Consider the following 144,179-nt stretch of genomic DNA (forward strand, 5'->3'; position numbering starts at 1 on the left):
CTAATTTACGTGCGGATGGCGCTCTATCGTTCGATTTTCACGGTAGGGCCCCAGCTGTGCGAGTACGTCCGTAAAAATGCCTAGTTGTGCCATTATTACGTGCAGAGTAAGAAGCCAGACGTCAACTCGGTCTAAAGGAGGAATAAGTTTTCACCGGGAAGTAATTTTTTACAGTTATTAAAGCAGTTCTATGAATATTGCTTTAAGCGCACTGCGCAAAGAGCCTAATGGCTCGGTTACACGTACCGAGTAGAGTGGCAAGACAGTAAAACGAAGTATGAAATTGTTACTCGGCCGAGTAAAAATTCCATACTTCGTTTTACTGTCTCGCCACTCTACTCGGTACGTGCGATCCTGGCAAAAGACTGAATAGTCTGACCATGCCAGGAGGTGCATCAGATATGTACCTACATATAACCACTACATAAAAATCTAAAATTGAATTTCTATGGCATTAGATTCGTGTCATCGAAGTACGACTGTTTTCAGTTCATTTTTAGGGTTCCGTACCTCAAAAGGAAAAAACGGAACCCTTATAGGATCACTCGTGCGTCTGTCTGTCTGTCTGTCTGTCCGTCTATCACAGCCGATTTTCTCCGGAACTACTGGACCAATCAAGTTGAAATTTGGTACACATATGTAAGTTTGTGACCCAAATACGGACATGTAACGTAAACAAATGAATTTTAAACATGGGGGCCACTTTTGGGGGGTAAATGAAAAAAAATAATTTTTCAAACTATATCATGTTACATATCAAATGAAAGAGCTTATTGTAAGGATCGTAATTTTTTGCCTATTTTCTTGAATAACTGCTAAACTATATATCCTAAAATTATAATCATTTTTTTTTGAGATTCTTACAATGAGCTCTTTCATTTGATATGTAACACGATATAGTTTGAAAAACTTTATTTTTTAATTTTCTCATTTACTTACTTCCCAAAAATGGCCTCCATATTTAAAATTCATTTATTTACGTTACACATCCATCTTTGGGTCACAAACTTACATATGTGCCAAATTTCAACATAATTGGTCCAGTAGTTTCGGAGAAAATAGGCTGTGACAGACGGACAGCCAGACGCACGAGTGATCCTATAAGGGTTCCGTTTTTTTCCTTTTGAGGTACGGAACCCTAAAAATGTTTTTTTATAACTAACGTACACAGGATCTTGGCATAGCTTATTTGCTCGCGATAAAATTAAACCATGCCAAGAACCCGTGTACGTTAGTTATAATGTGTAATAACTTATTACACATTATAAGTAATAACCACGATAGTTTAAGGAAGAATATACATTTGTTTTATTTCTTATTTTGATTTTTCTGTAAAATTATATTATAGTATGCCAAAGCGACTCCATTCGTTCATTATTTTAGTTTGACGTAAATACAATGGTGACGTTACGTTTAGTGCCATCGCATTAAAAGTTTTAACAGTGTTGGTACTTATGTTTGCAAATTTGACACTTAATGCTTACGGCAGTAAGTTCTTTTCCGTACGAAATATTTATCTTGTCTCAAAATTTACGTAGGCGATTTTATCATCAATGCAAATGGTGCGAAATGTCATTCGTCCACATTTGTTGACGTTTTTGTTCTGTTTTGTGTGTCTATTTCTTTTATATTATTAAGTCAGTGACAATATTCCTATTTTACTTCATAGACCCCCCTCCAGTGCAAAACATGTTCTTCCTTTTTTTAGGCCTCATTACGAGCGCTTTTACAACGCGCGTTAAGAAAGCGTTTGAATGACACAAATGGATACATATGTATTTATTGATTTTATTCACATTTCACAAGATGGCGGTGGCACTTTTTATCAAGCGTCGTTGGATTTTCGACTTTAAGCGCTGGTCGTTAAATCGAAATTAGCGTGCGGACGGATTCAAGCGCTTTATTAACGAGCGTTTAAACAGCGCGCGTGCGAATGAGGCCTTACTAAGAGGACACGGAAATAAATATACCATTATACTATTATACCCTTCTATGCCCCTCTTAGCAGAAAGCGTCCTACAAAAAGGTAGCTGTAATATAATAAGCCGAATGTTTTCAGATCACTGAAGAGGAAAGTTGCTCACAATCGGCCATTGCAGCTGAAAATGGTATAACTGATGTACGTGCCGGAAAAAGAAAGAGGGACCGATGTGATAGCGATAGTGATGATTCCTACACCATTGTAATTAAGGTAACTTACTAGTCTTACTACTTATGAAAAATTTGTATAGCTCTAATAGTATATTTTTTAATAATAGTTAGCAAGATATTCCAAACACGGTGATGTAGGTGTGTGGTGGTGTGTAGATGTCCATATAATAACACAGATATATGGTGTATTGTGTATTCCTATTTATAGTGTATACCAAGATCGCGGGCCAGTACGCCCGTCTGTAAGCACAAATACAATTCAATATTTTTAGGTTGAAGACAACACACTCAACGAAGACAATCCAGACGATCCTATTGTATTCAACGCCCAGGATACAATTGAAACGCGAAAATTAAAATCAGCTTTAGAGAGAGCTAATGAAACCATTAGAAGGAAAACACGTGAAGTGAAGCGGCTACAAGCAAGGAATAGAAGGTTAAACAAAAAAGTAACAAAAATGACAGATATTATAAAATCTTTACGAATGAAAAATGCGGACGCGCACATTGAAAACGTAAATTTAGAAAGTCCGAAGACTCCGAATAGTGACGACTCTATGATCTCTAATCCGGAAAATGCTGATATTGGATCCTAATAACCAATTTTGACACTTGCAAATGGGCTTACCCTTATGGGTCCTCTTCACGTTGGGCCAACGCCAACGCCAACGAGGGACGCAGCCATGCGGTAGAATGAGATAGCAATATCACTTGCTCCCTCTAACGCATAAATGCGTCCCTCGTTGGCGTTGGCGTTGGCCCAACGTGAAGAGGAGCCTTTAGGCCAAGCGGGCACTACGATTTTTTGTCGTGCGATAATTTTGTCGCAGAAATGCAACGTATGTGTTTATATGTCGGTGCGCGCACATGCGACAAAAAATATGTATTACTTACAGCGCGATTCTAAAATCGTGTCGCAAAAATTTTAATCGCAGTGCGGGCTTGGCCTTAAACATTTTGATTTTGACGCCACGTCACCGAAGTGTCAAAACTGAAATTGAACTTTATACATATGCGCGTAGGTCTATGTTGATCTGTGGTCTGTGACAGATTTATCCGTTTTTTCGTTGGATCTGCTGCGGTTCGGATATATCTGTTGTTTGCGTCGAATATTTTAAATAATTTGGGCTCATAATTTCTAGAACAAAGTTGCTGTATAAAGCAGTTTAATACTTCAGAAGATGTCACAAGACCGTACATTTATCCATAATTATTTGACTTACTTATCAATTTAATTCGCGATTTTTACGTTAAAATAAAACTATCATCATTGTCATTTGTATTTTATTAACCAAACCAAAAAAATAATAAAAACAACATTACTCAAAGTCCCGGACGTCAGTTTTGAGGACATCGTCCAAATATCGCACGAGCAGGAGCATGGGGTTATTAGGGCTTACGCCCTCGAAGGTGCAGGAGTCGGTGGTTTCCAGCTCTGAGGGCCAGAGGGTCTGGAGGCCCCGAGGGATGGTGCTGCGTTTAGCTTTTCGCCACTAAAATGGAACATTAAAAGAGCATTCTATAGGAAAAGTATTAGGGTGGCAGAGGGACATTTTTAACCCTTCGAGTGGCATTGTCCTCCTCGAGGTCTCTACGGTAAGTGGCGGTGGCCGCGAGACGGACAGACATAACAAGCCGGTTAAGTGGCGCAGCCATTTTGGAAAAATATACGTCAAGTGGCGGGGCCTCAACGGGTGATCATCGCGAATTTGGCGCGTGTTAGAAATATGAACGTTTCCCAAAAAAATCTATGAATGATATATACAAACTATATATAACTGAATTCAGCATAAAATGGGTTATTTGATTGTATACCAATGAATTCTATTCTATTTATGTGAATTATGCTAGACTTGTTCTAATCTCATATTATCATTTTTTTTCTACTTTCATGTAAAAATACGTATAGTTACGAAATAAAACAATTGATTGTAGAAAAAGCAGTCTTTATGACAAAACAATATATTTAACACGATTGACACAGTTTATTTCACTTTTTATCAGTGCGTATTCCGTTTGAATCATTGAATGTTCGCGGCTCGACGACGGTCGGCGCGTAAGGCCCCATTCGCACGACAGCTTAAAAAGCGTTGCGTTAAAACCCGACGTTGGCGCTTTTTTACCGTTTCCAATATTTGTGTTCATATGAACGCTTAAAAATCACTTGTGAGTCGTACTGCCACGTACGCATCTCAGCAAAGCCATACTTTATTTGCTATTACGACGTATTATTTGAATATAGCTTGAATATTTCAGGAATTTGTAAGCATAAGTTGACATTTTTAAGGTGAAACTAATAATAATCTTGACGATTAACACCAAAAATTGACACTTGACAGCCAACTGACAGCAGCGCCGGCGCTTTTTCAACGCTTGTGAGAACAGATACACGGATTTCCGTATGGTCTATTCAATTTGACGCCAACGCTCAACGCCGAAAATCGAACAGTGCTCGATAAAAAAGCGCCGCGCTTAAAAACCGCCTTCGTGTGAATACATACATGGTTATCCATTTGTGTCATTCAAACGCTTTTTTAACGCGCGTTGAAAAAGCTGCCGTGCGAACGGGGCCTAATGGGCGAGGTGGGGCAGGAACATCACGTCATTTCTAACAAACTTTGTTTTACGCGGGAATTCGACCGTTAGGGACAAAGAATTATATGACAAAGAACAACTGTCAATCTTCGAAAGTGTGACCAAAAATGAAATGCAAGTGTGTGCGTAATTTGTCTATGTGAGATCAAAAATAGTGATGTCATGTTACAACGTATTAATAATCTGTCGATGTTTGATTGCTTTATCGACTACTTTTTCAAATGTGTTATTTTAAACGTTAAAATTCTACGACATTATGACGTATAAATAACACTTGCACTGCGTTTGCCATCAAAATCGTTGCAGACTTATCTTAATGTAACTCTTACTGTGTTGGAAAGTGAAGTTTAAGTTTACCGCTATACATGAACAGCTTCAAAAAGGTATAACAATCGTTATTATTTGAAGTCGGTTATAAAAGCTAATATCTTAATGATGTCTTGTGAAGAAATAATTACATAGCTATTAATATACCGACAAGTTATCGATACTGTCATGTGAACATTTTGTCAAGCCCTAGCGTAAAGTAACAGATTATGTTTTTACACAAAATATTTTAAATTATAGACTAATATGATAAAATATTAGCACACAAAGGAAGAAAAACTTATAATGAACTGTATAAACCGGCTTCTTACACTTTTTACGCTGTTAATTTGACAAAATATCGTTATGAAAATTTCGCTCGGAATATCATAAATCCTCTGAAATGAGTATTTGCTTGGACTATTTGGCCCTGTGACACTGCAATCCGGCACACTACAAGACACCATCTTCACTGAATTACTTTATTTAATACTTTTCGTCCTAATCCGTGTATATTTTTCAATTTGAAAATTACCGTGATAAGCTCTTGGCCGTCCGTGGCCGTCGTCAAACTCAAAAGTGGTTACGTTTTCTCTTTGGTAATCTGACTCTTTCGCACTCATGGGATGTTCATATACGTGATGGCTTCCCTTTCGCACACTTCAGCTGTCTGTCAAGCGCAAGCGAATCCTAGGTCTATGGTTAGGGAATACCATCCTTGTTTATTGACGAATGCATCTTGCAAGAGTGAGCAAGCAAGGCATAGTTTTAACGGTTTTATTTTAGGCGCGAAATGCAGCGTCGCACAGAGGCCGCGAGACGGTCTCTGCCAATTACGGGCTTGTTATGACCGAACCTTCTCGCGGCCTCTGCCACGCCGAGGCATATTTAAAAAAATGGCCGCGCCATTTGTCCTACCGTTCAACCGGAGGTTCTGCCACCCGAAGGGTTATTTAAAGTTCTGCCCCCAACCCAACTGACCCTACAAGCACTGAGCATGAGAGTGAGAACAAGTGGGGTGTTACAATAGAGATCAAACTCTAGATGTCTACGATACACACCTCTCGTCTCCTCGGTTGTCGGTGTTTCCTGTTTTGCTCCATTGTGTGTACTGAGTATTTCCTGTAGTGTTGCCAGGAACTACTCGAATGTTCCGCATGGTGGTCATCTTCGAAGCGCCTCGTGACTTTTTTGTGCGAACTTGAATTTATCTGCAAAAAAAAAATTGTTTCGGTTTCAAAATTATGTATGTTGAGCCAACCTGGATGAAAGAAGGCATTCTACGTCTAAAGCCCCCTCCAGATTATGTGCGTGAATCGCGGCGCGACGTCGCGAAGCGAACATATCACGAAGTTGACGTATGACTCCACACTCGCGCACTTTACGCCAAGCGCGCACCACGATTTTAGTTTTTGCGACACGATTTTAGAATCGCGCTGTAATATATCGCAGAAAATTCACTGCGCGCACTGCGATGAAAAAGTCGACGATTTGTTCATTCTCAACATGGATTTCGTACCAGTCGTTTGTCATGAAACGTTGTCTTTAATATGCGATCGCTGTATGACTTTGAGTATTTATACCACAAAGGTGATCTTCTATTTCCATAATTAAATGGTCAACATCTAGCGTCTTCAGCAGCAGGTTCCGACATGTTGACGCTTGGAGAGCAAAATGCCGACTGAGGTCCGGGTGCGATTTTATTATCGCAGTGCGCGCGGGGCCATACAACTCCGTATGCTGCAATTCACTTTGCGACAATCGCGTCGCGAGCAGTCGCGGAAAAATGTGACAAATCACAATTTTAAAATCGCTGCGATTTTTTTGTCGCATATGCGCGCACTGCCATATAAACTCATACGTTACATTTCTGCGACTAAATTATCGCGCGACAAAAAGTCGTGGTGCGCGCTTAGCCTTACGGCGATTTCGCAGTTTGGTTTGCAGCAAGATGGCGGAAAAGCATCAGCTGATCGAGTTAAACTGTTAGTTATCTATGGCATCATACGTGATTTAGCTGTTTTGTCATTTTGTTTTCTTGTGAAACCGTAAAATATAGCTGCTTAATATAATATACTCATAATATAATTAATATTTATCTTGCCACAGAAGAGCCAAAATAGTGTGTAATGTGGAGTCTTGCAAGTACGCGCTTCGCATCTCCTTTGACGCGGGCCGAAATACCGACAAAAAATGGAGAACAAGGCGCGAATGCGTGAACAATCTGCGAAATCGACGCCACACTCGCGTTCGCGGCTTCGCCCGCGATTCACGCGCATAGTCTGGAGGGGGCTTAATGCATAAATGAGTCGCATACTGCTGTAGTTTCTCGGATCTTCAGATGAATTCTGACTACTTATTCATTGTGCTATAACTATGCTTTATGTACACCCAGCCACAAAATTGTATGACCACTTTATGAATGAATTCATTATTAATTAACGTCCATGCAATTTTGCTGCTCGCTATACTGTACGTACAGTATGTTCCCTAGCATATTATCCACTTTGACATACGTCCACGTGCGCTGTGCCCGCACACGTCACGCAGGCGGTGTGCCGTCTCTTAAAAGGATCTGTATATTACAACGCGCACGCCGCACGTCCATCTACGCACACGGATCCGGATCTGTGCACAAGCCTTGGAGCGCTTACTGTAATCTGGTAATGGCGAAAGAATAGCGCAATAAATGTAAAGTAACTGGGTACCTTATATTTAGACGATTTTCGTAGTTTTTTCAACCCATGAGATTTCTTTTTTTTAAGTTTTTTCCTGCAGATATTGGAATTATCTTCAGAATCACTAGCATATTTCACGGGTGAGACGTAATACTGCAAAATATCACCTAAAATTAAATTTCCAATATTTGAGTTTCTGAATTAGATCATAAAAAAATTACAGGCAAGAAAAAACAAATAAAATCGGATTCACATTTAAGTCTAATTATGTATTGGTCCACTCAAACAATCACTATATATAACATACGACCTAACACGTACACTGTCCGTCCGTACCCCGTATGGCGTATATGAGTCACGGCAAGCTTCTATTACAAAGCCGTATGGTTAACAATTCAGATTGGGGCAGTGAACGTGTGAAACGTGGACTCGAACCTGATTTCAAGTACGAAATTCGTTGACATGAGCCTATGTTTCAACCCTCCCCAATCCATCTTATCGATATCGATAAGAAACGCAAGCGTGTAGCATACTACCACTACACTATATAAGTCTGTTATGTTGGTACTATTTTGTGTCTGTATGTTGGTACTGTCTTTGACAGTTCTTTGTCGTACATGTTGGTAATGATTTGTGTAACAGACTGACAAAAACTGATTCCAGTCGCTAGTACGGGAGTCCCGTCTCTTAAAGCGTAGTGATTATATTATCTTTGAGTTATTTTGATAAGGTAAGTAGGTATACCCTAAAGATATAACGTTCTAGTAATAAATCTAGAAACTGTACTGACCTATTAAAGTACAACATGGTTATAGTAAATCCGCAGCGGCATAAACGACCCACAGAAACGTCCCGCACACTGAAAACAGACAACAAGTAATCCTGGGCACAATACGGGCTACCGGCAACCGATAAGGGCGTCCGCTAGATGGCGCGGTTGCATGGACCAACGCCCCCATTCGCACGAGAGCTTTTTCAACGCGCGTTGTAAAAGCGCTTGAATCTGTCCGCACTCTAAATTCGATTTAACCACCAAGGCATAAAGTCGAAAATCCAACAACGCTTGATAAAATGCGCCACCGCTGTCGTGTGAATAAATACACAATGTATCCATTTGTGTCATTCAAACGCTTTTTTAACGCGCGTTGTAAAAGCGCCCGTGGGTATGGGGGCTTAGGCCCCGTTCGCACGGCAGCTTTTTCAACGCGCGTTAAAAAAGCGTTTGAATGACACAAATGGATAACCATGTATGTATTCACACGAAGGCGGTTTTTAAGCGCGGCGCTTTTTTATCGAGCACTGTTCGATTTTCGGCGTTGAGCGTTGGCGTCAAATTGAATAGACCATACGGAAATCCGTGTATCTGTTCTCACAAGCGTTGAAAAAGCGCCGGCGCTGCTGTCAGTTGGCTGTCAAGTGTCAATTTTTGGTGTTAATCGTCAAGATTATTATTAGTTTCACCTTAAAAATGTCAACTTATGCTTACAAATTCCTGAAATATTCAAGCTATATTCAAATAATACGTCGTAATAGCAAATAAAGTATGGCTTTGCTGAGATGCGTACGTGGCAGTACGACTCACAAGTGATTTTTAAGCGTTCATATGAACACAAATATTGGAAACGGTAAAAAAGCGCCAACGTCGGGTTTTAACGCAACGCTTTTTAAGCTGTCGTGCGAATGGGGCCTTACTGGCGGCAGTGGGGAGACACTCCTCGTTTCGGGCAAATTCGGCTCAGCATTGCTCCGAGCAATTATGGGTTATTCCCACTAGTTACCACCAAGTAATTAATTACCAGTGGTAACAGCTGACTATTTTATTATTCTCATCTGTTCCCAATGGTTCTCAACACTCAATATTATCTAGTAGGTAGGTATTTGGTATTAAATACTAACAAAATGTTGATGGTAAATACTGTGAATTGATGGTACGCAATTAACAAATAACTGCGACAAAAAAATAACAGTACGTACTCCAAAAAGCATCCAATATAGGCCACAACTTAAGAGCCAACAGGAGTGGTCATTCCTCCATACAAACGTAGTCCTCGTTTTCCTCCGTGGTTTTTGAAGCTAGAGCAATGATTTTTTCAACACAGATTAATATTGTCAATATCTGTGTCGGACCGTTTTGCTTTTTTTGATATTTTTGTTTTTTAAGGCGCTAGAGCCCTTCAAAAACGGCCAAAATGGCCTAATAGACTATGCCGCAATGAGAGGCGTGGTATTCAAAACTGATATCAATTAGCCAAAAAAGCAAAACGGTCCGACACAGATAATTTCATAATCATTTAGATTTCCAAATTTGGTTACGATTGGTTAAGTTTTGGGGGAGGAAAAAGAGGACTACGAAACCTCGATTTTTGTCATTTTTACGCAGGATTTTTCGCCTCAGCTGCAGTTGTCCCTATCGCACTAATTTTAGGGGCGGAGTCAAGTTTCTAAATACGTACACAGCCAGAAAAGTGATGGGCAATAGTCGACATTTAATGTCGATAATCTAGTGATGTAAGAAGTTATCGATAAACCGTCTTGTGTGAAAATATCTAGATCCTAAGATACAAGGGGTTTTGGGTTGAGAGTAGGGAACACATTTTTGTAGTTATGATATACAATCTATTATGAACTTTTTGATTCTAATATTTCAAATTAGAAATCAAAATCAAAAATATTTTATTGCATGGTTAAAATGGTTTAACAAAATTTTTAGGCACCTACAGGCACGCTTCGTAATTGTCGAGCAATTTAGGGTCCTAGCTGAATTGGTTGTTCCATACTTACTCGTGCTCTATGGAATGTCCAATTTAGTTAGAACCCTAAATGGCTCAACAATCACGGAGCGTGACAGTACAAATGATTCATGTTCTGTATATCCTGCCCTACAATGGCGTTAATATTTGGTTGTCATGTCTATACTTCGTTTTTAAGCATTATTGAAAAAAAAAATAGTAAATACTAATATTAACCACTAAGTACATAACTATTACAAAAAAAGCTAAATAATTATACGATTGCATGCTTAAAAAAGACACGTCACCTTCACTCTAATGCTAAACAAACGAAGAATAAGAACTAACAGCGATAAGACCGCCTGTTGCTACCTTTATCTACATTGTAAATCGGTTTTAGGGTTCCGTACCCAAAGGGTAAAACACGGGACCCTATTACTAAGATTCCGCTGTCCGTCCGTCCGTCTGTCACCAGGCTGTATCTCACGAACCGTGATAGCTAGACAGTTGAAATTTTCACAGATGATTTATTTCTGTTGCCGCTATAACAACAAATACTAAAAACAGGATAAAATAAAAATTTTAGTGGGGCCTCCCATACAACAAACGTGATTTTTGACCGAAGTTAAGCAACGTCGGGCGGGGTCAGTACTTGGATGGGTGACCGTTTTTATAAATAATGGTACGGAACCCTTCGTGTGCGAGTCCGACTTGCACTTCGCCGGTTTTTTTTAAATTTGTTTTTATGTTTGTGGTGTAATAAAGAATATTTTAGAGTCAGACCAAGAAAAGTCTACAGCAATTTTGATAGCACACGCAGTGCAAGTGTTATTTATATGTCATAATTTCATAGAAGCGACGTTTGAAATAATACTTGCACTGCGTGTTCTATCAAAATCGCTATAGATTTTTCTTGGCCTAACTCTACTTTAAATTACAAAGTAAGGCCTAAATTATAAAATAAGGCCCATCAATGTTTTTTTTTGTGTTTATTAAACTTGACTTTGACTTTGTCTATAGTATTAGCGGACATGGCCTCAAAATTTAAACCCGCTTAAGAATCGGGCCTTATTTCGTGCATTATATACAATACTACCCATTTTTGTGTAGTCATTATTTATACTATAGAAGCATTGTTTGAGTAGCCAATTATTTAAACAGTATTTTTTTAAAGGGCAACGGTGGCAATATTTTAAGGTCTGGATAATAAGATACAGATCTTAATAAGGATATCAATGTAAGTGAATGTTACCATGACTACCAAACAAACAAATGTGATAGAATTTGCCAGCTGGCATTGTAACATTCAGACAGTTACCTATGTACCTAATCTGAAATATGAATAAATTAGTAATATTTTAAACAGGAAAGTAAACCGAATTTTGGCCTTTTGCTGGACACAATCACAATAGTAATTTGTTTTACAAGAGGGCAAAGTTTATCGCCACCGGTTGATGCATTTGCAGCACCAATGGTAGAAAATGCAAGCTCATCATCAACTGCATAATCGACGTTTGATATGACTATTGAATCCGAGCTTTTTGATCATGAATCATGATAAAACAAAATTTTAGAAGGTCGCAGAATAGTGGATTTAAAATATTTATTTTCTGTGATCTCAAATATCAGGCACGATCATACAAATTGTACATTTGCTGATCTTGCCTTTGTCATTGAAAGACGTAAGGGTTTACACAGAGAATATATATTTAAGTGTAATATGTGCAAAAAAAAGGAAACGATACTCTCTGAAGACCCAAAAAGAAAATGTTAGTAAATACTGCTCCTCCCCATGGTTACTTGGTTCCTTATTCAACCTACCTGAAATTAAACGAGTAGGTTAGTAAATTATATCATTTTACATTATAAAGTTAAATGTTTAGGTATCTCAATCACTTACTCACTGGTGGACATGGACGCAAAATTTTTGCCCATCTACTTATACTATCTTATAAAAAATGAAATTTTGAAAGTTAGCACGCTTAAAGTTCGTTTTTAGGGTTCCGTACCTCAAAAGGAAAAAACGGAACCCTTATAGGATCACCCGTGCGTCTGTCTGTCTGTCCGTCTGTCACAGCCTATTTTCTCGGAAACTACTGGACCAATTAAGTTGAAATTTGGTACACATATGTAAATTAGTGACCTAAAGATGGAAATGTTTTTTTTATAATTTTAAAATACATAGTTTCGAAGTTATTTAAGAAAACAGCCAAAAAATGACCATTCACCCCCTTTTATCTCCGAAACTACTGGGTCTAAAATATTGAAAAATACACAAAATAGTTCTTTACCTATAGATGACAGGAAAACCTATTAGAAATGTGCAGTCAAGCGCGAGTCGGACTTATGTACGGAACCCTAGTTTTTGCATTAAGGTAACAGATTTTGACATGTCTTATTAAAAATTACCATTGAAAAATAAGTCATAGCAAATATGTTAGAATTATAAATCATATTAATCATATTAATGAGCAAGAGCACCCTAAACCGGCGAGCGTGTATGAGGAATGTTATGAATGTGAAGGAAGCGAAAGTGGTATGTCAGGATCGTAGCAAGTGGAAATCCGTGGTCTCTGCCTACCCCTCCGGGAAATAGGCGTGATTGTATGTATGTATGTATGTATGTATGTATTAATCATATACTTTTTTATATTCTTTTGCTTTCATAAGTAATATAAACTAATTTTTGAAAGCGTTTTTCAATAATTATTAATAAAAAGACACGTCATGATTGTTTACCTTCTTTCTAATGCTAAAAAATAACGAACTATAATAACCGGGCCTTATTTGGTACAGAACCTTGATTTGATAGGTACATCGGATATTCTGGGCCCCTGAGTTTGTTACGTAAAGGACAAAATTGTGACATGTGGTTAGAGCTGATACTGTTAAACTAGTGGTTCTGTGCGCTAAGTATAAAAAATAAGCTTCAGCGAACTCATTAAGCCTAGAAAAAACCCTACACCCTACTGCCACTTAAGTCAGTCTTGAGTCTTTGAATCATTTTCCGTAGTAGTACTAGTACTAGCTCGGATTCAATAGTCATATCAAACGTCGATTATGCAGTTGATGATGAGCTTGCATTTTCTACCATTGGTGCTGCAAATGCATCAACCGGTGGCGATAAACTTTGCCCTCTTGTAAAACAAATTACTATTGTGATTGTGTCCAGCAAAAGGCCAAAATTCGGTTTACTTTCCTGTTTAAAATATTACTAATTTATTCATATTTCAGATTAGGTACATAGGTAACTGTCTGAATGTTACAATGCCAGCTGGCAAATTCTATCACATTTGTTTGTTTGGTAGTCATGGTAACATTCACTTACATTGATATCCTTATTAGGATCTGTATCTTATTATCCAGACCTTAAAATATTGCCACCGTTGCCCTTTAAAAAAATACTGTTTAAATAATTGGCTACTCAATCAATGCTTCTATAGTATAAATAATGACTACACAAAAATGGGTAGTATTGTATATAATGCACGAAATAAGGCCCGATTCTTAAGCGGGTTTAAATTTTGAGGCCATGTCCGCTAATACTATAGACAAAATATCAAGTTTAATAAACACAAAAAAAAAAACATTGATGGGCCTTATTTTATAATTTAGGCCTTACTTTGTAATTTAAAGTAGAGTTAGGCCAAGAAAAATCTATAGCGATTTTGATAGAACACGCAGTGCAAGTATTATTTCAAACGTCGCTTCTATGAAATTATGACATATAAATAACACTTGCACTGCGTGTGCTATCAAAATTGCTGTAGACTTTTCTTGGTCTGACTCTAAAATATTCTTTATTACACCACAAACATAGAAAAAACCCTACACCCTACTGCCACTTAAGTCAGTCTTGAGTCTTTGAATCAATTTCCGTAGTAGTACTAGTACTACTAAGGTACTAGGAGGTAATAAGGCCTATAGTAGGTATAATAAGGCCTACCTGAAAAATAATGTTCTTACAACAGTGTAACCGTGTTAGTTATTTGAGTAATATATATGTAAAGTGATACAATTAAAAGCTAACAGCAAACCAGTACATAAATTATATCTTATGTACTTCTTATGAATTACACTCTTATAAAGGTTTCGGCTAATTACGCTTAATTACTTGAATAAAGGTAGATGAATTGCGTGCGGTCCAATAGGTAACCACAACTCACGGAGTCCAAAACAATAAGCTGATCAGCAAAGTCAAGTAAACAAAGCCAAGTCACAGTAGTAGAAAGATTATCGAGTTCCGTAAACGTAAGCCGGGTCAAAAAATTCAATCGCAACACAGTAAGTAATAAGTGAACGCCTCGTGGCAGTAACGCACGAAAAATAACATTGCAAATTGTCGGCAATGAGGCGCGCGCGGGTGCAAGCGTACGCATCTGTGTGCGTGCATTACACACACAAATACAGTCTCTCACGCCCCGTCAGAGCGACGGGTATATTCAGCTTGAAATCTCAAAATTGACTTTTAGCTCAGCTCCCGTTTCGTCTTAATGCCAAGTACGAGTAGGTAGATTGTCTGGCATTATGAGCGAAAGCTACGAACGCCCACTAGGCAGGTTTCTGGCACTCCTTGCTAGCTGTACACACTCGTCGAGACTCCGAAACAGGCCAAGAACGAGAGACACTGCTCCCTTCTCGTCTCGCTCTTTCTCATCTCTTCTCGCCCTTCTCCGATTGGATCGGAGCGGTGCCGAGACGTTTTCGACGGTGAGAGGTTTTCGACGAGCGTGTACAGCCTGCATCGAAATTACATCCGAAAAATTAGTGCGTAAAGGAAGAGACTGGGTATATAAAGAAGACTTACACATGCGGTTGACGCCGCGGCGCAGCGCATCGCACGCCAGGACGGCGGTGAGCAACTGGGAGCTGTAGTCGTAGTAGCAGTTTCCTGAAACCACTCTCCCTATACTAAAACGTACCATCACCAGAGGTCGGACAGGGCGAGCTATTTACATGACATGTCTTACGTCATATAAGGCAAATAGCTAACCCTTTCGAAGCTCTGACCATCACGCTACGCGATTGTTGAGGGCGAGATGAGAGGAAACATGCAAGAATCAACCAATGGCATTGATTGTAAATATGTTAATCCAGCAGAGTTGAGAAAACAACCAATACTATTGATTCTCGCGCGAGTCCTTTCATCTCCGCCTCAATGGAAAACAGCCTTAGTACATAAGTGTAACTGTGCGGGATTAGATCACCGGGATCACCGGATCACGGGATTAGATAGAACAAATATGCGATGTAGTACCTAAGTAACTTCAAAAGGATTATCCAGTCGGTAAACTGTCAGAAATTTTAAGATCGTACCATGATTAAGTTGTATAATATGGTACGCGAACGCAACCAGGCGGCTCCACATATAAAACAATTGATTGTCATTAACGTCCTTCCGAAGAACGTTTCGCCAACCCAGAGAGTCTACGCTCGTCTCCGAGTTGTGGTCTCTGTCAGTCATCTGGGCGTATCTCTCGAGGCCTGCCATGTTTTCATTAACGGTCTGTAGATTCAGTTTTATTTTGTCAGCGATAGTTTGTTTTGTGGACCTGTCAAGGATAACTCTAGTTAGGAAAGGCGTTCCAAAATTAAAGCGCTTAAATTGTACAGTTATTGCTCCTTTAGTCATGCACGCATGAATTAGGTACGCAGAAAGAGAAAGAGATAAGCTTGTGTTCTTAACAAAAATTGCGAAAAATAACCAACAAAACGGATTCGTTGGTAATGAGATATATGAAGGTATTTTTGTGCTCATTATGTACCTAAATATGAATTAACCTATCTATAGTAATATAAATATAAGTAATATCAATTGGATTGGAACCTGTCCGTAGCGTCCTTATCAACCACGCTAGAAACACTATCCGCGCAGCTGGTATCCTCTTGGAAATCTTCTAGATTCTTATCCTCCATGAAAGTATTATCGGTGCCATGATGGCTGCCCACGCTGTTGTTGCCGCCTTCAAAGTCGTGGAGATCAGAGAAGCCCTCGTAGAAGTCGTCGTTGGTGGTGCTGAGGCAGGTGGCTTGGCTGATGCAGTCTTGCTGCGGGTCGCTGAGATGCATGCTGACCTGGAGTAAATCTTATACTTTGAAACGAGCAATTCTTGTTTATTCATTTGTACATGTGTATATTTATATTTATTTTGGGGGATCTCGGAAACGGCTCTAACGATTTCGATGAAATAAGCTATATGGGGGTTTACGGGGGCCATAAATCGATCTAGCTAGGTCTCATCTCTGGGAAAACGCGCATTTTTGAGTTTTTATATGTTTTCCGAGCAAAGCTCGGTCTCCCAGATATTGAAGATTGTGTAAAATACAAAAAATCTAAACTGAAAGGTGTTTTTCCAGTTTGACCAAAGGGGACGGAACTGGTGACATATGTAGAGTTGAAGTCTGTTTAACACAGCCACTCCTGTATGGGCCTTCAAACCTTCAGTCAGGCTTTAAATTCTGCGGTATATAGGTACACGCGATGGTCAAGCAAATCTTGTCAGTAGAAAAAGGCGCGAAATTCAAATTTTCTATGAGACGATATCCCTTCGCGCCTACATTTTTCAAATTTGCCGCCTTTTTCTACTGACAAGATCTGCTTGACCATCTAATACGCCTTGGTCACGCATTTAATTCGCTCGATGAAAATATGAAAAAAAAATGAGAAGAATGAGGTTACCAGGTCACGGTGACTGAGTCGAACGAGTCACACCGTGAGCTGTTGGTGCTGATGCCGAACCTGCACTGAGCTGTTATTGTAGCTCTGCACGGAAATCCTAGGTACCTGTGCCTATATTGCTTGTAGTCCAGAAGAATGTGTTTTGTTGTCTCCTCTATTTTCATGCACGTTAACCAGTACAGATCTTCTATACATATAATAAAGCTGAAGAGGGTCGAAAGTCTGTACATGGAAGATATTTGAAAAAAAGTTGGCTGGGGATACTTAGAATTGATAACAGAACACATTCCAACAGTTTTTAGAATTTTTGTCTGTTTGTCTGTTTATCTGTTTATCTGTTTGTCTGTTTATTTGAACGCGCATCACGTGAAAACGGCTGAACGGATTTTGATGAAAACTTTACTAATCTGTCGAAAAAATCCCCGGCCAGGTTATATATATAGGCTATAAAAATTCAACCCCTAAAAGGGGGGGTAGCCACAACACTCGATTGACTTAAGTCTGCCCCTGAATCGTATGGCGCTACTTAGGAAGGAGGGGCAAACTTTTTTCAAATATGTGCTAACACTATAGAGTACCCTGGTAAACTAACAGATGGCGCTGAATTTAATACGATGTGACATAAATAAGCCACCGAGGAAGGATTTTGCCAAATTAACTCTAAGTTTAGAATACCCCTCTTCTAAAATTTCAATCAATCGTACGGATATCAACAAATTTAATTGAATAATTGTGTTGATTTAATAATACAATAAAATTAAACGACAGTAAATTAATTGTCCCTCATTGCACAGTGCCATCTTTTGGGGAGCTGAGTAAACATTAAGTAACCAAGAAAAATAACATACATACATTGACATAGTTACGTAGTGGTAAAATAAACACACATATCAACACGCGTTTAATTGCATAAAATTATTTAAAATTATTTATTTTCTCTGTCATGAATTATACCTAATCGTAATTATATCGCATCCATATCAAATCCATATTCATACGTATCGCCTCCTTAAGCACTTAATAATGGCCACGAAGGTGGGTACTTTGAAAAAAAAACATTGACCTCTGTTATTTGCAGTGCCGGATTAACCCTTTTAAGCAAAATAAGCACTTGCTTAGGGCACCATGTCTAGGGGGTACCAAAAATTATCGAAAAATTGTCGCGCTCGCTTCGCTCGCGTTTTCAATAACTTTCTAAGATATGATAAAGGTGACATTCGGGTGGCGATTGCTGCAGCATTAGGTACTCTGTTGCAACGTTACTGCTGCGGCACTGTCAATTTTTGTGATAAAATGATGTGACTGATTTCCGTACTAAAAGTAAAAATGTACAACTATCTATCAAATTGCGTTTTTTTATATCGAAAAATTTTCGCGCTCGCTTCGCTCGCGTTTTCAATAACTTTCTAGCATATGATAAAGGTGACATTCAATTTTCGTGATATAATGATGTGACTGATTTCCATACTAAAAGTAAAAATGTACAACTGTCTATCAAATTGCGTTTTTTTATATCGAAAAATTTTCGCGCTCGCTTCCCTCGCGTTTTCAATAACTTTCTAACATATGATAAAGGTGACATTCAATTTTCGTGATATAATGATGTGACTGATTTCCATACTAAAAGTAAAAATGTACAACTGTCTATCGAATTGCGTTTTTTTATATCGAATAACTTTCTAAGTTATGATAAAGGTGACATTCGGGTGGGGACTGCAGCAGCATTACTCTGTTGCAACGTTACTGCTGCACTGTCAATTTTCGTGATAAAATGATGTGACTGATTTCCATACTAAAAGTAAAAATGTACAACTGTCTATCAAATTGCGTTTTTATATCGAAAAATTTTCGCGCTCGCTTCGCTCGCGTTTTCAATTACATTCTAAGATGTTTATGATAAAGGTGACATTCGAGTGGCGACTGCAGCAGCAGTCGCCACTCGAATGTTAGGTATTATGTTGCAACGTTACTGCTGCGGCACTGTCAATTTTCGTGATAAAATTATGTGACTGATTTTCATTCTCAGCTGAAATGCAGCAATGAAAGTCACTCAATTTACCAAAAAAATTCAATGTAATCTTGATGACCCTAGGGAGAGGGGCCACTATGGTCTAGAAATACTTAGGGCATCAAAATATCTTAATCCGGCACTGGTTGTTTGCGGAGTCAAACGATTTGGGACTCGCAGTTTTAAAGGCATTTACCATGCCTTCCCGAAAAAAATCGAATCATTCGCGAAAGTTTCGCAACACATTGAGGTTACAAGGGGCACGTGGTCTTCCTCAGGAGTCTGAAGAAGACCACGGTAAGTGGCGCTCTAGCCAGGCAGGCCGCTTCGCTTTCGCTCGCGCGCGTATACTTTACTGTATCGTCCGATATACACCTACTACTCTGTCGTTTAAATCCTTAGATAATATAACCAACGGAGACGCCATGTCTATAATTTTCGGTACAAAATAGTCTGGCGTTTTTTGCGGGGGAGGGGCACATCAAATGTGTACCTACGTAACGTAAACATAGCCATGTCAGATAAACGTCGGTTGACCATTGGCCGCCTATTTTCGACAGAGGGGAACGCCTGTTAATGACCACTCCGTTTGGTTATATTCTCTAAGTTTAAATCACGTGTATAAAATTTGAATAAGGGCGAATAAAACAATTGATTTTGGAGTGTAGTTTTATTTAGTGGTACCTAATTGTAAAATATTTTATCTGGATTTCAGTCCTCTAGCATATCCATCTGTCAACTTTACTTCAAGTTCCGCCTCCAGGGGAGAGGAAGAGAAATTAGGATTAGAAATTAGCCGCTTATTGACACAGACCGAATTACACGCGGGCGGAGCCGCGGGCACAGCTAGTACCTGATAAAAAGGACTACGCCGAGAGCGCCGCTCCGTGAGCTCCTGATGCAGCAGCTGTTCTTGGACCCAGCGGTTCCGCAGCTTCTGTGCCGCGTCTAGCTGATGCTGTGTCAGCGTTCTGTACTGCTCGTAGAGGTACCATGAGCGCATACGGTCGGTCTTCTTGCCATGGGCATGCACCTGTAGATCTACCACAAGCATGAATCTAGTACATATATAACTGGATCTGGCATGAAAGGTGGAGGAAAGTGACCTAACAGGATAGTCTTATGTATCTTTCAGTAGGAGTAGCAGTGAAAGAGCTATTATTGTTTGTCCTTGTCACAGTCTCACATTTTATTTGTTCCCCGCTGTAAATTTAGTATGGATTATGGTGGGCAACAAATAAATTCGACCAATCATGTCGCATTGCGTATGTTTTGTCCCTCATGGAGGCACGCGTATACCACTTCTATAGGTACCTTTTATGGCCACAAGACATTTGAGTAGGTATCAGCTTAGGAGCCTATAGGAGGTGGCAGTCGTCAGGAGGGGCCTCACAGCGGTTGCCATACGACAGGATTTCCAATGACGTTTCGTCAGGATTTTTAGGATGATGTTCAGACTTTTGTCTGGATATAGCTTAAATATCATTGTTTTAAGCTAGAATTATTTGAAGTAAGTGTTAAGTACATAGTTTGATAAAACTTACCTAATGAATCTAGAAAGTCCATCAAATACCGTTGATGTTAACACTTAAAGTAAGTAAGTATGCTTTGTTTTATCTAAATATCTAACATTGTTAAAAGAAATATTATTACGTTAAAAAATAAAAAATATCTACAATTTACAATACAATGTGCTTTACATTTCTTCTGACACTTATTACTCTAATAAAAGGCACACGTCAAACGATCGGTAAGGACTTCGGCAGATATTGAGTTAAAACCTTATTATAAACAATAGAAAAATTAACTTGGCACTGGCAGTAAGAATGCTTCCTTTCCATATTATACGACGCACACGATCAAAAAGTAGTATTATATAATAATTATATAGTACCGTAAAATGGGGTCAGTAGGGATTGCGAGGAGAGTCGGGTATGAATGGGGAGAGAAGATTTGACAGGGGGGGTGAGATGGTTTTTAAAGGCTAAAATGAGCGTATCCTATATTATCAATGCGAAAGTAGAACTAATTCTCTCTGTCTGTCTATTACCTCTTCACGCTTAAACCGCTGAACCGGTTTAGATGAGATTTGGTATAAGGATATCGTTTTTATTTAAAATCCTCGATTGAGATCGCTCTATAACGAGAACCTTTATCAAGAGCTCATTGGCTAATCGACACAGACGTAGCTTAGGATAATACATATAGTATAAGTACTTACCTACATCAGCCCTTATAGAGAAAGAAATATACTTAATTAAAAATAATACAATATACTTAGAAATAATTGTAATATATTAAATTAAGGGATTCACCAAATATTTATACATTGAGGGGCAGATACTATTTTTCTTTCACTAAACAATACAATTTTCTCACTAAAACATACGATGGTAAAACAGTACAAATTTATAGCAACTGTAGTTAAACTGGACCGCAGCCCGGGCCGCCGCAGCCCCCGTAGTAGTTGACCACTCCGCAGCACCCGCCGTACAGGCCGCTCCGGCCGCAGGGCACGAAGCGCGGCCCGATGTAGGCGCTACAGCATCCGCAACAAGGCCCGCAACACATACTATTAGAGATAAGTATTAGATATTTTGTAAAAACTGGAATTGCAGATAGTTTTTTTAAGTTTTTTTTAGGTACTAATTTAAATAGCATGTACGCGCATGTACTATGGAAAGCCGAAAAGTCAGTCATATGTCATAGACGTTGAATAACATTTTTATTCTTTCATGTGAAGAAAAAATATAAAGGACATGCAAAGAGTATTTTACAGTAGGTACATACGGTCCTATTTTCCGGCACTAGTGCGTAAAATAGCACTTTTCGTGCGATGTCAAAAGTTTAAAGGGCCATATGTACTTTAATACGTTGTACGATACACGTGCGAATATCGTAATAACTATTATAAAGCGCGAAAAAGGTGATTGATGACGACCTAATGACAACGATTGAAGTTCGTTTGAAGTACCTAAGTACGAATCTTTTTTTTTTGCCACCTTTTTTTAAGATTTATAATATTGTCAGTAGAAAAAGGAGAGAAATTCAAATTGTATATGGGACGATCTCTTTGCGCCTACATTTTTTAAATTTGTCGCTTTCTTATGGAAATGGCTTGACAGACTATAATTGAGGTTTCTTTTATTTTTTGCCATTTTTATATATTGTGACCTTTTTTACCACTTTTGTTTTTTGCAATTTGAATTTCGCGCCTCTTCCTACTGACAAACTTGTTTGACTGGGCTCCCCGCTCCACACTCGCGCACGAGTGTGGAGGGGGCTTTAATATATTAATCATCATTATACTTTTTTGGGGCTACCGTGTAAAAAAGAAAAAAACAAGCACCGGCAGTGAAAAAGCCAACTACAGGAAACAAAACCATATTCTCTCTCCTAATGATAATAATAACTACAATTAGATATGAAAACAAATAATTGCAATATGATTAGGTACAATATTTACAAAGTATAGTTAGCATTAGCAGACAAGGTTGATTGGACATTCAAAGCATAACAAAAAAAAATACAAGTCGTTATATCTTATGGGCTGGCACAACACCAAATAATATAAACAAGTTATGACCTAATCTGAAAAACTACAGATATTTTAGCTTCTGAACGGAAGCCATGATTGATTGAAATTCGCGCCTTTATCTGCTGACAAAGCTGGGTTGCCAGAATGTACAAAAAGGATTTGCTCAACTTTTTTATTTATGCATGGGTTATTAGTAGAAGAAAATGGCGCCGCCGGCCGGCTTGCGGCTATAGCCGGGATTGGTCTGCGACGAGTGCACGCCGGAGTTCATGAGCTTCACGCTGAATGGCGAGCGCCGCTCGGTCAGCCCGCCGCGGTATAGCGGGTGATCCTGTAATAACATATAAACATTAGAATTATAGAATCGTTTATCGCTGGTCTTGGTGCTTTTTAGCAATAAGACCGCCGGTTTACCTCTTATTGAGTTGTTGTAATCACTGTATTATTGTTTTCTGTATTGAGGTGTGCAATAGAGTATTTGTGATCTAATTGAGAATATCTGGGAGACCGAGCTTTGCTCGGAAAACATATAAAAACTCAAAAATGCACGTTTTTCCAGAGATAAGACCTAGCTAGATCGATTTATCGCCCCCGAAAACCCCCATATAGTAAATTTCATCGAAATCGTTAGAGCCGTTTCCGAGATCCCAGAATTATATATACATATAAATAAATGAATAAACAAGAATTGCTCGTTTAAAGGTATTAGATTAGCCCTTCGGGTGGCAGCACCTCCGGTTGAACGATAGGAGAAATGGCGCGGCCATTTTTTTAAATATGCCTCTGCGTGGCAGAGGCTGCGAGAAGGTTCGGTCATAACAAGCCCGTAATTGGCAGAGACCGTCTCGCGGCATCTGTGCGACGCTGCATTTCGCGCCTAAAATAAAACCGTTAAAACTATGCCTTGCTTGCTCACTCTTGCAAGATGCATTCGTCAATAAACAAGGATGGTATTCACTAACGGTCGAATTCCCGCGTAAAACAAAGTTTGTTAGAAATGACGTGATGTTCCTGCCCCACCTCGCCCATTACGCGCCGACCGTCGTCGAGCCGCGAACATTCAAACGGAATACGCACTGATAAAAAGTGAAATAAACTGTGTGAATCGTGTTAAATGTATTGTATTGTCATAAAGATTGCTTTTTCTACAATCAATTGTTTTATTTCGTAATTATACGTATTTTTACATGAAAGTAGAAAAAAATTGGTAATATGAGATTAGAACAAGTCTAGCATAATTCACATAAATAGAATAGAATTCATTGGTACACAATCAAATAACCCATTTTATGCTGAATTCAGTGATATATAGTTTATATATATCATTCATACATTTTTTTTGGGAAACGGTCATATTTCTAACACGCGTCAAATTCGCGATGATCACCCGTTGAGGCCCCGCCACTTGATGTATATTTTTCCAAAATGGCTGCGCCACTCAACCGGCTTGTTATGTCTGTCCGTCTCGCGGCCACCGCCACTTACCGTAGAGACCTCGAGGAGGACAATGCCACTCGAAGGGTTAGTTGCGAAGCAGATCAGAGGCTCCTAAGAGCCGTGGCAAAAAGCCGGGACATCGCGAGGAGGATGATAATGAGAACCTTTTAGTAAAGAAGAGCTCTTAGATTGAAAAGTACAGCCCGCTCTTAGACAGGTTTGGTTTATATGGATAAGGTGATTTAAAACTTACTAAAACAACAGGAGTGTGATAATCGCACGTGTTCCTCAGCCTGCGCCAGGTGTCGCAGCCGATGGTCTCCGGCTGGAGGTATAGGTCCTCCTTGTCTGCGAACCGTTCCGTCGTGTGGTTGTATGTGGCCGCTAGCACTATGTCCAGACTGTCGTCTGGAATGCTGCGAAAAGACAGAGTATCAAATTAATCGTGCTAACAGACGGGCGTACCAGATCACCACTTGGTCTGCTCAGCTTAAATCTGTTTCTCACTTTCACTCATAACTGCGTCCTGAACCAATCCTGAACCTTCGGTTTCATAGGCAGGGTCAGTAGTACAAGGCCAGCCCGCCCAGACCGGTCGTCAACTTATATTACTTAATACATATTATTGAATAAAACTTACTGGAACGGGTGGAAGTAGCTCATTCTTCTTACACTAGCGAGTGTGTGATGAGAGAACAACCGATATCCAGTCGAACCTTGGTGCTTTTCTTTTGTAGCAAGGATTATTTCTTTGGTTAGTACGCCCTCCTTCCTCAGATCAGGGAGGAGCTTTTTATTTCTCACTTGCTTAACTTCACCACCTTCGTCTTTAGCAGTCATGGTGATTCACTGTTATAATTTAACGAAATTAAATAAAATTACCCCAATTTGAAACTCATTACCGAAATAATAACATTTAATGCTGTTGCATAGCAACGGATGGCTGTACCCAAACAACCTACAAAGTGAAAACCAAGGAGATGCATTCGCTGTATTCTATACCCGGGATTAGTGATGTGCCGTTCCCGGGAAAATTCCCTTGGTGGGAAATTTCCCGGAAACGTTCCCGGGAAATTTCCCATATGAAGGGAAAGTAGAGGAATTTTGAAATAACGCATAGATATACTATTTTATTATCAGAAATTCAGTCAACACTTAGCATCTTAAACTTTTTTTTAAATATTATAAACTGTATCTCATCCGCCTACGGAAATTCCCTATACTCCCGGGAAATTTCCCATTCTTCCCGGGAAATTTCCCACTCTTCCTGGGAAATTTCCCATAGTTGCTGGGAATGATTTCTAGGCCAAAATATATTTTTTTTACAATAATATGCCATTATTCAACAAAATCGATACAAATCATCACAGTTTAATCAGGGTCAAAATAAGTTAGGTATTAATAAGAATAGTGGAGTTCCGTAAGCTTTTTACCAAGAAATTCTTCTACATACGAGTGTCAAGGACGGGTTCTTGTGAATGTTTTTGCATTACATTATCAAAATATGTAATAAAAAAAATCTGTAACCATTTATTTTTTTGGAGAAAAAAAAATTTTTTTATAAGTATCTATTTGTATGGAGAAAATGTCGAAATGATCTGACTTCGCATTCAGGTACATCGGGGGCTTAAAGTGATGCCATATATTTTTTTGAAACATCCAAAGTGTCGAATGTTGTAAGCAAATCCACATTCCAAGTTTTTTTGGGAAGCCACTTTGCATTTTACGGTTTTTGGCTACTTTATTTTACTAAACGCAGTTACTTGTCGTTATAGCTAGCTTTAATTAAAATTGTAATACACTTAATCTGTTTCAATATTCCCCTGTTTGGGGAATTTTCCCGGGAACACCGGGAAATTTCCCAGGAATTTCCCATATGGGAATATTCCTTGTTCCCGGGAAATTCCCACGGCACATCACTACCCGGGATGCTTGGAAATACTTTTAATATACGAATAATATAATATAATGTCGTAGTATATTGTATGGAGACGGCCGCTATATGACGGCACCGCTATCCTAGGATTCCTAGGAAACCAGCGCATACGGTCACTACCAGTCACTACCCATTGCTAAAGTGGTAACACCATGTTTGTGATGAGTGATCACTTCCGTTTCCCACTTAAGCTCAGTGTTGCAGCTTGCTTATAAAGATAATTTAAATAGAAGGTTTTTTTAGCCACCTGTTAACGTGAAACAAATTAGTTAAAAAAGCACTATGTCGTTTATCGTAATAAACATACAAACTTAAATTACTTTACTTATATTTCGAAATTGTACTACTGCATTACAATGCTTTTAAATTTCATTTACTTTAATTCATTTCTTAAAAATGGGATTTTTTAAGACAGTACATGGCAACTCGGCGACCACCGCATCAAATCAAATGCGCACCGCACCGCACCGACGCCATTTTTCTTTCAATGGAGTCATAAGTTGCGTGTTCTCAGGACGCCATTTTATTAAAATAATAGTTTCAATTATCTGCAGTGAAAACTATTTTATTTTATATTAGTGAACGTTAAGTAAGTTCAAAATGAGTTACGGAAGACCTCCGCCGCGTATTGACGGCATGGTGTCGTTGAAAGTGGACAATCTCACATATCGTACTACGCCTGAAGATTTACGCCGCGTTTTCGAAAGGTGTGGGGAAGTAGGCGACATTTATATTCCCCGTGATCGTTACACAAGGGAAAGCAGAGGATTCGCTTTTGTCAGGTATTATTTTGTCGTTATTACTAATGATTTTTGCCGGCATAAAATGGCCACGCTTGGGTTAACCTTGCTTTGGTTGTTTGTTGTAGGTTTTACGATCGACGCGATGCGGAGGAAGCGCTGGACTCGCTCGACGGGCGTATGCTGGACGGAAGGGAGCTTCGAGTGCAGATGGCTCGCTACGGAAGGCCTTCGTCGCCCTACAGAAGCCGGTACGACCGCAGACGCAGGTACGGTGTTGTAGCCTACCGTGTTCTGTCAAATTTATTTTATGACCATGACTAAGATTTTTTTTAATTATATAGCAATTGATAGGATTGGCTACAAATCCTTCATATTTTCTTGTATACTCTTTTGAAGAGGTAAATTAATTTATTAACAGTCTACCACCGTCTAGTCTTCAAATCCGTGTGTCAAATGGGGCACAAGATAAAAGAACCATTATTAACATTATAATCACCATATAATCAACAAGTAATGATATTTTACAGATAAACAAACTCATTAATTCTTATTGCTTTGTAGATGATAATGTTTTTAAATAAATATGTTTGTCTGTATTATTTAGGACATCACTCACCTGAAGCTCGGCACAGGATTGAATTAATGTGACAAAGCAATCTTCACATTAGATGGGGATCTGCACGCCGCTCCGGTGTGCGAGCGGGCGACATAACTACATTCACAGCGCTGTCACTCACCAGAGTAGTGTGTGTATCCACATCAGTGTGAGGACTGCATAAACTGCAACTGACCAATATATATTTCCAGCGGATCCCGCTCCGGGTCTCGCTCGCGCCGCCGCTCCCGGTCTCGCTCGCGCTCGCGCAAGCGCTCGTACTCTCGCAGCCGCTCGCGCTCGCGCAGCCGCAGCCGCTCGGACTCCAAGAGCTCGCGCGGCCGCTCCCGCAGCCGCTCGCATTCCAGGTCCCGCTCCAGGCATTGAAGTGCTGAGTAAGTTTTTCAACTATTTATTCAAATCCAATGTTTTTTGGCAAAGGTACAAAAATAATTTAGAAATTCTGATCATTGAATCTGTTTCTTATATATTTTATATAATTATTCACTTCTATAAAATACTGTTGCATATTGCAGTCAAGTTAAATACCCCAAAACTTTCAATTGCTTACATTGGCAGCTTCCAGTTCTTCTAAAAGACAAGGATCTTTCTATATTGACTAAACATGCTTTTTTGTTCCAGGTTGAGAGTACCGGTTTAGAGCTGAAGCTGTGCCAGCTATCTCGTGCACTCTTCGGCCAAGGTACTAGCTCTCACTTACTCTAGCCCCACAGACCTAACTATGTCCGACATAGTGGCAAATTTTAACGTAACAAATTACCTTTTAAGTTCTTAACTTAGATTAACAACAACTCTTAATGATTTTGTCTTCTTTTTTTTATTATTTGCATTATCAGACTGTTATGTAGCAAGTTGATAACTTATCAGATACCAAATTTTCCCGAATGATTTTTAATTTGTGTAATTAGGCTCAAGTTTTGTTCTAATTATTTTACTACATTTAAATAAGGCTCCTAGACACAAATACTTGTGTATTGTGTTGTGTGATTCTCAAAAAATCTATTTAAGGAGAATATAATTGTGTATTTAGAAATGTATAAAATAATAATTCATCAGTTTGTGTAATTAATTAATCACCAATTAGGTGTGACCATAAAGGTCCTTAGATATATTTCAGGTTAGAATCATTACCCAGGAGATCATGTACTACCCGTGGGCATTATGGGCTAAATTGGGACTTTTTGGGACACCCTCATGATGTGTGGTAACAGAAATTAACAACCAAATGCCTTTCAGTTCACTTTTCTTTTTGTATAATTTCGAAATTATTAATTCCGCTAAGGTACTATGCCCTTGAAATGAACAAATTAGTCAAAAACTTACAAGAAGTTCACATACTTACCTACGCTTTCGTAATTTGATAAATCACAATCAAAATACAAATTGGACCATTTTCAGTCAATAATTTGTAATTGCATTTTAAGCAGTAGCACCCATGGCTAACTGACATCCAAAAATAAGTAACTTTTTTGCTGGAAATGACCCACATAAAATCTATTATGATAGCAATATGCTTTGAAAGTGTAATTAATTGTATGAACAAGGACATGTTATTTTAGCTTGAAATTTTAATTGTAATGTACCATCGTGCACACTGTTAGCTGGCAATTCGTAAACCTTACTGTCAAAACAAAGGTCCACGGATGGTCAATTGAACAGTGTTTGTGTAGTACAATATTAACGTATGTATGTGTGTGCTCAGGGCGCGGAGCGCGGGTGTGGAGGGTGCGGGGAGGCGGGGCGAGGGGGGTTGCGGAGCCGACAACTGCTGTTTTGCTGTTGTTGCTGTTCATAAAGTTATGAGTAAAATTTTTATATTATTGACCAACCAGACTTGTCTCACGTAGGTACTTATATGACCCATACGTTTAACAGTATTTTTTAAACAGCATTTATTCCTAATAAATTAAAAAATTTACTTTTTTGAAGTTAGAAACTAGTAATGACAGATGCTGTGCTGGTGATCGCGGACTAACGTTTGCATTTGTTTGGCAGGCCGCGAGCAGGTGCCGCTGGCCTGCTGTGGCGGTTTCCCGCTGATTGCTGTGTTTGCAGACTTTCCAGATGCGTCTAGGTTTCATGTACAGGACTACGCCCCCCGCCGATGCGAGTTAGCTTAGTACACCCATATATTTTCTTTCGAGATTTTATTTAGAGTAGGTTGAAGATTTTTGAAGTTGCAAGAGAGAAGACATCGAGAGGACACCTGGGACTTGGATTCTGTATGTAGGTTAAAATGTCGTAAATAAAATAGAGTTAACACGAGTGATTTTGTTTTATTTGTAAACACTACAGATACAAAGATCCTCCATCATTTTCGTATCGATGGTATTGTAACATGTGGGTGGGTTGAATCAACTTTTGCCATGGTTACATTACACGTTTGGGGCTGTCTATAAATTACGTCATCGATTTTTGACCCCTCTTCCCTAAAATCATCCAAAAATCATGGTTCGAATGACCCCGTTTCCTCCTACTTCATGCTACCATCATCCTATGTCCAGACACCCCCCCCCCCCCCCTTCCTAAGTCACTAAAATTGGATTTTTTTTAAATTAACGTAAGGCCAAATTGGGCCATCTGCCAAGCATGTTAGTAGGTAACTAAACATGTTACAACAGTAGTACTATTGTGCCCTAGGCGCTATTCATAAATTGGGGGGGGTCTGGACATCGGATGATGGTAGCATGACGTAGGAGGAAACGGGGTCACTCGAAGCATGATTTTAGGGGGGGGGGGTCATAAATCGATGACGTAATTTATGGGCAGCCCCCTGGCTGACGGCCTGACGGGACAGAATAACAAGAAATAATTAATCCAACCATGTCAGGCGTGGCTCACTCCGCGATTTCGTCGCTTTGCTACAGGTAGCTAAAAGTACATCCGTTCCACACCAATTTTGATGGCTAGCCATAAGCCGCGTGTGGCGCTGTCGCCACCTAGCGGCCATATCTGTCCTGATCGTAACAGACGCGTTTTGTTAGAGAGTGAGTCTTCAGTACTATTATTTATTCTGTGACCATGTACAGCCGGCAGGGCTAGAATTGATAACAAAAGTTTAGCTTCTGCAGCTAAATGCTCCAAAAAGGGGTCGGCAAACTTGAGAGCAACCGCAGTCGAAGTTATCAAGAAATAAAAGTCCAATATTCACAACATTTTGGTCTGTTATTGTTTGTTTGTGTATCCTGAAGAGCCCGAATTTGCCGATCCCTGTTTTTCGTCAGTAGCGACACTTGTGACATCTGGTGTCAAGTAGGTGTACTGATAGTTCCACTACTTGACGTTAGATGTCGACTACGAAATAACTCTCGTTTTGGAAGTAAAACTGATGTATGGAGTTACCACTCTTTCTTTACTTATATTACCTGCCTGCCTGTAGCAAGTGAAGGCGCGAGATATACTGCTCTACAAACAATAAACATGCAAGATGGTAAGCGGTATCGTAGCCCATAGCAAAAAGCCCATAGTAACATGGCATTTACAATTCGCGCCAATAAAAAGGGGGCTCCTGTGCTGCCGCCTACAGTTCTTGCACGCTCCCTTACTTTCCATTGGAACTCGGTTCGTTCGGTTGGCAAATCAGTTAAATATGAAAAATTAATTAAAAATATCCATGACAATATTTTTGTAGGTAACCCTATTGATATACAGTGTGGAAAGATAAGTCGGGCCCTGGAGGGAAACTAATTTAAATCCTTAAGCTGGCTCATTTTACTTAAAGGAGACATTCCTTTATTTTTAAAAAGAGATAAAACTGCATTTAAAGATTTTTAAAAATTCGCTTGTCTGGACCGGGAATCGAACCGAGTAAAACTTCAAAAATATAAACACTCGCTATTTTTTTCTACTAGTCGATACAGATAATGTTAATGATAACATTTCTCCAAGAAACATTAGGTCTTACCTTACACTCGTCTGTCGTACAAAATATCCATAAAATCGAATATTTAGTACTTAGGGATCATCCATTAATTACGTCACACGAATTTCTAGGTTTTTTTACCCCTCCCCCCCTCCTTGTCACACTTGGTCACATTTTGCAAACCCCTCCCCCCCTGGTGTAACGTCACATTTTAGGCAATTTTATTTTCAACGAAATCGACAATATTAAGTCGGCATTATTTTTTTAATAAAAAAATATTTTTGATATATAAATATTAGTAATTTTATAACACAACGAAAGTTACATCCAAAATCTCATTATTTAACTGTACAGCGAATAAAAAAATATAAATTAAATTTTCGGTTACTGATGAAGTTAAAGTGACATCACAATGTTTGTGACTCCCCCCTCCCCCATGTCACATTTTCTTGACCCCCTCCCTCCCCCTAAACGTGTGACGTAATTAATGGATCACCCCTTCACCCGAATATTTTTAGACAAGCGAAATTGAAGAAAAAAGAAAAATCTTCGAATGCAGTTTTGTTTCTTTTTAAAAATAAAGGAATGTCTCCTTTAAGTAAAATGAGCCAGCTTAAGGATTTAAGGTAGTTTCCCTCCAGGGCCCGACTTATCTTTCCACACTGTATACCCACGGATAAATTGAGAGGAACGCAAAAAAAAGGTTTAACTACTGGATTACAGCACCTAAAGTAACTTCTAAATTAGTTTACCTTTTATTTTGTGTTCCTCTAAATTTGTTCATGAGTGTATGTTCAGAAATATATGTATTTAATTTAATAAAATATAAGTTTCATCATGTAGGCAGATCAGTGCAGGTCAACCTTACTTGGGATCATAAATGGTGTTGGATTGGAGGCCCATGCCTCCATATATGCCCATGCCACTGAATAAATAATAGTACTACCGTACAGAAAGGAAACTTCCTACAAAACCGAAGTTTGACAGCGGTTCAGGGTCGAATCATGCTGTCCCTTTGGGGTCATCATTAATTACGTCACACGAATTTCTAGGTTTTTTGACCCCTCCCCCCCCCCTTGTCACATTTGGTCACATTTGGCAAACCCCTCCCCCCTAGTGTGACGTCACATTTTTTCTACGAAATCGCCAAATCGAATTAAGTAAGTACCTAAGTATTATTAATATTTTATCAAAATATTTTTGACGATATAAATATTAGTAATTTTATAACCCAAAACTGCTTAGGAAAGAAAATTAAAAGAATAAAAACGATTATCGTTTTAAAAACTTGTTATTTAAATGTACAGCGAATAAAATAATTTAAAAAAAAATTTCGGTTACTGATGAAGTTAAAGTGACGTCACAAAGTTTGTGTCTCCCCCCTCCCCCATGTCACAATATGTCACATTTTCTTGACCCCCTCCCTCCCCCTAAACGTGTGACGTAATTAATGGATGACCCCTTTCTAATATATGGCACTATCCCTTTCGGCTATTTAGGGTTGTCAAAATTCAAGCCATTATCTTATCTGTGGTCGTGCACGCAAAGGGACGTCAAGTTGTGTCAACCCTAATAATTGCGCGGAGCAATGCTGAGCCGAGCGTAGCAGAGTTTGGCCGAAGTCAGGAGTTTCGCACCCCTGCACATGCATAGTATAAGGTAGAGAAAGTAAAACTACAAACTGAAAAATAAAATGATTCATTGTTTTATAATTAACAACATACTATGACTTAATATTAAAATTTACAACTAACACACCATTCTTGGCACTCCCTACTTTGAACCATCTCCCTGACTTGTGTTCTTGACCAATGGCTGCATACAACTGAGTCCCGTCACTAGTAAAATGCATGGAATTCACAAAACCATTGATTTCTATACTAAACATAGGTGATACTTTTCTATATGCATCACTGACTTTCCATAACCTAATAAAGTTATCATAGGAACCCGATGCAAACACATCGGAGTTTAACAATGTAGCTAAACTTGTTATCCATCTAGGTACATTATTTTCAGAGCCATGGGCCTCTGTAACGGTGCACAGTGGTTTCTTTTTCAACACACTCCAAACACACAAGGAGCCATTGTCACTTCCTGATACAAAATGCTCCTCATCTAAAAGTTTTACTTCATCCAAGCTACCTACTGGTCCATTGAATATTAACTGTGATTCTTCTACTATCTTCCATATCCGAACTGAAGCGTCTCTACCACCAGCCGATATTGCTCTTTCTCTGGTCAATGCATCAATAGATGTAATTGAAGACTGGTGACCAAATAATGATTCAACATAAGCCATTTCATCTAAAGACCAAATTTTTATAGACCGGTCTTTGCTTGCTGTATACAATTCATGAGTATTTTTCCTAAACACAAGTCCAGTCACTTTGTCTTTATGGCCTCTGAAGGTATGAACGTGTTTCAATGTAATGGGGTCCCATATTTGCACATCTTTAGATTCATCTGAGGATGCAAGGTATTTCGTGTCTGAGGATAGGACTACTGCTGATACACATCCATTCATATACTTGGAATGTGTTTTGAAGGTCAGGCTGCCGAGTTTCCGCTTCTCCTTGATCCCCCACTTGACTATAGTGCCGCACTTGCTGCCTGTGAATGCGAATTGACCGTCACTGCTCACGCACACACAAGTCAAAGGTAGCTTGTGTTCTCGGGCACGAATCAATCTAATATCACTCTCAGCAGGAGCCACGTAATTGTCCGCTACTTCCACGCGTAGTTTACCCTTCTGTTCTAAGTAGTCCCTTTGCAAACGCTTCCCGATCGCGTCGTCGTCCACCTCCTTTAGCTCTGCACGCTTCGCTTCTTCTTTCTCTATTTCTTGTAGATACTTCTTCGCGAGCCGCAGTTTCTTCTGCTCCGCTGTTTCATGGTCACTTTCGGATTCCTCAGCGTCGGAAAACTTCTTAAAATCTACATCACTGCCTGAGGAATCGTGGCCGTTTTCGAGGTTAGAAACATCTTGTCTCTTCGGTTTAATTTTCTTGATTTTCTCGCCCTTTCTTTTGTGGACTTGCCTTGATTTTCCTTTTAAGAAGAATGATGAAGACATTTCTCTAAATTTGCTTCCTCCAATCCTATATTTTTATTAAGAAATCGCAAAATTAATTCCGATAACCACACGTGTAGGCGACTTTCGTTGACGTTAATGACGTTTGTCACATTTGAGTTTGACAACTGCAACTGACAACCGTGACAACCACTGAAATACTGTCAAAATAGGTCTGTTCGAGGAATAGTATAAGACGTGCTAAATTAATACTTTTATTTATTTAATTAGGAACTGATTTCGATTAATATGAAAAGGAAGTTTATTAAACAACAAGCGATCCTACCCGGCTTCGTACGGGTTAACAAATTATACACCTAAACCTTCCTCAAGAATCACTCTATTGATAGGTGAAAACTGCATGTAAATCCGTTTAGTAGTTTTTGAGTTTATCGCGAACATATAGTTCGTTTTTTTTAGCATTAGAAAGAACTTGAAAGATGGTAAGCGATCTTGAAGTCTTTTAATTGAAAATCGCTTTTTAAAAATCAATAACTATTACTTATGAAAGCAGAAGAATATAAATGATCGCATTAGATTCATAATTGTTACATATTTGCCGTAACTTATTTTTAAAATGTGTTTTTCAATTAAAAGACACATCAAGATTGTTTACCTTATTTCTAATGCTAAAAAAAACGAACTATAGGTACATACAGAGATACAGCCATATGCGGCGGGGGACTTTGTTTTATAAGGTGTAGTGATATACAGAGCAACCAGTTCATGATACTGGTCACTACAGCTATACCCATGCTACACCTCATTACAATGGACCATGAGTAAACTTAATCCTGTAGGTTGTTGTACAACAACCACCATTAGCATGGTTCCTAGCAGTATCAGGCGTGGCTCACTCCGCGATTTCGTCACTTTGCTACAGGTTGCTAAAAGTACATCCGTTCTACACCAATTTTGGTGGCTAGCCATAAGCCGCGCGTGGCGCTGTCGCCACCTAGCGGGCATATCTGTCCTGATCAAACATCGGATTCTAGGGGGCAAATTGTATGACGGAGGATAGGGATCCCGTCATACAACTTGCCCCCTAGAATCCGATGTTTGGTCCTGATCGTAACAGACGCGTTTTGTTAGAGAGTGAGTCTTCTGTACCTAGTACTATTACTTATTCACATTACACATTATGACAATATATGTATACGAATGGGGTACTGGTTTGTACATTACAATAATAACAGGAAAAGAGAAATTCAATTCAATGTATACATTCTGCTCTTATTCTATCAATACATTTCTATTTTTCAAATTCTCACATCAATCTTCAGGTCATTTAAATAATCCTCTCCTTGTTACATATGTATAGCTTCAATTACATCAAACCAGTCTTTACAAGAGTTATTCTATTCCAGTCCTTATCCAACAATAGTGTTTGCTCCTCTTAACTGCAGGTAGCCAGCGGTTATGTCCATGGGTAAACTCCTCACCGTTGCAAATTCCTCCGCATTGCTGTAGTACAGTTTGGAATGGCGGTCCATGTAGGGAGCGGGGAGGCCTGAGATGTCCGAGTACTTCTTAGTTGGCTTGAATGTTGGTGGAGCATTTATTGAATAATCTGTAAATATAACAACATGGTCCATAAAACACAAGAGCGTGATTAATTTTTTTTCTTAATGGCTGGCGAGCTAGAAATGTCTATACTAGAGATGCAACGGATAGTTGTTTGGCCGGATACCGGATACCGGATATCCGGCCTGCCTATCGGCCGAATATCCGGTATCCGGCCGCCGAATATTCGGCCGGCGGAATTATACCTACATTTCAGTATTTCAGTATGTCTACCATCAGTTTTGACATTGACATATACGCTCATTTAATTTATTTTTAATTTTAATTTGACCTGTTTCCTAGTGAACATTCGCGCGTGCAAGTGAGTGGAATGTTTAAATTGTTTTATATTAATAAACGAGTACGATTATGAATTTATGACCGTGACTGTTTCTTAAATCCAATTTTGTTAACTCCGAAATCAAGAAATGTTACTATCCGGTATCCGGCCGGATAGTATGTCACTAACCGGTATCCGGCCGAATATTAAAATAATGGCCGGATAGGCCGGATACCGGATAGTTACCGGATATCCGGTGCATCTCTAGTCTATACTGCACTTATTTAAAATAGAAAACACTTACAAAGCACAATATCGTTTGGCCATGGTAATGCTCGTTCTGCAGTAAGAATTTGTTTCAAAGATCTCCACATGCGCTTTTTGCAGCCACTCTTGACTAAGAATTTGTTTTCTGTTTTAAAGCTGTACACTTTATCTGCATTAGTAGTCATGATTTAAACACAATATTGTTAATTTAAACTTATATTTTCAATTTATTTCGTTGAATTCTCGATCACTTCAAGGGTTTGTTATGACAGATAAAATAATACCAGCTCCAAGTTTTAAAAAACGCTTATCCAATGCGCGTCTCAACAATTGTAAAAACCAGAAACATACTTTTGCGACTATATTTAACAATTTTCGACATTTATTAGTGCATGAAATAGTAATTTGAGACTTAAATCACCAATAAAATTTACGGTATTTTATGTGGTAATGCTACACAAAAAATGCCTTTTATACAATATTTACCAAATTTGGATAATTTTGAGTGTACATGGCAACTCTAGAGACTACCGGAAGTGATAACTTTCATAAAATACTTTTAGCTAAGGAAATAACAAACATATATACGAGCATTTTTTAACGAAGCTCAAATGGCTTGGCACGTGTTTGACAGTAACGTCAAAAAAGTTAGGTTAGGAAGTCCTTTAAACATTTGTATATAGTGAAATGTGTTGATTCTACGCACTAAAATGGATATTGTTAATGAAATTTTAGAGAAAGAACAGAAAAAAGCGGAGAAATATAAGTCTATCACTGTAGAAAAGCACTTAGATGTAGAATTTGACATCGGAACTCTTCTTGCATTTGACTCAAATGACTTGGACACAAAAAAATTAAAGTAAGTGGACGATAGTCACTATTTTAATTTGATTACCTTATCACCACTATTAGAGATAAGTTTTTGGTTAGTTAATTCAATATAACGTTTAAGCTACAGTAAATGTTAATTTAATCAATTAAATTTCCTTACAGTGCAAACAAAAGCAGAGATGAATACTTACAATCTTTATCCCGCGACAACACACAACTGTTACTCAACAAGATCTGGGAGCTGCCCACCGAGAGGGTGGAAGAGGCTATAGTGGTGAAGCTGCCAGAGCCCACCACAATACTACCAAGAGCCAAGCCGGTGCCCAAGCCCAGACCGCTGACCAAATGGCAGGAGTTTGCCAAAGCCAAGGGTATTACTAAGAAGAAGAAGGATAAACTTGAATGGGATGAACAATTGCAGAAATGGGTGCCACTTTATGGGTAAGTTTTACACAATTTTTTTATTGTGTACTTACACTTTTTTTTATACTTATAAACTGATCAGCCATTAGCCCTAGTCACACCTGATGGAAAGTGAAGACAGGGCCTAAGATGCTCACCAGTTCAGCAATAGCCTATTCACTCTTGCTTTAAAGAGACCAAGGTCATATTGATCAGGGAATACAGATGGCTCGCGCATTTCATTCAAGTATCATAATAAAAAAAATGTTTCTTTCTTTGAAACGTTTTTTAACAGACTACTTTTTGCCCACTTTAAACACTTCCGAAAACAAAAAGACAATTTCTAATAATAATTATTGCATGAATGTAAAATGCAGTTAGTATTTTTAGAAAAAAATCTTAAGCACTTGTGTGAATGCTCCTTTAGATCATTTTTAATTTTCTTTTTTTCCCACATTCCAGATTCAAAAAGGCAGCTGCAGAGAAAGAGAAGAACTGGTTAATAGAGGTCCCACAAAACTTGAACCCCATGACAGACATGTACGAGAAAAAGGCTGAGGCCAAGTCCGAGAAAGTGGCCAAGAATGAGTTGCAGAGGCTCAAGAATATTGCAAGAGCCAAGAAAGTCAAGATTCCTAGAGTGGGACTACCTGTCACGTCTGATAAAGCTTCTGCAAATCAGGTACTGGTTTTTAGTAGACTTAAGTTTAAAAGAGATTTCTCAGGAAAGCATCTCATGCCTTTAACACTTTCGGTGCCGGGCGCCACATTTCCATTACAAAATGAACAACCATACGTGTTCTTGGGAGTGAATGTGTTAACTTTCACCATTAGATAAGATATAATGTTACGCCTTTTCATACAAAACAGGTGAATAATCAGATACACCTGAGTTATTTTTAGGGGTAAGACTGAGACACCTGTTTCATATAAAATGTTCACTGATACTTTTATATTATTTCCCTTATAGTTTCACCAAGACCATCTGTCCTTATTTTCTGGATGAGTTAATACTAGAGTCTGTGTGGAAAGAGAAGGGTCATGAAATGTATGGGACCCAATACATAACATGACTCTTCTCTTTCCGAACAGACTCTAGAATATAAATATTCATTATGACATCGTCTGGGATGTTATTGAATAGTTTTTTTTTATTTTATCATAAAAATACTATTCCAGTTAGCAACCGCAGCAACAGTCGCCCGAGCATCCACAGCCTCCCTCGGCAAGTTCCAAGACCGCCTGCCCAAGGAAAAGGACGCCCGAGGCAAAGGCGTCCACGAACTTATACCCGGGAAGGACAGAAAGAGAAAGCTGCCTGTACCCACAGCGCAGGTTGAGAAGGAGAATAACCTTAATCTGCTGGACAGCATATTGAACAAGCGGCCGAAAATTGACATGGATAAAGCTGTGGCTAAGCATATAGCTAATGAGCAAGTGCAGTAAGTTGAAATTTTTTTTTTTGGTTTTGTGAGAAAGACTGGCATATACAATTTATTGCTGGCATATAAAGTTTATCTCCGCTAAAGACCTGTACGGATATGATGGTCGTTCTTGTCTACGTGACAGCGTGATAAAACGGTGTCCGTCACATTCTATCCTATGGTGTTAAAAAGTGACAGTTATTTTATCACGTGGATAAAGCCATCCATAATTTGCCGGCTGTAAGTGAAGTATGTGTACAAAGTCAAGAGTTATAAAGCAACGAAAGAGCTTGTAGACGGTCTTACTCACATTGATCTTAAAGCTGCTAGATTGAATTAAATTTGCACTGCAAATAGAGGAAAGTTTCCAAAAAGTTTCTGGGAAATTTCGCAGAAATAAAGGAAATATTCATTTTGGAGATTGAAAATCAATCTATAGTATTAAATCCAATATTATTTTTTGAGGATCGCGTCATTTCACGTACTAAATTGTTTTTGATTTGAAAGCCTGAACGAAGAATAGAGAAAATTATTTCAACTTCGCAATCTAAGTTTTCATAATTTTATTTTCTCTATTACCAGGAGATCAGAAGAAAAGAAGAGCAGTAAGCCGAAGGGGAAGCCCTGCAAGGGCAAGACGGGCAACCCCAGCAAGTTCACCGCCAAGAAGCCGAAGGCGGGCGCCGGCCAGCGCAACCCCGGCAAGAAGGCCGGCGGCCGGAAGAGGAGGTAGTGGGCACATGGAATGTTCGCATTAAGTATGTTTATTCATTAAAGTATTTAAGAGTTAGCAAAATGTTTTATTGTTGAAATATTTAACCCTTTATACCTTGTATTTTAAGACTTGTACAGTCACCTGCAATAATATGTTACTCTTCGAAGGCCGCAAAAATATGTGACACGCTCTTATGGCTCTACAAATAAGATCGTGTCAGATATTTTTGCGGCCTTCGTTGTGTAACATATTATTGGAGGTGACTGTACAAGGATCTATTTGCAGAAAAAAATCGGGTTATGCCCACTAGTTACCACCAAGTTGTTACCAATGGAAACAACTGAGATTTTTTTTCTAACCTTTTACCACTGAAAACAACTGAGGAAAAATCCCACTACAACTGGAAATTATTTTTCTCAGTAGTTAAAACTAAAATATGTAATAAGGTACACACAATATTTTGGTGGTAACAACTAAGAATAAAAATTCCCACTAGTTACCATCAACTCACTTTGGTGATTAATTGTGTCTGTTGTTACCACTGGTGGTAACCATTGGGAATAATCCGAAAATCCTCTTAGATAAACCGCGTTTAGGCGCGAACTTTCACTACACTGTTCCCAGTGGTTAATAGGTGAGAATTTATCACGTTACCTGTGTTGTACGTTAGTGGTAACATCTGGGAACAACCCACTTTTAACCAGGGCTCGGAGCCGGTATTTTTAAAAAACCCCGAAATAGCCCAATATTTTGAATTATTTTATGCTCTTTACGTAGGACTGAATTAAGTATTTATTAACGAGTTTGTATTTATTAGATTGTCCCATTAAAAGTGAGATAATAAACCAAACAACGAAATAATACCTGTATTTTTGTATGGAGCAAATACCGGTTTCCGACTCATGCTTTTAACAGCCAATCATTCACCAAGTATTACCTCAGTGAGGTAAATAAAAAGTCTCGTTTATGTTAAATATTTATTCCTTCAACAAGGGACGTTCTAAATACAAGTTCACCATTATACAGACACTGACTGCCACTACCACCAAGAGGAACAGGGGCTTTACACACACTAAGGGCCACTTGCACCATTCCACTAACCCGGGGTTAACCGGTTAAACCTGGAGTTACCATGGTGACCAGTACAATTTGACATTGGGTTAACGGTTTCACCGGTTAACCCCGGGTACTAGTGGGCAGGTGCAAGTGGGCCTAAGCTGACTAAATTCGAGAAGGGGAAACCCAGCTCCACTGGCAAAATCTAGAACTAGAACTTTTTTTAAGGTTCAGTTCAGAATTTCGATAAGCTTATATTTCCATGTTCCATGTTGCCAATAACATTATTTAATTTTCAAATTGATCTCGGTCTCCCCTATTTCTTATTGTCAAAGTTTAATATTTTACAAACCTATAGAAATTCAATTCCAGTCTTTGGGTGCATAGTGTAAATACCAAGAAAATGTACGACTACTATCACTATTATCATCAGATATTGGCTATGTGCATGACTTTGGCGCCGAAGTTTAATGCTTCATCGTGTTTAAATGTTGGTAAAGTATATTAGTATACTAAAAACACTAATATTAAAGAGTGTCTTTTACTTTACGCAATGGAGGGTAACTTTGACCCACATCAAAACCTCATGTAAAAGGGTCTAATAAAAAATAAAACGTCAAAGGTTAGCTTTTGGTTTTAACCAACCTCATGTCATATTTCCATAATTATAGTGCAATAATATAACCTGGACCGAGTAAATCTCAATGGCCAAAGTTACCCTCCAGGGCTAAAGTAACCCGACTTTACGGTAATTGAGTAGTGCTACAATAACCGTCAGTGTGGTAAAGCCCAAGCCTAGACATAAGGAGAAGGTGTAATACTGTATATCGAGCGTAACACTACACAAGCCCTAGAGCTATGGAAGCGACTAACGTTATACAACCACGTTATTGCTACTTTAACGTTAACGATGCCTGTTCAGATATAACTTTATTTTGATTATTACCTACATATACCTACAGGATGGCAGGAAGGAATGTTCAAGATTTTTTTTACATTATGGCTACTTATGTATAAATATGTATTGTAAATTAAATGTTAACAACGTTTAAGAGAAAATAAATATGGAAATTTCTGAAAATTTTGACAATTTTTCATTGTTTTTGCATGTTTGTAAAATTTTTGCAATGTATCTGACAAGATACACTTTACATTGGAATAATTTATACAGGTACTTTATTTATGATTTATATTTATGTATATGTTTTTTTATTCATTATCTGAAACAGGCATCGTTAAACAAACTAGGTACTCTTAAACATTAATATTGCTAATTGCACTAGAGCTATTTCTAATAGTTATATTTTATATTAGTATACAATTTGTCACAAAATAGATTTCTGGTACAATATTTTGATTACATAATAGGATTTTATATTATTAAGTGCCACTGGAGTATTGGAATCGGATAGAATTATTTGATAGCCTCAGTTAAAATCTCGAGCGTTTAACAATGTTATAACCGTCTGTTTGCCGTTCAATCCTATTTATTATACATAATAAACTTAATGCGTTTGCAAGAGTTGCAAGCAACAAACAGATCACATTTTATAACTTTAGTTAATAAAAAAACAGTTTATTTAAACTTTATTTTTAAAGTTAAATTGACAACCATTAAATAGGTACTTATAGATAAAATAAAACGTAGGTATTTTAATTTTAGATAATGGCACAAAAACATTGTTGTGTGGCTATGCAGACTTTGGTATATTCAGTTTAGATAGCAATACCGTACTTTACTTAGAGTTTGCACGACGGATCCGAAATGTATGGGAAGATCCGCGGATCCGGATCCAGATCCGGATAATTTCATACATTTCGGATCCGGATTGCAAACCCTACTTATACTATCAAACCATCCATTCAACTAAACCAGTTAGCAACCATAAATTTTGTTAGTTAAAATATTAAAAATATTGAGATTACACATTACACATCGAGTTATAGTATAATATAGGTATAGAAATATTACTTGCTATTTATTTGTTACATAATATTCGGTTAAATAAAACAAAACATGGACAGATTCCTTCCCACAAACTCCGTAACATTTTTATTTTCTATCTATCGCAAATTCGACTTACATTCCTTACTTTCTTGGGTTACCTACTCAAAAATATTGGTATCGTTTTATCATGATATATCTTTTATTTTCATGTTTAGTATCTAAATTAATAGGTCACTATACCTATCCAAATCTTATTAATGTCCAATACTAGTAAAAATATGAAATAAATAAAGACTGAGTCTTGTATCTTTTTTTTAATACGTCGACAGGGAATTCTAGTTACTTACTACTGGGAATTGTTTTTCTCAGTTGTTCCCAATGATAACAGGTGAGAAAAAACCTAGCTGTTACCAGCAACGACTTGTTAGTAAAATCTGGGAATAATTCCAAATTTTCACTATTTTAGACAATGGTACGAGTTCGTAGGTAACCCACAGCCTTCATCATTGTGATTTGTTAACGGCTATCTAGAACCCTGTATATAACAATGAGGTCACATGATTATACAATTAAATATGTATAAGTATAAGAATCATCAGAAATGAGTTTACCGGAACAACCATATAAATACACAACCGCTACAATACGAATGTCAGAGACCATACATGAAGACTGGCAATTACCATACAAAATGGTTATTAGATAGATGGCGACTTTAGCGAAGTCTTTCATATATTTTATAACGCAACGTTTTTAAGAATTGAAATTCTTCATTATTTGCTCTTCTCTGCGAATATACCATTAAATATGAATAAAAAATAACTTAAGTACTTACAGTCTTAAGTCTATGCCTTACTATTCGAAGGAAAGGAGATCAAAGAAGGAATATAAAATGTTCTCACTAGTAAATGCAATAACAACATTATACCTAAGATTTTGATGAAATAGTAATCAACCCTGGTTTGGTCCTTCTAAGGAGAGGGATCAATTTAAAATATAACACGTTGAACCGTTATCTAGAAATGTAGCGCAATTCTTCATAAATTTCCACATGACATTTCTAAGAAAACCATAAAAAAGGTTTTTTTTTTATTTTTAAAATCACTGAATATAGTCAATTCTAATATATTATCGACCTAACTGTCTAAATAAGTAGACTGCATTATTCCCGATTATTCCCATCTGTTACCACTTGTAACAACTGAGAAAAAAACCGTCGTTACCACTCCTTATGTGCCCGGCGACCATGTCCATGTATTAGGAGCTTTTTAGTAATTTTAGTGATATTCATTAAAATAGTCAAACATTTAAATAATAAACTGAAATAAATGTCATATACTAAGAAAAAGTGACCAAGGCCTCCAGTGCCCCAGGCTGGAATCGAACCAGCGTCCTCTGCTATCGCGGCAGGTGCCTGAACCACTCGGCCACCGGGCCACAGCGACATTAGTCAAATTTTCCAAGTATATGCACTTCCTACTGAAGGCTTGTGGCGCCCCCTGGCCATCTCTAAGGTAGAACAGTATGGTTCGAACCTTCTATCTGGATCATTCTCATGATGATACCGAGCTAGCGAGAGAGATGGCGCTGCCAATCAATACTATGAAGTATTTGAACAAATTAAATTATTTTTCAGAAAATATTTTAATTTGTTTTTATCAAGTAGAAACACTACTATATAAATTATAAACTGAAATAAATGTCATATACTAAGAAAAAGTGACCAAGGCCTCCAGTGCCCCAGGCTGGAATCGAACCAGCGTCCTCTGCTATCGCGGCAGGTGCCTGAACCACTCGGCCACCGGGCCACAGCGACATTAGTCAAATTTTCCAAGTATATGCACTTCCTACTGAAGGCTTGTGGCGCCCCCTGGCCATCTCTAAGGTAGAACAGTATGGTTCGAACCTTCTATCTGGATCATTCTCATGATGATACCGAGCTAGCGAGAGAGATGGCGCTGCCAATCAATACTATGAAGTATTTGCTGGTTCGATTCCAGCCTGGGGCACTGGAGGCCTTGGTCACTTTTTCTTAGTATATGACATTTATTTCAGTTTATAATTTATATAGTAGTGTTTCTACTTGATAAAAACAAATTAAAATATTTTCTGAAAAATAATTTAATTTGTTCAAATACTTCATAGTATTGATTGGCAGCGCCATCTCTCTCGCTAGCTCGGTATCATCATGAGAATGATCCAGATAGAAGGTTCGAACCATACTGTTCTACCTTAGAGATGGCCAGGGGGCGCCACAAGCCTTCAGTAGGAAGTGCATATACTTGGAAAATTTGACTAATGTCGCTGTGGCCCGGTGGCCGAGTGGTTCAGGCACCTGCCGCGATAGCAGAGGACGCTGGTTCGATTCCAGCCTGGGGCACTGGAGGCCTTGGTCACTTTTTCTTAGTATATGACATTTATTTCAGTTTATAATTTATATAGTAGTGTTTCTACTTGATAAAAACAAATTAAAATATTTTCTGAAAAATAATTTAATTTGTTCAAATACTTCATAGTATTGATTGGCAGCGCCATCTCTCTCGCTAGCTCGGTATCATCATGAGAATGATCCAGATAGAAGGTTCGAACCATACTGTTCTACCTTAGAGATGGCCAGGGGGCGCCACAAGCCTTCAGTAGGAAGTGCATATACTTGGAAAATTTGACTAATGTCGCTGTGGCCCGGTGGCCGAGTGGTTCAGGCACCTGCCGCGATAGCAGAGGACGCTGGTTCGATTCCAGCCTGGGGCACTGGAGGCCTTGGTCACTTTTTCTTAGTATATGACATTTATTTCAGTTTATAATTTATATAGTAGTGTTTCTACTTGATAAAAACAAATTAAAATATTTTCTGAAAAATAATTTAATTTGTTCAAATACTTCATAGCATTTAAATAATGTTGGTGGTAATACTGGGAATATTTTGTCTGTTGTTCACACTTGTAATACGTGATTTTTACCCAGTTGTTACATCTGGTAGTTTAATACTTAGTGGTCAATCGGGAAACATAGCAGTAGAATCTAATTTAATTTAACGGTTCTAGATCAATTAACAATTAATATAAATATAATTAATAATATAAAATTACTACACAGGGCCAACTACTTTAAAAAATCCATTTAAATTCGTCTCGATAACATTTAGATACAATTATACAACGCTAGACAATTTCTATTAAGACCATTAAAGCAACCTTTGGCTACAGACGCGGTCAAACCGCTATAAAACCTTAAATAAATTGCGATCCTATCACAGGTTAGCATGAGTTCATGAATATAGCAAAAATAGGTATGTATTCTTGATATTTAACTTCATTTAAAATATCTCTGTTATACTTATATGGAAACAGATTAACAGATATAATAACAACTGCCAAATATATTATTTTATATATGTACATGATTAAGAAATGAAATCTGAGCGTTTTCGAAGCTGACCTATTTGTCTCCTCAGTGAGACCATTATGTGCGGGTCTTAAAAAACACTCATTCATAATATGTGTCGCACATAAGTTGTGGAAGTTATAAAGTGAGCCCTTAAGGGGTTGAATGAAAAGCCAACAGCTTTATTTTTGGATCCCCAAATGTTTAACTTATAAGTAAAGAAGTCTACTGTAAATTAAAATTAAAATTTTACCTAAGGTAAAGCTATGCCTTTTCTACCCCTAGAGCAGAGAAACTGAAGTGCCACATGTCACGTCTACACTGATCCAACTGAAAAATGATAGTTTCTCGTTCAAACCACAATGAATGAGAGCAATGAAAATAGGTCACCCAGTACTTACGGAAATATCCCCAAATTGACACGTCTTCAATACGCTTTGCAAGTGGAATTTTAGACGTATCATCACTGTTTCATCCAAGACTAAGGCTGGTTTTAGTGTCACGCGGACCGTCCGTGCGGATCGCTCCGCACCGCCAAATTGTATGAGAAAGCTGTCCGCGCGGACCCGTCAGCTTTACTCTATAACCTATTATATAAAAATGTCCTATTATATATTATATAACGCTCCCTGAACTTAATACATATTGCGGAGCGATCTGCATGGACGGTCCGCGTGACACTAAAACCAGCCTAAATGTGAACTATATTTTATTTGCACTCAGTAGTAGACCAGTGTAAACGTGACCATACTACCATTTACTTGTTTTCAATGCTATGCGCACTGCACTTTTTGCAAAGAGTATACACCCCAGATTCGGCATCATGCTTACCTTTATAGTGGCACACGATATGCACCAACTTCAGATTGTCCCGAGTGAAAATCTGCAAATAGTACCTGTCCGCTTCCACTGTTCCATCGCTGCTATGTTCACATAGAAGACAAGTGACATGCCCGGAGTATACCGCTTCTATAGCTTTAATGATTTGGGGTATTATGGAGCGGGAGAGCTCAATTTTGTGGTCTAGGTTCCATGTTTGAAATATTATGCGTTCTTCTCGGCTTCTGTAAGGGTTAATCAGATGGTCATCCGTGTAAGCGCATGATGTGTTGTTGTAAAGGCCTCCACATTGGAATAGACCTCGTTCGTTGCAGAGGCGGTTTTTCTCTGCTTTTCTGTTGAAGTAGTCCTCGTTATATTTATTGGTTTCGAGTAGTTTTCGTAGGTCTATGAGGAACTGATCGATTAGTTTCTTGCCGCGGCTGTTTTTGGAATGAGTGTAGAGGTCAGAGGCCTGGAGGGCCGACTTGGTTTTGTAGAAATAGCCCCGCATGCGATCTTTGACGCGTTTGCACATTGACTGCTCTTTTGTCTTTTCTGAAGGCTCCAGACCTGTAATAGTAAACGTAGTTTAAGTGCTGTAATTTACGAGTTATGGCATTTAGGCCCTTACACACCGCGATTTTCCAACGCGCTTTTCGTTCGTGGGGTTACTTTAACCCAACCGAGGGTAACTTTGACCCAGGCCACTTTCCAGAAAGACTTTCTGGTTCCAGACAGTTAAATCAAGATTTCTTATCTAAGTAGTCAACTAAAAAGTCAGTAGGCTTGCAATATGATTCTATTCTGAGGAACATGTTTAGTAGAGATGGGCCGAATATGGACTTTGCCGAATACGAATATACGGTTGGGCTGGAACTGTCTAAAACGCTGAAGGCAAGTTCATTTCAGGTCCGCGGTCTGTACTCATAACGTGTTTTTGACCCTTCTCCTCCCGACTGACCGGGAATGTTTATGAAAAGAAACGGAAACGTCTCACACCTGATCGCGAAGTGCATCCGCGGTAACTAGCGGACGACCTTAAAAAAAATTGTTTATTCGGTAAATATTCGGCAGTTCGAACCGAACTATTCGGCTGAATACGAACATTGAAAAATATGCCGAATACCAAATGATTACCGAATATTCGGCCCATCTCTAATGTTTAGTAAGTCTGCTAACACCGAACTATTCGGCCGAATACGAACATTGAAAAATATGCTGAATACCGAATAATTACCGAATATTCGGCCCATCTCTAATGTTTAGTAAGTCTGCTAACCTTCGAACCACTTGGGATCCTGCGCGCGCTCGCTCAGCATGGTGCGCGCATCATCAGCAGCTGCAATGTATTTCTGGAACACCTTGAACTTCTCCTTGATGTTGGTGGTGAGGAACTCCTTAGCGGCCAGTCCTGTGTCGATGTACTCCTTCTTGGACGAGCGGATTAGGCTGTAGTAGTGGTCAAAGTCTGGAAATAAAATGTATTACAAATAAACAAATATTATAGGACATGCTTACACATATTGACCACCGGTCTGGCCTGGTGGGTAGTGACCCTGCCTGCGAAGCCGATGGTCCTGGGTTTGAATCCTGGTAAGGGCATTAATTTTGTGTGATGAACACAAATATTTGTTCCTGAGTCATGGGTGTTTTCTATGTACTATATGAGTATGTAATTATCTATATAAGTATGTATATCATCGCCTAGCACCCATAGTACAAGCTTTGCTTAGTTTGGGGCTAGGTTGATGTCCCCCTAATATTTATAATTAATTTATAATTGACTAAGCCCCACAGTAAGCTCAAGAAGGCTTGTTGTTGTAGAGAGAAGAGGGACGACCTATCTGGAGGGCGACGTGGGCATAGAAAACACACAGTAGACTTTCCTTCAATATATTTGAGACGTATTTATACCAGATCAACATCTATACTAGGTAGCTGCCTCTGATCGAATGACCAATGCGTACCGCGTTCTATTTGACAGCGGGCTGATATTCCAAATTTAAATATCATAACTAACCAGTCACAGATTAAAAAGGCTGTAAAGGTTGCACACCTTTACAGTACTCAGCAAACAATATATTATTATAATATATAAATACTTAAATGCGTATAAACACTCAAGAGTCAGCAATAAATATCTGTGCTCATCACACAAATAAATGACCTAACCGGGATTGGAACCCAGGACCTTCGCCTATATAATCTATCTATATAACATACCAGTTACCATTTGTTCCTTGTCCTTCAACAATATGAAGAGCGTCTGCGGAGGCAGCGTGTCCAGGTAATCGTCATCCGCGACCTGCGTCCCGTCCTCAGCCACGTAAAGCGCCGCGCACCTGGCATTGAACTACAAACACAAAATATAGGTCAATGCTAACCGATATCGGCCAAGGCCACGCTTTTCAAGGATAAATAATGCAACTATGAATGAAACCACTACTTTAAACGATTAAAAAACATCTAGATATTAATTAAGTGAATATATAAACATGGAATAGCACTTACACCGAGCTTTTTGCATGATTTCTCAATTAATTCCTGCAGGTTTTCGGCGGCGACGCCGATTCGCTTCTGCCTTTTCACATCGGCCACTTTATATCCCTTTTTCATGGTTTTTTTACGGCGATTTTTAGCACAAATAAATTAATATATGGAAACTAAATCAGACAAAGAAAATTATATATTATCCTGAATGACCGCCCGCGCTATTCGCGATATAATTTACGCGACAAAGTACAGTACTTCCGGATTGTTTGACGCATGTCAGATAAAGGTTGTAAATGACACTTCATAGATTGTTACCATATGAAAAAAACATATTCAAAGATCATTCGAGGCACTGATAAAAATGCCGTTAACTTAATCAATTTATTAAATGAAAATAGTCTTTAATTCTTGCGACATAGAGATTAATTTCGTAATTTTGAAACGAGCACTGACAGATCACTGATGACAGCCGTTAGTCGGATTGATTTTTGATGTGCCGCTGCCGGTGTAACTGTTATTTACATTTTTGTGCAACTTTTTTCAGGATTTTAGGTTGCTTTTAGGCATATTGGTTAGGTTAAGAATTGAATTTGTCTTATCTCAATGTGCAGTTAATGAGTAGGTATTATCAAAATATAAGACTTGTCTTATGAGTTCGACCTAGTAGCTTACTTGATAACCCTTTTCCCGATAGTCTTAGTTTAGGTCTCCTATAGTGAACGCTTGTGTGCTTACTTGTTATCTACGTTCCTTACTGAGTAAAGGCGGCCATGAAAAGAGGAGCTTTGATTGTTATTGAAGGACTTGATCGGACGGGGAAATCTACGCAATGCAAAGCACTAGGTTGGTATTCAAAGTTTTCTATTGAAAAATATTATATTGATACTTATTTTTAAAATTACATGTGGTGTTGTTTATTGACTTCAGAATAGTAATTTTCTAAATATGTTTATTTTGAACAGTGGAAGGCCTGCTGCAGAAACAGATAAAAGCAGAGTACACCAATTTTCCAGCAAGACAAACAGAGATCGGGAAAGTTATCAATAACTATCTTATGTCCAAGGTAAGCCTCTGTATCATCATATTATGTGTATAATATGATATTCTAGTTTCAAAATCTATGGGGCCACCAAACTGTAACTTGTGGAAACCATCTAACTAACTAGTCCAAAAGGTATGGCCCAAAATTAACTCTATTCTTCAGTTAGATTAATTAGTCGGAACCTTTCATAAATGTTTGAAAAAAGTCTGACTTAATGGAAAAGAACATTATTATTCTTTAGTAGTAAATTAAAAGATTTGTTTTATAAATAAAATAGGCTATTATTGAGTGGTTGTATGATACAACTTTGATACAAAGACATTTAAAATGAATAATGTGCAATAAAAGTGTAACCATTTCAACTGTTCCATAAAACTGCAGTCTTTGGAAAATCCATATTTATTTATAACAATCCAAATTTCAGAAAGAGCTGTCTGACGAAGCCATTCACCTGCTGTTCTCAGCCAACCGCTGGGAGAGAGCCGGTGAGATCATCAAGACCCTGGAGGAAGGCACCAGCATCATTGTGGACCGGTATTGTTACTCGGGAGTAGCTTTTTCAGCTGCTAAAGGTATGAAACTGCTAAAGTTGGATCGAACTAACTCTGCATGACATTTGCAATGTCAGTGTAGTAAAGTAATGACACTCCCTCACTAATAAAGGAAGGGAGTGTAATTATTAACTGTTCAATGTTATATGTACAGAAGTTGCATTCAAGATTGATAGATAGAATACTCTTTATTGGCACACCTCAGTACAAGATACAAGATAATTATTGATAAAAGTCAATGTTTTACAAGTCAGTAAATAATAAATTAGTAATAATATGTAGTAGGTAGGTTGGTACAGCAATTTGCACAGTAATTTTTATATTACTATTAAATAAACAACATGTTTTAAGCGAAACAAATCAAGTAAACAATCAGTAGGTAGTCAAATAGGGTTGCATATAGCTTAAACAAACATAAGTTATTAAATTATTAATTTCATAAAGTAAGTATACATTTGTTAATAATTGTGTTTAAGTATAGTAGATTACTTAGGGTACAGTAAAAAGATACAAAAGAAAACAAACAACTGATTGATAGATTTTCAAGATTGCCTTTTACTGCCCCATTTGAATAGCTTACCCTGTAGGTGTAGATGTTAGTATACTATTGCTGTATACTTGATTACTACCATTGATTTAAATGTCAGATTATGAATTTAGTACCATCACCAACACTGTTAACTGTACATCGGTGGATCTTATGCCTTTTGTAATAAGGTCCACCGATGTACAGTTAAGAATGTTGCTGTATTCAGTATTCATTAATTTCTTGCTTGTATGGTAAATTTTTTGGTAGTATTTCCATATTTCTTATGATATCACATGGACCCTGAATAGGATGTAGCAAATACAAATAATTTAATTAAGTTACAGTAACTTAACATACCTAGTGGCTACTAACATAAAAAAATTACTGCATTCCCCTTGCCAGGGAGGTTTTGGGATTATACTGAGCAACTTTTACTATGGGACCAACTCCGAAATCTCGAAAAATAAATTTACCCTCCCATAGAAAATGGACCAGCAATGGATAGAAAATGTATGGAACAGCCAAATTTTATTTTCGCGTTTTCGGTGTTGGTCCCATAGTAAAAGTTGCTCACCAAAACCTCTGTGGTAACGGGAATGCAGTTATTTTTTAGCCAACCTGTATAACCTGTGTATGTAATGTAACACAAATTTATCACTGTTTGTACTATTCTAAGATAAAAGCTTTACAATGCTCAATTATCCCATCCTCGTCGCCACTATTATATCGCGATATTATCGCCGAAATTCGGGAGAGCACATGTGCTTGCGTACCTGACAAATCCAGACTGGCTTTGCTGAAGTACCCTCATATTTCAATACACTACAGTTACAAATACTGCAATTTTTGTTAGGTCTCGACATCAACTTCTGCAAAGCCCCCGACATGGGCCTGCCCAAGCCAGACCAAGTGTTCTTCCTGACCATGCCCATAGAGAGCATAGAGCAGAGAAATGGCTTCGGAAACGAAAGGTGAGAGTTGCATGATTGCATAAAAGTGGATACATTTTTCGCATGAACTGTAAATGGCAGCACAGAGGCCCTCTATTTTTCAAGCCACTAGATGGCAGACCCTACTATGCGAAATAGAGCCATAGTGAAGTGTAGGGGCAGCACCAGCTTGCTCCCTGTAGCCCGGGCGTAAGAATACGGCTATGGTATCCCCTGCCTGTCGTAAAAGGCGACTAAAAGGTGTTCTCGGGGTCGGAGACGGTCGCAGCTAGGGACTGCGACTGAAAAAAGAGGGGACCCATAAAGGGGCATAACGCTAGGCCGACACTGGCGCGTTCATTGGAGATCCCAGAGCCGTCCGAAATGCGCCGAGGAGGACAACTGGGAGGTCTTTAGTCGGTGAAAGTCCGATATAACCTCCGCGCTGTCCATGCGGTGCGGACGGATTTTCCTACCAAAAAAAAAAGAAAAAATGGCTAGTACCAGCTTAGAAGCGTGAATTGTTTTCGCTTTTGATTCAGCTCTAGAGATTGAAGACCCTCTAACACGCACGGTCTCTATAGATTTTTTAATGCAGTCTTCGCATTTCTGTTAGATTGCCATCAAAATTTCAAATCTACTGTCAATAAATAATTTGAACATTATGTAATTTCTTATTGGTTTATAGGTACGAGGTTTTAAGCTTTCAAAAGAAGGTGGCAGAAATGTACCTCCAGCTAAAAGAAGATGACTGGGAGGTGTTAGATGCAAGAAGGTAGTTATGATTTATGATATAACCTATTTTAACTAAATATTTTATGGTTAACCCTTTGAGCGCCGCGTCTATCGTGTGCGGTGTCGGCGTGTCATCGTGAACCTTGTCGTAATGCACGAAGGTTGATATTGGGCTGTCGCCGCGCGCGTCAGTTGACCTCTTTGTCGATCAAACGGTTAAAGTGCAAGATATATTGAGAAAAAACATCTCCAAATTGTATGATACAAGGGCAATGAGCCTCAGGCTTTAATTATGATACCTAAATCGCAGTGTAAAAAGTAACAGTGGGCCGACGCCTTTGATGTTTGCGTAAATGCCAACACCGCACAAGAACACAGTAGGGTTGTCACAGACTTTTACACAACTGCCCAAAAATTAAAAATATTTCAAATAAGACACGCGCCCTGTATGTAGTCCCGAACTACTAACGATGGATATGTATGCAGCCGCACGATTGCCCTGTCCAGACGGCTTCATCGAATGACTGTGTTGTTTTAAAGACTGCCTAATCATGTTTGACTTTCAGATCAATAGAAGAAATTCAAAAGGAGATACTGGAGAAAGCGTTGCAAGTGGTAGAGAATGCTGCCGGGCGACCTATAGGCAAGGTGTGGATTAAATCCTGATGTGATTAGTTAGTAGATTTAATATTACTTAGGCAATCTGACCAGCGGAAATAGCAGATCGCTTGTTTCTCGTTGTCAGTCAAATAATTGCCATAGGTAGTAAATGTATATTATTCCAATGCGGCCAAATACGACTGCGCGAAATGCGTACACAAGCATATTTTTCTCTTGATATTTTCATTACTTTTGGCTACTGTATTTCGTTTTCCAAATGAATTTCCCGCAGACGGATTTTGCCTCTTTGACTGTAATTGTACCATTAACCTTTTGGACGCCAATGACCGATATAAAATTAATTCGCTTTCGAATAAAATAATTAGAATTTTAGAATATCGAATTACTATAATTTTAACAGTATTTATAAACCCGACAGTGAGTCCTAAATTCTACTTACTAATAATAGTTACTGCATAAGTTTTGTTTCTATCGTCATCTAAATTTAAGAGCTTGATTCTTGTCAGTGGGGAAATGTAAATAAAAACTAGTGTATTACTGAATTTAATTGTTATTATAATTTTAACCCAAGTTCATGATTAGATAATAAATTATGGTTGTGGGATATTAGAATACCCGTTTTACCCCTTATAGTGCTGAACAAAAAGGTCAATCACACGCCAACATTATGGACGCAAGAGGGCCAATATAAACTTTACTTCAAAGCATGAAGGTGACTTTGTTAGCGCATAAAATGTAAAGCCCGCAGTGCTAAAAACGATTGTTAAAGTGGTAACACACTATCGCACCGCACCGCGACCACAGAATAAATAATACTGCCGTACAGTAAGGAAACTTCCTACAAAACCGAAGTTTGACAGCGGTTCAGGGTCGAATCATGCTATCCCTTTCTAATATATGGCACTATCCCTTTCGGGTTACATATCAGAATACCGAAAATTAACTTACCTAATGTCGAATCACCTATGCTCGATTCACCTATTTTTAAATTACCTAACGATCATTTTACCTAAATATTGAATGACCTAAGTTTATAATACCTAATCTCAATTAACCTAATGGATGAAACACCTAATTAACGTTTTACCTAATGCACATTTTACCTAACGCACGTTTTACCTAAAGCTATTATACCTAATGCATGAAACACCTAAAGCTGACATACCTAATGGACGATCCACCTAAAGCTGATATACCTAATGAACGATATACCTAAAGTTGATTTACCTAAAGGATAACATACCTAAAACTGTTATACCTAACGAACTAAATACCTAAAGTCGATATACCTAAAGGACGGAATACCTAAAATCGATATACCTAATGCATGTTATACCGAAAGTCGATATACCTAATGGACGATATGCCTAAAGTTGATTTACCTATTGAACGAAATACCTAGAACTAATATACCTAATGCACGTAACACCTAAAGTCGATATACCTAATGCACGAAATACCTAAGGTTGGTATATGTTTTAACGAACGAAAATACCTACTGTAAGTTTTGTAACATGGCCGAATGACTTCGTTTACAGTGACATATTGGTTACCACGACCTATTAAATGGAAATACCAGCGGGCTCAGCTGCCACCACCATTTAATGCCATAATAACGTGTAACTGTGGCATTACGTCTTTTTAAGTTTTTACTAGAGATGGCCCGAATAGTGAATTTGGCCGAATACCGAATACCGAATATTGGGCGACCGAATTTTCGGCATGACATGCGAATATTTTGAGTCACAATTATTATGAAAACTGTTCGCCAACTAAGCACAACGTTTGCGAAGATATATTTTTATGTTGAACAGAATTAATTAATGTAGTTAGAGTCAATCAAATCAGATCCATATTAATAATAAAATATTTTGTAATCAACAAAATAAATGCTAACAAACGTGTCTTCGTATTTAACTACTTTCCAAGAATTCATTTTAAATATTAAATATACCTAGCTTTTGGTTATTTTTTATGTAATTTTTCGTTTTAGGTAGGTGCAATTAGATATTCGGTATTCGGCCGAATAGTAGGCAACAGTCGGCCGAATATCGAATATTCGGCAAAATGGGCGAATAGGCCGAATACCGAATAGTTGCCGAATATTCGTGGCATCTCTAGTTTTTACTATGAAGCGGAGACTTTTTGCGATAACTTAAAACGGATAAATTTATCATGTTTGTTATAGTTTTCTTTGAATGTCTTTCTTAAGCTCTAGTTCCACGGTTTTTTTATATTTTTTGGATTCATTGTTCAAATGTTAGAGGGGGACACATTTAAATTTTCTTTCGGAGCGGTTATTGCCGAAAATATTCAGTTTGTCAAAAAATGTTGGTTGAAAACCCCTATTCGTTTTAAAAACCTATCCAACGATACCTCACACTATAGGGTTGAAGCGAAAAAAAAATCCATCCCCACTTTAAGTGTAGACGAGGTTTTTTAAAGATTATTTTCTACGAGTTTGTTGGATTTATTGATTTATATATTTATGTCAAATTGCAGCTTTCTAGCACTAACGATCACGGATCAAGGCCTCGGACAGACGGACAGACAGACAGACGGACATGGCGAAACTATAAGGGTTCCTAGTTAACTACGGAACCCTAAAAAATAGGATTGTATTATAAATTAATTTAAGTTTGACATTCTAATTTATTTTTGACTGCGCGTAACATTATACGATTTAAACTATTTTTTGCTTTTTGTTTTAGAGTTTTTAATTTTAATCTAAATTTAATTAATAAATGTATAGATGTTATCATTTTTAATTTAATAATTTTATTATAGGTATCTATTAATTACATTATTACAATATTATTTTTATTTTAATTCTTAATGCTATATTTACTTAAATTATCTGCAGTAAATGATTTTTTATAATGACTTTAGGTATTTCGTTGATTAGATACAGTCAACTGTAAAAATATGGGTGTAGCCAACTTATTTAAAAATATGTCCCATAGTTCTTAATTCGCTGACATAAGAGCTATGGGACATATTTTTGAGATGATTTGTGCACCCATATTTTTACAGTTGACTGTACCTAATGGGTATATCAACTGTATGTGTTACGTGCATTAGGTATATTAACTTTAGGTATTTCGTTCAATAGGTAAATCAACTTTAGGGATATCGGACATTAGGTATATCGACTTTCGGTATTACGTGGATTAGGTATATCGACTTTAGGTATTCCGTGCATTAGGTATATCGATTTTAGGTGTTTGGTTCGTTAGGTGTAACAGATTTAGGTAATTCATGCAGTCGGTATGTCAGCTTTAGGTAATTTGTGCATTAGGTATATCAAAATTAGGTGTTTCGTGTATTAGGTATATTAACTTTAGGTATTTCATGTATTAGGTAAATCGGTTTTAGGTATTTTAAGCATTAGGTGTATCAAGTTTAGGTAGATCGACCGTAGGTATTCTGAGCTTAGGTAAAACAATTATAGGTGAAACGTGCATTAGGTAATTCGTTCATTAGGTGTTATGAGCTTAGGTTAATAAACCATTAGGTGTTTAAAAAAATAGGTGAATCGAGCATAGGTGATTCGACATTAGGTAAATCAACTTTCGGTATTCTGATATGTAACCCCCTTTCGGCTATTTAGGGTTGTCAAAATTCAAGCCATTATCTTATCTGTGGTCGTGCACGCAAAGGGACGTCAAGTTGTGTCAACCCTAATAATTGCTCGGAGCAATGCTGAGCCGAGCGGAGCCGAGTTTGGCCGAAGTCAGGAGTTTCGCACCCCCTGCTGTGGGTTATACTTTTTACTTAACACATTCAGTGCCAGCCCGAGCTACGCGCTACGAGCGTAGCCGATAACACGGGAAAAACCGTATGTAGCGAAAAGCGCCTACGAACAGTGAACTCCCCTAGGGAGTCACTGGCACTGAATGTGTTAAGACGTTCTGGTAATCAAAGGGTTAATAATGTTTAATTTTGATTTTAATTTTAATTTTGATATATTATTATTACATGTTAATTAGTTTTGTGTCGTGGATATTATAATAATTATTAATTATTTTAATGTATGTTTAGTATGTAGGCACTAACTCTTAAATGTAAGTACTTGTAATACTAACAATTTTATGGACCTATGCAGTCTGAAATAAATATATTGAATTGAATTGAATTGAATAATCAAGGTCATTTCTATTTTACATTACATTACAACCCTAAAGGCCACCCTGCTCTAGCGTCTTTTGAGCGGCGGCGTCTAGTCAGCGCATTGGAAAATGGCGTCACTGCGCAGTTGCGTCATGCGTTAAGCAAGCAGCAGCCAAAGAGTTGACGCCAACGCTCGGGAGACGCTAGTGTGGGGTGGCCTTAACCTTTTGGATGCCAATGACCGATATATGCGCACCGTAGGTTCAACGCCAAAGACCGATTAATCGGTCACAGACCACAGAACAACATAGACCTACGTGCATATGCATAAAGTTCAATTTCAGTTTTGACACTTCAGTGACGTGGCGTCAGCGTGACAGCTTTTGTGTTTGACACTGCGTCGGAAAGGTTAATAATAATATGATTTATGATTCTGTAAGCAGGCAGGCAGTTGTGACAACTGATATTGCCTGTATCCAGTAATCATTAAATAAATAAATAAATATTAGGGGACATCTTACACAGATCAAACCTAGCCCCAAACTAAGCAAAGCTTGTACTATGGGTACTAGGCGACGATATACATACTTGTATAGATAAATACATACTTATATACATAGAAAATAACCATGACTCAGGAACAAATATTAGTGTTCATCACACAAATAAATGCCCTTACTGGGATTCGAACCCAGGACCATCGGCTTAGCAGACAGGGCCACTATCCACTAGGCCAGACCGGTCGTCAAATTGACAGTTATCGTTGCCAAGTAGATGTATAGGTGTGTTTGTCTAATTTATTTTTAAATTGGTTCACATTTTGTGCTGAAACCACATCTTTCAATAAATGTAAAAACTAAAATAAAACAATTTGATAAACCAGACTTATTTTATTTACTCTGAACATTCTGTAACAGCAGCTTGGCTCCTTCTGTCTTTTGCTTCTTTAGTAGTTCCACGTGTGGTTTGAGTTTCTTCTTGATCTTGCTGGCTACTTCTGGCCGGTTGCTCTCGATCAGCTTCAGGAGGAAGAAGCAACCGCGGTTGGTTGGCAACCACACTTTGATCTGGAATTTTGTGTATCTTAGTAAAAATACGACCGAACATTTTTTTTCAATTCAAGAACCATCTCGACAAACATGTTCGATAATACGTCATGTAAAATCTATAGTCACTCTAGTGCATGTCATAAAAAATGATTTGTTTAAATTTGAACTTTAATAGCTATCAATAAAGTTGAATATTATAACTGCCATGGGTATATGGCTTTTTATGGACAAGACTACTCTAAAAAAAAAACCAACACAATGAAACGGATGAACCGATACAGATATTATGTTTAAGAACCAGCGCTAGAAAACCGGTTTTCTCGTTTAAGAGCTCCGGTGCCACAGACATACACATATAACGGTTAAAAACAAAAAAACGGCAACTGCGTTCTGGTGGGACGGATTCTAGCCAAACTGCCAACTCATAGTGATAGGTACTGACCGTATCTTCATTAAACCGGCCGCACACCGCCTCCCCTAACGTCCCGCCATCCTTGGCCTGGTCCAACGCGGCCAGCTTCTTCAAGCACATGTGCATGGCGGCGTCCTCTATCGCCAGTCCGTCGCCGACGCTCCAGTCCGGGCGGCAGATCGCGTCGGCCAACCCTGACACGATGTCTTCCTTGGATTCTGAAAATTAAGAGTAGTTTAGGACTCCATTACACATTAGGACCTGACCTGAGGGCCTACCGCGAACCACGTTCGACGTGTTGCCTCCCTGTCACACTTAAGTACGAATTTACAAGTGCGACAGAGATGCAACACGTCGAACGTGGTTCGCGGTAGGCCCTCAGGACCTGATTCCAGATTTGAATAACGACACAGACACATAAAACAACCTCAATAAACACGATAAAACACTTGTACTGACCCACCTATAAAACTACAGTTAGACCAAGAGAAGTCTGCAACGATTTTGATGACACGCAAGTGTCATTTTTATTATTTTCATAGAAGTTTGACGTTTAAAATAACACTAGCACTGCGTGTGCTATCGTATCGCTGCAGCCTTCTCTTGGTTCAACTCTACACATCTATTTCAAATCGTAAGAACGCAATGTTAGCGCGATGTAGCATTTTTCGCCACCGGGACATCGCCATCTATGGATTACTTACGGAACTAATCCTGGCAAGATGGTTTCTCATAACTCTGCGATCGAATAGCGGCATATTCCTTGAGCATTTTCCGTCATTAGTGAAGGACCATCTAGGGACACAATACATAACTAATCCTCCAAAACTTACCTATTGAAAGCACAGCTACAGCTAACAGCATTATAGTCTTCTCGCTGACCCAGAACTCCGGATCAGAGCCTATATCTTTCACAAGCGCCGGCAAGATGGCTTCCCGTAATTCCGCGACGCGAATGGCGGCGTCTTTCTTGGATGTGCCGCTCTGGAAGCCTTCTTCGAGGAACTTGATCAGGCTCGGGTGGAACGCGCTTGGGTCCTTGGGTTTGACTAGCCAGTGGAGGGTCTGGAAGTAAAGATTTCTTGTAACGCATTTGTTCAGGATTGTAGAAGGACCAGGCAGAATAAAAAAATGTTTAAAAATAGAAATGTACTGTATTCTGCCACACAAGTACATATAAAAAAAATAAAAAAATCAGTTGCTTGTTACATGTTCAAAATTGCAATGTCACAGCGTTAGCTAGATCGAAAATTAAGACAGAGGTCGCCTCCGTCTCGCCGCAGTCCCCGCTGAAGCCTTGCGTTTCGTTCCAACATGCCCGCCCACGTTGAAAGGTTGGTCTTTCAACCATAGATTTACTTTTCGACTGGTAGTGGACATATTTTGCTGAACGCACGACGGATGATCCCAGACGACGTCCGGATGTCGGCCACACGATTGATGCCATCAGATCCAGGGATGACGCTAACGATTCTGCCGAGCTTCCATTTCATTGGAGGGAGGTTGTCTTCTTTGACGACGACCATGGTATCGGTTGCAAGTTGACCCTTGGCTTGCCTCCATTTGGTTCGCTCCTGAAGTTCAGAAACATATTCTTTATACCAGCGAACCCAGTAGTGTTGCCTCAATTGTTCGATCCTCTGGTACCGTGTAAGTCTCAAAGGAGGAATCTCTGTCAGACAGGGAGTCGGAAGAGCTGTGAGTGGCCGTCCGATTAAAAAATGGCCTGGAGTAAGTGGTAGCAGATCAGAAGGATCGCTGGTTAAAGGAGTAAGCGGCCTTGAATTTAAAATGGCCTCTATTTGACACAGTGCGCAATAAATTTCTTCAAAGGTTAGATGACAGTTACCTAAGACTCTAATTAAGTGGTGTTTAGTGGATTTCACCCCGGCTTCCCACAAACCCCCAAAGTGTGGTGAATATGGTGGAACAAAGTGAAACCTAATGCCATCATTGGCTGCAGACTCAGATAACGTCCTTGCATGACTGGTAAGGAATCTCTTTAATTCATTGTATGCCCCGACAAACTGGGTTCCATTGTCGGAGTATATATCAGAAGGTAAGCCGCGGCGACTAACGAATCGCTTCAACGATGCCATGTAACCTTCTGCAGACAAGTCACTACATAGCTCAAGGTGTACACACTTCGTTTTAAAACACACAAAGATCACGATGTATACCTTTATGGTTTGACTACCACGACCCTTTCGAGACGCAGCCAGTATAGGACCGGCATAATCTACGCCAACAACCTCGAATGGAAAGCCTGGCGTTACTCGCGGTGAGGGTAAGTTGCCCATAAGTGGCGCTATAGTTGCGCCGCGCATACGAGTGCACAAGACGCATTTGTAATACGTTGACCTAGCTTGTGTACGACCACCGATTGGCCAATAGGTAGACTTTACATATGCTAGCATGGCTTGAGGTCCCGCGTGTAACAAAATGAGGTGAACGGAATTGAAATATGTCACCGTTATAAAATGCCCTTTCGGCAAGATAGCTGGATGCTTTTTATCAAAGTTAAAAGGCCCGTTTCTAAGTCGTCCGCCTACACGCATAAGTCCTTCAGAATCCACGAAAGGATTCAGTTTTGTAAGCGGGTCTTTGGCTTTGAGTAAGGTTTTATTTTTAACATCATCATATGAGTGAAATGATTCTATCTGCGATAATTTTACTAAAATATTCGTAGCCGCATGAAGTTCTTTAGTGTTAAGAAATCCCGAATTTCTGACACTACCCGGTCGTGCGTTATTGATAAACCGTAGAACGTAAGCGGTGACTCGTTTGAGTTTAGTAAACTTGGAAAACTTCGTAAGATTCAATTCTGATAGAGGGGATATTGTAGCGTCGGTCGCTACATTAGCAGTGATTATCTCAGCCTTAACTTCATCACTATCCCTGCTCGCGTGGTGATTTTTGGGCCAGTCATCTTCGTCATTACGTAGGAATGCTGGACCATTCCACCAAATATCAGCCGCAGCAATTGAACCCGCATCAATTCCGCGTGAGACCAGATCCGCTGGATTCTCCTTAGTAGGTACGTGTCGCCAAGGCCAACTGCCAGTGATTTCGAGTATATCAGCTACGCGATTTCGTACGAACACCTTGAGTTGGTTTGGTAGCATTCTAAGCCATCCTAACACGATCATGGAATCGGTCCAAAATGTACAACTGTCTGCTTTCATGCGAAGTGATGATATTCCTTTTTGGTAAAGCTGTGCTCCGATCAAAGCTCCGCATAATTCCATTCGGGGAATAGTTACCGGCCGAAGTGGAGCTACCCTACTTTTTGCCATGAGTAACCGAGTAACTACTCCTGTGTTAGTGATAGTACGTACGTACAAGCAAGCTCCGTACGCAGATTGAGACGCATCCGTAAAAATGTGGAATTCCACTCGCGACGCGTGGATTCCTACGACACTACGCGGAATGCATAAATGGTTTAATTCCGGTAAAGACATTGTTATGCTATGCCACTTTTGAGAAATCTCTTGAGGCACTTCATCATCCCAAGAAACTCGTGAAAGCCATAGAAGCTGAAGCAATATTTTACCCTGAATGACAACCGGCGATAAAAGACCTAGAGGGTCAAATATTTTTGCTATTGTGGAGAGGATAACCCGCTTTGTTAATTTTTCAGGGATTTTTCCTAAGTCGATAGTAAAATACAAGACATCGGCTCCACTTTTCCAACCTAGCCCTAGCGTCTTACTTTCGTCCAAGTTGCCTAAATTTAGATTTCTAGAATCGTCACTATGTTCATTTATGAGCCTAGGTTCATTTGAACGCCACTTGCGTAAATTCATACCAGCACTTTTAAGTACTGCACTGACCTGAGTTATAATGCTGGTGGCTTCTTGCTCCGTATCTGCCCCGGACAAAAAGTCATCCATGTAAAAGTCATGGGCAATGATTTCAGTAAGTCGAGGGTCCGAGCAGTCCATTGATAACTGTTTAAGGCACCTAACAGCTAAGAACGGAGCGCTGGCCGTACCGTAAGTGACCGTATTTAATTTGTATATGCACAGAGGTTCAGATGGATCATTGCGCCAAATGATTTGTTGCAAATACCTATCGTCAGGGTGCACGACTATCCTCCTATACATTTTTTCCACGTCAGCCGTGTACACAAAACGGTATTGCCTAAACCGTAACAAGATAGCTATGAGATCGTCCTGAATAGTAGGTCCTACGTACTGAATGTCGTTCAGCGTGACTCCGGTAGACGTGCGCGCACTAGCATTGAACACGACCCGGAGCTTTGTCGTGAGACTAGACAGCCGTAACACGCCGTGAAAAGGCAAGAAGTTTCCTACTATCTCATTGGCAGTAACCTTGGACATGTCTCCCAAAGTCTCGTATTCGTTCATAAAATCTTTGTACATAGACTTCAATTGTGGCTGCCGTTCTAGTCTGCGCTCTAACGACAGGAAACATTGTTTTGCCCGCTCGTAAGAATCGCCCAACGAAGATACAGGCTGCTTTAAAGGGTACCTAACCATAAACCTACCGTCCGGTAACCTAGAGGTATTTTTAACAAAGTGTTCCTCGCAAGCCCGTTCATCGTTGGTATAATACGCCGTCGCGGGTTTTATTGTTGCTTCGTCTAACTTCCAAAAACGCGTCAATTCATCATCTTGATTATTAATTTGAACGAAATTGCAACAAATGCTTTTAGAGTTAAGGTTATGCGCATTACGACCAGACAATACCCAACCTAGCTTGGTCTCATAAACTATGGGCTTGTTTCGTCCCAATTTAATTTTATTGCTACCTAATAATTCCATAAAGACCTCGGCACCAAGAAGAATATCGATAGGTGCCGGCGAGTGGAACTGAGGATCAGCCAAGACTAAATGTTCAGGTATGCCTAGCATTGATACATTTACCTTTTGTAAAGGTAAGTCGCATGTAGCTTGTGGAACTACGTAAAATGACCTTTTCATGCTGAAACTTTTGTCAAACAACGATGAAAACCTTGCGTCACATAATTTATGTACGTTTGACTTAATATTTTGAATGCCAATTAAAGACGCATTTACCTCCCTAATAGGTAACTTAAGTTTTTTGCAAAAGTCAGCTCTAATAAAATTAGGTGATGATCCATTGTCCAAAAATGCGCGTGCCATATGTGGTTTACCGTCTCGATCATATACTTCTACTAGCGCAGTAGACAGTATGACTTGACCCTGTAAAGCAGGATGGGCCGGCAACAAGACGTCCAGGTTAGCACTGCAGCCAGGTTCAGATGCGGACTCGTCGTGCTCGCTTGGACTGCTGGGAGTCACTTGTATCGCCGGCATTGCTACTGGAGCCTTCGACGGCAACCTATCCACATGTATAAGCGAGCTATGACGTAATGAACACGACTTGCACGGACCACGCCTACAATACTTCGCTATGTGCCCGGGTTTTAAGCAATTCGAACATACTTTCATCCCTTGAACCTTATCAGCACGTTCTTTATTAGATAACGCGAGAAAGTCGGGGCACTCAAATAACCAATGACCACGCTTACATGACGGACATTCATATGTAAAAAGTGGGCTACTCACAGTATCGGTTTCACGTTCATCTAGTCCTACGAAACATTTTTCCTTTACCCGTCGCACGGCGGAGCGCGCGTGCGCCGCAGGGACAGCGCCGGCGCCGGCGGCGAGCGGCCAGGACGCGCGACGTCCGGGGCCCTCCATCGCCATGGTTTCCAATAGATCCGCACGATCGCTGAGGAAATGTATGATAGCATCGAAAGTAATTGTTTCGCAACTAGGCACAAACTCCTCCCACTCACGTCTAGTAACATTGTCAAGTTTTTGACATATTATATACACTAATAATGTATCCCAATGGGTGGTTGGTTCATCAAGGGTCGCTAACGCACGTATATTTTTGCATATCGTGTCTATAAGATGCCGAATAGCTGTCGATGACTCCTTGGTAATTGGGTTTATATTAAATATGGCCCTAATATGATTATTTACTAATAACCGCTTATTATTGTATCTGTCGCATAATAATTGCCAAGCTATTTTATAGTTACTACTAGACAATGCTAATGATTGTACAATTACTGCGGCACTGCCTTCTAATGAAGCCCGCAAATAATGAAACTTGTTTACATCATCGATGGAGTCGTCATTATTAATCAAACTATCAAATGTGTCGCGAAACTCAAGCCATGTATCATACGAGCCTCCAAATTTGGGTAAAGAAATGGTAGGTAACTTACATTTTACATGTGGATGACGCCGTGTATTATTATCGGAACCCCCATCGCTAGGCGCGACCTTGGTATGCATGGTTACCAATTCCTTAGCCGCCGCGACTGACGAGTAGTACAAATCCTCGAAGTCAGACCTCTCGTCTAATTGGGCCTCGTCATCCTCAACCATATACTCCAACTTGGTTTGAATCTCGTCATACGTGTTGTAAACACATTCTAATTTAGCGATCCGAAGTTGCAGTTCCGTCACCTGAGCCGCACACAATGCTTTTTCGGCTAACTCGCGTATATAACCTGAAAATTTAGTTAATCGCGACTTAATATGACCCCTCTTCTTAACTAACTCTTTAATCAAGGCTTCATTCATTTTAAATTGCACTTAGTATTTACCTTCTTAGCACTTTCAACACTCTGTTCCACTAACAACACCAGCACCACGAGAGAACGTAAACTAAAACACTTTCTTACGAATTTAATGTTAATTACTCCGATGTTGTTTACTATAAGCAAGCCGGCTAAGTTATGGCGATAAGTACCTATGTCGGCCGGGCGTACCGTTAGATATGGCAAAAAAACGTTTATCAGCGCTCGACCGATGCACTTATTATGCAATTATGTAATTGAGATATATTTGAGTTTTAAAGTATGATTTATTTGTATCGTAGTTTTTAAAATAGGTCACGGTTATTATTTAAAGGCCTAATATAGGGTTTTAAATATAAGTTTCTTTCTAAATTGTGTCAAATAGAGGAATATTATTGAAAAATAGCTATTAATGCTTCTTACGTAAATGATTGCAAGATATTAAGGAACGGACTCACTTTTAGCTCCTCTTAACCTGTTCACTCCTTATTGACGTCGTCGGATTGTAGTATTCCGGAATAACGGTAGAACAGTTGATAAATTCGTAGCTGATGGATGAAGATATAGCCGCCTCGGGATGTTTCAAGCTGCACTCCTCACTGGAAAGCCGGTATGTTGGATGCGCAGGAAATATTCCACACGTTGCGTTTCTTCTTTGTCTCAGCCGTAATGGCGGTCCTTAGTCCTTAATATCTCGTAGCTCGCTGATTCAAATAATTATCCGGCTCGAAGGACCATGTTCAGGATTGTAGAAGGACCAGGCAGAATAAAAAAATGTTTAAAAATAGAAATGTACTGTATTCTGCCACACAAGTACATATAAAAAAAATAAAAAAATCAGTTGCTTGTTACATGTTCAAAATTGCAATGTCACAGCGTTAGCTAGATCGAAAATTAAGACAGAGGTCGCCTCCGTCTCGCCGCAGTCCCCGCTGAAGCCTTGCGTTTCGTTCCAACAGCATTCACTGCCAACGTTTTCGTAGCGCTACGCTCGTAGCCGATCCCAGCGTTTTCTCGCTTTGTAGAGGAAAGCTACGAACAGAGAACCCACTGAGCGGGTTCCTAGCACTCAATGTGTTAATAACAGGAACATAAGTTATCACGCATTGAGCATCTTCAGAATGCGGGGCCACACATCTCAAGGGTGCTAGCAATGTTCTATACACTATGTGTTAGACATTGTTATTTGCCCGAGGACTTAATGAAAACCATTGTTATACCTGTAGTCAAGAGTAAAACGGGAGACCTATCGGACTCTAGCAACTATAGGCCCATCTCTCTTGCGACTATAGTGGCGAAGGTTCTTGACAGTGTCCTTAATGCGCAGTTAAATAGGTATGTGTGTATTAATCATAACCAGTTTGGTTTTCGACCTGGGTTATCCACTGAAAGCGCCATACTGTGCCTTAAGCATACTGTCAGGTACTATGTAGATAGGAGAACCCCGGTTTACGCTTGCTTTTTAGATTTATCTAAGGCGTTTGACCTGGTTTCCTACAATATTTTGTGGGAAAAATTAGGAGCGACGAATATACCACCCGAAACCGTTCGTATTCTAAGGTACTGGTATGGAAACCAGGTCAACCGCGTTAGGTGGTCAGGTATTCTGTCTAGTCCGTATAGGTTAGAGTGTGGAGTGAGGCAGGGAGGGTTGTCCTCGCCCACACTCTTTAACTTGTATATAAATGGGCTTCTCGAGGCGCTGGGCGGAATGCATGTCGGCTGTCATATTGACTCAGTATGTGTGAATAACATAAGCTATGCAGACGACATGGTTCTGCTCAGCGCGTCGGCTTGCGGACTACGTAAATTACTTCTAGTATGTGAGAAGCATGCGACTGCGCATGGCCTTAGATACAATGTCACCAAAACGCAGTACATGGTGTTTGAGCCGAGAGGATACAGGATAGGGGAGGTACCTTCAATACAATTAAATGGCACACCACTGGAGAGGGTGAATAGTTTTAAATATTTAGGCCATATTGTGACATCCGATATGAGGGATAATATGGATATTGAGCGGGAACGGAGGGCTCTATCTGTGAGGGCTAACATGATCGCCCGTAAGTTTGCTCGATGTACAAGAGAAGTTAAAGTCACATTGTTTAGAGCCTTTTGTACATCCCTATACACATGCAGCTTATGGGAGTATTATACGCAGAGAGCATATGGAGCCCTCCGGGTCCAATATAACAACGCGTTCCGGGTGCTGCTGGGGCTGCCCCGCTTCTGTAGCGCATCTGGGATGTTTGCGGAGGCGCGTATGGATTGCTTTTATGCGACCATACGCAAGCGATGCTCATCCCTGGTGCGCCGGGTGCGGGCCAGCCCCAACCCCATCCTGCGTTCTATCGCGGACAGGTTCGACTGTCCATACTTGAGGCACTGCTGTGAGAAGCATGTTTCTTGCAGCCTGTACTATATTTAATTTGTGTAAATAATTAAGTTTGTACTAACATTAGACATAAGAATTTATAATATCTGTATACTAACAAATTGTATGAGTCATATGTTACTTGAATAAATGAAATTATTTATTATTATTATTATTTGTATCTCCTTGGATATCACGGGCTATAATTATCCCGGCTTTTTGATAGGCTTGCGTGGGGACACAGATCCAACACGTAGAGGCCCCTTGGAGAGCTTTTATGTCATGTAGAACGCCTGCTGGAACCCGTTCACAGGTGCTACAATAGACACCCATGAACCGGTCTCAGCAGGCATTATTATTATTATCACATTGCTGCGGATTAGCTCCAGTGTGTGAGTGAGAGAGCGCTGTGCACGTACACCAAAGACCGTATTAACTTAGACCTTACTTATAGGGTTACAAATGGCCAGTTAACAGTATCCTCTAACGATAAATACCAACATTGCAATACGATGTAGCAACCCTGAATTATCAGTATTATCACAGAACCCCGTCATCAATGTTGCAATTTTAATAACAAAACTTCCATGAGACTCAATATTAAATATATTAAGAACGGGTCACACACGTATTTTAAGTCGAAAAACGCTCGACATGCTTCACTGCGTGATAGACCGCAGGCTGCGCCGGTCCGTCACCGTCAACGCAAGCTCCTGATGAAAATCAGGGTTGGCATAAGTTTCTACCGTAGGAAACTCCTTCGCCGCTGTTGCCCAACTTAGCGTTGCTTAGAAATTATATATTACCATGTTTCCCCAGTGGTCCTTCGCCAGCTCGTGAATTTGGGGCTCCAGGGCCGACACTATAGCCTTCCGCACCAACACTGTGTCGTCCACGGCATCGAAGATGGCCAGCAGGAGACGGTAGCCAGTTTTATGCTTGGCTAGGGCCACTGCGTGCTCTTTCACCACTTTCAGTATAGTCTGCAAATTATTATATACGATTATTTACTTTTGACTTAACCTTTTGGACGCCAATGAACGATATATCCGCACCGCAGGTTCAACGCCAAAGACTGATTAATCGGTCACAGACCACAGCAACATAAACCTACGTGCATATGCATAAAGTTCAATTTCAGTTTTGACACTCCGGTGACGTGGCGTCCGCGTGACAGCTTTTGTATTTGACACGGCGTCGAAAAGGTTAAAAGTGGGTTACCCTCGGCCGAGGCGGCGCGCGCGAGGCACGTCTACACTGGCCGTTTTATGCGCGGGGAAATTGCCTCGCGCGTATGTTCGCTCTGTGTGGACTCGGCTATTGAAGTGCGCGAAAAGGAAATCATCTCATTACGTATATGAACATTTCATGAGTGCGAAAGAGGTAGACTACAAATGAAAACAACGTGACCACCTCCGAGCCTCATAGCGGGCGCCGCGGCCGCTTGAATGTACCAAAACAAGGATCTTGCAATATTCTGTTGGAAAAGCAGATAACATCACACTTGACATTAGAGATGCAACGGATAGTTGTTTGGTCGGATACCGGATATTCGGCCAGACCATCGGCCGAATATTCGGCCTGCGGAACTATACCTACATTTCGGTTTTTCAGGTGCGTATTGTGCAGGTTTTGACCTGTTTCGTAGTGAACGTTCGCGCGGACACATTTCTAGGTTCGAAATGAGTGCGCGTGCAAGTGAGTGGAATGTTTAAATTGTTTTATAATAATAAACGAGTGCGATTATGACCGTGACTGTTTCTTATTCCAATTTGGTTTACTCCGAAATCCTCCGAAATCAATGTTATTATCCGGTATCCGGCCGGATGTTAAAATAATGGCCGGATACCGGATAGTAACCGAATATCCGGTGCATCTCTACTTGACATCTCTCATCTCTTTTTCGAATTTAGTTACCTTTTTGTCCTTGTTAGAGCCCTGCCACACACAGATGCTAGCCGCATTGGCGCCGGGCAGGGAGTTACTCAGCGGCACTATGAGCGGCGCGAGTGTTGTCACGAGCTCCGTTCGTTCCTCGTCGCTGCATTCACGGATGTAGTCGTAGAGTACGGAGTGGAGTAATCTGTGAAAAGAATATACTATACATAGACCATTTATTGGCATTTACGTACGGATTCTTTGAATATTTATTCGAGCATTCAACTGACTTTCGACTTTAAAATTAGTGACCCGTTTAAATACACCTACATTCTACAACACAGTCAATAAAACAATACGGTCATTCGATGAAGCTGTCTAGACAGGGCAATCGTGCGGGGTGCGAGGGTTGGGTCGCGCGCACCCTAGCTGCATACATCGCCATTGCTAGTAGCTCGGTACTATTTACAGGGCTAGCGTGAGTCAAGTGTAAGTCTTGGGCAGTTGTGTAAAACGTCAACAACCCTACTGTGTTCTTGTGCGGTGTCGGCATTTACGCAAACATCAAAAGGCGTCGGTCCACTGTTACTTTTTACACTGTGCCTACAACCTCTTGCGTCCAATGATGGTCCTTAAGACAGTTTCTTCTAGTCTTTCTTGGTTGTTGGTTCTGTTTAATTTTTTTTAAAGTTTGCTACACAAAAAAACATTTTACTGATTTTAGGGCACCTGTAAATACACTTGATAGATAAGAAGCATTACATACTCTCCGTCATGCAGATTCTTGTTCAAGATCCTCTGTATGTTGGCTTGGCAGGACTGCAGTATGGCCGTCTTCATCTCCAGACTGTCCTTGTATGTGGCGCTGAGGTTATGCACTCTGTTATCCTTCAAATAAAATACTTACTCTCCGTCATGCAGATTCTTGTTCAAGATCTTCTGAACGTTGGCCTGGCAGGACTGCAGTATGGCCGTCTTCATCTCCGGACTGTCCTTGTATGTGGCGCTGAGGGTATGCACTCTGTTATCCTTCAAATAAAATACTTACTCTCCGTCATGCAGATTCTTGTTCAAGATCTTCTGAATGTTGGCCTGGCAGGACTGCAGTATGGCCGTCTTCATCTCCGGACTGTCCTTGTATGTGTCGCTGAGCGTATGCACCTTGTTATCCTTCGTCTGAAATTAATGAATAGAAATGTAAATAACTAGTCAGACCAAACTAACACTGCATTGCATTTGCAATGACATGATATACAGTGCATCATTGTTTTCCATCGTATTTTCCATCGTATTTTCTCGGAAACGTTCGTATTTGTCATGCTAGTTCAGTCAACCTCAGTACTTTTTGTACCAAGACTGACTGAAATAGCAAGACACGTTCGTACTTTTTCGTTAAAATACGAAGGAAAATAATTGTGCATTACATCTGTACCCATATAGTTGCTTGTGTGTGATTACTAGTGTCCGACCGAAGGTTCGGTTTCGGTTTCGGCCAGTTTCGGCCAAAAAATCATGTTTCGGCTGTAGTTTCGGTTTCGGCCGAAAACGGCCGAACCTTTCGGCCGGGCCGAAACTTACGAAATGGTACTTCGGACAAAGACCAAAAGTTGGGGAATAAGTAGGACAACAATATTAATACAGTATACCTACATATACTGATTCATGTATAGGTACAGAAATTAATTGGTTTATTATAAAACACAATTCGACTAATGAGAGCGCCACTGGACGCTCGACGCAGTCTTAAGAGGCAATGTCAATACCTATAACGCGCACACTGTCTAATTGTATCGGAGTGAATGAGATAGCACTGTCGCACGTAGCCGTTGGCCGAGTATCAGCTCGGCCCGAGTCGAACGATGTCTTTTTCGCTCTTATTCAGTAATTTTTCTATCTACCTCTAATGGCAAATTTTAAGAGAGCCTAAAGGCTACGCTCAACTAGTGCCGCAAAGTTGATTTTCTCAATAGTTAATATTTTGCGAAGCTGAACAGCTGAATATTGATTAAAATGAAGAAAAAACCCTTAAGGGGGGGACCCTTAAGGGTTTTTAAAGTACAGTTTTTCATACAAATGCTCGACCTTAGCCTCACTTTTTACCTCAATTTACCATTGGTTTGTGTTCCACATGTCCTCTACTTAGCTTAGCCTTTGGCCTCGCTGCGCCATGCTCGGCCTGCGGTCTCGCTTTTTAATACAATGGACATTGGTTGGAGTCTGTGCTTAACTACTTATCCTGAAGCCTGAAGCACGGCTTTGACTTCGCATGAAAGTTCGCCTCACTGGGGCACTTCGGACTTTTAGGCCCAGGTGAAGATCGGTACCTGGCCTTGCGATATTGTTAACAAAAAATTTCGCGCTCGCTGCGCTCGTGTTTTTGGTTGGTTTTTTGGTTGACCCTGTATCTACATGTTAGCTTGACTGGTCAAAGTGGTGAATGAATAGAGTTAGACCAAGGAAATTCTGCAATGATTTTGATAGCATATACAGTGCTACTAGTGCAAATGTTATTTATACGTCATAATTTCATAGAAGTTTTGACGTTTAAAGTAACACTTGCACTGCATGTGTTATCAAAATTGTTGCAGAATTATCTTGGTCTAACTCCTGTAATTTTCTTAAAAAACTGCTTAAGTAACATCAATTTCAAGGACATTGGGTGTTGACAGCCCCATAATATGTGTGTAAAAGCGGTTTTATGACATTTTTTCAACGATTTTAACAAGTCTACAAAAGTTTCGGTTTCGGTTTCGGTTTCGGCAAAAAAACATGTTTCGGTCGGACACTAGTGATTACTTCCTAAAATGCTAGGTAAAGAGTAGGTGTTTGTTGTGAATACAATTTGTTACCACAATTTTACAGCAATATAGCCAACCTTTTGAAATACAGGTCCTCAAAAATTAAGCTCGCTATTTTGCACTCTTGTTACACTTGGGCCACCCCAAAAATACATTTTTATTCTCTTCATCTTAGAACATGGTTAACTAAAAACCAAAAAACCGGACGAGTGCGAGTCGTACTCGCCTACCAAGGGTTCCGTACAAATTTCAACTGTCTAGCTATCACGGTTCATGAGATACAGCCTGGTGACAGACAGACAGATGGACAGACGAGTCTTAGTAACAGTTTCCCGTCTATACCCTTTGGGTACGGAACCCTAAAAAGTATAAAGGGAATATAGAGAAAATATGCAAAAGTATTTGTAAACTTACATTTTTATATATATCACCGTAAAACTCCTGCTGCATATGTTCCTTCTCCTTCTTAGTCGCAAACTCGCCATAAGCATAGTCCAATACCGGCGCACTAACAGTATGCGTAGCCAGCGAGACAATATGTCCAAAAAATTTATTGACAACTTTATGGCGAATACTATCTGATCCATATTTCAGTATTCTTTTCACGGCATGGTGACCATACTTCGACTGGACCATGGGGACCATGAGATCGAGGAGTTCTTCAGTTATTTCGTTCCTGATGTCTTCTTCGCTGTGCTTGAGCAGCACTTGGATGACTCGGCTGAGGTCGTGTGTAAGAGCTATGGCTTTGTATTGGCCTCTGAGTAGGGTGTGAAGCTCCTTACAGGCGCTTAAGCGGAAGTCTGGTTTTACCACTTTCCTAGAAAGTGATATTACTAATTAAAATATTGTATTTTTATGGTTAGATATGGCAGCCATATAATTATGTATACATATAAATATCTAACATCTAACAGTGAATATTAAAAGTGGGCCATAATAAAATATTATTAAACCACCCAACTAGTACAATAGGGTCATTCCATAATAAACGCTACCAAGGGTTCAAAAATGAAAAATAGTTTAAGAAGTCAACACTAACCTATTTCCATAGAAAACATACCAAACCTTCATGTCAGAAAAAAAAAACCGGAAAAAAATCAATTTTTACATATTTTTCATGTACTTGATCGCAACGTTTAAATGATAGGCGTAAAACTAATTTTATACAGCGATATTGGCAAGACTAATTAAAAAGAAAGTAACTGTAAACTGTTACAAATTTCCCGCAGTTATTTCAGGTAAAATATCGTAATTTTATAATTTGTCTTTAAAAATATTAAAAAGCATGGATTAATCGGTGTTTAGAAGAGTATTCTAGACTGTGGTCTCAAAGTAACACCCGAAACGAAAAAGAGATAAAAGTATGTGTAACTTTTCCCGTAATTAACTATAGCCAAACATGTTTTGCCAAAGAAAGGCTATGATGTGAACCTATGCAAATGTGTAATAGTTGTTGTTTTAGCGTCTGCTTTAGTCGTATGTTTTAAAGTTTGAAGTTGTGTAACACCCGAAACGTGTTGATCGTCCGCCTGTCATTCCCCGGCTTTTCTCCGTGATGGTTAGTGCTAGAAAGCTGCAATTTGGCATGGATACATAAATCAATCATGGCGACAAAGTAGTAACACAAAAACTACAAAAATATTTTTTTTTTAGGTTTGCTCCTGTACAAAATATTTTTAATTTTTTTGCGACTTTAATCCTGTGATGTGGGATGTCGTTGGATAGATCTTTCAAAATGAATAGGTGTCACCATCAACCATTTTTTGATTAAGTGAATATTTTCGGTAATATTCGCATCGAAAGAAAAATAATTATGATATCTTCGAGAAACAGTTTTTATTGTTAAGATTAATGTATTTTATAATAATTCAGTATTTATTACTTATGTTTTTCATCGAATTTATTAAAACGACAATAATTTCAATAAAATGAGCCATAATTTCGTATAAATCTGTCTTAATTTCGTACTCGTAACACCCGAAACGAACCATGAGTAACACCCGAAACAGGTAATTTATTTTATTAAAATTAATTGAAAAGTGATACTAAGTGTTACTTCAGTGTTTCAGTAGACTATACTAACTATTATTACTTGACATAAATAAAACTGGAGGTTACTTGACAAAATTCGCTAAATTATGCATTTTGGTACTGATGGTCAGAAGGTATAGGCCAATTCCTGTAACGCCCGAAACAGCTACTTTTTAGTGATTCTCTCGTTATTGCTCTTATACTTTAATTATGTGTGTACAGGAAAAGAAAATATTATCAAAGTAGTAGATGAATCAATAGTTATAACCTCCTAGTTCCTGTTACAATATCGAATAAAACCTTATTTTAAGAGTTCAAGTGTAACACCCGAAACGGTGGAATGACCCAATAGTTGTTGGTCCACAACTTCAACATGTAAAAATCGTCGTGTATAATTAAGTATAAATACCAATTTTTTTTTGTCTGTGTTTTTTCTTACATTTATAAAAAAAATATACAGCCAATGACCTAGACATATTTCTCAACAACTGGCCGGAGGTGGCACTATGTCGGGAGTCGTGGAATAAAAGGGGAGAGGCCTTTGCCCAGCAGTGGGACATCCACAATACGCTAGTAAAAAAAAAAAGAATTATTACATTCAAATAATAATCCCACCTAAATGAAGATATTTGAGTTATTTTGGACTAGTTGGATGTTGTATCGGGATGTTGGATGTTGTTGTAAGGGACTAAACTAAGGTTCAAAACAGAGTGACTTTTGGAACTGAGCAAGGGGTAACAAATAATACTTAATAAATCTTGTCACCATTTTTATGGAAAGAATGAGTGAAAGAAGGCTAACAAAGAGAGTGTATAAGGGAGAAGTGGAAGTGGGAGTTGGAAGGGGTAGACCTCGGCGGACTTTCTCTGATCAGATCGGGGAAATCCTGAAGAAAGGCCAGGTCAAGAGCACCCTAAACCGACGAGCGTGTATGAGGAATGTTATGAAAGTGAAGGAAGCGAAAGAGGTATGTCAGGATCATAGCAAGTGGAAATCCGTGGTCTCTGCCTACCCCTCCGGGAAAAGGCGAGATTATATGTATGTATGTATGTATTTTTATGGAATATGTTTAAAAAAAAGTCAACTTATGGTCTGACTCATTAAAGGTCATTATTGTAAATAAAGTATCTCACTACTAACCGTTGAATCTGGGCAGCAAGCAACTTTGCCTTGTTGGCAACCTCAAACACTTCAGCAGAGGTCTTAGCCTTACGTCTTACTAGACGAAGCTGTTTCTTCTCCTTCTTCATCTCCGACCATATTGGCTTCTCACCACTGTTCTGATCTTTGCCGAACTTTTTATCTGCGCCTTTGGCGAAATTCCCTTTGCCTTTGCCAAATTTATTAAATTTGTCACCTGGCTTTCCTTTTTTGAAATCTTTCTTAGGCCCCTTGAAATCTTTCTTAGGTCCCTTGAAATCTTTCTTAGGAGAATTCTTAAAATCTTTCTTTGACGCGTCTTTTAAGTTCTTTTTCGTTTCTTCATTTTTTGGTTTCTTAATCTTCTTTTCAGCGGTTTCAGACTTATTTTCCTTCACACTTTCCGTGAACTGAACTTTCTTTTTTTTGGGGGAAGGAGTGTCGCCCTCCCCGATTTTTCTTTTCATTTTCTGCATCTGGAACAAGTTTGTTTATTAATATTTTGAGGTTAATATTACCTATAGGTTATGTCTGCGTGTTATTTATTAAACTAATGAACTTACCTTGGATATGATAAAGTATTCTATATCCCAACAAATGTAGTGCCTTTATTTAGTAATAACAGCAAAAACTGTTAGTAAAAAGCACTAAATCACATGTGGAAAGAATCAAAGATCGTCAATCTGCCTAGAAGTGTTCAACTGTCAGTGTCAATGTCAAATTTTTAAACTAGTGAAGTAGGGATGAGAAATAAATAATCGATTACTCGATCGTTCGTAAATTATTTTTTATTATAAATAATTGATTTGATTTTTTTTCACCACACCAACTGGTAAATGCTCTATTGATTCAAAACCTGATAAGAAAGTTGCATTTTATCCACATGTGAGGCAAAGTCATCAAATGCAAACTGTGAGTTGATTACTTATGTTGGCTGGCAGAATTGACTTTTAAATGATGATTTTGAATGATAAATATTTAAAAACATTCATTTTGAATTGATTAGCTTTGATTTTGTTTGATATTTTACAGCTAGTATTTTCCTTGTGTTGGTGTGGTGAAAATTTTTGTGTTTCACTCGGTAGCAAAATTTGTTTAACCCTCGTACCTTGAAACCCTTCGCAACGCTCTAGATTCTATTTTTCGAACCACTCGCTACGCTCTTGAAACCTTTCGCTTGCTCGGGTATCAATATTAGCACGAGCGGTTAAACAACAACTTTGCCCCCTTGTAAAACAAATAACTATTTTCTGCTTATTATTAGTAGTAGCTGAATTATAAGAATTGTTTTAAGCAAAAGCGATTATTTCTATTACAAAAACCGATTATTATTTAATCGGCTTCATCAATATTTTTTTAGGATCCCATGTACCTATTATACTTACTAACTTTACTCTTTGATCCCATGCATGCATGAACTGTAGACGGCAGCTCAGAAGCCCCCTATTCATTGGCGGGAACCGTGAAGCATTAAGTATGTCAAGTTTCTATTTATATATTTAAGCCACTAGATAGCAGACCCTACTACCTATGTGGAATAGAGCCAGCGTGAAGGGGGCTAGGGGGCAGCACCTGCTTAGAAGCGTGAATTGTTTTCGCTTTCGATCACGAGAATATGGCAGACTCTCCAACACGCACGGTCTCTATGTACATATAGTCAACTAAGTAGGTATATCAATCCCGCTATTTCAATCGTATTTCCTATGATCGATTCCTCATCTATTAATGAGGTGTTTACCTTAGGAACCCTATCCATCGGAAGTCGGAAAAATAAAATAAAACTTATATTTTTCAATGGCACTGTATTTTAGGATCCAAGTACCTTCGGATATCGGACACGCCGTAAACTTTTTGTGACCTCTGGTTATAATTAAGAGCTTCACATATTCTGCACATTTGCGCCGACATGGTCCCGAAGTACCCATGCTCATTAACGACTTTAAAATGATTCCTCCAAGAGTGATAAGAAAGTAATTTAGTAGCGTTTTTGCTGATAGCATCAATTTCCACCGCTAAATGTTCAAGCGTCTTAAAATTGTCTATATGTAGAAAAGAATTAGGGGGCAATAGTCTTTTGCAATCTTCTAAGAACGGACCAACGAAGACTGGTATCGCGCCTTTGCTGTAGGCGTGATGAAAACTTTTTTCTGTTATGTATTGTCGACATTTTGAGTTTTCCATTACTATGTAGAACAAGTATCTTGACAAGATTTTGCAATCGGACCGGAAATGTCCTGGGCACCTGAAAACATTAGTTACCTAGTTAGGATTGTTACTCAATTTTATTATTGACAACCAGAGGCCCTACCGCGAAAAACGAAATTTCAAACATATTTCAACATATCTAAATTATTATACCTATCTATCCTTTCGCCTGTCACTTTCTTTTATGCTGTTTCTTAGGCCCCGGCACCACTATCAGCAAGGCACGGCACGGCTCAGTAGCCTCGGCATGCCTAATAAGGATGTCTTGACAGTCTTCCGGTTGCTTCGGCAGCATAAAGCGTATCTAAAGACGCCGAGTCAGTTTTCGGGAAGCTGCAGTCTTTGGGTCGCTTTGGCAGCCTAAGGGCACACCTAAAGATGTCGAGGCAGTCATCGGGAAGGTTCGTTAGTCTTACGCTGTCGAAGCAACCCGAAAACTACCAAGGCGTCCTTAGGCATGCCGAGGCTACCGAGCCGTGCCGTGTTTTACCGGCCCTAAGAGGGACAGGAAAAAATATGTAAAAAGAATAGATGTAATCTTTATAATCAATAAACCTTGATTCTCGAGCCCCCTTCACACTCATGCGCGCGCGAATCACGGCGCGAAGCTTCGCGCCGCGATTCGCGCACGAGTGTGGAGCAGTCTTCGTACCTTTTTTTCTGGTACTCATCCTCCGCACAGCCTCCATAAATATCGATATTCATATGTTTCTTCAGTTCCATCAAGAAATGCATGCGAGCCGCAAAGCAGTGTGAAATCAGAATAGTAGCTAAGGCATCCCCTGGTTTCATTCGTTTGTCCTTCCAAAAAGGGACAAGTTCTTCCAATATCGTAATTGTTAAATTATGATCGAGGTTTTCCAATCTTAAATGGCGAGTCTTTGGATGTATCAGAGGTACAGTACGCCCATAAGGGATTGGTACATCAGAATCTGTTCTAAAAAATCGTATTATATGTTAAAAACTTAGCTTAATTATAAAAGTGAATGGAATGATCTTATGTACAGTCACGCTCCATTTAGGGTCCTAGCTAAATTGGTTTTTCAATACTTATATGCTATGGAATATCCAATTTAGCTAGAACCCTAAATGGCTCAACAATCACGGAGCGTGACCGAACCTTTATGTACTTTTGCCTTTGTCATAGTGTCAGTCTTCCACATTGCCTATAGTTCGTTTTTTTTAGCATTAGAAATAAGGTAAACAATCTTGATGTGTCTTTTAATTGAAAAACACGTTTTAAAGAATAAGTCACGGCAAGTATGTAACAATTATGAATCTAATACGATCGTTTTTCTACTCGTCGACTGTAATTCTTGAATTAAGATTTCTTATAGCAAACTCAACTATAATATTCATTTCGATACAGTTTAGTCAACTATAATGAAATTGACCAATCACAGCTCGCCGCGATCAAGAGGACGAAACAAAACCATAGCTCAAATTAATTATTTATTTTAGGTTGTATAGTAGAAACAATTGGTTCGCAAGTCAGAAACGCGCATCTGACACCCTTAATATAGCAACATCCATAGATTACGAAAACCACTTAGTGTTGCTTGTTAGTCTCCATAGGCTACGGTGGTCAAAATCGAGAAAACAACTGTCTAAAAATTGAATTTAGTGCGGAGCAAGTACCAGGGCCTCATGAGTTACTAGGTGTCGTTGACCAACACACCGTGGGGCGCGGGGCGCGGCGGCCGGGTCGCCTACCAGTATGAAGGTATCACGGCTGCAGTGCTCGCGTATCTTAGCTGTATACTTTTGGTTTGGTTTGTTTGTATGATTCTACTAGTTTAAAGTATTATTTTTGTTGATTCGTAGAAAAGGTATTGTATACAATCAAGTGATATAATCAAGCTTTTCAATCTCGTACCGTACTTAGGCAACTCAGCAAGCTTCGTTGCCTAAACACGGTACTCGACTGAAAAACTCTCTATTATATCACGATTGTATAAAATACTATTATATTCTTCTGCTTTCATAAGTAATAGTTACTGATTTTTAGGGTTCCGTACCCAAAGGGTAAAACGGGACTCTATTACTAAGACTCCGCTGTCCGTCCGTCCGTACGTCCGTCCGTCTGTCACCAGGCTGTATCTCACGAACCGTGATAGTTAGACAGTTGAAATTTTCACAGATGATGTATTTCTGTTGCCGCTATAACAACAAATACTAAAAAGTACGGAACCCTCGGTGGGCGAGTCCGACTCGCACTTATCCGGTTTTTAAAAAGCGTTTTTCAATTAAAAGACATGTCAAGATCGCTTACCTTCTTTCTAATGCTAAAAAATCGGGCAAGTGCGAGTCGGACTCGCGCATGAAGGGTTCCGTACCATATAAAAAAAAACAAAAAAAAAGCAAAAAAAAAAAAAAACGGCCACCCATCCAAGTACTGACCACTCCCGACGTTGCTTAACTTTGGTCAAAAATCACGTTTGTTGTATGGGAGCCCCATTTAAATCTTTATTTTATTCTGTTTTTAGTATTTGTTGTTATAGCGGCAACAGAAATACATCATCTGTGAAAATTTCAACTGTCTAGCTATCACGGTTCGTGAGATACGGCCTGGTGACAGACGGACGGACGGACGGACGGACGGACGGACGGACGGACGGACGGACGGACGGACGGACGTACGGATGGACGGACGGACGGACGGACGGACAGCGAAGTCTTAGTAATAATAATAGGGTCCCGTTTTACCCTTTGGGTACGGAACCCTAAAAAAATCGAACTATACCAAGAATAAACCAATTGTCGACCCGTGCTGTGGTTAAATTGGTGGGCAACAGCATGTAACTCTTTTATCTCGCACAAAAAAGCCAATGTAATAAGATCAAGCCTCCTTGACGATTAAGAAAGAAAGAAAATACATTTATTTAGGTCAAACCAAACCAGTTAATTACAAACAAGACATAGATCATTATCTATTAGTAGTCCTAATGATTATGTAGGGATTATTACATTTATCCTTTTCGAGACACTTTCTGCTGAGAAGAACAGAAAAAAATATGTTGTTTTTCCTTTCTCTTTTCCAGTTTCATCGTAGAAACGGTTTCAGAAAGTGTCAGGTGAAAGGATACTGCAATAATCCCTTAAACCGAATATAGCCCATCTATTTCAAATAATCGCAAAAATTGACAGCACCTATTGGTGCTGCCCTTAGAGCATTTAATAACTGGAGTCGCCTTTAAGAGCTTACCTCTCTGCCGAAAACCTTCACAACTGTGCAAACTTTTCTACCTATGGACTGACATGGCTATTTGTACGTTACGTACAAATCATGTAGAAATAGCAATATATTTCACGTCCCCTCCCCCGCAAAAATCGGCAGACTGTTTTGTACAGAAAATTACATCCATGACGTCTCCAGTTACTAAATGCTCTAACGTGCTGCACCATCGGAGATTGTGGAAATTATAGTGGTCTCTAGTAAAAATAAGAAATGGTAGATAAGTTACCTGTATGTCATAGACCAATTGAAAATATTAGACAACTCCTTGAAACTGGGCTTCTTTTTTGACAAAGAAAAAGCGTTTTTTGGAGACTCGTCTACCCAAAATATCCATATCTGATGTGGATCACGACTAGCCACTTTAGGTATCAGCCCTTTCTGTATATGGATCACAACAGCATCTGCGGCTGCGAAATATGTACTTCCTGAAAATCGGCAATTGGATACGCTGCATCCGTATAGTGGGTTATTGCTGTAATCAAAGAAATTTAATATTATAAGTAAGGAGTGGTCCGGAAAAAAAGTAGCAGCACATTATGTGGATTTTTCATTTTATTTTGTAATAATTTGTAAGCGGTTCATTTCTATAGTGATCTGTAGATACTATTCTTTACAATTAAATACACTCGTATTTAATACAAAAGGGTGAATTAGAGTTTTCGCGTTTACATCTCTCATGACACTTTTTGAAGAGTGTCTTTTGAAGGAAATTATAAGGTATTTCTCATACACATTGTTTTTTCTAAAAGTTTGATAAGCGAATTAATACATTATTAAATTATTTTTCGTTCTAAATAAAACTTTTTTATTTGACTTTACTTTGAGGTAGTTTCATGGAATTTCTACTTTTGTATATTTGCCATTTTTACAGAGATTTGTCTTCCATAGAAAAACCTCTGTCATAGGTTAGATTGGAGATTGGAGAGACTTCCTAACTACCCAAGATAAATTCCAGTTTATTGAAATAGCTTATTCGTTAGATGATGTTCTTAAGCATAAAAAAAGTTATGAAATTGGAACTTCATTTGTGGCATTGTAGAAAACGGCCAACAAATATTATAAAATTGTTCTGTTCAAAACGTTACAAAGTACACATTGCAATAAAAATGAGAAAACTCAAATAATCTCATATATATCGATATTATTTTATTTTATATTTTTATTTTATAGTATATGTAACTATGCTAATTATTCATGTGTTAAAATATTTTTTGCTATTGGCCATCCTTTACGAGTTATTTACAAATGACTAAAGAAGAGGACCTTAGTATTTATTTTCTCCCTTCAATATTTTTTTTAAGATTGATCTTAGCGAAAAAAAGTAGCACTTATTTTATAAGAAATCTGAAACAGATTATTTACGTAAAAGATATTTTTTTGCTGTGGGCTACCGTTTACGAGTTATTTACGAAAAACTAAAAAAATAAACGATTGTAGAACAAATTATAAGTAACTCTGGCCCACGCTTAATATTATTTTTTATCTCCCATGTAACAACAGTTTTGTATAATAAACTATATATTTTCTTAAACGTTATAAGTGTAGCTTTACAACTATATGTTTCGTTTTCAGATTCCTACTACACTTAAAAAAAAATTGGTAATTATGAAAAAATCCAAGATACGTTTTTTTGTCTTTTCTACTTTATGTTTTTTTTTTGTTAGAAAGTGCATTGTTTTGGTTCCAAAAAAAATTCCTCATCCTTAATTTATCCGAAAATGATATATCACATGCCCTAATAGGTACAGTTTTAGAGAAATGTTGCTCCAAGTGAAGCGCGGCGGCGTCGAACTTTCCCCCTCCCCCCACTAAATGAGACGTGGCTCTCGAGGTCTCCCGGTCTGTATCTGCTCATGACCAGCTAAGTATCAACTGTGCCAAGTTTCAGCGCATAGTCACAAAGTGCAAGGTGTCGTGTACTAACAAACTAGCTACATATAGATGATACTTTGAGCTTTAGATGGTATATTAGCATTCAAAGTCAATATTTGTAACACTCAAGAAGGTAATTGCGCATTTTTTCCTTAGCCCTATCTGTTTTGGTTGCAATGTTTCTATTTTGTATTATTATTCGCAAGCTTGCACTGTGACAGCTTGAAGTGAAATGTAATGGCGGATAAATAAAAGCAAATAATCATTTTAGTTCACTGATGCCGGCGTTATCTGCGGATTTATGATGGCGAAATTAATTACACTGTCAATAACTATATGTATTATTAACAAAATTTTAAAGGGCCTCTGATCCTTTGCATATTTATCTGAATATAATATTTTATTACTTGTGGTCCACCGTATTTAATTTTCGAAAAATTGCACAATATACGTGAAATCCGGTTTTAAATATAACAATACTAACATTAAGCCAATATTGAGTAAAAGTATCGATTTTTATTAAGTGTTTACGTTCTAATTAATAGTTTTTGTTTTGCTTATTGATTCATCGGTCATCTCAACATGGCTCTATAGGCTTAGGTTGCAAGTAAGACTCTATTAACAGTATAAGATGTACTAAGGTATTGAATAACGCTCGTCTGCGACTACATGATCTATAATAGTGACTCGTAACTTCTCTTTTCGACTGTAAGTGATACAAGAGAGTTAAGTAGCGATTGCTATACACCGAGCTATAAAAGACTATTTATCGCCTGTTTAGAACCTTAAGTGAAAATTGCAGCTGCTTGTTACTCATATAGATGTTAAGGTGGTAGAATTCAGTTTGAGCTATACTACTAGCTCCTTAAGATGCATTATAGCGGCCAAAACGGCTACTGTGGATCTTAAAGCTATACATGGGCCTCTTAAAGACCTTGATATCACCAGAGCCTGTAAGTTTAGAATATGTAGTTATTCTACAGCCGTTCTATGTCTTTAGGTGATAAAATAAGTGCTAAGTGTCGCCTAATTGTTTGTTGGGCTATGTGGTGAAGATTGAAAAGTTGTTGGTGTTGATGTTTATTTCATCTTTTTTGAGCATTGGCGCAAAGAAGCGGCAGGTACTTATAGAAAAATAAGTCTAGTTGTGTATGATGTGTGTGTATTGTAGCTATAGGCGGATGAGACTAGGCGTCAAAAGTTCTACCCTTCCTCTAAAGCTCTACAAAAAGATAATATGTATCTACATGTAAAACAATTAGAGATACCTGAGTAGGAACTAAGTACTTGTTCTATACCTCTTAGGGCCACTTGCACCATCCCACTAACCCAAGGTTAAGCGGTTAAACCGTTAACTTAGTGTCAAATTGTACTGGTAACCATGATAACTCCAGGTTTAACCGGTTAACCGGGTTAGTGGAATGGTGCAAGTGGCGCTCAGATAACTTACTCGTGTTCAATAAATCCATCAATGTGTCTACGCTTCAGCCATTTCCAATGCATCCATATGACAACATTAAAGACGCGATGCAGGCTTTTATTCCATGCGCGTTTATCAAGTTTAATGCCATGTTTAAATAAATAAGTTCCCAGATTAGATGTCGGCCATTCCTGTGGATCAAACGAAGATGTATTTTATTGTTATTAAGTAGTTCGCTGAAATTAAAAACAATTGCTGCTTTGTTGATAAAGTCAACGATCGTGTAGGTACTATTTTTTTTAAAGCGCTCGTACATATTATTACTATTATTAGTGTTATTGGTCTCTAGAGTTAGACCAAGAAAAGTCTGCAGCGATTTCGATATCCCACGCAGTGCAAGTGTTATTTATACGTCATAACTTCACAGAAGTTTGTATTTGTTTTTTTTACTTAGCGTTTTTAGGGTTCCGTACCCAAAGGGTAAAACGGGACCCTATTACTAAGACTTCGCTGTCCGTCCGTCCGTCCGTCCGTCCGTCCGTCCGTCTGTCACCAGGCTGTATCTCACGAACCGTGATAGCTAGACAGTTGAAATTTTCACAGATGATGTATTTCTGTTGCCGCTATAACAACAAATACTAAAAATAGAATAAAATAAAGATTTAAATGGGGCTCCCATACAACAAACGTGATTTTTGACCAAAGTTAAGCAACGTCGGGAGTGGTCAGTACTTGGATGGGTGACCGTTTCTTTTTTTGCTTTTTTTTCGTTTTTTTTTTTTTGCATTATGGTACGGAACCCTTCGTGCGCGAGTCCGACTCGCACTTGCCCGGTTTTTTTACGATCACCTTGCTACAATATGGATGCCAGTTAAATTACAGTTAGGTACCTTTCGAGCTTCAAAAAAGTTATTGATGATCTTATGATCTTCCTTACTATACTTTGTATCTGGTACTGGTAATAGTGCTGGCACTGGTATAGGTTTATGATCATGATGGTTATGATCTTCCTTACTATACTTTGAATCTGGTACTGGTACACGTTTATGATCATGATGGTTATGATCTTCCTTACTATACTTTGTATCTGGTACTGGTAATAGTACTGGTACAGTTTTGGTAGTATATGGCGAACTACGTGCATGTAGTACGAACATTACGGTCATAGTTACAATGAACGGGAAATATTGTGTTAGTAAGGAATTATGAAAAACTCTAAAAACCATTATCGTTGTTACATTTGTGGCACTTTGGAATTTTTAAAGTAAATCAAATAAAAGTTTCACATTTATGTGAGTAAAATGTTTGGTTCTTAAACTTAGTAATTAAATAAAAAGTAAATAAATTATAGAATACTGAAACATTTCAGTAATGTCAATTTTTTTCTGTCATTTTCATTATTTCTCTGTGAGATGAGTTCCTAATATTTGGGCTTCTGTATTTAAGAAGGTAGAGTCAGATGGTTCCGTCTATGCCATTCCATTGAGTATACCAAAGAGTATAGTAAGTATGAGTATACTTTGGCACCAGTTTGGTACACATTGAGGACACATGCTTGCAAAATCACAGTTGCGTTTACCTTTCTCGACTCATAGAAGTGTTCGACAATATTTCGATGTTGCACACTATAATTTATAACTGGTAATGGAAGACTTTTAGTATAACCCATTTCACCACACGCATATAAAATGAATATAACAGTCACAATCACGCACAACACAAATGATTTACTAAGTTTAGCATTAAGAAAAAAACTTCTAAACACCATTATTGTTACACTTGTATTTTATTTTGGTTTTTTATAGTGAATTGACACGATTTTATTTGTTACCGAAAGTAAAAAATGTAAAATGCATTGATAAAACACTTACTTAACACGTTTACGAATACTAATTAAGCACACAACCATCGGACCATAACTTCGATACCGTATAATTCTATAACCGTACACATTGTACATTACGTGTAATCAGAAAATTGAAATGGATGCTTGATATGATTTTATGCATTTTTAGGGTTCCGTACCTCAAAAGGAAAAAACGAAACCCTTATAGGATCACTCGTGCGTCTGTCTGTCTGTCCGTCTGTCGCAGCCCGTTTTCTCCAAAAGTACTAGACCAATTAAGTTGAAATTTGGTACACATATGTAAATTCGTGACCCAAAGACGGACATCTTACGTAAACAAATGAATTTTTAGCATGGAGGCCACTTTTGGGTGGTAAATGAGAAAATTAAAAAATAATGTTTTTTAAACTATATCGTGTTACATATCAAATGAAAGAGCTCATTTTGAGAATTTCAAATATATTTTTTTCGCGTTCAAGCGTGAGTCGGACTAATTAATTTGTTTTTGATCCGACCCCTACGGGTTCTTTAAGGCAATTCACTCGCGTTTCACATATAAAAATACATTGTTAAAAGTTGGGTAATGTACGGAACCCTTGGAACGCAAATCCGACTCGCACTTGGCCGGTTTTTTTATTTTATTGTCGTGTGAATTTATACTCGTCGTTCAGCGATACTTAAAGTAGGGCTAAACGATTCCTTTCAAACAGGCTGGTGCCTACTGCGCTGAATTCTGTTTTGGCACTAGGGAATACTCCCGGTACTGAGTTTGTTAATAGTAGATTGTTAACCAAGGGATGAAAGGCACTCATTTCTGCCAAGGTTGTTTGGCGCTCAAACGCAGTGAGAGCGCCAATAGTCCGAGGCTGAAATTATGCCTTTCACCCGAGTTAAACACTCTACTTTTCATTTCGAAATTTTCGAATACGAGGAAAGTAAAATGCATCTGTTTTTTTAAAAACATGATTAAGTATACATTTTTATAGTATTTTTTGAGGGTAGGTACTTTCAATTAACAATTTAGGCAAAAATATCGTTATTTACAGAATGAGGAGTCAAATATCAGAATGGAAATTGTATAACAAATCCATTTATACCCAAATTTCAATTGCTTATCGTAAAAAAAAAATCGTATTTGGAACCGAAAATGCTCTAGTGCAGACACGTTTCATTTTCTGCACACCTTTTAGAACAACAATGACCCTCTTTCAGAGCATGAGAAATGAAAATGTTATTAAATGACAGAATCTAGAATTTTCTTTTCTTTACATTTTCTCTTCTTCTTACCTTAGTCGTTTTGTTTAAAGGGCTATAACTTCTTAAAGACCTAAACGTAATCTTTCGCTATTTAACTGACTGTTTTAATACACTCAATAGCAATGAAAACGTTTTATTGCTCCTCAGATTTTAGGGCTCTTCAACTTTTCTTTAAGAATCTGTTAGAAGTATAAATGTACCATCGCGCAATAAATTTCAACGCATTATTATTCAAGACAGAATCCGCTTAAAATTATGCTATAACTTTGTTTCTGATTGTCCCTCGCCGTCTAAAGAAATAATCAAATTACTTTTTAGAGTACACGTACACTCAAAATGTAGAGGCACCCTGTGAATATTCTTACCAAAATGTGAAAGATATTGTACTACTTTACTTTGACTTTCTCATTTTCCAAGTTCAAGTAACTACCAATTTTAAGAAATAAGTGTATAATCGACTTGAAATTAAAAAAGTAAATTAAAATTTAAAGATTTGTCTAAAGCAAAATTCTTAAATAAGGAATTCTGACCAACAATTCCTCTGGAACCAACATTCACATGGCGACCCTTCTAGTGTCTGCTGGCATTCTGCTTTACATATAATTTGTAACAAAAAATGTGGTAATCCGTTTAAGGCCATATTCGGTAACGTGTTCATCAGGAAAAACTAGAAGAATTTTTTGACACTATTTTTTTTTCTATAGGGCAGATCGCCCAAGTCAGCCAAAGTACAAAGGCCAAAAAACTAGTTCTGAGTTTATGGGTTAGTCGTATCTTATTACTAGCTGTGCCCGCGGCTCCGCCCGCGTGTAATTCGGTCTGTGTCAATAAGCGGCTAATTTCTAATCCTAATTTCTCTCCCTCTCCCCTTGAAGTAAAGTTGACATATTGATATGCTAGAGGACTGAAATCCAGATAAAATATTTTACAATTAGGTACCACTAAATAAAACTACACTCCAAAATCAATAGTTTTATTCGCCCTTATTCAAATTTTATACACGTGATTTAAACTTAGATAATATAACCAAACGGAGTGGTCATTAACAGGCGTTCCCCTCTGTCGAAAATAGGCGGCCAATGGTCAACCGACGTTTATCTGACATGGCTATGTTTACGTTACGTAAGTACACATTTGATGTGCCCCTCCCCCGCAAAAAACGCCAGACTATTTTGTACCGAAAATTATAGACATGGCGTCTCCGTTGGTTATATTATCTAAGGATTTAAACGACAGAGTAGTAGGTGTATATCGGACGATACAGTAAGGTATACGCGCGCGAGCGAAAGCGAAGCAGCCTGCCTGGCTAGAGCGCCACTTACCGTGGTCTTCTTCAGACTCCTGAGGAAGACCACGTGCCCCTTGTAACCTCAATGTGTTGCGAAACTTTCGCGAATGATTCGATTTTTTTCGGGAAGGCATGGTAAATGCCTTTAAAACTGCGAGTCCCAAATCGTTTGACTCCGCAAACAACCAGTGCCGGATTAAGATATTTTGATGCCCTAAGTATTTCTAGACCATGGTGGCCCCTCTCCCTAGGGTCATCAAGATTACATTGAATTTTTTTGGTAAATTGAGTGACTTTCATTGCTGCATTTCAGCTGAGAATGAAAATCAGTCACATAATTTTATCACGAAAATTGACAGTGCCGCAGCAGTAACGTTGCAACAGAATACCTAATGCTGCTGCAGTCGCCACTCGAATGTCACCTTTATCATAAACATCTTAGAATGTAATTGAAAACGCGAGCGAAGCGAGCGCGAAAATTTTTCGATATAAAAACGCAATTTGATAGACAGTTGTACATTTTTACTTTTAGTATGGAAATCAGTCACATCATTTTATCACGAAAATTGACAGTGCTGCAGCAGTAACGTTGCAACAGAGTAATGCTGCTGCAGTCCCCACCCGAATGTCACCTTTATCATAACTTAGAAAGTTATTCGATATAAAAAAACGCAATTCGATAGACAGTTGTACATTTTTACTTTTAGTATGGAAATCAGTAACATCATTATATCAGGAAAATTGAATGTCACCTTTATCATATGTTAGAAAGTTATTGAAAACGCGAGCGAAGCGAGCGCGATAATTTTTCGATATAAAAAAACGCAATTTGATAGACAGTTGTACATTTTTACTTTTAGTACGGAAATCAGTCACATCATTTTATCACGAAAACTGACAGTGCCGCAGCAGTAACGTTGCAACAGAGTACCTAATGCTGCTGCAGTCCCCACGCGAAGGTCACCTTTATCATAACTTAGAAAGTTATTGAAAACGCGAGCGATGCGAGCGCGAAAATTTTTCGATATAAAAAAACGCAATTTAATAGACAGTTGTACATTTTTACTTTTAGTACGGAAATCAGTCACATCATTTTATTACGAAAACTGACAGTGCAGCAGCGGTAACGTTGCAACAGAGTACCTAATGCTGGTGCAGTCGCCACCCGAATATCACCTTTATCATATCTTAGAAAGTTATTGAAAACGCGAGCGAAGCGAACGCGACAATTTTTAGATATAAAAAAAACGCAATTTGATAGACAGTTGTACATTTTTACTTTTAGTATGGAAATCAGTCACATCATTATATCACGAAAATTGAATGTCACCTTTATCATATGTTAGAAAGTTATTGAAAACGCGAGCGAAGCGAGCGCGAAAATTTTTCGATATAAAAAAACGCAATTTGATAGACAGTTGTACATTTTTACTTTTAGTATGGAAATCAGTCACATCATTATATCACGAAAATTGAATGTCACCTTTATCATATGTTAGAAAGTTATTGAAAACGCGAGCGAAGCGAGCGCGAAAATTTTTCGATATAAAAAAACGCAATTTGATAGACAGTTGTACATTTTTACTTTTAGTATGAAAATCAGTCACATCATTATATCACGAAAATTGAATGTCACCTTTATCATATGTTAGAAAGTTATTGAAAACGCGAGCGAAGCGAGCGCGAAAATTTTTCGATATAAAAAAACGCAATTTGATAGACAGTTGTACATTTTTACTTTTAGTATGGAAATCAGTCACATCATTATATCACGAAAATTGAATGTCACCTTTATCATATGTTAGAAAGTTATTGAAAACGCGAGCGAAGCGAGCGCGAAAATTTTTCGATATAAAAAAACGCAATTTGATAGACAGTTGTACATTTTTACTTTTAGTACGGAAATCAGTCACATCATTTTATCACGAAAATTGACAGTGCCGCAGCAGTAACGTTGCAACAGAGTACCTAATGCTGCAGCAATCGCCACCCGAATGTCACCTTTATCATATCTTAGAAAGTTATTGAAAACGCGAGCGAAAAGAGCGCGACATTTTTTCGATAATTTTTGGTACCCCCTAGACATGGTGCCCTAAGCAAGTGCTTATTTTGCTTAAAAGGGTTAATCCGGCACTGCAAATAACAGAGGTCAATGTTTTTTTTTTTCAAAGTACCCACCTTCGTGGCCATTATTAAGTGCTTAAGGAGGCGATACGTATGAATATGGATTTGATATGGATGCGATATAATTACGATTAGGTATAATTCATGACAGAGAAAATAAATAATTTTAAATAATTTTATGCAATTAAACGCGTGTTGATATGTGTGTTTATTTTACCACTACGTAACTATGTCAATGTATGTATGTTAGTTTTCTTGGTTACTTAATGTTTACTCAGCTCCCCAAAAGATGGCACTGTGCAATGAGGGACAATTAATTTACTGTCGTTTAATTTTATTGTATTATTAAATCAACACAATTATTCAATTAAATTTGTTGATATCCGTACGATTGATTGAAATTTTAGAAGAGGGGTATTCTAAACTTAGAGTTAATTTGGCAAAATCCTTCCTCGGTGGCTTATTTATGTCACATCGTATTAAATTCAGCGCCATCTGTTAGTTTACCAGGGTACTCTATAGTGTTAGCACATATTTGAAAAAAGTTTGCCCCTCCTTCCTAAGTAGCGCCATACGATTCAGGGGCAGACTTAAGTCAATCGAGTGTTGTGGCTACCCCCCCCTTTAGGGGTTGAATTTTTATAGCCTATAACCTGGCCGGGGATTATTTCGACAGATTAGTAAAGTTTTCATCAAAATCCGTTCAGCCGTTTTCACGTGATGCGCGTTCAAATAAACAGACAAACAGATAAACAGATAAACAGATAAACAGACAAAAATTCTAAAAACTGTTGGAATGTGTTCTGTTATCAATTCTAAGTATGCCCAGCCAACTTTTTTTCAAATATCTTCCATGTACAGACTTTCGACCCTCTTCAGCTTTATTATATGTATAGATAGATAGTAGCTTATATACTTTATCGAAGTTGCATATTGTAGTAGGTATCACGCCGGAAGGAAGACAACGTTGTCAGCTACAAGTCGAGCTAACGAAGTAGTTTAGCTAATCCGTTACGAAAACAACAACGTTGTTAATTCGGTAAAACTTTGGGCTTGAGTCAAAGACAAGGATGTTATGGACTACTTAGGGCACATCTTTTGCCATTGTCAGGGCTGTCATTCGTATACACTGTAACAAAAAAAAATTGAATGTACAAATGTGTCGATCGCAGCTCTCGCTCGCACTGATGTGTTGGTGCGATAGAGAGGGAATGCAATAGTGTTCACGCAGTCGCTAACGTCAATGTCAAATGCCAACTATGGTTGCCGTGCTACAATCGTTTCGCACTCTTATATTGTAAACTACATACATTAAATACCTATTCCACCCCAATTAATTCAGTAAAATGCGACACGTTTAGGTGCCTGCTGCCTCCACACCGCAGTTACCTAACTTTTTTGGAGCAACACGGTAACATTAGGATAACTTTACCTTCTAGTTACTTAATGTTCCACAGTGTTTCTTCGCAAAAGTTAACTGCGGTGTGGCTGCACCTTTTATAGCAGCCATTTTAAAATGAGCGTCTATATCCATATTTTCCTTGGTCAATGGCGTAACCTTAATTGTTTTAAGAAATACATGCCAGCGTTGGAGCTCAAAAGCTTAGACGAAGCTTATTTCAGTGTTAGCTCACAAGGCTTAATGAGCTGCCTTTAGGTTATATTATACTGGGATAACGATCTTAGTTGATGGAAATTGCAGAACTCTAGAGCTGTGCTAGTTTGCTCTAGTTACTAGATACCTGCTAGTGTTTTTAGTGTCCATATTTGTAAAGGTAATATTCTGAACAGTTTAAACGCTTCTTTGAAAAGACGTCTCATATAATATTATATTAGTAAGTGAAATTAATTAATTATAGCTAATTGTACACATATTTAATTACACAAACGGGTCTACCGCGAATTAAAGGTAAAAACAATGAAATTATATCGCGGTAGACCCGTTTGTGTAATTAAATATGTGTACAAAACGCGAGAGTTTAAAGTGTTATATAGCTAATTGTATCACGCAATACAAAAAACAATTAAGGGCAGTCAGGGCAATTATTGCAGGTTCGATAATTAATATCTTGAGCTCTGCGAGTTTAAACGAGGTTTAAACAAACTTTCCTATTGCTACCAAGCGTAACAAAAATTTTCACCACACCAACGCGAGGAAAATGCTAACTGTAAAATATAACAAATTAAATCTTAATCAACGTTGTTATGTTATAATATTTATCATTCAAAATCACCATTAAAAAGTTAACACCACCAGCCAAATTACTCTGCCTTTGTTTTACAAACTGCATCAGGTTTTGAATTATAAAGAGAGCTTTAATTTAATAGTGTGGTAAAAAAAAACAAATTTAATGTACTTTCAACTTCAATGTAACCGTTTGGTTACGTATTGTAGTACCGAAATCGTTCTAACGTCGCCTGAAGCTAAAACAGTTGCAGTCGTTGCAGCTGTTTGTTGTTGTGTTCCCATCGCTGCGCGAGTGCCTCTAGCTATACTATATAGCCTATATTATAGGGTGTAGGCTTGTGCCTGCTCGGTCACTACAGAGAGCGCTCCGCTCTCGGTCAATCGGTCAAACGAACTAGTTCGGTCTTTTAGTTCCTTTAGTTCAATTCGGTCGTTGAGAGCTGGAATGAATATGAATCGATTTTACAGTAGTTTTTTTAAATCTCTGTACGGCTACCACCAGTTTTGACATTGACATAACGCTCACGTTTACGTAACTTACTTTATATGCATCTCGCTCGTACTGGCATATTAGTGCAAGCGAGATGTACAGAAAGTAAATTACGTAGACGTGAGCGTTATGTCAACGTCAAAACTGGTGGTAGCCCTAATGGTAACTGAATTACGATTCAAGTTGTACGATACTATATGACTATATGACGGTTAAACATAAAAGCTTGGCACAATAAAAACAATTACCTATTTAATTTTCCTTCATACTTTTCAGGTTTAGGACTGTTTGTCACTCTTTTATCACGTTCGCACTCGCGCCAACGTCATTGTGAACCATTTCGTTCAGTCTATTTTTTGTTTCACTCATGCCAAGCGCTCACCAATCCCACTGAACTAAAGGACCTAAAGACCGATTAAGAGCGTGCAAAAAGATTTAGTTCCTTTCGGTCCTTTATGGGATTTCATTCTTAAGTTAAGAATCATAACAGTTCTTCATTCATGACCGACACCAGCTTACTAGGGTGTCCCTGGCGGTTGAATTGGCTGTACTTACATTGAAACCTGTATCTTTATATGTGTATCTGTTTTCATTATGTTGCATTTTTTCTGTATTTAATCTTTAGATCACCATAATATGGCTATTACACATAGAGTACACATACGAGTAATATTTCTGTTTGTTTTTTTTCTTTTCTGTTTATTATTTTCGTTACCTGGGGTCCGTTTCTCAAAAGCTTGTAACTTGTAATATAAGCGGATGTCACTTTTTGACAGCGTTCGTTAGAAAGGGACTTCCACTTGTATTACTAGTTACAAGCTTTTAGGAAACGGGACTTCCAAATCTCAAGGTCAAGTGATACTGGTGCCGAGCGTTCGACTTGCCGAACCAATCGGAAGGTAGACGGTTTTCAAACTTGGAACAGACGTATTTGTAGCACATTTCTCGGTGAGTTGGTTTTGCTTAGACTTCTTGCTGAAGCAAGCACTGTATTTGAACATAAGATTGCGATTACGGTTGTTATGTATACGATAAATTATTAAAATCTCTGGATTACGTTACAAATTAAATTCAAAATTGTCGTTACTTTTTCTTCTAAAATGTTACGTAATACCGGTTACCGTTTATTAATCTCGAAAATGAATTTTGTAAATTATGCGTCCTGTGTTTATCCTTATTATTTATCTTCCGCCTAATTACTGAGTTTTATAATTAAATTTCCGAATTTTCCTTTAAAAGTACTTAAGTATCGGACTGGCTTAGGTACGTTAAATTGAAGTAGGTACTCGTAACATCCAATTACATGGTGTTTTGTGTTTAATTATATTTTGATTTACGATATCCCTTTAAAATACAAAATAAGACAGTAAGGGACAGTTAGAAATTAAAATGGATACCAAAAGGATACCAAGCTGAATTTATTGTTTTGTTAGAGTTCATAAATTAATTATCTCTTTAGACCATTTAGACTAAATCTTTAATCCGTTTATCTACACGCAATTTATAAACCCTTGCGTTCAATAACCGCAAATTACGGCCAGCATAACCACGTAAGGCCCACAATGTGCATTACAATGTACAGTTGTACACTCTGTTTCAATCTAATTCGAATCTTTCGAGAACGACATAAAGAAGCATTTCTTTTGTTTCTTGGTTTTCTAAAATAAACGAAAGTCAGCCTAATCAACTATATAATAAGGTTCAAATTAAAAATAGGGAAACTTTGTATGGTGGGCATTATGAGCATAAAGATAAGCTGTTTTGTTACAACAAATTTCTTATCTGTAATAATGATATTACTTATTGCGCAATATATCATATTCAAATATCTCTGACAAACGGAGGAAATTGATTTGACCTCATTTCTAGTATCAGTCGAGATGACGTTTTATTTAGTGTAAAATGCCGCATGCCGCAATGGCGGTCGTAGCATGCGGTTCTTGGACACATCATAGAGCTTATACTAAGATAAAGCAGTGTATGTAACTGTACATAATTATAAACAGAAATAAATTTCATATTCTAAGAACTAATTACTTAATTAAGCATTAAAACATGGGATGATTTTATGAAACTCGCTTTACGCCTGTAACACCTGTAATTTAATGCGTTTCATTATGTAACAGTCACATAAACGAGAACAGTAACATTCTTAAATCTTAACTGACCATATTATTTTATATCTTTGCTTTTACGAATTGTCACTTTAATAACAAACCAAACATCATACAAAGACATTCATAATGTTAGTAGTAGATATAAAATGACAGTAGCCATTTTGTATTTCCCAGGATCATTGTCCACTTGTTGTCTATGATGGATGGTCGTCCATTGCCGTGACGCCCCTAATCTCTTGCATATCCATTCCCTAAAGGATCCTTTACACAGCACGAGTTTAGATTTTAGGAGGGGAAATAGATACCCTTCATAAATCATAATTATGTAAACTACACGTACAGTACCTACACGTACGATCTCACATCGAGAAGAGAAACAATCGCTTTGGTATTTTGTACCGTAGAACGGGGTGACTTTGGAAAATTTGGGGATACTTTGATAGATTTAAAACGGCCATAGAATTACCATTATTCATTATTTACTGAAAATGTTCCTGTAAATAGTTAGTTATATTCATATTCACCTACTGTAAAAAATCTCACATAAAAATATATTATGGCTTAAAAACTAGAATTTCAAAGTCGCCCCTGCATTTGAAAGTCACCCCGTTCTACCGTATCTGTGTGTAAACAAAATAGAACGCGGAAATGTTACTTAAATGCTTATTGAAGGTGTGAGAAATCCCATTTGATTGATCAGTTGATACTTAAATACTTACTAGAGTCGGACCAAAAAAAGTCTGCAGCGGATTTGATAGCCCCGCAGTGCAAGTGTCATTTTATACGTTATATTTTCATAGAAGTTTGACGTTTTATAACACTTTCACTGCGTGGGCTATCAAATCCGCTGTAGACTATTCTTGGTCTGACTCTACCTACTTACCGATAATATTGCAAGCTATATTCTCGCAGCTATTTACCACTTAAAGGCCCCTGTACATATTGGGCCAACACAGGCCAGTCCAAGGGACGCAGCCATGCGGTAGAATGAGATAGCAATATCACTTGTTCCCTCTAACGCATAAATGCGTAATGCGTCCCCCAGACTGGCCCACGCTGGCCCAATATGTATATACAGGGGGCCTTAACAGTCTTAACACTCGCATTACGAAAATTGTGTGACATTACACTTGCGTTCTGAGATCCGCCTGAAGATCGTTCGTGTCTACGACAGTCATACGGTTTGTCACCCCAAAACGTACGAGAAACCCGTACCATGTAAACAGCCCTTTGAGGGATGACCGCAATCCGCACTCGAGCAATTTAGGGTAATTTATTCGGTGCAAACTGAAGCGTTTTCATATTTTCGCCTATAGGTGGACCATCCCAATTCCATACCCCATAAATTTTGAAGATAACCCCTTCGTGTCCTCTCGTGAAGCTGGGAGTATTATGTGTTCAGGGGCGTTCTAAATTGATTGGAGAGTTAGTGGTCTGACCTCTCAATAGAGTGCTAAAAAAGTGTGTGTTTTTTCTATGAATTTTTGAGCAGGGTATATCGATGAGTTTTTGTGCTTGAGTTAGTTTTAGGTATAATTTCTGGCGTCCCACGGTCCTAATACTAGTACAAAATACATCATTAGGACAAATGGAACAAAATTAACGAAACAAATTCAATTTTATTTTCTGGGTGGTTGCGTAAAGGCTGTTCAATAATTAAATTTTACCACTTTTTTTTTATTGATTCAGTTATTAGAAAATGGTGTCAAAATGGTGGTGCCATGGGGGTTCGTGAGGTCTACAGCTCACAGGGCCACTGGTTTAATTTTGAATTTATTTTGTGATTAACACAGACATAGGTTTAATTGTTGCTAACACGTCATGGGATTAGTGCCTGAAATAAATAGTGATTTAATTTAATATAAAATCAATTCAAAATGTACACATGTTGTGTTGTGGCCGAATATTCTGTATTTGGGTAAAACCACACTATTCGTGGCATCTCTGATCCTTCTTCATCTGTTAATTTAATAGTAATTCATCAAAATCCCACACTAATTACAATGTTAATATCTAACCAACATGACGAGCCATCGCAATTCCTGGCATATTTGTTAAATATGGAAATTTAATTAAACTGAATATCAGACACGCTTTGCGCTCGTTCCGTTCGTTTTGCACTCTATATTCCCGGCGCGTCTAACTACTAGATACTTTGGAATTTATATGACTTCATTATGCTGTCTGCCGCGTGGTCACAAATGTCTCTGTAGGAACAGGCAGTTATAGGCTAGAGTGAGGCTAGATGACATATTTTCATTTAAGGTATCAATCGATCAGGTTTGTAGTTAGGATCAAATGTGTATATGGGACCCATTCTTTAGGTGCCCGTTCCGCATTAAAGGAGGACCTGAACTGTTCAGTCGCAGAACTCGTCTACGGAGAACCGCTGCGTTTACCCGGGGAACTCCTGGTACACAGCCCTACCTCCCCCTACGAGACGAACGACGTTGTCTCACAACTACGGGCCAGGATGGCTGACTTACGTCCTACGCCTGCCTCCTGGCACACTCAGCCCAAGTCATTTGTAATTAAAAGACTTGGCGACAACGTCACATATATCTGCGCGACGATACGGTCGGTCCGTCGATCATTAAGCCCCCTCCTCACTCGTGCGCGAATCGCGGCGCGAAGCCGCGAACGCGAGTGTGGCAACGATTTTCGCAGACAGCGAAATCGACTCCACACTCGCGTTCGCGGCTTCGCCCGCGATTCACGCGCATAGTCTGGAGGGGGCTTTACAACCACCCTACACAGGTCCATATAAAGTAATATCTCGTAGTCTAAAGACTACTATAGATATCGCAGGGCGACAGAGGGCCACTCAGGCTGTTAGCATTGACCGTATTAAACCAGCATATATAGCACATGATAACGACCCTTTCATCCACAGGCAACCCGCGGCACCGGTTCGACCATTGCAGCCGCCTACGCCTCCGGCGCCGCTGCCAGCACCCTCTGTGCAGTCGCCGGCACCTTCGGCGCAACCATCAGCACCCTCGGTGCAGACGCCAGCGCCCTCAGGGCTCAGTGCCTCGACGATACGCCTCAGATTACCACTCGTTCGGGTCGTAGAGTAAAATTTAAAAATGTCTTAGATCTTTAGTATTAATTACGATTAGATTTAAACCAAGTGCTCAAGTCTAAGTAGCTATTAGTAATAATTAAGTTAGTAGGATAATTAAGTTAATATCTTGTATGATACTTATAGTTTACTCAGTGTAATTTGTGTAATACCTTATTTTCTCCGTAGAGGGGTGGTGTGGCGTTGCACCGTCTCACTAGCCCTTAATTCTAATGTTAATGATGGCTGCATTGAACTACAAATGTAAATATTGACTGCATTGACCCGGCCTTCATTCGAAGACCGGATCACTGATTGGTCGAGCTAGTGCGAGTGAGATATCCCGTTCACTCCGCTCGGGAGTGAACGATTACCGTTTATAAACTCCAGCGCCACTCGCTCTAGCTCTCTTTCTGCTCTGCCTTCGGTATAGAAACATAGAACATAGACTACGCTGTACCTGTACCTACGTAATTAAGCGAACATGTAAGTCATCCATGTAAGATCACATCCACATTATGCAATATATCGTATTCTACAAGGCTCGTCTTATTCCAACCTACACCACCTGCTAGGATCCCCGCAACCCAAACATTAAAGCAATACAAAAGTCAGAAATGATAGTCAAAGTCCGAGAGTCGTCGTAGGTAGGTACTTCACTCGCGATATGCTCCTCACAAAACGATAAGTGAACGTGAAGTCTAGGTCCAATGAGAGTCCATATTGAAGCATGGACAAAATATGAAAATTGCGTTTTTGTCGGTAAAATATTGCGTATAAGTATGTATATGTATAGTTGCTATACCTACAATATTTTTTTGGATAAAATCTAAGGAATCGAATGGTAGACTTACTTATTTCCTATTTGTAAGTTAAAAAAATTCTTAAGTTTAAAAACTTTCAGGTCCTGTATCTTTGTTTTATTTCCATATTATATTATTTTAATATCCACATTATTGTGATAAAATTTATTGCTCATTTGCTATCTAAGTACACGAGTTTTAAGATCAAATTTAAGCTTTCAACGTAGCTCACAAGATTGCAGAACCTACAATGGACAAGAAAACGTACGTGAACTGTAGAGGGCAGCACTTGCTTTGGCGCAAAGTGTCAATGTTTTGTGATAATTCGCTGAAAAATAAAATAAATATTGATATGTATTTAAACCCAATATTTTTAACAAATAATATTTTAACCAAAATAAAAAATAAAAGTTTGACACTATACTTAGCATGTTCCCATGCTAGCGCCATCTGTAAAATACTTTGACCGAGCAACTCCATTGTCATTTAACAGTGCGGATGGCATTTTATCATCCTCGTAGCTAGAATTAGCTTCAACAGCACCCACGCGCACTGCACGGCTTTAAAATTCCTTTTCCAGCTCGCATCCTTCACCATTTTCGCATTTTCTACTGCATATTTTACAGTGAAGCCAATTGGACCTTACATTCCGATACAAAATGATGTCATTTTGTTATCATGACTGTGGAATGACTTGCCTCCTGAGGTATTTCCTTTGCGCTACGACATGGGATTCTTCAAGAAGCGGGTATTTAGGGTTCTCAAGGGTCGGCAACGCTTAAGTGGCTCCTGTGATGTTGCTTATGTCCATGGGCGACGATGACCGCTTTCGTATCAGGCGGCTCGTCTGCTCGTTTGCTGACTATCACATAAAAAAAAAATCATTTACGCATTTCGCTTGCACTTTTTCGCGCTGACGCGAAAGAGACGCACGGGCGAAATAGAACAAAATGAAATCATTTTGAAATCGTAAGGTAGATTTGAATTGGCCCCAGTGAAGCAGTTTTTACGCTGAAAACGTGGAGTACGGTAAATAAATGATGCTCTCATACGACTGATTCAGAAATATTGTCGTACTTTCAATTTGCATCTTTTTATCCAGATCCGTTAGATTTTTTAGTCACCTATTTACATAAGTTATTTGTTTTACAAAGGGGGAAAAGTTGTTGTTTAACCCCTAATATTGATAGTGGTTCAAAAAGTCGAATCTTGAGTGTTGTGAGGGTTTCAAGGAACGAGGGATTCAATTCTCCTATAATCGTGAACAATTTAAAGTCCCAGGCGAATCCAAAATAGCTCCAATTAGTTGTCAAAAGGTACTAATCACGTTCCGGCAGCACCGATGCACTGATTACACATAATGATTTCAAGTCTAGAATACGAAATGGAGGCCGACTCTGTGCGCACTCCATACATCAGTTTTGGTACTAAAACGACTATTATTTTCATAGTCGACATCTAGCATCGAGTAGCGGAATTATCAGTACTGCTACTTGACAATAGATGTTGCGACGACCGAAAAGTCTAATGCTCAACAATTTTCAGCAAAGTACCTAATATTATAACCGGATTAACCGGAACTCTATTTTCAACTCCTGCTGTTAATATTAGTTGTAAATTGTTATTCAATACAATTTTCGTGAGTCGCGACACTCGAGACATCTAGTATCAAGTAGCGGTACTGATAATTCCGCTACTCGATGCTAGATGACGACTACGAAAATAATAGTCGTTTTTGTACCAAAACTGCTGTATAGAGTGAGTTACTCTATGCTTACTTACTATATTTCTCTATGACATGACGAATGCCAAATGTAATCTAATCTATCTATCTAATCTAATGCCTTTAAACGAGCAATTCTTGTTTATTTATTTATATGTGTCGAGTACCGAGGGTCTTAAAGGGCGGTGGGCGCGTGGGGTAGTACGATAATGTATTACTTCACAGCTAAACCAGTATGCTACCATGCTACCAGTGCATGAAATAAACCTTAGGACTCGTTAACCATACTAGTGCCTACTATATTTCAGAACTAAATGATGAAAAGAACTAATTGCTATTAGAATATTGACTGGTTAAATTGAGAATGAAAAGATCACATGAAATCGTTCAAATCTTTATTCAAGTCAAGCTAGGCCGGCTCCAACCCTACGCCTCTAACATGAGAAGATTTAGCCCTATATGGGACCGGCAACAAACTCAGAGGGACAAAACTTTTCAAAACAAGTTAAAACAACACATAACACATCATTTCTTTATTTCACAAAAGTAAGCTTCTAATGAAACATAAGAAATCAAAATAACACTTGAAATAAAACACTTAGCTAAATGGTTAAACAACGCGGGATTCTATAAGCTATCAGAATAATCCTTTTAGGAATAAGCCTTCAGGAACGTAGCGAGTTAGGCACGAGGTTGGCTAACGAGTATGTCCGATCTCTAGCGCGGTCCGATCAAGAAGAACTACCAGCGGCGGAGCCTCTCCGCTCCCGCCTCAGTCAAGTTGGCAAACCTGCTCGACCAGTCTACCAACATACCGACAAAAACGCCAACTTGTGCCTACGCTCACTCGAGAGAAACCTCTCGACGTTCCAAAGCCTTCTACCTGTCATTTCAGTTCAACAACACGCCAATAGATGGCGTTACTCTCTACGCAACTTTATTTCAACAATGCTCCAATAGACGGCGTTACTCTCTACACAACTTTATTTATTTTGTTACAACCAAATAATACGTAGCTCAACATTGCTAATCGATTTTATACAGGCGTCTAAAATAATGAACTATAACGCTGCAATACGTCTTTCTGGTGTCAGGGTCCGTCACGGCCGTCCTGCGCTACACACGTCCTCGTGTGTGGGTGTATGCATTTGATTCTGTAACAAAATACTCAGCACAGTATCTCATCGCTCGGTCATTCCTGACCCACAATTTAGGTCTCGCTCAAATTACTATTAAATCAAACTTTGTTATCAATCAAACCAGAAAATAGTTCAAAGTCATTAAACAATCCTCATTTCTCTAGTCAAAAATAGTCCATCGAGCAACGACTAAATAAAAATAGTCATCAGTAATCATCGCCGCTATCTAGCGGATACACTTCAATAATCATCGCCTCCATCTAGCGGATACTCTCAAATTTACGTGAAAAGAGAACAATCTCAAACAACAACAACACTAATCGCAACAGCTCTAATTCATTGCTCGACAGTATCACTACTATTGTCATCAATATCAATTTACGGGAAAATTATCTGGCAAAAAAAAAAAATGAACAAATCTTTGGTCATATGTGATAATAATCGTTGTAGGACATCTTAAAATAAATAGCATTCTGACTTAATAATTTCAATTTTACTCATATGAACACAGTACATCAACGGAAATTCATTTTTAACAAAACAACACTAGTCCTTCGGTGAATTGCCAGTCCTTCGGCAGATACCAGACCCTCGTCAGAAGTAACCATCTCAGCCGCGTAAGTGCTACTCCTCGCAAAGAGCATTCAGCACATAAAAAGCAGACCACGTGCACCTTTTACTTTTTTTGTTTGTGGTGAGCGTTCCGACTGACCATCTAGCGACCTTCACCAAGGAGGAGTTTTGGCCGAAGGGTGTCAAGTTTCGGCGGTTCCGCGGCCGGCTCCCTGCACACTGCGGGGTTGCGTAATGCATCGCAGCCATAATGTGATATGTGGTGTTTAGTTTTTTAAAGTTTAGTTATAAAATATATTTTTATATAATATGTATGCTAGTTTTAAGGTATTTATGTATGGGCCATTAGTTGCCTGAAATAAAGATTTTCATTTCATTTTACATGCTCCGGCACTTCTGATGCGGTCACTAAATAATACCCAGTCCATCGGGCATACTTTCAGTTCATCGAAAGCAAAACCGTAGTGCCCAGTCCATCGGGCGTGCCTTCAGTCCATCGAAAGCAAAACAGTAGTGCCCAGTCCATCGGGCTTGCCTTCAGTCCATCGAAAGCAAAACAGTGGTGCCCAGTCCATCGGGCGTACTTTCAGTCCTTCGAAAGTACAAGCTTTCAGTCCGTCGAAAGCAAAAACAATGTTAAGAGTGAATTCCAAAAAAGAAAATAAAAAAAAAGCGTTATAATCATGTAACTTAGAATCACTGACACTATCAGCGTCAACTGATCGACTGAAACTGAACATTACTGATCAAATCACTAAAGATCGCTTTCTACTTTAGCTTTTAACAACAGAAACTCGCTCAACACTTCTATACAGAACTAAAACATCTCAAAATAATCCCAACGATATGGGAACTGCTCACCAGATTAATAAAGCATGATGCACGCGACCAAGTCAAAGGTGGTGGTGGTGAAGTCCGACCCAAGCACGGAGGCTGATCCTTTCCGCCTTGCAGTTGCCGTTGCTGCGGCAGATTGCGAGATACACGATGTGGTTCAACATAGCTGGCTGTTACTGAAATCATCATTTGCACGGTATCAGGTTTATCATGTATGCAGGCTAAACTCAAAAGGTTTATGAAATGCAAGGTAGCAGACACAAAAACCATGTTTCCAATGTATACGGGACTTCAAAAATCTCAAAATAAAATTTAAACTTTAATGAGTGCGTTTTATTTCCTTCTATGCACAAACAAACACGTGTCCCAAAAATAAGTAACACGGTAAAAAAGGCCAATACGAAAAGTGACAGCTTATTAGTTACGTTCGACTGTTATGCTTCGCCATTACACTCAAAACAAAATTCACTAATAAACAATTAGAACGAAACCTGTCCTTTTATTTCCAAATCTCCAGCACAGATGATACTGCACAGCTGCTTCTGTGTCACATGCGTAATGGTGTCTGTAAGTTGTCCCTGCTCAGGTTGCAGCACACTGTAACATTAATTTTCATATGAGTAGCTCATGCTTTCATAGTATGCACGATTTGTGTACTATCACGGCATTACGGGCAATAATTTGTAGCAATTTTACTAATTACTAAACAGGATTACAGGAGGAATTACAGGATCAATTTCTAACGGTGCATTGTATTTTCATGAAAAAAAAATATTTTTTGAGGGTAGATGCACAAGTGAGCGATGAAATAATATCACGTCGCGATAGCCGATAGTTCGTTATAATTAACAATACGGATTTCACATCAAAATAACTTAAGATCACTTAGATTTAAATGGATTATAAAAATTAATTGTATTTTCATGAAAAATCAATTATTGAGGGTAAATTCACAAATGAGCTTCGAGCAACACGGAAGGGAGGCGGCATTCGCACTATTTCCCCTCTGCCGAGGTACAAGATTAGCGCGTCAATCTAATCTAGCGCGGGTAATAAAACTAGTTGCACTTGGATTTTTCACTAGACCGAGTCCAGACGCGCGCGTGAACACTGCTGCACAAAAATGCCTGTTTGCTCGGTTTTTTGTTATAAAAAGAGGTCGGGGACATCAAATTTACAAAAAGAAAGTGTTACATTTCACATGTAATATTTTTTTTTACATATCATACGTTTAATTTCATTCAAACACAATTATTATATTTTAGTCTCATGTAATTGTTGGATTTATCGATTTTGCTCGCTCAGTACAAATTGCGGATCGGTCGAGCGACAAATCCGACTTCTCATCTCTCAGAATACAATAACATACTTCAACGAAAATGTGTTAGTGTGCGTGTTGTGACACTTGTCACTCGTCCGTACACAAAAAGAGATCGAGGTTCGCAAGATTTGTCTTTGACGTGTGTCATTTTCTATGTATTTGTGTCGTCATTACAGATTGGATTTTGTATCTATGTGTGTGAGAAGTGCGACTGTGTGCACCTTTCCCCCCGCGAAAAATGGCAGAAAGATTTGTACGGTGAGATATCGCTTGGGCCCCTCCCTTCCGATGTGTCGGAAGCCGGTGTTGCTCGAAGCAAATGAGCGATGAAATAATATCACATCGTGATAGCTAATACTTGGTTTTAATTAGCAGTATGGATTTCAAATCAAAATAACTCAAGATCGCTTCGATTTAAATGGATTACAAAAATTAATTACAAAGAAACGTAACGATCCCAGAGATGACGTCACGTCACAACCGTTATGCTAGACTGCCTCAATCATAATTCACAATTTCACAATAATTCTCACCAAATAGCATAATGAATTGCACTCACCTTTCAATGAAGGTTAGACACGTGAGCTTACCATTACCACGTGTCCAGATTATGGAATGTAGGTCACCAAAAATACACCACGCTCCCAGGTGGCTGTGTAAGCAATACATGATACCTTGGCAATCCCACTTGCTGATGTCGAATACCCGAGGGTCTTAAAGGGCGGTGGGCGCGTGGGGTAGTACCTACATTCGGCGATAGACAGAAAGAGGTGGCGGCAAATTTTCAAAGAGAAGCTGTTCCCTAGAAGTGGCCACGACCCTCAGTGATGAGGAAACCGATGCAAGGAGGAGGATACTAAACAAACACGTTTGTCTATCAACGTCATCTCCAAATACAGAGGGTAAAGGATGACTCTAGCTAGAACGGCCCGGGTCCGAAGTCGGGGCCGAGGCCACCGGCACGTCATTTTCTATGACAGATGACCGGTGATCACGTGTTGCTTTTTTTGCCCGGACCCGGGCCCTTCTAACGTGAGTCCTGTAAGTCTTGTGCCTTATTTCGTTCCCTGTGGTCACTGGGTCAACGTTACATTGCGTGGGCATTAAAACTAGCACTTTAAATCCATATTGGCTAAGAAAAATGAAAACATAAATTCCCATCTTGTTGTTTTTTCTGGTTTTAGTGGTCACTGCCAAAATGGAATAGTCAATAGTGAAAATTATGTTGTGCATAGTCGACAGACCTCTGGCACGCTAGTCGAACCTTTTTTATTTACACATTTCTTTTTAACTTTCATCCTTGATTTAGGATTAGGATTAGTAAAAAAAACATATTTTCCTCGTTTTGCATTTTTAGGGTTCCGTACCCAAAGCGTAAAAACCGGACCCTATTACTAAGACTCCGCTGTCCGTCCGTCCGTCTGTCACCAGGCTGTATCTCATGAACCGTGATAGCTAGGCAGTGGACATTTTCACAGATGATGTATTTCTGTTGCCGCTATAACAACAAATACTAAAAAGTACGGTACCCTCGGTGGGCGAGTCCGACTCGCACTTGTCCAGTTTTTTTTCTTTTGAGCGTCAAAAATTGGTTCAACCACCTTTATTTTTTCGTGCCAATGTCGCAAGTGTAATTTGTTGTTTTCTTGAGCTGCCTCATTGATTTGTCTACAAAGTCTAGAGACAATATTGGCTGGAAGAGAAGTAGACGTCCTGTGAAAGGCAATTTGTTGGGCGTGTTTGTAAGTTGCCTCATTTGTTGTTTGGCTTTCGATCGCTTTGGCAACCATTTTCTAAAGAATGTATTAACAGGTCTTCAATAAGGGTTTATGTTTCGCGTGCAAGTTTCGTTGCTATTTAATAACCCAAAATGGAGTTATTTGGACGGCCTCCTAGTCTAGTTGGTAGTGACCCTGCCTACGAAACAGGAGGTCCCGGGTTCGAATCCCGGTAAGGGCATTTAATTGTGTGTTCATCACAAATATTTGTTCCTAAGTTATGGATGATTTCTATGTATTATATATCGTCGTCTAGTACCCACAACACAAGCCTTATGGAGCTTACTGTGGGACTAGGTCGATCTGTGGAAAATTATACTATAATATTTATTTACTAGCTGTGCCCGCGGCTCCGCCCGCGTGGAATTCGGTCTGTGTCAGTAAGCGGCTAATTTCTAATCCTAATTTCTCTCCCTCTCCCCTGGAGGCGGAACTTGAAGTAGGTAAAGTTGACAGATGGATATGCTAGAGGACTGTAGTCCAGATAAATTATTTTACAATTAGGTACCACTAAATAAAACTACACTCCAAAATCAATAGTTTTTTCGCCCTTATTCAAATTTTAGACGTGATTTAAACGACAGAGGAGGTAGTAGGTGTATATCGGACGATACAGTAAGCCGTAAGGTATACGCGCGCGAGCGAAAGCCAAGCGGCCTGCCTGTGTGCTCTGTGTTGCAACAGAGTATTGCTGCTGCAGTCGCCATATCTTAGAAAGTTATTGAAAACGCGAGCGAAGCGAGCGCGGACATTTTTCGATATATATATTAATTTTTTAAATCAACATAATCATTCAATTATTTTTGTTGATATCCGTGTCTTCCGAGCGAAGCGAAGCGTGCGCGAAAATTTTTCGATATAAAACACAATTTGACAGACAGTTGTACATTTTTACTTTTAGTATGGAAATCAGTCACATCATTTTATCACGAAAATTGACAGTGCTACAGCAGTAACGTTGCAACAGAGTAATGCTGCTGCAGTCGCCATATCTTAGAAAGTAATAGAAAACGCGAGCGAAGCGAGCGCGAACATTTTTCGATATAAAAACCCAATTTGATAGACAGTTAGACAGTTGTACATTTTTACTTTTAGTATGGAAGTCAGTCACATAATTTTATCACGAAAATTGACAGTGCTGCAGCTGCAACGTTGCAACAGAGTATTGCTGCTGCAGTCGCCATATCTTAGAAAGTTATTGAAAACGCGAGCGAAGCGAGCGCGAACATTTTTCGATATATATATTAATTTATTAAATCAACATAATTATTCAATTATTTTTGTTGATATCCGTGTCTTCTAAACTTAGAGTTAATTTGGCAAAATCTTTCCTCGGTGGCTTATTCATGTCACAACGTATTAAATTCAGCTCCATCTGTTAGTTTACCAGGGTACTCAATAGTGGTAGTATATATTTGAAAAAAGTTTGCCCCTCCTTCCCAAGTAGCGCCATAAGATTCAAGGGCAAACTTAAGTCAATCGAGTTTTGTGGCTACCCCCCCTTTTAGGGGTTGAATTTTTATAGCCTATAACCTGGCCGGGGATTTTCTCGACAGATTAGTAAAGTTTTCATCAAAACCCGTTCAGCCGTTTTCACGTGATGCGCGTTCAAATAAACAGACAAACAGATAAACAGACAAACAGACAAAAATTCTAAAAACTTTTGGAACGTGTTCTGTTATCGATTCTAAGTATCCCCAGCCAACTTATTTTCAAATATCTTCCATGTACAGACTTTCGACCGTCTTCAGCTTTATTATACAGTAAAACCTGGATAATTGCAATTTCAAGGGACCGGCATTTTTTTGTCAATTAACCAGGTTTTTCATTTAAGCAGGTCGTGCCAATTAACGAGGTTCAAAAATTCGTTGTGTCAATTATAGAGGTTTTCATTAATAGAGGTTGCGTTCTGACAAATTTCTTTTATGGAGGTGCAAATAACCATTGTAAGTAGATTTACAAGCTTACTTTCTGGGTTTCTGGTCTATGACTTGCACTTTTATACTACATTAATTACTACTTTATTTTCTTATTAATCATTTGGGTTTAAAAAAATCCCTTGAATTGTAGAAGAAAGTTTTATTGGAATGTAAAAAGCATACTTTGTTTTTGATTTAATCAAAACTATTTCACCTACCTACCTATTTGGCTGTGATAGATATTAGATACCCAATAAATAAATTGAATTCTGGATGAAGATTTAAAATAAAATGATCATTGCTATTAAAATATTGTTACTGCTGTCTACAACTACATTATTTTAATTACAGAGGTAATCAATAAGTCTCGTTTCAATAATAGAGGTAATAAGAAGAGCTAAAATAACGGATTTTTTTAGCACAGTGTCAATTATAGAGGTCTTAGTTGCGATGTGGTCAATTACAGAGGCAAAATTACGAAAAGCACTAAAATCTAAATTGCAATTATAGAGGTTCCAAACTTTCAATTATAGAGGCATTTTGGTCTCAAGGGACCGGGACCGGACCTTTCGTTGCAATTATTGAGGTTTTCCATTTATCCAGGTGCCAATTAACCAGGTTTCACTGTATGTATAGATTTATTTTATTTTTTATTTTTTTATTTCCGTTAGACTCATATAACATAAATATTATTAGAGTTCTGTAGAATACATATACCTACTAAACCAATCATACAAAAAAATACCAGTTGAATTTTTAATTAATCATTTTACGACAGCGACTGCAATCTGACCTTCCAACCCAGAGGGGAAACTAGGCCTAATAGGGATTAGTCCGGTTACCCCACGATGTTTTTCTTCACCGAAAAGCGACTGGTAAATATCAAATGATAAATCGTACAGGTTCCGAAAAACCCGCGTCCTCCGGATCAAAATTCGTACGCGTACTAGGATACTTAGAGTTAGACAAAGAAAAGTGTGTAACGATTTTGATAGCACACGCCGCGTGTTATTTTAAACGACAAACTTGTAAGAAAGTATGATGTATAAATAACACTTGCACTGCGTGTGCTATCAAAATCGTTGTAGACTTATCTTGGTCTAATTTCTAACGCTTTTGATATTGTTTATTGAGTAGGTATATTTCAATAAAAAAAGTAAAAAGTTCCTTAAGAAACCGGACAAGTGCGAGTCTGACTCGCCCACCTAGGGTTCCGCATTTTTTAGTATTTGTTGTTATAGCGGCAACAGAAATACATCATCTGTGAAAATTTCAACTGTTCACGGTTCATGAGATACAGCCTAATGACAGACAGACAGACAGACGGACAGTGGAGTCTTAGTAATAATCCCGGTTTTACCCTTTGGGTACGGAACCCTAAAAACATTGTAGCCTTAAGTACCAGAAAAATAGGTTAATATTACAAAGTAACGAGTTTCATTTTAAGTTCATGAAAGACCTACTTTGAATATAAACGCCCTAATGAAACTTGGGACGGCAGACGCGACAAATGCCTTAAAAGTAAAGGAATCTAATTTGGCTCCCGTTCGACTACGTTCCTCACTGACTCAAGTAACGCGACAAGAAACTTTTCATTAGATCCCACTTCCAATTTAGGACCTAAGCACAGAGTAGCGAGTCCAAGGATCAGAAAAACCAGTATAACGGCTCGGTCACGACACTGCACGACCCGCGGCGGCGGCGGCGGCAGCTATAGATGGGAACGAAAGGTCCGATCGCTGTGTGACCTATGGTTGCCGCTGCCGCCGCCGCCGGTCGCGCAATGTCGTGACCGAGTCGTTAATTCGCTTCCTAGGAAGGTATGAATAAGTTTTTGCAAAGCTGGGTTAACTTAATAAATGGGTTTTTATCTTTGCATAAAAATAAACTACAATAGTAAAGCTAAAGGGTCAAACAGATCACTGTGTTATGTCTTTCCTGTAGACATACACTAGTGTGTTATCGCGAACAGTACATTTTTCTCTCCTGTGGGCAATAGTTAACAGCTTGTGGGCATGTAAGCAATGATTTTATCATAGTTATCTAAATAAAAGGAGGACCTTTTCACGTGGATAAGGGTTAAATAAGAAAATTAACCTTTATAGCCCTTAACTCTTGTGTATGTCTACAGGAAAGACATAACACAGTGATCTGTTTGACCCTAAAATACTTTACACTGGCACCCGAGAATTCGACTCACTCGCGTTCATACAACTACAAGACAAGAACTAGACTTCAAATACATGGCCCTCTCAGTCCTCTCACTCACTCCATTTTCAACTTAATAAAACCAGAAAAAGACAAAGAATCCATTGCAATTGTGAAACTCAGACTTTTATGCTCGAGAGGGCAATAGCGATGTATGCAATTAGAAAGATAGCGGGTGATTCAATTTTATAAGTCCGCTGCGGTAGGACGAATTTAATTAACCTTCTTATGAATTATTCGCTAGGCACCGTTAAGTTCGCAAATCCGAGCCTTAATTATATTGAAGTTTGCTGAATCGGATTTTGCTGGAAACAACGTGAATTTATTTTACCTAATATGAACTATTTTAGATGAAACTTTAAATGAAGCTGTTTTAGGTTTTATAAGATCGTCTGCACGCGATTAAAATCCGCTTGTGATGATAATGTTGATAAATACCCACTATCTTATGTACCTACTTCTTCAGATCTCAAACTATCTTCATAACAAATTTCATCCAAATCGGTTCAGCTTGTGATGATGATGATTGATAAATACCTACTATCTTATGTACTTCTTCAGATCTCAAACTATCTTCATAACAAATTTCACCCAAATCGGTTCAGCGGTTAGCTTTCTCTTCTCGTGTCTAAAATGCTGATATTAATTTTAAACTTTATTTATGTATTATTCATTTCCCCTTTCAGTTTAATTTTATTCTGACCTTAGAAAAATCATAAACGGCCCCTCATTAACGAACAAAACTGCGCCATATTTAAAAGATGGGAGTCATTTATTTAACATTTAAGCGAAAAAGGGCAAAAAGGGCTGCCGTAAGTTCTATTTAACTGGCGTACTTTTAAATTATGATTTAACAAGTGCGAGCCGGACTGACCCACCGAGGGTTCCGTACTTTTTAGTATTATTTGTCTAGCTATCACGGTTAATGAAATACAGCCTGGTGACAGACAGACGAACGGACAGACAGACAGACGCACAGTGGAGTCTTAGTAATAGGGTCCCGTTTTTACCCTTCGGTACGGAACCCTAAAAAGAAAACTTGTACAAATTTTTTTCACCACACCAGCTCGGAAAGGTTTACTTTGCACTTCAAAAACGGATAGCAAAGTTGCACTTTGCTGTCAGTAATTCACATGTGAGGCAAAGTAATCAAATGCTAATTTGAGTTTTTTCTTGTTTGCTGGTAGAATTGACTTTTGAATGATGATTTTGAATGATAAATATATTTAATAACATTCATTTGAATTTGATTTGGTTTGATTTTGTTTGATATTTTACATTTAATATTTGCTTCGGGTTGGTGTGGTGAAAAATTTTGTTTCACTGGGGGAAAATTTTGTTTAACCCTCGTGCTTTGAAAGCCTCGCAACGCTCATAATTCCATTTATCGAACCACTCGCTACGCTCGTAGTTCAATTTTGGAATCTTTCGCTTGCTCGGGTATCAATATTGGCACGAGCGGTTAAACAACAACTTTGCCCCCTTGGAAAACAAATAACTATTTTCGGTTCTTTCATGCCGCTTGTCCCCTACAGTAAAGTTACTGTCGTCAGGTGAACATTTACTTGCAACCACCCGTACTAAAGCCGTGTCACGTACGTAGGTGCAGTTGTTGCATTTATCTGCATTGCAAATGGCTTCCATCAGCGCACGTTCGTGGTCGACTAACATCGTTTCGTGTAAAAACCGGCCAAGTGCGGGTCGGACTCGCGCACGAAGGTTTCCGTACCATTACGCAAAAAACAGCAAAAAAAATCACGTTTGTTGTATGGGAGCCCCACTTAAATATTTATTTTATTCTGTTTGTTATTTAGTATATTATATATTGTTTAGTATATTTGTTGTTATAGCGGCATCAGAAATACATCATCTGTGAAAATTTCAACTGCCTAGCTATCACGGTTCATGAGATACAGCCTGGTGACAGACAGACGGACAGGCAGACGGGCAGCGAAGTCTTAGTAATAGGGTCCCGTTTTTACCCTTTGGGGACGGAACCCTAAAAAGGAAATTAGTCGTCAGTCACCAACACAATGTAGTGAGAGTTTTATTTTGTACTAGCTCCTGCGTGCCACTACCTCTGATTGGACGACGATGATGATTGTTAAAAACTATCCTATGTTTTCCCGGGCCTCAAACTATCTTCATACCAATTTAATCTAAATCGGTTTAGTGGTTTAAGCGTGAAGAAGTAGGTAACAGACACATTTAATAATTAATTGGCAAAACTATGTGGATATGGCCAAGAAAACTACCGAGTGGACACCAAACATAGTGCGGCGGCACGGCAGACCTAGAAGGAGGTGGCGGCACGATCTCGACGTCTTTCGGAAAGATTGGCCTAATATTGCCATAGAACGAGACGCGTGGAAGAAAGAGAGGGAGGCCTTTGCCCAGCAGTGGGACACAACAGGCTAACAAATAAATAAATAATAATAATGTGGATATAAATATTTTTGCTGTAAGTTAGTAAGTTAGGTCTCGACCAAGGCTTTAAAGAATAAGACCTGTGCCCCTAGTGCAATTTTATGAATCTATCGAATGAAATTTACAATAGGGATTCTGAAGTTGAGAGCGAATAAACACACACTAATTACCTAAATTATTTGTAATCTAACGAACCCCCAACGCCCTCAATACAGAAGCATTTTCCCACACCTCAACCCCCAATACAACATTTCGCCATACCTCAGACACAAGAAAATATATTTGATCCCAACGAAATGGAATTCATTGTATTCAAAAATCGTTTTCGCGCGTACATAAATCACGAGATTAAAAAGCAGCAAAGAAGGGGATCGGGTCAGCGATATATCACGTGGAAGGTTGGCCAACGGAGAATGAGTTCGAGAAATTGTCTCGGCACCATCTGTTCCGATTCGTGCCATTTCCGATGCTTTTATCAAGGTATTTTTTACTCTTATGTTCGTGGGCGGTAAAGGCGAGGTTTACAATAGGTCGTGATTCGAAATGTAGCAATGAGAATCATTTAATATGAGTACAAGTTACTCAGTTGGTTTTCAGTGAAGGAAAACATCACGCGTTTCTACTCGTATCTACAGCTGTGAAGAAATTTGAAGGTGTGTGTGGCTACGCTACAGCCTAAAATCGTAACCAAACCCAAAATATGTAAAATATCCACGGAAAAAGGTACCTTATGGCGGCTGGCGTTTACCTCGCATATATAGCACCACAATATTATTGGAGCGGCGCAGCGTTAATGATTTCGTAAGCGCTAACCGACATAAGGTACCTTTACCGTGAGACGTCACAAATATTAAGGAACCTTTTCAACTTACAAACTAACTAACTTACAAAGCAAATGCCTTATCCTAGCGCCAAAACCTAAAATGTAATGAATGAACCATAAAATAAACGCCCTGCAAAAAACAAAAGAAAACAAAACGACGAGGCCAGGAAATGACTAACCACCCTGTCTCCTTTCTTGTTAGCGATGGGTTCAAACATTCGTACGCCACATAAGTACACACCTAATCATTCGGGCCCGCGGCGGGCGTAATTTCCTCTTATAGACGACCAGTATACCATGATCTCTCCTCCCTCACTGTCTTGATATTTTTCTGACTTCGGAGGGAGAAAACTGCGGTTCTTGTTTACTTGGTCATGTTACTCGACTGTTTGTAGACTGTTGTGTTACAGGCACTTTTTATTACGAGCCCGTAAAGTAAAACAAACAGCTGGGCCACAAATTACGCGCGAACTCGTAGTAGGTAATAAAAACAGAATTTATATTTACTACTCCAGGCGCTAAGGTCTTATAAGGTATTTGAGCCCTTACCTTATTCAGCTAGCAAGTAATTAAAGTCATATTACGAAGAGTCCAGTTAATTTTTACGTCTATTATTTTTGTGGGCGCGGAAATACGGCTGTTTATTTATCTTATACCTGAAAATACTCGCCTGTTTTATGAAACAGGCAGGTATATGTGTTTATTAAAAGACATCCTTTTCATACCTTACTGACACATATACAGGATGTAATAAAAGTAGTGAGGATCCGTTTAACATCGGTATCGTGTTCCGTACAAATTACAAAAAAAAATTCGCATCAAAAACATTTGTCTTCTACTTTTTCCTAATCAGAACATGTTAGAATACAATACCGAATATGCCCTTAAACGAATCCTCACTATTTTTGTTACATCCTGTAGAGAAGTAGCTAAACTGGGTCTGGTTATAAACATTATATTATACTCATGGACAATAGAGGAACGTGAAATTACTGAATTACAGCACGTAAAGTAATTTCAATTTTAGTATGTGAATTTTTTTTGCGTTCCTCTAAATTTGTCCATGAGTGTAGACTCTGGCTCCTGAAATTTTACACAAATGTTTGGCGGGAAATTCAAAAAATCTTGGTCTGGTCACACTTTGTGTAGTAGGAATTATAGTTTTGATACTAGAAAATATTTTTATTTTCTGTGCACACGTAAGGTACCTAAGGATATAAGTTAAATAATAAATATACGTTGATGTGCACTCAAATTCAGCTCACATAATGTCTAGAGTTAGACCGTAAAAAGTCTGCAGCGATTTTGATAGCCCACGCAGTGCAAGTGTCATTTTAAACGTCAAACTTCTATGAAATTATGACGTATAAATAACACTCTGCGTGGGCTATCAAATCCGCTGCAGACTTTTATTGGTGCGACTATACCACTATGTAAAGTACAGTCAACGATAAACACATATGTTAACATTTCTCACCATACACCATTGTAACAAGGCGAAAAATGAAATGTAGTGTAAATAAGACCTAGCTCGATAATACTGTAATATTAATCCATCTCCAAAAAAAAAAAAACATACGTACTACCTATGCCAAATATGCTAAATGCTAAGTATCAAAATATTTATAGAGCACCAACCTCCTAATTTGTTTACATTTGTTTAGGAGTTGTAAACATTGCAGTTTTTCGTTATACAACGCTACACGTCAACTTCTCACATTGTCGTAATTATTTACGAGCTTGAATAATAGTTTGCGAACCTCACTCAGTATAGACATTATTAATATTATTTAAAATAAACCCCTTATAAACCGCAAACAATTTGAATGAATGACATAGATTGACAACTGACTTTTAGCTTTTTTTAAATCATAGACATTTGGTGATACAACAACGAAAAATCTGTCAACAATTTTTTGCTAGCCAGACTTCTAGATGATAAATTGTAACAAATAGCTTATGATATAAAAGAACTCGACCTTTCTTACAGCAAATTGTAAATCACCAACTTTACCGCCATATCGGTACAGCAAGAGTCGGCAGGTACCCACGGGAACTCTTCAAACTTATGCGGAAGCAATTTTGCAAATCGCGCCAACAAATAGGTTCGTACTTGCTCGGAGAAAAGTTTAAACAAATGGCGTTTTAATACCCTCTTAGCCCCGAGTTTGTTGGAGAATTGATCGCGAATTTCCTTATCAAAGAGTGCGTTTAAAGAACAAGCGAAACAAGGAATAAGAAAACGTTTCGCTGAGATTAAGGAGCATGGCATACTGCGTCCGATTTGCACGTCGCTCCGACGTGCGAGCGGGATGTTGCTATAATACGCGCATAGCGTTGTCTAGCTTAAACTTCGGAGCGACGTATACGTATACCTAATAAGTTTTTTGTAAAAATCAGTTTATACCAGCTTTTGTCACTGACTGTACTTTTCTTTTGACAGACTGCTAAAGGTGACAGTCTATTTCCAACGACAGCTGCACTAATTCATTTTACTATGGAAATTGACAATAACACCGACGTTTTCGTACTAGTAGTACAGCTGCGGTCAGAAATGGAATGTTACCCTAATACTCGTCAAGACAATTCTGACAAACCCAAGCACAATTAGGTTGCGTTGTTTTATCACAGAGTTACTATGACCACCTCCTGTGTCCATCATAATTCATAGGTAAGTGATAAGTTGGGTGACATATATGGTACCATCATATTGCATTGACACCCACGACTTACGGCTATATGTGAAGTTTCTGCTCAATCGAATAGTGAGAAGTGGGTCTAATTAAGCTTGCAAGATTTGACCCGATCATACATACATGCAACTTAAATAAAAGCTTGCAAAGCACTAATACTTTTCACGCCATACTTTTATATTTAATGGATATTTTGCGTTTTCGGACTTGAATGAATGAATGAATGAAATCTGGGACCGTTACCGGTATAACTAAAAATCAAAATATCACATAGCATTCACAATATTTTTTGCTATTCTAGAATAGTATTTAGGTAAGGATAATGGTTGATTAGATTAGTATAAGTACATAAACATACACAAACAATCGAGATACCGAAATTCAAAACCGGTTAGTTTGTATGAAAAACATACCGGTATTCGGTCCCTGAATGAAATGAAAAACTTGCTCTTATCTATTCTAACTAGACGCACTAGAGAAAATGACGCACGTTATACCCACAGCGATAAATATGAGAACAACTATAATTCTCGAACGAACAGATAACGACAAAGTTTTTCTTTGAACAACTTCCATAGCTATAAACTTAAAGTTGTTTGTTAAATGAGTAAAACTTCTACGCAAGTTCTGCGAGGACGAATGTAAACTTCCGACCATATTGACAATTTGATATAGCCTGCTATATTATCTTTATTATTCGTTATATTATCGATCTGCCTGCCTAGCCAAGGTTACAATCGCTATCGCTTCGACAACGAAAAGCTTTATGTCTCTCTATCACTCTTCCATATTAGTGCGACAGTGACAGTTGCGTTTCGATCGCTACGGAGCGTGAGCGATTGGCATCTTGGCTACGCGGCCAGGGAAGCGTAAAACAATAGTCTAACAAACCACGTAGTAAACTAACTAACTATAGTCTGTATCTTTAGGTATTTAAATAAAAGTATTAAACAAACAATTTGTACATTTTCGGGTAGTTATAGCATTTATTGGTTAACCAACCAAATACAAATCCGCCTGGATCTGTCACTGAACGACCTAATTTTAACCTACATTATTTGATCATGTAATGTTTTCATCTACCCTCAACTGGCTTAAGGAGCTATTTGAGGGTAGATTTTGTTTACTTTTATTTAAATACCTAAAGATACAGAGTATATTGTGGCTCAGCGACCCAAAAAGGGTCTTGGCCTCCGAAACGAGAGACGCCACTTTTCCCGGACTGACTGACTTTTTTTGAACTGGCAGAATAAAATGCAGACATACCGTAAGCTGTGTATTCTGTACAATTTTGTTTTGGATCTACTGACACTGGAACACATCCGACCTGGTGATTTTAGATGACCCGATTTTGATTTACCTTTTTGTTACGGTTTTGATATTATTTTGATACGACCTTAAAGATCGATCACGCCGATATCATGTGAAAAGTGAAAGTCGTGCGTGAGATGCGCGCTAATCACCAAGACGATCGAGAGAGAGAGAGACCATAAAGAAATAAGTACCTACGCATAGAGTGCTCACTCCATACATCAGTTTTGTTACCAAAACGCCATTTAGTTAAAATAATTAATAAATTTATTTATGTAACTTTGAAGTAATAATAAAAAATCATTAAAACTAACTATGAATTAAACATTTAAAAACTAAACTAAAATTAAAATAAACCCAGTTACAAATTAAACTAATACTTATAATATTAAGTATATAAAAAAACTAAAATATACTAGGGTCAATTTTCAAATAGGCATTTTTTGCTGTCCCGCGGCTAAAACTCGAAATCCATAGGACTAAAAGACTGGGTATGTATGTATATTTATTATTTCAATGTATTATAAGCTTTAAAAATAATGTACAACTGTACCTAATCTATTATTTGTTTGTGACAAAATCGCATTTGCAGTTCCAAAAACGGCGAAATTTGCCGCTTTTCGCGTGTCCCAGTGGCGGCATAGCGCAATAAAAAAAAATCATAACTTTGGATGCAGGCAACGTATTATAAATAACTTTGTATTTTTATAAAGAGCTTTTATAAGAGATTTTGTAATAATGATAAATTAATGCGTTATTTAATAAAACAAGGCAAGCCTTTTTATCGTTGTCCTGCGCGCTGGTTTTGTTATGTCTTAAATATACCCCCTATAATCTTCTTTGTTTATTGAATAACGGTTAGATTAAATTTACGACGCAATAGTGCGGTTAGTTGGGCATCGATTGACATCGAGTGTGGACGCGGAAACAGTTTAATTTATTTAAAAACAGGTAAGAATCTCTTTCAATATATTTTGGTACGACTACAATGACATTTGTATGGACGCTGTTGGTACATAGTTGAAATAAAAATGTTTATTTTATAATAATAGTTGCAAATATAGTGTTAAAATATATAGTAAAATAAATAAGTGAATCGGTTGTATTGTGTAGGAAATTTCGCTAAAAAATATTATTGGCGACATGTTGCGACATTTGTATGGCGACATTTATACGGCTATTTTGACCATAAAAATGTCGATTGTGGCATACAAATGTCGACAAAGTGTCATACAAATGTTGAGAAGATGCCATACAAATGTCGTCAGGGGTCTTACAAATGCAACAAAAATAATAAATAGTGGCATATAAATTTGGATCCTGCCATAAAATGTCGAAAAAATGCCATATACATGTCAAAAGCGCCTTACAAATGGCTAAATAGTACCATACAAATGTCGATCTTTAAACGTCCATATCTAGATAACTATAAAATGTAGAGTGGTGCCTCGTACAGTATATTTTTTGTTGTTAAGAACCCTTCCTAAATCGACGATTATAAATCCGATTTTCCAAAAATAAAAAATTGCCATACAAATGTCGAAAAAACACCCTCTTCAAAAATTTACCCACTAATAAAATAGATGAAAATAAAAAGAAGTTATAAAATGAATACTCCTTCTAATACCTCCGCCTGCGGCATTGATCCCATAACGCTGGCTGCGTTACCTCTCTGAAAACGCCTATTATATTCGTAGTTGACATCTAGCGTCAAGTAGCGGAATTATCAGTACTGCTACTCGACAATAGATGTCGCGATGAACGGAAAGTCTAATGCTTAACAACTTTCAGCTAATATTATAACCGGATAAACCGGAACACTATTTTCAACTCCTTCTGCTTGTAATTACTAGTTGTTAATTGTTGAGAAATACACTTTTCGTCAGTCGCGACGCACGTGACATCTAGTGTTGAGTATCAGTACTGATTATTCCACTACTTAACGCTAGAGAAGTCGATTACGTAAATAATAGGCGTTTTGGTAACAATACTGATGTATTATTACTTATTTCCCTATGATATTTTTTCTTACTTATTGGGGCATCCGCCGCTAGCTCGTGCGTGTGCACGGAGCGGGCGAGCGGGTTAACAAAAAATAATATGAGCGCCGCTAACTGACGCGGGCGATTTTACCTATAATACCTACCTACCTTGCACCTGCCCCAGCTAGTGGACGCTCTTATAGTAATTATATAATACTTCACCCGTTGTGCACAGTGCCGTAAAAATATCTTCTCTCGAGGCTCTCGCTGCAAGTGAAGAGGGAAGAAACGAGCCGGAGTGAAGTGTTCGTTTTATCATATTTTATGAAGATTGCAAGTTTGTATTCCTAGCCACTTTACGGCTCTCCCGACGATTTTAATATTTAATATTACATACTTCTTTTTTTGCAAATTAACTATTACGTATTCATAATTCTGTAATAAAATGCTGTTTAACGCAATAGTGGTAAATTAAATTTACTTAGGTGTAGGTTTAATTTTATTTAGGTAGATGTCGCTGGGGTCCCCTTGACCCGTAATAGGGTGGAAAGATTTGCTGGCTATGGATATGGATCCAGAGGCCGTGAGTTCAAGTCTCACCCAAGACAGTAATTTTTCCACTTCTAAATTTATTCTAAGTTTAATAGCATCGTTAGCAGACGTTTCTGCTTGTTAAAAAACAAAAATTAAAATGAAATATAATAGTAGTAAAATTGACAGTGACTTCACCTATATTTACAACGTTCGCAAACGCAAATCCTAACTGTTAGACCTTCATGGTTTAGTTAGATATCGATGACTAGAAGAATGTCATATTTGAGTTTACTTGTCTTATTGATTTAGCTATCAAATAAAGCACATATATATTTCTATATTATTATTTAATGTAATTAGAGATACAACAGAATGGCGACGAGTTATGATTGAATAAAAATACAATAATTCCACGCGAAGTTATATCCGCGGTACCTCAAATTACAGCTAGTTGAATAATTCCTTTACAATGGAAAAGCTAGCAGAAGTGCTCGCCGAGATGATGGAAACCATGAAAGGTATGCAAAGCCAACAAATAATTTTGCAAAACGCACTGCTTAATCAAAGCGCAAATACAAAACCAGTAAGCGGAATTACACTCCAACCTTACGATGAATTACACGAAACATTCGATAGTTATTTACAACGGCTACAAAATTACATTACTCTTAAAGGCGTTACGGATGCAAATATAAAGTTACAAATTTTCTTAAACTGCATCGGGCCGAAATACTACCAAGTGTTGAAAAATATTACAGCACCGAATACACCTGAATCAAAGTCTTACGACGACCTAGTAAAGATATTGAAAAATCAAATTGCACCCGAACCCGGTGAAGTAGCACAACAACACAAGTTTTGCCTGAGATTACAGCATGAAGGCGAAAGTATTGCCAACTATGTAGCCGGACTCAAAGAAATAGGTGGTAAATGCAATTTCATATGCCATAATTGCAACAAAACAACATTTGACACACACCTACGTGTCCAATTCATACGCGGACTCCGAAGTTCTGAAATTAAAGAAAAACTGCTACAAGAATCTCCTGATACAAAGTTTGATGATATAATCAAGATAGCCTTGGCTATAGAAACATCCAAATCTGAAACGAAAGAAATGGGACAAGAAATAGAGCCTAACATTAACAAAATTTCAATAAAAAATAAATACAGAAACAGTACATTCAATGGTAATACAAGTACATACAATGAAAAAAGAAATACATATAATAGAGATGCTAATACACATAATGAAAATAAAAATACATACAACGGAAATAATACAAAGGAAAACATCACTTGCTTTCGATGCGGAAAAGATAACCACAAGGCTAATCAATGTAAGCTGACAAATAAATTATACTGCAAGAAATGCTACACTAAGGGACATGTACAGTCAGTTTGTTTCAAAGACCAAAACCAAGTAGATATGGATAGTGACCTATCATTCTACGAAAGTGAAGAAGAAATATATGAAATAAAGAAAATACATGATAATTCATCTACAGACAAATTCAACATTACACTTCAGATAAATGGAAAAATGCACACTATTGAAATGGATACGGGAGCTGCAGTCACTACATGCTCTAAAGAATACTTTGAAAAGAATTTTAAAAACGTGAAACTACAAGATACTCATATAAAACTGCGTGCATACAACAAACAAATAATGGAACCTATCGGAATATGCAAAGTCAAAATCCTCTACAAAAATAAGGAGATTGTGGGAAGAATTTTTGTAATCAATGATAACGTAGACACAGTCGTTGGAAGAGAATGATTGAGAGCGTTAAATATAGACTTTGACATTAAAACAATTACGGAAGAAGATGTTACAGAGAAAGAATTTAAAGATAAACTGAACAAATTATTACAAGATCATGAAGAGCTATTTTCGGAAAAAGTGGGAGAAATTAAAAACTTTAAAGTTGCGTTTAAGTTAAAAGAAGGTACTATACCTATATTTCTGAAGCCACGTCCAGTACCATTTGCTCTTAAAGACAAGGTTGAAGCCGAAATAGACCGATTAGAAGAAGAAGGGATAATAGAAAAAGTTACGTATTCTCAGTGGGGCACACCAGTAGTTCCTGTGATAAAACCAACTGGAAAGGTACGCTTATGCGCAGACTTTAGAGCTACATTAAATAAAAACCTGGAAGATGACAACTATCCGATCCCTAGAATAGAAGAGGTATTTTCGAAACTTAGCGGCGGGAAATACTTTTGCACGCTAGACATTAATCAGGCATATTTACATATGACGACGAATGAAGAAACAGCCGCAATGCAAGCTATTAGTACATGCAAAGGCACCTACAAGGTGAAGAGGTTAATGTTTGGGGTTAAAATAGCGCCGAACATCTGGCAACGATACATGGACCAAACCCTGCAAGGAATGAAAGGTACAGCCTGTTTTTTCGATGACATTGCCATACAAGGACGCACTTATACGGAACTACTACACAGAATCGAGGCGGTATTCCAAAAATTACAGGAATGCGGATTACATGTAAATAAAAAGAAATGCCAATTTTTCCAAAAGTCAATTACATACTTGGGACACACAATAAACGAAAAAGGCCTTCATCCGATGCAAGATAAGGTAAACGACATTAAAAATAGTGCACGACCTACAGACGTATCATCGCTCCGTACTTTTCTGGGGATGATTAATTATTACCAACAATTCATTCCCAATCTTGCATCAAAACTAAACCCACTTTACAAGCTGCTGCAAAAAGATACCAAGTTTGTATGGAAAAAAGAATGTGATAAAATTTTTAATGAATTGAAGGAAGAGATATGCGGAGATAAAGTATTAATACCATTCCATGCTAATTTACAAGTGACACTTGCTACAGATGCGTCCCCTACAGGATTTGGAGCGGTTCTATCGCACATTATGCCGGACAAGACGGAACGACCTATCGCTTTTGCGTCAAGATCTCTATCTAAAGCAGAAAAAGGGTACAGTCAGCTAGATAAAGAGGCGGCAGCACTGATATGGGGACTTAAGAAATTTTTCCAATACTGCTATGGACGAAAAATTACATTGATCATCGACAATCAACCATTAGCACGAATACTACACCCTGAAAAAGCGGCACCAGCTACTACTGCGATCAGACTAGTACACTATGCAAATTTTTTAGCAGGTTTTGATTATAATATAAAGCTGAGAAAGACGACTGAACATGCAAATGCCGATTATTTTTCAAGACTACCTAATCCTACAGATACAGCAAAAGATACACTTACAGATGATGACGCGTTTTACTTAAATCAAATATCAGAGATGCCAATAACTTTACAACAAATAAAAGACGCTACAATGAAGGACTCAGAGCTACAAAAGCTTTACATGGACATACAGTCGGGTAGAGACGACCCTAATCGACTTCATGAATTCTCACTGCAAAATGGATGCATTTTCTATGGAATAAGAATTGTCATACCTAAGAAGCTACAACCTCAAATATTAGAAGAACTTCATACGGCCCATACAGGCATTGTTAAAATGAAAGCTTTAGCCAGAAGCTACATTTGGTGGAAACATATTGACACGGACATTGAAAATATGGTAAAGAAATGCAAAGTATGTTGTTTGATGCAGAAGAATCCTACCAAAGTACCAGTACATACTTGGGAATATCCGAAAGAGCCATGGAGCCGAGTACACATAGACTATGCCGGACCGTTTATGAACCATTACTTTCTTATTGTTGTGGATGCGTATACAAAGTGGTTAGAAGTAACACCAACAAATTCAATTACATCAACGGCAACAATAAATATTCTTAAAAAGTTATATACTACATTTGGCCTACCAATTACGCAAGTTTCAGATAACGGCAGACAGTTTCGGTCAGAAGAAATGCAAAGATTTCTCAAATCAAATGGAATCCAGGCTAAATTTACTGCTCCTTTTCATCCTTCGACGAATGGCCAAGCCGAAAGATATGTACAGACAGTAAAAAGGAAGCTGAAAGCAATGGCAAATGAAGAGGGTACGTTACAAGACAAGCTATATAGATTTCTAACGATGTACAGGAAAACACCAAACAGCGCTACGGGTTTGAGCCCAGCAGAAATGATGTTTAAAAGATTATATAGGACAAGGATAGACTTAGTCAAGCGAGTACCAGAGATAAGGATGAAAAATGATAATGACGACAAGATTGTGAAAAAGGAATTCAGAAGAGGTGATAGAGTTCAAATAAGAATGTACGACGACAACAAGTGGAAATTTGGTACCATCACAGAAAGAAAAGGGAAACTTCACTACGAGGTCGAAGTAGAAGGAAAATTACATCAGAGACATACAGACCAAATAAAAAAGACGTCATGCACTGGTGATGTTCCATACGTCTATTTACCCAGGCCAAGCTCACCGACCACAGAGCCTATACCAAGTCAACCGGATTTAGAAACAACTACACCCCCTGAAGGTGTTAATGATCCGCAAAATGTACCTAGTCCAAGTACAAGGCAAAGTGGTGTGTCTGACTTAGGAACCTTACCTTTACCTATATCCAGGGATGTACAACCAGAACCTCAAACCCTAGATAAAGCACAGGCAACTCCATTGCCAGAGACGGTTGAGAACTCTACAGAGCCCGTGCTACGCCGGAGTACAAGAAATAGAAAAGCACCAACACGTCTCAATCTCTAACCTGACTTTGAATCTATTAACGAGGGAGAGTGTTAGACCTTCATGGTTTAGTTAGATATCGATGACTAGAAGAATGTCATATTTGAGTTTACTTGTCTTATTGATTTAGCTATCAAATAAAGCACATATATATTTCTATATTATTATTTAATGTAATTAGAGATACAACACTAACAAAGTTAACAAACCATAAAAATAGGTACGAGTACACTAAATAAAACTTGGCAAGTACACTACATTGCAAGTTTGTATCACCTCATGGTTCTCCAAACAAGCTTAATGTATAAATCTCAACACCTAGACGGGCAACATCCGATACGGGGCAATTTACTAGCGAAGCTTCGCGAAGAAAGCGTCTCACTTTATCGCGCCACTTTACTTCGGCAAAACATACGCAGGTTAGCTTCGCCGCGCTCCGCCGGAGCGTGAAGAAAGTTACAATATACGATTCCTACCCGGTGAAGATGGAGCCTGTCTTTCGGGGATGAAAGGAAATGAAAACTTTAATAAATTAAAAAATAAATAACTTAAATAAAGTCGGCAGTTATATTTTGTAATTACATAAATGTTGGTCGGAAGAGAAACAGAGCCAACGTCCTAAATATGGTAACTTAAGGAATGTACTCACTTCAGATTAACAATGTTTTGTGTTGAAATCGGAACAAAGTTATGAAACGGGGCAATTTACTAGCGAAGATCCGCGAAGAAAGCGTCTCACTTTATCGCGCCACTTCACTTCGCAAAACATACGAAGCTTTGCTTCGCCGCGCTCCGCCGGAGCGTGAAGAAAACTACAACATATATAATTCCTATCAACTGGGCAAATCCGGAGCGTACCTTTCTAGAGTGAAAAGAATTAATAACTTACTCGTAAATAAAGTAAGCAGATATATTTTATATTGAAATTATGACGAGCAGCATTTTTAATACTTCAAACTTCAACTTCCCGTGTTACACAATGTTTTTCATTATACTTGAAAAGTAAAATAGTTTTAAGCAAAATAAGGACACTTCTTATCTCCTATTAGGATCGAAAGAGCTCATGATTCTAAATAGAAATAAGATTAAAATGTTCAAATAAAAAAAAATTTAGTGTACAATTTCTAATAAAATATGCCCCTAGGAAGATAGCTCGCGAACCCCACGGTGCGCGATACGCCTCTGCTGCGTGTGTTTTACGCCTTATGAAAGTGTTGGTTGATTTACGAGCCGGAATAACGTTGTTGTACTGAACACGCAACTTATGTCTTTACGCCCTTATAAAGCAAATAATAAACATATTGCGTGTTTACTACTAGGGCAAAAATACTATTATTTAGTGTTGTAAGTTAGCTGATAAGGAGCGTGATTCAGATTTCACCATTTGTTATTATCGTATCGAAAAAAGTTTTGGTAATAAAAATTGCACATCTACACGGCTACCACGAGTTGGCATTTCGCATTTACATTAGCGAACTGCGTGAACTCGATCGCATTCCCCCCACCACTATATCAGTGTGAGCGAACTGGCGGCCTAGCCAAGGTGACGATCGCTTGCGCTTCGCCATCGAATCGCTTTGTGTCTCTCTATCACACTGTGACAGTGACAGTTGCGTTTCGTTCGCTACGTAGCGTTAGCGATTGGCATGTTGTCTACGGAGCCTGGACTGCGATCGAATTTACGCAGTCGCTAAAGTAAACGTCAAGTGTCAACTCGCGGTACGGCTACTAGTGAATAACCAGGTCGTCTATAATAGGCGCTGGTGGCCTAGATGAAAGAGCGTGCGACTTTCAATCCGGAGGTCGCGGGTTCAAACCCCGGCTCATACCAATGAGTTTTTCGGAAGTTATGTATTACGAAATATCATTTGATATTTACCAGTCGCTTTTCGGTGAAGGAAAACATCGTGAGGAAACCGGACTAATTCCAATAAGGCCTAATTCCCCCTCTGGGTTGGAAGGTCAGATGGCAGTCGCTTTCGTAAAAACTAGTGCCTATCATGGGATTAGTCAAGCGGACCCCAGGCTCCCATGAGCCGTGGCAAAATGCCGGGATAACGCGAGGAAGATGAGTTGTCAAGCGGAACCTAGGCTCCCATTAGCCGTGGCAAAATGCCGGGATAACGCGAGGAAGATGAAGAAACAGTGGTCTATATGAATGGCCGTATTCTCTTCTGACGATAGCCATCTGACGCCTGATTAATGGCAAGATCCCGAACGGCGCATCTCGATGGAGCGAGGGGCCGTGATAATGCATTTTTTAATCCTTCATTAGTGTAGAAGGCCACAGTGTAATGGGTGGGTTTTATCTCTGGAGGTACAGAGTTAGTGATGTGCTGTATGTCGGAAAATACTCATATAGAAATACTCACCTTTACACTCCATTTTTATAGACTTTTTTGAAGATTTTTTAAATATTTTATTTTATCCATTCTTTCTATCCCATCACTAGTATTATATAATATAAGGTAAACATACTGGTGCTCGACGCGGTCCCAGTACATGTCATCTTGACTTAAGTCTTAAGACTTAAGTCATTGTCAATAGAGGTGACAGCAAGGTGTCATAATATCTATTGGGCATTAGCATGTCGAGCACTAGTACGTTTACCTTATATTATGTGAGGCATGGAAAGGATATTGTGTGAAAACGTCTATAACTTTTAGAATTTTATTTTACACAGATCCACGGCCGACGGTAGCTGTAGTCTATTGATCAGAATATTTTTTATTTCAAATCTATAATATTGCAGGTCTTTAGGGACTTTGAAGTCAGGATATGATACGGGAAAATGTAGGTCGTAACGCAAATCAGGCATTCGTCATTCATGATTCATAACAGTCATTAACGCATTGGCAGTAAGTTTGGGTTTGGCGCTACCATATCGAATGTGCTAACTGCAAATTTAGTGTATAGCATTCGCTACCAATTATTTAATTATTATTTAAAACTTTCGCGTTTTGAACACATATCTACACACACACACACACACACACACACACATATATGTGTTAGTCGCGACCACGACCAGTGAAACCTGTGTCGAAACGTCGGTAAATCAAGGTAATTGAATAAATTTCGCGTTAGACCCGTCTATAAATGTGAGTTAATTAATTATTAGGTTTTAAAGAACAAACATACACACACAACATTGTGTTGTAACATTGGAACAGAGATTTCTTTCTCGCACATCACTAAATCCAGTACAGTCCCGCTTAAATAGTAATTAGCGTCCGCCACTGGCACCGGCGCGCGGCGGCCGGCGATCGCGTAAAAAACTGCAATTTGCCGCACCAGCTCGAGAGGCCGATTCGAACATTTCGAACTGACATTTTAACATGAAAATGATGCCTTTTGATATCATTCAAACATACATCTCCCTCGCGCTAGTACATTATATGAAAAATCACGAGCGAAATGCATGCGCGAATGATAAGAAAATTACATCATTTAGATACCTGAATTAGCTGCTTTGTTACTGCACACCGTTGTATGGGGACCTTGCACTTTGAGACTATGCGCTGAAACTTGGCACAGTTGATTCTTAGCTGGTCTTGAGCAGATACAGACCGGGAGACCTCGAGAGCCACGTCTCATTTAGTGGGGGGGAGGGGGGGAAGTTCGACGCCGCCGCGCTTCACTTGGAGCAACATTTCTCTAAAACTATACCTATTAGGGAATGTAATATATCATTTTCGGATAAATTAAGGATGAGGAATCTAGTTTTGGAACAAAAACAATGCACTTTCTAACAAAAAAAAAGCATAAAGTAGAAAAGACTAAAAAACGTATTTTTGATTTTTTCATAATTACCAATTTTTTTTTAAAGTATAGCAGGAATATGAAAACAAAAAATACAGTCGTAAAGCTACACTTATTGCGTTTAAGAAAATATATAGTTTAATATACAAAACTGTTGATAAATGGGAGATAAAAAATAATATTAAGCGTGGGTCAGAGTGATCTCAATACAAAATATGATGAATGTGGGAAAGTTACTTATAATTTGTTCTACAATCGTTTATTTTTCTTGTTTTTCGTAAATAACTCGTAAACGGTAGCCCACAGCAAAAAAATATCTTTTACGTAAATAATCTGTTTCAGATTTCTTATAAAATAAGTACTACTGTTTTTCGGTACCATCAATATTAAAAAAAATATTGAAGGGAGAAAATAAATACTTAGGTCCCCTTTTTTAGTCATTCGTAAATAACTCGTAAACGAAGGCCAATAGCAAAACAATTTTTAGTACATGAATAATTTACATAAAATTTCCTACAAAAAAGGTCATTCGAACTTTTTCGCTAGGATCAATATTAAAAACGATATTAAAGAGAGAAAATAAATTCTAAGGTCCCCTTTTTAAATATTGATCCTAGCGAAAAAGTTTGAATAACCTTTTTTGTAGGAAATTTTATGCTAATTATTCTTGTGTTAAAATATTTTTTGCTATTGGACATCCTTTACGAGTTATTTACGAATGACTAAAAAAGAGGACCTTAGTATTTATTTTCTCCCTTCAATATTTTTTTTAATATTGACCTTAGCGAAAAAAAGGAGCACTTATTTTATAAGAAATCTTAAACAGATTATTTACGTAAAAGATATTTTTTTGCTGTGGGCTACCGTTTACGAGTTATTTACGAAATTATTAAAAAATAAACGATTGTAGAACAAATTATAAGTAACTTTCCCACATTCATAATATTATGTATTGAGATCACTCTGGCCCTTAATTTATCCGAAAATGATATATTACATTCCCTAATAGGTATAATTTTAGAGAAATGTTGCTCCAAGTGAAGCGCGGCGGCGTCGAACTTCCCCCCCTCCCCCCACTAAATGAGACGTGGCTCTCGAGGTCTCCCGGTCTGTATCTGCTCATGACCAGCTAAGAATCAACTGTGCCAAGTTTCAGCGCATAGTCACAAAGTGCAATGTGTCGTGCACTAACAAACTAGCTAAATGTACCTTTGAAAATTTTGAAATAGCCTCCAATATTGCTGGCCGCTGGTTATTATGTCTGCATGTGGCGGGTATTATCAATTTTACTTTTTTAATCCTTTATATAGTACGTAGTTGGAAATGATGTCAATTCAGCCAATTATTCTTTCGTCAGCTGTTCGCAAACTGTTCGTTATCACAGCGCACGGATTGAGTGTCAAAAGTATATGCTTGGAACTGCTAAACTTGAAACTTTTTTTTTTTTTTTAATGTTATAGTCAGCAAACGAGCAGACGAGCCGCCTGATGGGAAGCGGTCATCGTCGCCCATGGACATAAGCAACACCACAGGAGCCACTTAAGCGTTGCCGACCCTTGAGAACCCTAAATACCCGCTTCTTGAAGAATCCCATGTCGTAGCGCAAAGGAAATACCTCAGGATACTTATTTATGCACCACGACTTCTTGGTACTTACTTCTATAACTTGGTTTGATTTGAATTTATGTTTTTGATGTGTTTCATTTTACTTCAATCTCCACATCTCCTAAAAAGTTATGTAAATCATTTTACTATAAAAGTCATCGTCAGAGTTTTTTAACCGACTTTGATTAAGGTGTCATATTTCTTCTGATTTTGGGTACATACTCTTCGAAGGCCGCAAAAATGTGTGGGCCCTTAAGGCCCTTATGGCTCGACAAATATGATCGTGTCAGATATTTTTGCGGTCTTCGTTGTGTAACATATTACAGGTGACTGTACCTAATAATTTCCCAGTGTTTAACCTTTAAAACTTATATGGATTTTATGTCAGTACGTGTGTACTTGGTGTCAGGTCCTCTGGCCAAGATTTCGTACATCAACAAATGCTAAAGGAACAGAAAACATGTATCATGATAACAGATGCTACGAAAAGTAATATGATTATTTCCATATATTATTTGTGACGCACCACGGGTAAAGGTACCTTATGGCGGTTGGCGCTTACGCTATTATTAACGCCGCTCCAATATTATTGCGGCGCTATGCGACGTAAGCGCAGCCGCCATAAGGTACCTTTGCCGTGGAACGTCACATTTAAGTGTCATTTGGCGTTTTCTATCAACGATTGTCATCTTGACTAAGCCCTTTGATTTTTTATACCATATCGGTGGCAAACAAGCACAAGGCCCGCCTGATGGTAAGCAGTCACCGAAGCCTGCTGCGTGTTACATGCGCGTTGCCGACCCTTTAAATACCTATACACTCCTTTTTTGAAGAACCCCATACTCTAGACCAGCGGTCGGCAACCAGCGGCCCGCGGGCCGCATGCGGCCCGCCAACCTCTCACTTGCGGCCCGCGAGCCTCCCTGACTATTTTGTATGTAATATTGACAAATGACAATGTCTGATAAAATCATAAATATTAAAAAAAGCGGCCCGCGTCCACTTCGTTAACTGCTATGTGGCCCTTGGCTGCTAAAAGGTTGCCGATGTTGTTGTGTGACTTTATCAGATATTGTTGTTTGACAATATTACATACAAAATAGCCAGGGGGGCTCGCGGGCCGCTAGTGAGAGGTTCGCGGGCCGCATGTTGCCGGCCGCTGCTCTAGACCCTCGGGAAAACCTTTGTATATAACATCCAGTAGTAGAGTAATATAAGTAAAGAAAGAGTGGTAACTCCATACATCAGTTTTCTTACCAAAACGCGCGTTATTTCGTAGTCGACATCTAGCGTCAAGTAGTGGAATATATCAGTACTGCTAGTCGACAATAGATGTCGCGGCGAAACAAAAATTCTAATGCACAACAATTTTCAGCTAATATTATAACCGGATTACTCAAAACTCTATTTTCAACTCCTTCTGCTTCTAATAGTTGTAAATTGTTTTAGCAGTACATTTTTCGGCAGTAGCGACACTTGTGCCATCTGGTGTCAAGTAGCGGTGCTGATAGTTCCACTACTTGACGTTAGATGTCGACTACGAAATAACGCGCGTTTTGGTAAGAAAACGGATGTATGGAGTTACCACTCTTTCTTTACTTTTCTCATTCTCTATGGCAGCGGTCGGCAACCTTTTAGCAGCCAAGGGCCACATAGCAGTTAACGAAGTGGACGCGGGCCGCACTTTGTTAATATTTATGACTTTATCAAACATTGTCATTTGTCAATATTACATACAATATAGCCAGGGACGCTCGCGGGCCGCAAGTGAGAGGTTCGCGGGCCGCATGTGGCCCGCGGGCCGCTGGTTGCTGACCGCTGCTCTATGGTATATAATCCACAAATAATAGAAGCTCAAGACAGTTAATTATAATTTCCTGTGAACATCGGCAATCGAGTCTGCCGCTGAAGTGCCTATTGTTGCGCACAACTTTGCTGCACCTCCGGCTACAAATCACAACTTTGGTACATTCCAGTTCATAAACATGTATACACTTTTTCACCTTATTGCAATGGATTAAGGTGGAGAATTGTATACATATTTATGCACTCGACTGTACATTCGTAGTATTGCCGAGTACAGGAAAATGAATTAAACTTGTCTTTGAGAAACTTACCGTCTTGTTTGCATGTAGTTAGTACCAAGGATAGCTGTCTTAGATTTTGGAAACATCGTTTGAGTTTTCGTAGAAATCAGCAGAACACGTCAAAATGTCTTACCTGTCTTAGAAGAAGTGCCTGTACGGTTATACAGGCTGATTCATGAGACGTGAGCAGGACTAATCCTGCACACTCAGTAACTGATAATTGATCGATCACCGTCGTATTTAGGAGAAACTACCACACTTTTTCCTATTTTTTTAACTTTTTGGTGAGGGCAAATTTAATTCTCAACAATCATGGTCACCCTACAGGACCTAATTAATAAACAAAAAACCTCTTTAACCGTAATGGCATTTTGATTACGAAGAAAATAAACTGTCAAACTTGAGTGAGATACGAGTTTTCAAAAGTAACCAGACCGTGATGACAGTAATGACATTCAATGGGGTTGGCAACTGTCAAAGGTTTGCCTAGATGGCGCCATCATAGCTTGCCCCTTTTTCTATGAGATTTGGCTTAAAGAGCTGGCATCCAGGGTATTAAAAAAACAAAAATTTGACACAATTCTAGGGATTGACGGGGCAAGCTATGATGGCGCCATCTGCTAAAAACTTCCACCGGACAACCCCATTTGACACAGAATATCGGTAGTTTAGTATTCTAATTTTAGGGTGACCATGCATGTCGTAGAAAAATTAATAACTTTTTTTTTTCAACACGACTAGAAAATTAACGTTAACCTCACTAATACTGATACGAAACAGTTGCTTATAATTAACGATATGCGCAGTGTTAGTCCTGCTCACGTCTCCTGAATCATCCTGTATAAGTATGCAATAGTAATTTACAGTACATATGGTGCTACTTTACCGCCCTAGGTCGGTAATTAGCACAATACGTGCCTATGTCGAAAATTTTAAGAGCCATATGCACTGTAAAACGTTGTACAATACACGTGCGAAAATGTCCTACCTTCCGCACTTGTATCGTAATGTACTATTACAATACAAGTGCGAAATAGTGCATTACGATACAAGTGCGAAAAAATAAACTATGTTTTACGCTGACGTAAAAAAAAAGTACCTATCGCTATTTGTACACCTATTAGAATGTAGATACCTACTATTAGTGCGTTTGTAGCTGTAATTGAAGCGGACGGTACCAAGAATTACGTGCCATTTAGGACGAATGACCAGTTGACCACATCTGACGGACTGGTTAACATAGCTAACCCAATTGTGACAGCTCCTGTATCAAACCCTGATCGATCCACCCACACACAAAGTGTAAACAATATTTTAAATTAACAATGTGTATATCTAAGTTTTCTTCTATGAAACGCATATCAGCCCTTTACTCATTAAACTTTACGGGCCTGATTTAGTTAAATTATATTTTATCCCTTTCTTACAAATACATAAGTCAAAATGACAGATAAAGACAAAGGATTATTAGCTAATTGAGGTTTTTATCATGTTTATGAATAAGGGGGTTAGCGGTTAATATAAGAAATGTTACATAAATTGAAACAAACTTGAACTCCTAAATCGTCTTAACTCGCGCCATCTTAGATTCATAAAACTTCGCAACATAATTAAAGGTGTTACAAAATGATGAAAACCTCAAAACAGCAAAGTTTCAAATTGAAGGTAACGTCTTAAATCAAACCATTAATAATGTCGATGTCGGTACTTAGGCGAGATTGACAAACTTTTCAGGGAAACTCGAGATTGCTTGAGGTTATACTGTCTTCAAAAGTGGTTGATGAGATTTAAAAGACGCTTAGTACTTAGGAGTTAATTCTATTTTCGGTTGAGTATTAGTTTAATGAAGTAATTTGTTAAAAGGGGCCGAAATACTCGTATTACCCGTGTTTTTTTTTCTGTTCTAGAATCGAATGACTGAGTCTGAGGATACGATTTTAAAACTCTGATTTTGATTTTCACTAATTTTTCACTCCTTGCAGTGCGTCTCGCTTGCATCTATAGTATAGATTCTATTCTATATTATATTCTATTCTATACAGGGGTGACCTAGAGAATTGAGATTTTGGTGGCCGTGAGGATGGTGGTGTGGTATAAAAGTTAATATAAATTAATAAAACATCAAACCATGGTCACCCTAAGATAACCATCACGTATACGTTGACACTATTGAGCGCACTAACAATTACAAGTATCAAGAATTTTAAACGTGATAAATTATAAACTAAAATTACATACAAGAGTATAACTAAAAACTAAAAATAATCTTAAAATTGGTAAGAGTTCAAGTTTACCACGAAATGGTCTCGCCTCGCCTCATCATAATACTGACCTAAAAGTCAGCGCTGATCTTCCGGCGAGACCATTTGTGGGTCACGAGTCACGATCGCAGCCGTACGACACTTTTTGCCTTCGGCAATTTGCAAACGTGAAAACTTTTGTAAAATGACGACGCCGTTTGTAACAAAATGCCGATTCTCACAATTTGCCTGCGACATATGCACAATGTTCTTTTTACAACTGGATTGCAATGAAAATGAACATGAACCTAGTTCAATAAATTATCCAGGACAGACTCAAATCAGTTCAATAAAATTGCAGGTAAAATCAAAAGTAATCAAGTTAGGTAACTTTTTACCTCGATAAAATTCCCAATGCCCCTTCGAATGATTTTAAATGTGCTGAGCGCTCATTCCATGTTTAACGAGCGTGAATCGGAACATAAAAGAAAAAAAAATCCTTTTCAGCTCCGCGATTTGGTTAATTGATATGAAAACCGTATTTTGCCGAGTCATATTCGTTATCTGGCATTGGTGGGATTTGCTTTTGTGCGTTGAGGGCTGATTTCGAAGATTTTAACATTGAAAATGTTTATCAAATCGTTGTCGCGAGGGAGTGTAATTCGGCTATATTTCCAAAAGTTATAAAGATAGACGAAAGGCAGTGGTATTATTAAAATATGTAAGCTTGCGGAGCTTTGCAGGGTGCTAAATTTTCGAAAATCAGTCCGTAACTTTTTTTGGATAATTAAAAATGGTGGAAAATAACGACAAAATATCCTGTTTTTACGGACAGAAAGTACCTAGATGGTATTCTGGAAACAAAAGCCAATATCGAAAAAATTAAAAAGGCTATAGGCGTTATCGCATATTTATGTATTATCGTAAGTATGTTTATATGTTTTCACGATGATATTAAATATTCCAAAAGTGAATCAAACCATTTCTAGTAGGTTAGTTAGAAACCTATAGACCATTTCTAAATTATCTCAAAGCACCTAGTAGTTAGGTACTCAATGAAATAACTTGGAAACTCTGCAACTAATATAATCTTTAATTAAGTATGTTCGTATGCCACGATAAAATCTTCACCGCGGTGTTGCGGCTAAACTTGGGTGTGTTCGTAGCTCGCTGTTGATCCCTTTGAAAATAAAATTATAATGTGGTCTGCAGTATATTGCAGAGAATCTAGTGACATAGAGAGTAAAATCGGCTTTTTATCTTTAATACGGCTCTTCTTCAAATTTTATTAGTGGACTTAGATGTCCTATAATATTTATTTATTAGGTAATTATATACTTATTACCTCTGAGCGAGTAGGTACAACTTTTGTATGTAAAATTTCTTTTAAAATTTCTACTTGCTCTAATTTCTTTGTATTACAATTTCTACTAACAAAAGATAGTAGGGGAATAGGATAATCCCGAACAGCGGGTAATTGCTGACGTTTATATCCCTTATTACCCTCCGTCACCCCCTTCAGGGAAATGTCCTTAGCATATTTGATGGTCAGAGGTGCATCGCGATGGGAAGCTGCAAACCTATGTACAGTCGACGTCAAAGATATATTTACACTTTTGTACCTTACTCCCTTGTAATAAGGCAAAAAATGTAAACATATCTTTGACGTCGACTGTACTTCAAATTAGGTGTAGTCAGCGTGGTTTCATGTACTTAATTTAGATATTTTTAGGGTTCCGTACCCAAAGGGTAAAACGGGACCCTATTACTAAGACTTCGCTGTCCGTCCGTCCGTCCGTCCGTCTGTCACCAGGCTGTATCTCACGAACCGTGATAGCTAGACAGTTGAAATTTTCACAGATGATGTATTTCTGTTGCCGCTATAACAACAAATACTAAAAACAGATTAAAATAAAGATTTAAATGGGGCTCCCATACAACAAACGTGATTTCTGACCAAAGTTAAGCAACGTCGGGAGTGGTCAGTATTTGGATGGGTGACCGTTTTTTTTTTGCTTTTTTTTTGTTTTTTTTTTTGCATTATGGTACGGAACCCTTCGTGCGCGAGTCCGACTCGCACTTGCCCGGTTTTTTTAACTACCTGTGCCTGTAAACTTCGTTCCCGTGGTCTTTAGAGCTTTAAATTGTTATAGGTACCAGGGATGTAACGGATGTGGTTTTATCGGAACCGAAAACGGAAACAGATGTTTTCAATTTAGTTTAACGGAACCGAAAACGGAAACGGAACTGAAAACGGAAACGGAACCGAAAACGGAAACGGAACCGAAAACGGAACTGGAACCAGAATCGGAGCCTGACTTTTTAACGATGTCGTCGTTTTCCCCTTTCTAGAATAAACCTTCAGACAAAGTTTACACTTAGCCATGTCGCCACTAACTTCATCAAAATAGTTCCAAATCGAACTTGATTTCGGCTTCATTGTGCGTTTTTTTTTACACACTAACATTCACCACACACACTACACACAGTCAGTAGTCAGTACACAACAGAACACATACGATTTTAATTTTAATAACAAGAATAAAACAAAGTATACAAATAAACAACAAATTAGCGTAGCACGTGGCAAGCGGGGCGATGAACGAATGACTGGTATGAACCTGTTTGTTTTTGATGTATGCCGCCGAAGCATTGACATCCGTTATAACTTCCGTTTCAAACATAACGGAACCGGAACAGAAACGGATGTGTAATACCAAACGGAAGTTCCGCCTTAACGGAAACGGAACCGGAGCTCCGTAACATCCCTGATAGGTACATACGTTATAGACATTAGCTTTATAAACCGCTAGGGGGCTCTCTCGAGTCTGTCGCATGTACACCCCAGACCAATTATTTTGTCCGTATTTACCCCACGCGCAATGGGAAATTGTGGACATAATGTATTTGTATTTTTTGAATAGAAAATTTTTCACTGAGTGAACTACACGTTATTAAACTTTTCATGACTCTTAGAATAGGTACGTTAAGAAATAATAAAAATGTTTCATGCGAACGCTATGGTTAGATGCTTTGTTATGCAGTTTGTATTGTTTCTGGAAATAAAGGCCAACTAATAAAGCGGCAAGAAGCGGAAAACAATGCCACTCAGGGATGAAAATATAATTGAATGCTCTTATTGAAACGGTTAAGTAAACAAGCTTTTACTACAGAATAAATAATAGTACTAGGTTCAGAAGACTCACTCTCTAACAAAACGCGTTTGTTACGATCAGGACAGATATGGCCGCTAGGTGGCGACAGCGCCACGCGTGGCTTATGGCTAGCCACCAAAATTGGTGTGGAACGGATGTACTTTTAGCTAGGTACCAAAGCGACGAAATCGGGGAGTGAGCCACGCCTGCTTTTACGTTTTAAGTGGCTTCAGTCCGAGTTACGGCTCATTTAGATATGCGAAACTTTCGAAAATTTTACATGTGGGATGGGTAGTAAATACTGTGAGTGGGAAGTGTCATACTATTTTATGTACTTACCTACAAACAATAGGTAGCTAGTTATTTTTATTCCAGCATTTTGTAAGAATTTATTTAATATATCAAATCACTTCGAGTGAAAAACACAATTTATTTTCTGCGGTTGCAATTATAAAGCTAATTTGTGCTGGGAAGGAGCCAGATGCTGCTTATTACAAGCCTTTTATCTTAGTCAAAATTAAATCTTCTGCACGAGGCGTTTTTAGCGGGCGAGTCAATTTTAGTAATATCATGTTTTAATGACATGTATTTGTTATTGTCAAACCCCGAAACAAAGGCACTGTTAGGTTTGCCTAGTAAAAATTAATAGCCCTGTAATTAATTATATTCGGTGACTAGCAAACTCACTAGGTTCACCAAACGCAAACCGGGTTCAAGATAAAATGATTGACACGGCTTATTACACCCGGACACTTCTGACTAGTTCTGACTGAGGCGTGGTCCAAAATCTTTAGGACCTCTTTTAATGAATGAATCTAACGAATCTCGAATGAATATCGAATTCTTTGAATGATTTTAACGAATGAAGCTAGATGCCTAAAAACATTAATTTTATCGTTTACCGGTTTGTAATGGGATTGTCCAATATTTTTTTTATCAAGTTGACTTGTCCAGGCAATTCTTACAGTGTCGTAGTTTTGGGCTTTGACTACAACATATTATATTTAAGAATCCCGCCAGGTAGAAAATAATATATTTAAATTGACTTTGTGAAAATACGTTAATTAATGATAACATTTCTAGACCATTCTGAGGGTTCTGAGATGGGTCAGCGTAAGTGTATTATACCTAATAGAAATTTGAAACTGATATCAGTATGAGTAGAACTTAGTTGTGGGAAACGGGTGTCATTCTGAATCCCTAACAACGTTTGTCCTAAAGTCACTTGCCCTAACTGGTTTGTCCTAATGGGCACATGCCCTAACGATCAATTGTCATAACGATTATTTTCCATAATGTAATAGTTAGCCTAAGACTCATTTGTACCATAACTATCAAGATCCCTAATGTTTTTTACCATATTCTTCGAAATTCCTAACAATGTTTGGCATAAAATAATATGCTCTAACTGTTTTGGCCTAATGGCTATTGCCCTAATGATCAATTGTCATAACAGTTACTTTTCCTATTCATCAGTTATCATAACAATTACTTTCTATAATTAATGGTAACGAACTGTTGCCACAAAAGTGGGTTAGGTTAGGTTAGAACTGTGACCCTCGCAAAAACGAACTGCTACCACAAAAGTGGGCTAGGTTAGGTTAGAACTGCGACCATCGTAAAAACGAACTGCTGTTAAAACTAGGTTAGGTTAGAACTACGATCCTTTCAAAAACGAACTGCTGCCACAAAAGTGGGTTAGGTTAGGTTAGAACTGCGATCCTCGCAAAAACGAACTGCTGCCACAAAAGTGGGTTAGGTTAGGTTAGAACTGTGATCCTCGCAAAAACGAACTGCTGCCACAAAAGTGGGTTAGGTTAGGTTAGAACTATGATCCTCGCAAAAACGAACTGCTGCCACAAAAGTGGGTTAGGTTAGGTTAGAACTGTGATCCTCGCAAAAACGAATTGCTGCCATAAAAGTGGGTTAGGTTAGGAGGGAAATCAAAATTAGGGCATACGAGTGTTAGGTCAATCAACGATAGGCTAAGTAAAATTAGGTAACATGATGGTTAGGATATATAATTTTTAGGTCTAACAATAATTAGACAAAAAAAGAATTATGCTACATAACATTAGGATAAATACTCAATATGGAAAGTGCGATTAGGGAAAACCATATTAGGACAAAAAAAAATCGGCCATTCGATAATAGGGAAACCAAAATTAGGGTATACGAGTGTTAGGATAACTGATCATTATGACAAACAATATTAGGTAATGCAAAGATAGGAGAAAAGACTTTAGGGATTCAGATATAGATCCGTGGGAAACAATGGAGATGATATTTATCAAATTACAAGTAGCTTTGGTTTGTTGTAGGCACTTAATTATTTTAAATTTGTTACCAATATTATTATAATACTTCACAATGGTTATTCCTAGTTCTGTTCGGGAGTTTATATTATTTTCCCTTGATATGACAGAAAGCAGACCGCAGCAGATATGCGTATCATATGTTTTGTTTGTTGTATTTACTACATAACAAAGAAAGCTGGATCAAAACGGATGGACCGATTTAAGGATGACTCACGTTAGACCGGGCCGTGTCCGGAGCGGAGCTTCCGGGGCTTACTTTTCAATGACATAACAGGTGATCACGTGATGCTTTCCATAGAAAACGATGCGCCGGAAGCTCCGGCCCGGACACGGCCCGGTCTAACGTGAGTCATCCTTTAGTAATGTTTTTCTCAAAGAATATTTTGATACATCATGCAGTGATGTTAATTAGAGAAGTTTCAACTCACAAAAATATACTCGCTTGAATTTTATCGGTGTTTTCAAATTAACTGCTTCCTGTAATGCCAATTTGTAAAGACTATTGAGCGAAACCAAGGCTCCAAAGTGTTCGCAAAGGACAAGTCTATTGGGCAAAGCCAGCTGACAAAGCTGAAACGGGAAGATGGCAGCATAGCGTCGAGCAAAGCGGAGGTTTTAGGTGAGATCGAGAGGTTCTATGGACAGTTATACACTTCGATCGCAAAGCCCGTTGACAGCTTGGTAGGAGATCCAAGAGCCAAGCTGTCCCGACATTATACCGAAGATATCCCGGACATCAGTCTGTACGAGATTAGGATGGCCCTGAAGCAGCTTAAGAACAACAAGGCGCCGGGCAAAGACGGAATCACTTCAGAGCTTCTGAGAGCGGGTGGAACACCGGTACTTAAAGTCCTCCAGAAGCTCTTTAATTCCGTCTTGTCCGAGGGCATAACGCCTGAAACATGGAATAGAGGCGAGGTGGTGCTGTTCTTCAAAAAAGGTGATAACAACCTATTGAAGAACTACAGACCCATCACGCTTCTGAGCCATGTCTATAAGCTGTTTTCAAGGGTCATCACGAACCGTCTCGAACACAGACTTGATGACTTCCAGCCTCCCGAACAAGCCGGTTTCCGAAAAGGCTATAGTACCATAGACCACATCCATACGCTGCGGCAAGTTATACAGAAGACCGAAGAGTATAACTTGCCATTATGCTTAGCGTTTGTGGACTATGAGAAAGCCTTCGATTCGGTGGAAACATGGGCGGTGCTTGAGTCTCTTCAGCGATGCCATATTGACTATCGGTACATCGAAGTGTTGAAGTGTTTGTATAGTAACGCCACCATGTCGGTCCGAGTACAGGAGCAGAGCACGAGGGCGATTCCATTGCGAAGAGGCGTAAGGCAGGGAGACGTTATCTCTCCGAAACTGTTTACTGCCGTAATGGAAGACGCCTTCAAGCTCCTGGAATGGGAAGGACTTGGCATCAACATCAACGGCGAATACATCACTCACCTTCGGTTTGCCGACGATATCGTAGTCATGGCAAAGTCGATGGAGGAACTCAGCATGATGCTCGATGACCTCAACCGAGTTTCACAACGGGTGGGCTTGAAAATGAACATGGACAAGACGAAACTTATGTCAAATGCCAATGTTGTGCCCATCCCAGTCTCTGTTGGGAACTCGGTACTCGAAGTTGTTGACTCGTACATCTACCTAGGACAAGTAGTCCAATTAGGTAGGTCCAACTTCGAGAAAGAGGTCAACCGCCGAATCCAACTCGGTTGGGCAGCGTTCGGGAAACTACGTAATGTCTTTTCGTCCGACATACCTCAGTGCCTCAAGACGAAAGTCTTTAATCAATGTGTGTTACCAGTGATGACTTACGGCTCCGAAACGTGGTCTTTCACTATCGGCCTCATCTCAAAACTTAAAGTCGCTCAGCGAGCTATGGAGAGGGCTATGCTCGGAGTTTCTCTACGTGATCGAATCAGAAATGAAGAGATCCGTAGACGAACTAAAGTCACCGACATAGCCCACCGGATTAGCAAGCTGAAGTGGCAATGGGCAGGCCACATTGCACGCAGAGAAGATGGCCGATGGGGTCGAAAAGTGCTCGAGTGGAGACCACGGACTAGCAAGCGCAGCGTAGGACGTCCACCCACAAGATGGACAGACGATCTTGTTAAGGTCGCCGGAAGACGCTGGATGCGGGTCGCTTCCAACCGGCACGTATGGAGGTCCAAGGGGGAGGCCTATGTTCAGCAGTGGACGTCTTATGGCTGAGATGATGATGATGATGATGTAATGCCAATTTACTTATTATAATTAAATGTTAATTTTCTTATTACAGACTAACCGAGCGCCTCAAAACTACATTTAATTTGACCAAGGAGTCAGGTATCAGTCTCATTTTCTACTTTGTTAGTTTTGTAACAGTAAAACGCGAATTTACGATATTATTCGCGAGCATTGCGAAATAACTGTGACTGTACGAATAGTAAAAATGTAGCGGGTTAGCGGGTAATATGAGATATCTCCATCTTTCTATTTGGCAGCGATTCAATAAGTGTCACAGACAATGTGTTGCCGTCTGAGAGACCCTTCTCTTATTTATATTAAAGAATCTGATAAGGTATTAAACTAATAAGATTTTGTAAAACATGCGGTTGTTTTGGATTATATATAATATAAATTTAAAAGTGGAAAAATTACTGTCTTGGGTGAGACTTGAACTCACGGCCTCTGGATAGATACTCCAGCTGCCATCTGAGCCACCAAGACCTCATCCATAGCCAGCAAATCTTTCCACCATATTATAGGTCAAGTCTCACCCAAGACAGTAATTTTTCCACTTTTAAATTTATTCTCAGCTTAATAGCATCGTTCGCAGACGTTTCTGCTTATT

At 38.6% G+C, this 144,179-nt stretch overlaps 10 protein-coding genes across 14 annotated transcripts; 3 read left to right on the forward strand and 7 right to left on the reverse strand.

The window, feature by feature from the left end:
* Positions 1–3,470: 3,470 nt before the first annotated feature.
* LOC134791600 (uncharacterized) lies at positions 3,471–20,845 on the reverse strand. Its single transcript, XM_063762649.1, has 8 exons — positions 20,691–20,845; positions 20,000–20,187; positions 16,287–16,534; positions 15,776–16,011; positions 15,267–15,350; positions 7,761–7,897; positions 6,114–6,263; positions 3,471–3,644 (listed from the first exon to the last, which is right to left on the reverse strand). The coding sequence occupies exons 1-8, from the start codon at positions 20,710–20,712 to the stop codon at positions 3,471–3,473; spliced, it is 1,239 nt and encodes a 412-aa protein (XP_063618719.1). The 5' UTR covers positions 20,713–20,845.
* A 1,752-nt stretch (positions 20,846–22,597) lies between these two features.
* LOC134791820 (protein CFAP276) lies at positions 22,598–25,087 on the reverse strand. The gene is made up of 3 exons (XM_063762956.1): positions 24,762–25,087; positions 24,375–24,537; positions 22,598–23,015 (listed from the first exon to the last, which is right to left on the reverse strand). Exons 1-3 carry the CDS (start codon positions 24,959–24,961, stop codon positions 22,875–22,877), a joined length of 504 nt encoding a protein of 167 aa, XP_063619026.1. The 5' UTR covers positions 24,962–25,087; the 3' UTR covers positions 22,598–22,874.
* Positions 25,088–26,489: 1,402 nt separating this feature from the next.
* Positions 26,490–29,343, forward strand: LOC134791320 (serine/arginine-rich splicing factor 2). Of its 3 annotated transcripts, XR_010144285.1 has the most exons (5): positions 26,490–26,839; positions 26,926–27,066; positions 27,608–27,790; positions 28,038–28,098; positions 29,128–29,343. XR_010144285.1 is itself a non-coding variant. In XM_063762334.1 (4 exons), the coding sequence occupies exons 1-3, from the start codon at positions 26,658–26,660 to the stop codon at positions 27,780–27,782; spliced, it is 498 nt and encodes a 165-aa protein (XP_063618404.1). In that variant the 5' UTR covers positions 26,490–26,657; the 3' UTR covers positions 27,783–27,790; positions 28,038–29,039. The 3 variants fall into 3 exon arrangements, 2 of the variants coding, with proteins under 2 accessions (XP_063618404.1, XP_063618405.1); XM_063762334.1 differs by lacking the exon at positions 29,128–29,343 and having other exon boundaries at positions 28,038–29,039; XM_063762335.1 differs by lacking the exon at positions 29,128–29,343 and having other exon boundaries at positions 26,926–27,048; positions 28,038–29,039.
* Positions 29,344–32,960: 3,617 nt separating this feature from the next.
* LOC134791261 (U3 small nucleolar RNA-interacting protein 2) lies at positions 32,961–34,469 on the reverse strand. The gene has a single exon (XM_063762242.1). It carries the CDS (start codon positions 34,352–34,354, stop codon positions 33,002–33,004), a length of 1,353 nt encoding a protein of 450 aa, XP_063618312.1. The 5' UTR covers positions 34,355–34,469; the 3' UTR covers positions 32,961–33,001.
* Positions 34,470–35,695: 1,226 nt separating this feature from the next.
* On the reverse strand, positions 35,696–36,720 carry LOC134791821 (INO80 complex subunit C). The gene is made up of 2 exons (XM_063762957.1): positions 36,499–36,720; positions 35,696–35,921 (listed from the first exon to the last, which is right to left on the reverse strand). The coding sequence occupies exons 1-2, from the start codon at positions 36,644–36,646 to the stop codon at positions 35,722–35,724; spliced, it is 348 nt and encodes a 115-aa protein (XP_063619027.1). The 5' UTR covers positions 36,647–36,720; the 3' UTR covers positions 35,696–35,721.
* Positions 36,721–37,098: 378 nt separating this feature from the next.
* LOC134791262 (ribosome biogenesis regulatory protein homolog) lies at positions 37,099–39,914 on the forward strand. Its single transcript, XM_063762243.1, has 5 exons — positions 37,099–37,320; positions 37,455–37,733; positions 38,157–38,376; positions 38,874–39,136; positions 39,701–39,914. The coding sequence occupies exons 1-5, from the start codon at positions 37,172–37,174 to the stop codon at positions 39,849–39,851; spliced, it is 1,062 nt and encodes a 353-aa protein (XP_063618313.1). The 5' UTR covers positions 37,099–37,171; the 3' UTR covers positions 39,852–39,914.
* A 7,016-nt stretch (positions 39,915–46,930) lies between these two features.
* LOC134791822 (DNA fragmentation factor subunit beta) lies at positions 46,931–49,843 on the reverse strand. Its single transcript, XM_063762958.1, has 4 exons — positions 49,555–49,843; positions 49,267–49,396; positions 48,323–48,511; positions 46,931–47,613 (listed from the first exon to the last, which is right to left on the reverse strand). The coding sequence occupies exons 1-4, from the start codon at positions 49,657–49,659 to the stop codon at positions 46,979–46,981; spliced, it is 1,059 nt and encodes a 352-aa protein (XP_063619028.1). The 5' UTR covers positions 49,660–49,843; the 3' UTR covers positions 46,931–46,978.
* A 231-nt stretch (positions 49,844–50,074) lies between these two features.
* Positions 50,075–54,358, forward strand: LOC134791823 (uncharacterized). The gene is made up of 7 exons (XM_063762959.1): positions 50,075–50,112; positions 50,296–50,379; positions 50,499–50,599; positions 51,003–51,150; positions 52,512–52,629; positions 53,276–53,362; positions 53,889–54,358. The coding sequence occupies exons 2-7, from the start codon at positions 50,307–50,309 to the stop codon at positions 53,986–53,988; spliced, it is 627 nt and encodes a 208-aa protein (XP_063619029.1). The 5' UTR covers positions 50,075–50,112; positions 50,296–50,306; the 3' UTR covers positions 53,989–54,358.
* A 4,565-nt stretch (positions 54,359–58,923) lies between these two features.
* Positions 58,924–78,166, reverse strand: LOC134791289 (protein penguin). 2 transcript variants are annotated; one of them, XM_063762293.1, is made up of 9 exons: positions 78,147–78,166; positions 76,325–76,800; positions 73,565–73,970; positions 71,401–71,528; positions 70,392–70,557; positions 69,281–69,457; positions 60,348–60,579; positions 59,545–59,732; positions 58,924–59,120 (listed from the first exon to the last, which is right to left on the reverse strand). In XM_063762293.1, exons 2-9 carry the CDS (start codon positions 76,798–76,800, stop codon positions 58,944–58,946), a joined length of 1,950 nt encoding a protein of 649 aa, XP_063618363.1. In that variant the 5' UTR covers positions 78,147–78,166; the 3' UTR covers positions 58,924–58,943. The 2 variants fall into 2 exon arrangements, with proteins under 2 accessions (XP_063618363.1, XP_063618362.1); XM_063762292.1 differs by lacking the exon at positions 78,147–78,166 and adding an exon at positions 76,888–77,026.
* Positions 60,614–66,381, reverse strand: LOC134791263 (uncharacterized). 2 transcript variants are annotated; one of them, XM_063762246.1, is made up of 3 exons: positions 66,128–66,381; positions 65,070–66,031; positions 60,614–61,088 (listed from the first exon to the last, which is right to left on the reverse strand). In XM_063762246.1, exons 2-3 carry the CDS (start codon positions 65,904–65,906, stop codon positions 60,870–60,872), a joined length of 1,056 nt encoding a protein of 351 aa, XP_063618316.1. In that variant the 5' UTR covers positions 65,907–66,031; positions 66,128–66,381; the 3' UTR covers positions 60,614–60,869. The 2 variants fall into 2 exon arrangements, with proteins under 2 accessions (XP_063618316.1, XP_063618314.1); XM_063762244.1 differs by having other exon boundaries at positions 65,070–66,381.
* Positions 78,167–144,179: the final 66,013 nt, after the last annotated feature.

This window comes from Cydia splendana, chromosome 6 (assembly GCF_910591565.1).
Source record: "Cydia splendana chromosome 6, ilCydSple1.2, whole genome shotgun sequence".
Lineage (NCBI taxonomy): Eukaryota > Metazoa > Arthropoda > Insecta > Lepidoptera > Tortricidae > Cydia > Cydia splendana.

Bases quoted from the DNA above. Each gene is read 5' to 3' on its own strand.
- LOC134791600 (XM_063762649.1), bottom strand. From the start codon at position 20,712: ATGGACTTTCTAGATTCATTAG. The intron at 20,188-20,690 runs GTAAGTTTTATC...TGCTTGTGGTAG, and splicing joins GGACTTTCTAGATTCATTAG to ATCTACAGGTGCATGCCCAT. The intron at 7,898-15,266 runs GTAAGTCTTCTT...ATTTAATTTTAG, and splicing joins CCGCGGCGTCAACCGCATGT to GTGATATTTTGCAGTATTAC.
- LOC134791820 (XM_063762956.1), bottom strand. From the start codon at position 24,961: ATGACTGCTAAAGACGAAGGTGGTGAAGTTAAGCAAGTGAGAAATAAA. The intron at 24,538-24,761 runs GTAAGTTTTATT...GTCTTTTCGCAG, and splicing joins AGCTACTTCCACCCGTTCCA to CATTCCAGACGACAGTCTGG. The intron at 23,016-24,374 runs GTAAGTTTTAAA...ATGTTATTACAG, and splicing joins ATCACACTCCTGTTGTTTTA to GATCACCCGCTATACCGCGG.
- LOC134791320 (XM_063762334.1), top strand. From the start codon at position 26,658: ATGAGTTACGGAAGACCTCCGCCGCGTATTGACGGCATGGTGTCGTTG. The intron at 26,840-26,925 runs GTATTATTTTGT...TGTTTGTTGTAG, and splicing joins AGAGGATTCGCTTTTGTCAG to GTTTTACGATCGACGCGATG. The intron at 27,067-27,607 runs GTACGGTGTTGT...ATATATTTCCAG, and splicing joins CGGTACGACCGCAGACGCAG to CGGATCCCGCTCCGGGTCTC.
- LOC134791261 (XM_063762242.1), bottom strand. From the start codon at position 34,354: ATGTCTTCATCATTCTTCTTAAAAGGAAAATCAAGGCAAGTCCACAAA.
- LOC134791821 (XM_063762957.1), bottom strand. From the start codon at position 36,646: ATGACTACTAATGCAGATAAAGTGTACAGCTTTAAAACAGAAAACAAA. The intron at 35,922-36,498 runs GTAAGTGTTTTC...TTATATTTACAG, and splicing joins GCCAAACGATATTGTGCTTT to ATTATTCAATAAATGCTCCA.
- LOC134791262 (XM_063762243.1), top strand. From the start codon at position 37,172: ATGGATATTGTTAATGAAATTTTAGAGAAAGAACAGAAAAAAGCGGAG. The intron at 37,321-37,454 runs GTAAGTGGACGA...ATTTCCTTACAG, and splicing joins TTGGACACAAAAAAATTAAA to TGCAAACAAAAGCAGAGATG. The intron at 38,377-38,873 runs GTACTGGTTTTT...ATACTATTCCAG, and splicing joins ATAAAGCTTCTGCAAATCAG to TTAGCAACCGCAGCAACAGT.
- LOC134791822 (XM_063762958.1), bottom strand. From the start codon at position 49,659: ATGAAAAAGGGATATAAAGTGGCCGATGTGAAAAGGCAGAAGCGAATC. The intron at 49,397-49,554 runs GTAAGTGCTATT...TTGTGTTTGTAG, and splicing joins AATCATGCAAAAAGCTCGGT to TTCAATGCCAGGTGCGCGGC. The intron at 47,614-48,322 runs GTTAGCAGACTT...TTACTATTACAG, and splicing joins GGATCCCAAGTGGTTCGAAG to GTCTGGAGCCTTCAGAAAAG.
- LOC134791823 (XM_063762959.1), top strand. From the start codon at position 50,307: ATGAAAAGAGGAGCTTTGATTGTTATTGAAGGACTTGATCGGACGGGG. The intron at 50,380-50,498 runs GTTGGTATTCAA...TATTTTGAACAG, and splicing joins TACGCAATGCAAAGCACTAG to TGGAAGGCCTGCTGCAGAAA. The intron at 53,363-53,888 runs GTAGTTATGATT...TTTGACTTTCAG, and splicing joins GAGGTGTTAGATGCAAGAAG to ATCAATAGAAGAAATTCAAA.
- LOC134791263 (XM_063762244.1), bottom strand. From the start codon at position 66,104: ATGAATGAAGCCTTGATTAAAGAGTTAGTTAAGAAGAGGGGTCATATT. The intron at 61,089-65,069 runs GTGAGTAGCCCA...TCTGAACTTCAG, and splicing joins ATGAACGTGAAACCGATACT to GAGCGAACCAAATGGAGGCA.
- LOC134791289 (XM_063762293.1), bottom strand. From the start codon at position 76,800: ATGCAGAAAATGAAAAGAAAAATCGGGGAGGGCGACACTCCTTCCCCC. The intron at 69,458-70,391 runs GTAACTAAATTC...AATAATTTGCAG, and splicing joins GCTCTAACAAGGACAAAAAG to ACTATACTGAAAGTGGTGAA. The intron at 59,121-59,544 runs GTCAGTACCTAT...ACAAAATTCCAG, and splicing joins GCCGGTTTAATGAAGATACG to ATCAAAGTGTGGTTGCCAAC.